Below are 132,773 nucleotides of genomic sequence, written 5' to 3' on the forward strand. Positions count from 1 at the left end.
TTTTTTTGTTAAATAATAGTTTTATCTTTAACTTTAATTAAAATTTTTAATAGAATTTTGTTCATAAATAAATATTTAGATTTAAAAAAAATTAGAGAGGATCATTTTGGGGTTTTAGTATATTTTGGGTTGCAGCAAGTCTTTTGGCCTTTTAAATATTATATAATTTCTCGAGTTTAAACCTCTCACCATCCCGCCCGCTCATACTCATTGCTGGCACTTCAGTTTCTTAACTTACTCTATGATATATATTGAAAACATCATTCCTCTTTCTAAATCTTTCTTTTAGAAACAGGTTTTTTTCAAGCCATACATACATCTAGGTACCCATTTGTCTCCATATGTTCCTCACTTGATGTTTTTATGGCATATTTGCTGCTACATTGATTAGGGTTTGCTGTAATTTGTGAAAAATTTGCATTTTGTAATGTGGGTTTGGTGTAGCTTTTATTGACGGACGTGGGTTTATTTTGGTTGCGGAGAAAATGTGGGGAAGTGAGATACAATTTTAAGGCTTTAGTTGTGGTTTCTTTCTTGTTTTTCACTTACTAGACAGTGAGGAATGCTGATGATCAAAGTTAAGTGAGCATAATGTTGCTCAGTTTTTACATGATTTTTTTTTAAATTTTTGGAAACATTATGTTTTTTTTTTTTTTTCTTGTTTTCTGGCAAGACATTTTTTTTTAAAATTTGTCTTTTTTATTTCTTTTGTCATTTTTTTTTGGTTATAATTTGGAAAATAATCTTGAAGTCATATCACATAGATTTCTAGATAAGATCAGGAGGAGTATAACCGCGTACAGGTCTTGAATCTCTTTTTAACTTCCTCACCTATTTTCGTTCATGGATTTTTGTCGTACTTTTCTACTTCTTCTTTTTGAATTCATCCGAAATTTGGGTTCACATTTTGAATCTTTTTCATTTTTTAACATTGAAAAATTGAAATTTCATGCATTTAGTAGCTTAGTTTATGTATGGTTTGATTCTTGGATTCTTCATATTAGTTTGCATTATTTTCCTCATGTTGAGGCTTGTCAAGTCAATCCTATATACTTGTTTAGTTTTTACGCGCTTTAATAAGTTTTTCAGTTAGTGAATGTATAACTTCGAAAGACATATTCCCAAGAGCTTCCTTTTTAAAATTGGGCAGGAATACACGATCTATTTAGTAGCTCTATATTGCAAGAATAATTAGTGCCATGATGATTGTCTGTGTGCAATTTGGAGGAAAAAAATGTGGTGGATTTATAAATTTGGATTATATAAATTGGGACATTAAAGGATTTCTTGGTAAAGAGATAGAGAAACTCTTTATTAACTTGCCAATAGGTTAATGCATAGTCCTGAAAAGGTTTGAACTATTTAAGGTTCAAGATCTGACAAATGCAATGGTAAGACTGATAATTTTTGGTTGCTTTATTCTGATCTCTGGTTTTTCTTCTTCTCTCTTTAAATGTGCTTCTGTTGAACCTTATCTTGAATTTCTGTTCTCAAATTTGCTTGGTTCTGATATGGCCAGTTTTTTGCAGGTACAAACTTTCTAGTTTTGTTTAATGCTTTGCATTGTTCTTTGAGGCTTGTAAATATGAAGAAGCAGAACTCCATGACTTCTAATATTGGAGATTTTGCTGGACGAATAACACGTGCTCGAGCTGCTGCCTTGAGCTCAGCTGGACAGATGCCTCCTTTAAAAGATCATGTGGAAGAAAATAAAAGAATGGCTCGTCGAGGTAATACAAAAAGAGCAGCCTTGGATGAGAACAACACTGATGCACCTGATAATCCACACCACCAGCATAAGAGAAGAGCAGTACTTCGAGATGTCACAAATGTTTGCTGCAAGAGTTCTTGCAAGAGCTGCTTTAATGATACTAAAATTCAGGTTAATGCATTTTCCTCACTGTTTGTTCACAATTCTGATTTGTGTACCCTTATTCATTGTAATTACTGTATATATATTACAAACTCCTTGTTCAATCTATTGATTTGGCTAATTTATGTTAAAAAGACATATCTGTTGATAGATATTTCTATTGCATGAGCAGAACGAGTTAGGATTGAGCAAAGAAAAGGCAATTTTGATTAAAAATTTTCTTGTCCTTGTTAACATAGCACATGCTAAAGTACAATTTTTTTCTTTTTTTTTTTTATGATTTACAGTTGAAAATTTCTTCATTATTGCATTTCTACATGTGTGGCTAAATTTAAGCATCTTCAGAACTTCTCATTTAGCTTTTCCAATCAGTAATCTGAATGTATAATTTCAGGACAACAGCATTCAGCAGGCAAAAAGAGGTCAGGCCAGGGTAACCAAAGTGGCTCCTTCTGTTTCTGTAGAACTGCCACAGGTTGAAGCTAATTCAAAAATAAAAATTATCCAAGACATAGTGAAAGAAGAATCTAAACTAGAAGAAGTTTCAACCAGCTTGCATACAGATAAACCTCTGCACTTAATTACTATACAGGAATGCGGCATAGATGATCAAAGGATTGCAGACCTGAGTTCCGGTATGCCTTTAGAGTCTCAAAGTTCTCTAAATGAAGGTTCGCAACTCTTCCATTTCTCACCCCCAAGCAGTAGAACTATTATGTACTACTATTTTATTAATGGTTCAGATTAGAATGCCTAATAAGAAATACTTGTGGGAATTTTTGTATGTAATATCTGTTATTCTTAAAGACTTACATATGTTGAGTACTTTTATCCTAAATAGTTGTGTGCATAAAAAATCAGTGGCATTTTTGTTTCAAATGTGGTTGCAGAGGAGAAAGGCGCTTTTCATGGGAAGCTAATGACATCATGTGATCCTGACTACGTGAACATTGATGTTGATAATACAGATCCTCAACAGTGCAGCCTCTATGCTGCTGATATCTACACTAATTTGCGTGTTGCTGAGGTTTGTGGTGTAGACATCATTCTTTTATTTCTACAGCATTCATGTTTGTCCTTTCTGTTATATGTGTGTGTGTTTTGTATCTGTTAGATCTTAAAAATTAAGTCAGTCAGCAACCTTCTCCAAATCATGGAAAAATGAGAATGAACATTTAAAATATACAACATGCAAGCCTAGGATGAACAATATAATTTTTATTTCTTCTAATGTTATAGCTTATGACTAAAGTGGCTTGAAATGATGCATAGGCATGATTTAATGCTGCAATAAATGTTTAAATCATGACCTAATATTTGACTTCAACAGCTCATCCGAAGACCATCTCCTAGTTTTATGGAAAGAATACAACGTGATATAACTCAAACCATGCGGGGGATTCTAGTTGATTGGTTAGTGGAGGTTAGAATACTTTCATTACCTGAATTTGCTATTTTAAATCATCTGGGTAATGCATGTAATCTTTTATACAAAACTCATGTTTTTGAGGTTTATCCTGAGGCAGGAGCCTTTTATGGCCTTGTTTTTAAAAGACTGTTGCAATGGCTGTTGCAGAGTCACAAGAGTTTCTGCCCAAAAACAGAAAGGAATAATTATAGTTAAAAGAAAGTACTATGAACTTTGTTTATGCTGACTCTGGCTGCTGTTTCAGTCATTATCATGTTATTTGTTTTTTTTTTTTTCTTCTGAGCATTGTGAATATCATTCACAGAGATTTATTCATTTTCTGAAAGTTTTATACTAGCATTAGAAATGAATTCCATTTTAGTGTCTTTCAAGTTGAGAAACTAATATTATTCTTTACAGTTCAAATCCTTTTTCACTGATATAAAGCCCTTGCAGGGTTATATATGCAAATTATAAATGCCAAAATGGCTAATTACAGATTAAATTATTCTTGGTTTCAGGTCTCCGAAGAATATAAGTTGATGCCAGATACACTTTACATGACAGTATACCTCATTGATTGGTTTCTTAGTCAAAATTACATTCAAAGACAAAAACTTCAACTGCTTGGCATCACTTGCATGTTGATTTCCTCGTAAGCTCTCATACTCCATGGCAGAGCTCTATGTATAATGATTGTGATCTACCATATGGCTTGCATAACTTTATAGCCAGTCATTATTATTCTGATGTACAAAAATCTAATTTTGCTTCATCCACCTATATGGTTGTTAAGCACATAATGGCTATTTTTTTTTCTAGTTTATTTGATTTAATGCTTAATGTGGGTACCTCCATATGACTTGAAGGAAGTATGAAGAAATATGTGCACCACGAGTAGAAGAATTTTGCTTCAGCACTGACAACACTTACACAAGAGAGGAGGTATGTCTTGGTTCTAGCCAATTAAATGCTCAACAGTCATGAACTTGGAATGTGGAAAATATTTGCATTCAAGTGAGTGATATGATGTAGTACATCTTGACTAATCTTAGCATAGGTTTTCTACTCTCTCTAAAATTACGTATTTCAAAGCAACTTAGCTGGAATGCCTTTTTATTGCATCACTAGCAGAGTCTGCCTTTCATTTTTTCTTTCTCCCTGCTTGAGAATTTTAGTAATTTGTGCCTGAGGAAAGTAATTTTTCAGGTTCTAAAGATGGAGATACATGTACTAAAACATGTTGGCTTTCAATTATCTGCACCGACTGCAAAAACCTTTATAAGGTATTCCAGCTCATCCAATGTTTGGACATGCCTTATAGAATGCTGTATATTCCTAATGCATTTTTCTGGGAAATTGTTTTGGGTGTCAGGAGGTTTCTTCGAGCAGCACAAGCTTCTTACAAGGTAATGAGGTTGGTTTATTTGATAACTATCTCTTTCCCTTTAGAGAAAGACTAATCGAAATGCAAATTTGCAGAGCCCCAGTCTTGAATTGGAGTATTTGGCCAACTTCCTAGCAGAATTGACGTTGGTGGATTATGGTTTCTTGAATTTCCTTCCTTCTATCATTGCTGCATCAGCTGTGTTTCTTGCCAGATGGACGCTGGATCAATCAAGTCACCCTTGGGTCTGCATGCTTCTCTTCATTATGAGTCTTTCATTACTACATTATTGGAACCTGACTTCATTAATGTTTTTGGCAGAACACAACTCTTGAACATTACACATCCTACAAGGCATCTGATCTAAAGATGACAGTGTTTGCATTACAAGAATTACAAATGAATACCAATTGTTGTCCTCTGAATGCTATACGCATGAAGTATCAGCAACAAAAGGTAGCAAGTCTGGATGATACTGATTAATCGAATGCACTCTTTTCTATGCAATTCCTTTTCGTATATATTCATCTAATATCATAGATTTGTTGCACTATTGAAATTGTAAAAGTTATCTAACAACAATTGCCATGGCAGTTCAAATCCGTGGGAACTTTGTCCTCTCCAAGACTACTTGAAACACTTTTTTGAAGACAGGTGGTTTACTCATCTACTTGGAGAGGGGGCTGCTAACAGATAACATATAGCTTGCTTTTGCTTTTGTTAGTTTCTCCACGAGGTTTTGTACAATGTCTAATTCTTAATTTCTAGATTTAAAATTTTTCTTCTCAAACTTTGTAGTCTTTGTACATAAGATCTTAACATTTCCATCTGGGTTTTGTTTCTTACAAAATTGTGTCTTTTTAAGGTTGTATTGGCAATGCCTCTAAGTCTGAATATAAGTATCGAACTGTCGATATTATGATCTTTATTCATTTAATACTCGTAGATCCGAACAATGATACAAAATTTAATCTTTTCTTGTTGTTAAGTCTGTGACAGACAATGTAACTCTTTGAATGTAATCTTGGCAACCAGTGGCTACTCTGAACATATATATAAATAGCCTTTAATTGCCTTCCTGTACTTGTGTAAGATTATTGTTCATAATTTTTTATTCCTAAACTGTAATTGTGATTTTAGTAACTCATTGAATTCTAGTTTGTTGTGGAATTGGAAGCTAGAGATCCAAGCTTTGATATAAATTCGAGGATGCATACCCACTTTAAATATACAAATAGATAAGCATTTATATGTGTTATTATGTTATTAATAAAATTATGTATACATATTTTTTATACATAAATATGTATATATAAATATGTTATGATATAATTAGATGATTTTAAACTAATAATAATATAACAGTTATTCACGTTGACATATGTATGTGTCGAATATGTATATATATAACATTGCTTTTGTATTATTAGGTGATTTTATGTATATATATATACACACTTAAAATGAGTGAGAAAATGGAGGGCCTTCCAATTTTGTATGGTTGTGGCCTCGTGGGCCAAACCTTTGTTATTCCATCAAATAAAACAAATTACAAATCCATGCTTTTGTTCCCCTTCATAAAAAATGAAAAGGACAAATTACATGTTCAAACGTTTTAAACTACAGTTGATGATGATTTATCATTTTATAATCAGTAAATATGAATAGTCCATAAACCCAGCAATAATTAATTCACACTTCTGTTCAACTCCATCAAAAACAACAAATTACAAGTCCAAACGTTTTACACTGCAATTGGTGATGTTTTATTATTTTATAATTAGAAAATATTAATAGTTCATAAACCCACCAATAATTGATTTATACTTTTGTTTCATTCAAATGGTTTCATTTCCTTGATTTAATATTTTTGTTCTTATGATGAAATATTTCATGTTATTGATTTTTACATTTAATGTCACCTTATTTTTATTTAGGTTTTGGATAATACTTGAGATATATTTTGCTTCAAATAAATTGAAAAAAACATAAAAAAAGAAGAAAGAAAGAAAGAAAGAAAGAGGTTTAGGTACTATTTCACTATAGCTTTTCAATACTTGTCTACCAAATACAGGGGAATTAAGCAGCAAATTAACAAATTTCCATTACAGCAAGTAATAGGCAAAAGCTCAGAGACTGAAATGAGTACATGGAGGAACCAAATTTACACCAAAAATTATGAGACAAATATTAATTGTCTACATAATTTCTACTTTGAACAACCATTCACACAATCACTTGTATATATCAAACACACAACTACTGGAATAACATCACAGAATTTTGGCGCTAGGCGCAGCAACAACAGAGAGTTTCCAAGCAGTACTCGCAGCTTTCAAAACAGCAATAGCAGCAACAAGCCGCGAACAAACTGATAATTAAAACATACCCAAATCAGTTTTCTATAATTCTATGAAGTCGGGAAAAAAAAAAAATAAGAGCAAAAATTTACAAACCAGGCATAGAGGCAGCCTTTCTCTTCGCGCCGCCTCTTAATATGATCTGCATATGACATCTCTTGAGCTGAAGGCGCGTCCATGATGTATAATTTTATCAGGAGGAGAATGTAGCATGCTAAAATTTATAGGCGGTGAGGGGAAAGAAATTGCAAAAAGAGATAAAGTTACTGGTAGGGGGTCGTTTTCGGTGAACAATTTTCCTGCAGTCTATCTTCATCTATTGGCCAAATACTATGTCCCACCCAAAGTTTGCTTAAATGTCAAATTCTCAATGTTAAGTTTGAAAAAGCCAAATACCCACCCATAAGGTATTTCCGTTAATAAAATCCGTTAGAGCTAAGGACACAATATTCATTATACTTAGCATTCAAAAACCCAATTTTAAAATTATTTTTAATTAAAAATTATTATTTTAGAAATTGTGTAGAGATAAAAATAAATATTTTATGAAAAAAGGCAACGAAACAATATAATATAGGTTTAATATCGATTAATTATATTTAAACACATGGTTAAATGGATAAATTTTATGTGATTTGAAATGAAAAGTTTGGTGAATTTATAATTTTGGTTAATGTAGTTCATTTATGTATTGATACATAAGTTAGATGAGAACTCATACAATGAAAAATTAATATGTCATTTCAATATATAAAAGTCAAATATATCTAATATAAGACATTATTCAATATTAGATCAAGACAAAGAAATACATTATCACAAATTGACAATGTAGATTTTTTTTTTTAAAATAGTGTGAGTAAATATAAAACTACTATATAGATGATGAAATTGTCAATTAACACATAACAAAAAATTAGTCTTCAAATAAAATAATCAATATTTTGGAATTTTCCTTTGGATAGTATTACGTATTTTTTTTCTTAATGTTAAATATGTAATAACTAATATTTCAAATTTCTTAATAGATTATTGAATTTATGAAAGACTTTCAGATAAATTTAATAAAATGTAGAAATAATAAACATATAATACTCTATTATCAAAGATCTTGTATATGCATGTTTATTGCAAGATGATGATGATGTAGAGATGCACAATAAGATTTGTATCATGGGTCACTTAATTATGTTGATAAATTGTAGCAAATTAATAAATTAAATTTGTAAATTAAACTAAATTATATTGATTAAATTTCATTTTTTATATAAGGGTAATTTTGTATGTTCAATTAAATAAAGTATTAATATATAATTTAAATATATATTAATTTATGTGGATGCTTTTATCATTACATTAGAAGGTAAATCAATGATTTATTTTAAAAATTAGTCGAAGATATTTACAAGAATGGAGATTCGATGGATATTTAATTTTTTCATATTTCTCATGTGAGAATTTGTGATCATGGAAAACCATGGATGGGCATAGTCATTTGGCCGTATCTATTTATTGTGGTGGTTACTGGACAGCAAAAGCGAGGTCCCCCTCTTTATCGTTGTCACTTTTTAGAGCTTAGAGATATAGTTGAAGCAAGTTTTATCTCTCCAGTATTGAATGGTCATAAGCAAGTCCAGCTATTAAAACATGCTCAAGAGGCACTGCCACATGGTGGCTTTAAATTTCTTAACGAAGGTTTCCTTCACTTGTTGAATTGTAGGACACCTTCACGTTTGCAGTTGGTGGGTCTCAATTATGGAAGATGAAAATTAGCCAAGAGTTAAAAAAGTATTGATGAAGCAAACACTTAGTAGTCTCAAAGTAAAGTGTTTTCTTAGTATTCCTCTTAACAGAATCTGGCATCTGAAAATGTTGAGGGACTTGTCAATTTTTTCGGTTGAGAATAAATGCCTTCAGAGAGGGACTAGAATCAAAGGTTGCTGGTATTTAGCTATTTTATTATATTTTCTTTAAGCTTTCAGGCCTCACTGTAGATGATTTCCAGAAGATTTCACACTGTGGTTGCAGATATCATATAATATATTGTTGGCTCGGAATATTTATGTTTAGACAGAAAATGCCACTGAAATAATTAAGATGTGAAAACCTGTCAAACAAAGAGAATGTCTACGGAGAAATTAAGGCCTCACAGGGACACAACCACATCCCAGAATGAGATTGATTGAACCATTTAATCAAATTATTCTAAAAGAAGCTGATTATGTATTGAAACTAACAGACTTGAAAGATGAACAACAAAATGTCACTTCTGAGTTTGGTAGACATGTTGACCGTAGTTATTGAATCATGGCAATAGAAACTTTTAACCCTAATTTATATTCAAGTGATGTATCAAAAGCAATGGAAAATCATACTGATCAAGGAAAAGTGAAGGAAAAGAAAGAATAATGTATCATGTTCTTTTATCATCATTTTTAACTGTTTAATAAAACTTCAACTTCTGCCCGGATAGGTTGGATAAGATTTTTATGGCTGTGGTGGTAATTGCGTAGAGTAGTTTTGTTAGAATGTGAGACGTGTAGAAAGAAGCAAGAGATGTGGTGATGAAATGGGCGAATTTGTTTGACATCTTTGCATTTGTTCACAGGTTGTTGAATGTTTTTACACTCGTTCAGTATTTGAAGAATAGAATTCAGCATTTGAACTTCGGTACTCGTACAGAATCTTATTTAGCTAAAATAAAGGAGCGTGAACGGCAGGATTCAAACCTGCGCGGGCAGAGCCCACATGATTTCTAGTCATGCCCGATAACCACTCCGGCACGTCCACATCGGTGGCTTCGTAAATATTAATAACATTGAATTTTGATTGGGGGCTAAAGTAAAGATAAACCGTTAACTTATAATATACGCAAAGTATATGTCAGGGTGGATGAGAAAATTTGCTATCACAGCTAAACTATCCAAGTCCATTACGTGGAAATAAAATGTTTTTCTGGATAGGTTAGAAATGTAGAATAGATTCTGCACTTAAAAGATGGCCAAAGGACTATTTCCAGCCCAAAATATACTGATTTCTCAAGGTTTTTTCCTTCTACTTTAAAAATTTCATTTACCCATTTATAAACAGTTAAACTTAACAATTTTAAGGATAAAATTATCATTTTATTTGTAATATTAAAAATAAATTTAAATTTGATTTTATTTTTCCGCTTAAACTCTAAAAATTAACAATTTCTCTCAACTCAAGTTTTTAAAAATAATATTTTTTCCTTTAGGATTTCCAAACTTTTAGATTGAATTTTCTAGTGACGACCGATGATTTCTAGGCAACGTCTTTTCCTCTCTGACGTCTTCTCCTTCTAACTGTGCAACGTCTCCTCCTCCTTGGCGTCGTCGTCGTCAACGAAGATGACTGTTCATCTCTGGAAGATGAGTCGTCTTTGTCAATGACGACACTGAGGAGAAGGAGAAGCCGCACGATCGAAAGAAAGAGACATCGAAGAGGAAGAGACGTCATCTAGAGATCATTGGTCGTCATTAGAAAATTTAATTTGAAAGTTTAGAAACTCTAAGGGGGGAAATGCTGTTTTTGAAGACTTGAATTGAAAGAAAATTATTAGTTTTTAGGGTTTATGAGAGAAAATGATATAACTAACTAAACTTAGTTAATTTTAACTGCCAGATAGGTAAATGAGATTTTTAAATTCACGAGAGAAAACTTGAAAATCAACATACTTTGGGGGGAATAAGTGTTTTGGCCTTTAAAGATTAGAGAATATGAGAGCTCGGGTTTTGTTCAAAAAATTCTCCCTCAGTTATTAATTTCTTTATAATTCTCTCATTGACATTTTGCATTGCCCATGCGGCGTGGATTAAGTTGACAACTTGTCTTGATTAATTACTTTAATTGTTTACTATTTCTTCGTTATAGGACAAAAAGCATCCATACTTCACATGAAGTGATTGTATAATTAAGATTTTATCAATTTGCTTATGATACAAATGAGTATACAATTGTTACATCACACTTGGCAGAATCCTGGTAGTCTTGTTCAAAAGAAAAACATTAGCTAATATTAGTTAGTTATTTCCTAATTATAAATTGAAAACTAGTTTAAATATCTTTGATATAACTTTAGCCAATGTTTTAAAACTTTAATCAGGGCTTGACTGACTCAAGGGTCCGGTCTAGATCAACCATCGGTTGAATAGGTTGTTAGATTGTTAAAATGCTTGTGATGGTTTTATTAATTTTTTTTTTTTTTTGGTTTAGGGGTCAAATTGATATGTATTTAGAGGTGATTTTATTGTTTTTATTTTGTGGAAAGACTAATGTGATATTTTATGGAAATAGTATAAAAAATGAGAGGTGAAAAAAACCTTGATTGTCACAAACCCTAATCGTTGATTCATCTCTGATAACTCCTTTTGATGACCAAATCATCATTTTCAACTTTTCCAAGTGTTTATGTCATCATTTTCAACATTGATATCAATATTTTTAGTGCTAATCTCATCATTCCATTAATTTTTTATATTGATCTCAACATTTTTGACAACTTAGTCTTATTCTAAATTAGTGTTTCACTTGGAACCTGATGCATGTTTTTTGATTGGATTACGGTTCAATACAATCCAATGGCTATTGGACCGTCACTTAGAAAAGTTATTGATGTTGGGTCTCGATCGGACTCATTGAATCAGTTTTTTAAAATCATGATTTCAAACCATCTAAGGAGTTATCACTGAAAAAAAAAAAAAAAAGACCAGTAAAGAATCCATAATCACAACAAATTGGCTATATCTTATGCAGATACAACTACTTAATATATAACAAGATCAAATCATAAGAGAAAAGAAGGAAAAGCATCTTTCTTATCATCAAGGGTTCTATCCCAATTTAGCTATGAGACAGTTCACAGTAATCATAGTTTAATCAGTAATTAATTGTCTTCTTAATCAAATAAATAAACAACATCAACACAGAAATTGATCCATCAACTTCAACTTCTCCATCCATGCAAAATTAATTTCAACTCACTCCTCATTTTTCGAAATTTCCTTGATAGCACCACCCGCCTGCAACCCAAAACCCTTAGCCTCCGATCTTTTCATGATCCTTACCCTCTTGCATGATTCAATAAACATTCTGTATATATGCCAGTATTAACCGATTAATTATGAGCTTAATCATAATGTTAATTAAAGTAAATTGTGGTACTAATTAATTTTATTAAACATCTTGATGATCATACTTAAAATTAATGATGTATAATTGAGTGTCGCTAGGAATCTTTATTATTATTCATACTAATAATGATGCTTGCTTGACCACACCAAGCATGGTGTTTGAAGGACAACATTGTCATCTGACCGACACTATTATGAAGGAATTTCCTTGTGTCAGCGATTTGACGTCTATCATAAAGAATCCGCCTAAAGTAAGAATAGTAAATGGCATATTTGTTCTAATCCATAATTTAGTTGAGAGAATTAGTGTAGTTGTTTCATAAATTATTAGTTTGATAATGGTAACAAAGGTTGAAGAGACTTACTCCCAAGGCACGTCTCCTGCTAACATCCAGTCTCCATCTCTGTCTTCATAAATGGGAATAAATTCAGAGCTGTCTGCATCCTTTAGCGCCTCACCTGTCATACAATTTTACACCAAATATTAACCCTTCATTACATAAGCCTTAATTCAATTTGGAATTATAATCTAATTTTTCACCTATTTATTACTATATTTTCTGGCATTTGTTCATTTGACTGAATTGTGTTTTCTGATATCTTCTCTTTGTTCATGTAAGAACATTAATCTAGAAATGCAATTTTAAAATCAAATAGAAAAAATGAGTTGGCAAAATTTCATTTATCTTTCCCTATTTCAGAGTTTTGTCCATTCCAATATTCTTTCTAATTAACTCCCATGCAAATTAAGTTTCGAAATTTATAATAATTAACAAGTCGGAGCACAAATTTCATTCATTTAAAATTACAATGAAGAAGGTTTAATTTTGCAAAACATAAATATTTTGCCATCATATATTTAGCTTTCAAGAATAAACCCTAAATCTTTGCATGGCTAGTTATAAACGTGTTAAACTGGCGCCTAGTTTCAATTTTTTCCCTACAAAGATAACAAAAAGGGGAAAAACACTTACTTATACCGAAACAACCAAAGAGCTTCTCCAACGCAATGGCAAGATCAGAGTAACCTTTGTGCATCCCCAAATCAATTTTACGAAGAAAAGGAGCCCCATCCATGCTAACTTTCACGTACATTTTTGAAGTTTCGAGGCGATCTTTCTCGTTACAACTGCTCTTCATCCGATAAGAACACACCGGCGGCCACCCCACAACTTGGATCCTCGTCTGAACTTTCCGGTCATCGTTGCTGGCATACACTTCATCCGCAGATATATCTGAGAAAACCCTTTTCTTCTCATAAATCTTGTTGTCACCGCCCCCTGGAAGACCTAATCTCAGTTCTGTAATTTCAAGTTCCAGACCTTGTTTCGCCATTAGGTTAGAAAAATTCGTAGTATTTTTTCTAACAACTTTTGGTATGATTCAATGAAGAGTTTGGTGAAGAAATTGAGAAGGTTTTATGCGAAGATTATAAGAAGAGAAAAATTAACATAGTGGGAGCAATGACAGGTCAACTAAGGGTTAACTGGTCGGTCACATGAGAGGCAAACGTGGGGACTATTTGCCCCCTTGAAATACCGTAAAAGACCGGCACCATAAGTTGGAAATGGGACAGATCGAAGGGCTGTTGGTTGCTTTGATGATTTGGTAGGCTTTGATCCTGGCCGTTTGCTTAGGTGTCATGGGAACATGCCATGTGATTTGCCTGATTAGGGGGTCGTCTTTTATAATAAATTTATGTAAAGAGTAGTAGAAATAGGACATTGATATAGGGGAAGCATGTTTTCAGCGAAGAGTTTATGTATGATTCTTATGTCTCATCCTCAAGAATGTGTATGCATGATTTTATGATGTATGTCGTGCATCCATATCTTCTAAACTTAATATTTAAGCAAATAATAAAGCTATAATTTTCTCTAGAATGTTCATCATGAGGATTAATGTTTAATTATAATGTCTTATTGTGTTCACATGTACATATCTTTTAAAATCTAGGACAGTTTTATTCACTCTTCATTAATATATCTCAACGTTTCGTTGGCTTTCACTTAAACGAGATTAGTTCAATGAATTGGATCGAGAAATTAATAGGTTATCATAATAATTTACTGTCAGTTTTTTTGGGTATATGTAAATGTAAATGGCCAAGATGCATGAATGATATAACTATGAATGAGATGGGGAAGACCAAGAAGACTCATGAGAGCATCAACAACAGGTTGGCACTCGTCATGAAGAGTGGCAAATACACTTTGGGTTATAAGACCGTCCTTAAATCTCTTAGAAATTCCAAAGGGAAGTTGGTCATCATTGCCAATAATTGCCCACCTCTTAGGAAGTCTGAGATAGAGTATTACGCTATGTTGGCGAAGGTTGGAGTTCACCACTACAATGGCAACAATGTGGACTTGGGGACCGCATGTGGAAAATATTACAGAGTTTGCTGCCTCAGCATTATTGATGCAGGTGACTCTGATATCATCAAGAGCATGCCCGGTGATCACTGATAAGATTAGCAAATCGTGGTAGGCTTGTCATTTTTCTCAAATATATTTTAGGTTGCAACCTTTAATTTGGTTTATTAAAGCTATATAATCTGGAACTTGGAAGCTGCTTCACAGCACAATCATCCAGCAGCTGACTGCTGCCCGTATTCACAAGAAATGCCCCAGGCTTTATATGCTGCAAACATTCTGCATTGATAATCTGAATTGTTTCATCTGTTACAGCACAATGAAGAGAGGTAACATCACTTTTGTCGGAAATATATATTGGACTTATAAGTGTGAAGATTGAAACACATGTTATACAAAACCAATTGACTTATGTTAAGGTCCAATCCACAACACTTATATACCATTCATTTTACTTAAGTTTATTAGATGTGAGACTCTTCTTTATTGGAGTCTCCAACACTGGTAAATAGCAACATTTCTTGATGGCCACATCTTACATTAATCAACATGAAAATAGAAATTACGCCAAATTTGTCATAGAGATAGATTATATAAATGACTCGCCATAGTTATGAAATTTCCGAAGTAGTATTGGAATTAAGCGAAGAACATGAGTTTGATTAGCAAAATAAGTAAAACAATATAATCATTAAACACATTTATATATAGATATAACGTTAATCCATGAATCTAATATCATGCATATAGATAATCGATCATATATATGCTTAAATATTAATGATAAGAAAAACACACCATAAGAGACTACGCATGTGCTCGTCAGTAAATATGTTCATCAGGAATTATAACGCGTACGATTAAATGATAAAGATGATGTGTTCATAAATGATGTGTACAGTATAAAGTACATGATGCATGTGAAGTAAAAGTAGTATGGCATTTACTATAAAGCAGTCTTGCCATCTTTACAAATTTCTGGGACCCTGTGACTCCACAACCGCGTTAAGTACAGTGTAGCTGTCCAAATTACCTGTTATGAATTAGCATGGTTTCCCCAGCTGGAAAGAGATTGTTCCTAATGTATTCCAATTTCTGAAAATAAATTCCCTGGTTCATGTAGAGAAAATTAAAGTTGTCATATGGGCTAGATTAATTCACTTGATCGGGGAAAGGTAATACATCACTCACTTTACTCTCGATTGAACGTACTCACAACAAAAAACTAGACACAAAAATTAAAAATTAAAAATAATACCATGATTTTGACATGGTTAAACCAAGATCCCTATTAGCCTATATCTATAAGATTAAGTCCACCTCAAATCAAATTACCATAGCAAATATCCAGTTGTCAATCACAAACATAAAATTAAACATACAAAGCAAGCACATACCCTATTTACAAAATTAATTCTCAAACTTCTAATTGCTCAGTTGTTGTACTCGAATATGAAATGATTCAATCGTCCCAATTAGTTTATTCAAGCTTCTTTTGAACAATGAGCTAAAAATTCTTCACTGAATAGTTTGGTCATCATAATCTAATATAAATCTACGACTAATAGTGAGAATGGGTTGGTGTCGATCCATTATGAGTTTGGCTGTTGTTTGACTATCCAAATAACAATTTCAAAGATATTCTGAGGTAGAGGCAAGCTATTTGTGTCTTAGCTTTGATGAGATATTATTTGAAAAAAAAAAATCAATTGCATACTAACAGGGACATCACCGAGCAGTGTGGGCTTGCTATCAATACATACAGCAAAACTCCAGATAGGGGTGGGAAGGGCGTGACTTCTTGGAGTAGAGGTTGGTCCAGCTCCTTTTGATGTGGAAGATCAATTTGAATTGTTCTTGGAGGGTCGCAAAGAGGTGTTATGGATGCTTGAGCTTCATGATTGACTCTAGCTCGTTGTGTTTCTGCTGGTTGGATTTGCTGTAGCAGGGAAATATGATGGTTTTGGTTTATTTGTTAGCACTGATGTTTTAAACAAATTTTCATGAAGCTCTTCAAAGGTTAGCAAGGTATCTCTGGCTTGAACAGCACGTACTAGTTCCTTGTAGTTCATGCAGAACATTAATGGTGATAAGGGTGTTATTATTAAATCACTAAAACGCACTAAAAAAGCACTGTTTCTTTAATCACCCTTAACACTGTTCTCAGCAAACCATTATCACCTTTCTTTTCTTTCTTTTAAAATAATTAACAATTTAAACAGGAACACATGCTAGAATATTGAAATCGAAAGGCCTTTTTTTTTATTTTTTAAGTTGGTTCTCGCATCCGTCACTCACAAATAATGGAAAAGCAAGAAAGAATCATGGAAACCTACAAACCTCAGACAGGTAATCAAGAATCTTTAGTGAAACGAATATTGAAAAGAAAAAATTGCAAGTGTTAGTATAGGTAATCCAGCAGATTCCATACATGCAATGTCACTAAAATGACCATAATCCTTGTTTAATTTAACAGTGTGGCCATGTACTAATTAACAGCTCCATTATTAACACGACTTATATGCCTAACTTCTTTTAATCGTTGGAGAATCTATAGTCAGCATCACAACATGTATATATATTATATAATTTTAAAAGAAGGTCCATGATTGATGCTGGGGGCATAAAAAAATAAAGCACAAACAGTTATAGTACACCCACATGATGGCATGCTGACCTTCATGCATGTTCCTGCATCTTAGAATGATGAACGTTTTGATTGATCAATCGTCAAGAAACATTAGAAAGAGAGGACTTGAACCGACCAAAAAATTAAATGGGATTGACATTATATCTTAACTTAACGTTAGTTTTCATTTTGTGGCATGTTATATATATTCATTTTAAGTATACAAATGAATATATAATTATGTGTATTATCACGTGATTAAGTATTATTTTATTTTTAATGTAAAATCGTTTAATCACATAATAACATACATAAATATATAATTATTTATGTACTCAAAATGAATATATATAATTTTATTAATTGTTTCATTTAAGTTATTCCTTCTCAAGTGAAAATCATCAAGCAGTGTCCTATCGTTGGGATAGCAATAACCGAATTATAAGAGTTTAAGCACATGCACTTGAATCTTTTGAATTTAATTTTTGGCAGCTTTCGGTTTTGGTTGATGAGAAAAATGGGGATAGTTAACAGTTGTTATTGGTCTTTGAAATAAAGTTGCTAATGGCTAAAGCAATTGATCTTAGAAAAACCAAAGGTTTCATTTAGTTTTTACTAGAAGCGATGCTCCGTCTGTGAGACTTCACTCGGGTAGGGCTCATAAGGAGCTTAATAAATGGTGAGATGACAGGAAATTGAAGACAACCTGGAGAGGAAGACTTAACCAAAATATTCTATTTTCAGTCGGAAATTATGAGCTCGGCTCTCATTTACTTTGAATACCGCTGCATTTGATTAAACCAAGTGGGCCCCAAATCAATGGCTGATAATTTTTAGATATTTTTGGAAGGGTCACTTTCTTGAATTCGTAGGATGTGTTATATAAATAAATAAATAATCAAATTATAAACCATATTAAAACATTGAAAATCTGTTGGAGCAGGTGAATAATATTTCAAATTCAATGGCTATTAATTAAAGAAGCTGTTTCGTCTCAACCAAGCATATGTTTCCTATTGCTTAAACAATAGAAAGAGATTAACGACAGAGGTTCCACCATATTAGGGCACACGTGACAGATTTATCATCAGCAAAATCTCTCAAATGATCCCATTGTCTCTTAGTCTTCTTTATCATCACCAGACACCGAAACCCTAATTATCAATATACGCTTCACCATCTTTCGGGCACAAATATTGCATGAAGAATATCGTCCTTAATATTCTTCTAGATAAAGAATTCGATTGACTTCTGATCATCTGATCTTTTTCAATTTTGTTCATGTTGAACTATTGATTTAGATATGAGATGGGTGGAGTTTGTGGTGGTAGTTATTAATTATGTATTTGCATGACCTTCATACTGCATACTTTAAAATGAATCTTTAAAATACCATTAAACATAAGAGATATTAACTAGTTAACTCTTTAATTTAAAAACTTATAATAGATTCAAGACTCAAATATTATAACCAGTGACCAACGATATATTAAATCTTCTCAAAAGAAGACATATTCTAAGAGATTATTTGAGGTCAAGTAAATATTGATAGATGTGATATATATCCAAGCCTAAGAGTTCATTAGTTTGAGATAAGACAACAATTTAGTGAAATAGTACTCTATCCAATTCTGGGCACTCACGAGTTATACATCTAGATAACAAGTACAACTTCGTTAAGATGAAGAAATTTTTTTCATGAGTTGAACCTAGAGATTGCCTAAAATGTTATAATTGGTTCACAATCTCCACAATCCTATAGTGAGGCTTTTAGTAGAACTCAAGTTCAGTAAATTTTTAAAACTATAACGTAAGCCCCATTCTAACTCATTTTGAGCTTGATTGAGCCAAGCTAGCAATTGAGCTTGAGCCAGCTTGGATTGAAATTTAGTTATAATAATATGTCATCATATAATTAAATATTATTTTATATATAATTTAAAATTACTCAATCACATAATAACATATCATCGTTAATATATAAGTTAATATTTATTATTAGTATATATAGTTTTATTGTTTTAATAACTCTATTACAATAATTATCCAAATAAATTATAATCAAAAGAAATAAACATAGAAGTTCAAAATATAAAATTCTCATGACATTGATCATCAAACAACGTACAAATAAAGCTTAAACAATTAGATTACATACCTTATTTTCATATTCACAAGTGAAAAAATGACAAGAAATTAGTTTAATGTTGTGGTGGCTGCAACTTTCTTTTCTTTGAAAATAAGAGCAAATAATAGCCTTTTATAAATATATTTATAATTTAATTCTAAATATTATATAGTTAATATATATATTTTTTCAAATCGGACTCATTAGGGGGGATGATGGGCCCAAACTTATATTGGGCCGTAAATTGTACAGCGGTTAAAGATGGGTTGTGTTACCCCCAACTGGACACAGAAAATGTTGCAGTTTATTGGTTCCCCTTCATTTATCAATGGGGTCCACTGATATTTATTTTACATGAATGGCCTAGATTAAGTGTGTTTCGTTCTGAGAAGGTCAGTTCAAGCCTCAGGCCCATTAAAAAGACATAAGCCACGATATAACGCCAGAAGAATAAGGCCTAACAGGAAGCCCCATCGGCACCGTCCTCCTGCCTTCTATTTCGTTAGGGTTTAAATAATCAGATTCCATCCGAAAGAGCTCATCTTAGCCGATTCTGTTTTTGCTGTTCTTTCAGCTCAAATTTGGCAATTTTAGTTCTCAGCTCGGATTAAGGTACACAAATTTATAAAATTTCTGTTCTTCAATTCAATCGATTACGCAATACAACTGTTGTTTGGCTGCTTTCGATTGCATGTATTGTGATTTTTTTTTTTCTTTTTAGATTCATTGGTTTTGTTGTTTTTGAATTTGATCAATCTTAATTCAATAGGTCTAATTAATTTTGGGAGCCAAACAGAAGCTTTCCCAAATTGTTTTTATTTTCACTCTTTAAAATTTTGAATTCACAATTTGATTGATTATAGAAGTCCGTGATTTAGTACTTTAGGGTTCTATGTGATTTAATTTATTGGGCCATTGCAAACGATTCATATGGTAGTTCATGCTGTAGCGGTTTGTTTGTTCTTGTGGATCTTTATTTATTTATTTATTTGGCATAGTGGGTTTCGGATTTATATTTTGATGTTGAGTTTGCGTCTGAATGGATACATTGTAATAATCTTGTCTAAATAATTAAATATTATCAGAGGGGTGAGTAGGTGATGCAGACCATATAGTTTTTGAATTATTAAGGCAGGGGATTTGATTATTTCCTTATATTTAGGCTTTCCATTGTAGATTTTCTTACACTGATTTAAATTAGATTTCTTGTTTTAGATGTTTTCATCTTTAAAGTAATTTTTTTCCACCCTTAATAGTTTTATCTATTTTCGTAATAATCTTAGGATATTAGTTACGTAGATAGAGGTCTTTTGTAACTTTGAATGATAGTACTCTATTGGTTAAAGCTCAGAATTTGATTTGTTCATATTCATTTGGCATCAACTAGTTTTAATTGGTATTATCAGAATCAACAAAATTAAGGTAATGTAATCCACTGCGATGGTTGGTATTGCATTCCTGCTGCATCAGTAGGTGGATTTCTCAATGCTATGCATCAGTAAATGGATTTCTTGATGCCAGGGAGCAATACTTTTAATTTTCTTGGATTTTGATTCCAAAATCTATTGTGGATTGAAGAAGTCATGAGAAGTTGCTTAGCTTTGGTTATTTATTTATTCAAATTTCTGTGGTTTATTGCATATGATTTAAGGTGTTGTTTTGACAGCAGTAATGTTGTTCTGAATGGTTTTGAACCTAAGATAAAGGGAAAAACCAATTTCCATCCACTAGATTTTGATACATTGGTAATTGAAGGTGCTAAATTGTGTATCAGTAAACCTTTATGGAGTTTGTCAAGTTTTTTTATGGTATTGGTATGACCATTGGCTTTAAATGAGACTAAAAATGCATTAACATCTGGAAGGTTTGGGCTTTTGCTATCTTTGTTTACTGTATTTTTATTAGGAACCCAGCTCTTATTCAACAAAAATAGAGGATGAAAATACAAAATACACAATAAAATAAAACTATTTTATTAATAAAAAGATTATAAGGATAAACTGAATAATTCGAAGAGTTTGGGGTCTCCCATTTCGAACAGTTCGAGGATCTTGGACCTCCCATTTTTCGACCATTCGAGGCACCGAAAACCTCCTTGAATCAGTCAAGGTTGAGTGCCGAAATTACAAAACCGTAATACATTTTTTTCTTTCCTATTCTTTTGAAACCTAAAGACCTTATGTATAATGAAGATCACCATTGGATTGAAGATAAGTGTTCAAATCCTAACATTTTCTTCCCCTTCAAAACCACTTTGTCCTTAAGAGGAGTATTTTTTTCATATGTATATCTAATTTTTTTCTTTTTTTTTTTTTTTTTTTTTTTTGATTTTTTTGTTGGATTTTGTTTTTTCTCTTTTTTTTTATACATCTACTCACCCCTTTTTCTGCCCACTTCCTTTCCACCTCTCCACTTTTTCCCAAGCGATCTCATATATCTTTTCTTTTCAGTTGTCTCATCCAGCTTCTTTGTTTTATTCCTTTTTTTCAACTTTTCACGCATTACAGTTTTTTGCAGTTGTTTTTATAGCTATCTCACACAACTTTCTCTTTTTTAATTTTTTTTCCTCTCTTCCCTTCTTTTTTGCGTCTTCTCTCTTCTTTCTTCTATAAATTTGTTTTTCTTCATGCTTTTGTCATCTTTCTGTTTCTTCTCCTTCTTCTTCTTCTGTTTTTTTTCCTTCTTTCATGTTGCAGAATTTCTTCCCTAGTCGGCCAGACTTTTGTCATGAATCCACCGCTATATCATCAATCTTGTTCACATTTTGTCGCTTTTCTTTCTTCTTCTTCTATTTGCCTTTTTTTTCGACCACCTTTCCGGTGTCAAGTCTGGTAACCCTTCACGCTTTTTATCGCCAATCTCTCTCTCTCGTTGGATTGAGTGCTTTGATACCATTTATTAGAAACCCAACTCTTATTCAACAAAAACATAGGATAAAAACATAAAATACACAATAAAATAAAACCATTTTATTAATAAAAAAATTATAAGGATAAACCAAACAATTTGAGGAGTTCGGGGTCTCCCATTCTGAATAGTTCGAGGAGTTCGGGACTTCTCATTTTCTAACTATTCGAGGCACTGAAGACCTCCTTGAATCAACCAAGGTTAGGTGTCCAAATGACAAAACCCTAATATATTTTTTTCTTCCCCATTCTTTTGAAACCTAAAGACTCTATTTATAATGAAGACCACCATAGGATTGAAGACAAGTGTCCCAATCCTAATAATTTTCAATGGTGATTACTTGTATTTGTATGTTTGTGATAGCTTCATTGTTTATTTATATTGGAATTGACCCCACCCGATTCTCTAATTTAAAGTCATCTGGCTATCTTGATTATCATTATTGCAATTTTTTGGATGCTTTATTTATATGTTTTATTTTGGAAGTATGGCCAACAATTGTTTCAATGGGTCATTCACTTGGTCTCTCTATCAACCATTTACTGAGTGTAGTATATGATGAGTTATCAAGAATCATAGAACTTAATTATATAACATTTCTATTCTCAACAGAATATTCTCAATGGGGAGGAAAAAAACAGATGAGGCCGGTGCAACAACAAAAACCAAGTCGAGCACTAAAGAACTTCCAAAAGATGGGAAAAAACTCTCTGTCTCAGCCATGCTTGCTAGCATGGACCAAAAACCGGATAAACCTAAGAAGGGATCATCCTCTTCAAATGTTTCTGGTAAATCCAAGGCAAAGGCAGCAGCAAAACTCTCATCTTATACAGACGGTATTGATCTCCCTCCCTCAGATGATGAGGATGATAATTATGTATCAGGGGAAGACAAAGAAGAAATTGATGTCAGAAAACAATTCAATAGAGAGCAGAGAAATGAAACAAAGCAGCTAGACATATCTATAACTGACAAAGAATTGAAGAAACGAGAAAAGAAGGACATGCTTGTTGCACAGGCTGCAGTACAAGCTAAGCAGGAGGCCCTTAGGGATGATCATGATGCTTTTACTGTTGTAATCGGTAGCAGGGTTTCAGTTCTTGATGGTCAAGAGGATGCAGACGCAAATGTCAAGGACATCACAGTTGATAATTTCTCTGTGTCAGCCCGTGGGAAAGAACTTTTGAAGAACACTTCAGTGAAGATCTCCCATGGGAAAAGGTATGGTTTGGTTGGACCGAATGGAATGGGCAAGTCTACACTGTTAAAGCTGCTTGCTTGGAGGAAAATTCCAGTACCCAAAAATATTGATGTGCTTTTGGTTGAACAAGAAGTAGTTGGTGATGACAGAAGTGCTCTTCAAGCAGTTGTTTCAGCAAATGAGGAACTGGTCAAGCTCCGAGAAGAAGTTTCATCTTTGCAAGCTTCTGCTGCTGGGGCTGAGGATGAGGAGGATGATGGGGATGATGTTGGAGAGAAGCTTGCCGAACTGTATGAGAAATTGCAGATCTTGGGGTCAGATGCTGCTGAAGCTCAGGCATCAAAGATTCTCGCAGGGTTGGGTTTCACCAAGGAAATGCAAGGTCGTCCTACCCGATCATTTAGTGGTGGCTGGAGGATGAGAATATCACTGGCTAGGGCGCTTTTTGTGCAGCCAACTCTGTTGTTGCTGGATGAACCCACCAATCACCTTGACCTTAGGGCTGTTCTCTGGTTGGAAGAGTACTTGTGTCGGTGGAAGAAAACTTTGGTGGTGGTTTCTCATGATCGTGATTTTCTGAACACTGTCTGCACTGAAATTATTCATCTCCATGATTTAAAGCTCCATTTTTACCGTGGAAATTTTGATGATTTTGAAAGTGGGTATGAGCAGCGCCGTAAAGAAATGAACAAGAAGTTTGAGATTTATGAGAAGCAAGTGAAAGCTGCTAAGAGGTCAGGAAACCGGGTTCAGCAGGAGAAAGTGAAAGATCGAGCTAAGTCTGCTGCTGCCAAGGAAGCATCAAAGAACAAGGCGAAGGGAAAAGTTGATGAGGATGAGCCCCGGGCAGAGGCCCCAAAGAAATGGCGGGATTACAGTGTTGAATTCCACTTCCCTGAACCTACTGAACTAACGCCACCTCTTTTGCAGCTAATAGAAGTCAGCTTCTCTTATCCAAACCGTGAGGACTTCCGGCTCTCCAATGTTGATGTAGGTATTGATATGGGCACTCGTGTTGCTATTGTGGGACCAAATGGTGCTGGAAAATCTACACTGCTGAATCTTCTTGCTGGTGATTTAAATCCAACTGAGGGCGAAGTGCGAAGAAGCCAGAAATTGAGGATTGGAAGATATTCACAACACTTTGTGGACCTACTGACCATGGAGGAAACACCTGTTCAGTATCTTCTTCGGCTCCATCCTGATCAAGAGGGACTTAGCAAACAGGAGGCTGTTCGTGCCAAACTTGGGAAATTTGGACTCCCTAGTCATAATCATCTTACTCCAATTGCAAAATTGTCTGGAGGGCAGAAAGCACGTGTTGTCTTCACCTCAATTTCTATGTCAAAGCCACACATATTACTGTTGGATGAGCCTACGAATCATCTGGACATGCAGAGTATTGATGCCCTTGCCGATGCTCTAGATGAGTTCTCTGGTGGAGTTGTCCTGGTCAGTCACGATTCAAGGCTCATATCTCGTGTTTGTGAGGACGAAGAGAAAAGTGAAATTTGGGTTGTAGAAAATGGAACGGTACTGTCATTCCCTGGATCGTTTGAAGAGTACAAAGAAGAGCTACAAAGAGAAATTAAAGCAGAAGTTGATGATTGAGGAGACATGCGAGGTAAAAAGTATGGATGGTTTTAGTCTCATCATACAATTTTGCATACTTTTTCTTGTGTTTTTATTAAGTTGTATTGATTTATCAAAAGGGACAGCAGCATCATTAATCCATATGTGTGAGTGTAATAATCCATGTAGCGGAATTATTGAACATAAATCCTATTTAATTTTAAACTTTACCATGCCTGTAAACATGCACTAGTTAAATTGATAATTTGAATTATTTAACATAATTCAAATCAAATCATGAGTCAAGTTTGAACCGGATTGAGTTATCTATTCAATTTGTTAGTTAAACCAAATTGAACTTTCTATAGCTCAAGTTTGGTTTAGTTTTAAAACGAGTTGAATCTCTTTACTCAAACTCGATTCATATTTGAATTAAATAAATTTGAATTAAAGTGAATCATCCTTCAAACCTGAGGTAGCTTGGAACGGGTCTAACCTACTTATAGCAGCAATAAATTAATGAATGTTTTTTATAAATTTTTACATTACAATGGAGGTGGTATTGGGTCAAGACTTGTACAATAGTAGGTTTTGCAAGTCATATCGGTCCACAAAAAATACTAAAATCCATGGCACAGTTTGCGTTTTAGGGGGCCATGAGTCCAGGCCCACGGTACAATCTGATTAGCTTGTTACTATGCGAAAAGAGAATCCGATTGATAAAATGAAAAATATCATGCATGTTACATAAGGTGGATTTTTCCACCACATGGAAGACAAATTAGAAACTTGTGTGGGAATGCTTTCAATGATTTGGTGGCTTCCCACATGTGAGCATAATTTTCCCACCCAGCAAAGAAATGAGCCATTTGGGCAGACAATATTAACTTTGGGTGGCCTGCATTAAATGGTTTTGGAAAATTGCCTTATCTCATGTATTGGAGGTGGCAAAATCTAGTATCAATATTCCCTCCACTCTTCATTTGTAATAGATATATACATGGATTATTAATTCGTCTCTAGCCTCTCATCTTTCTTTTACTTCTGCTTTCATTCCTCTTTTCCAATTATTAAAATTTATAACAATGCAAACTTTCAAAACCCGATTGATAAAAATTAAGTCAACCTTATGCAAATACATTTTGACTCTCTTCAATCACAACAACATTCCAACTCAATCACTAATATAGCAATTAAATCCATCAAATTCAGCTCCCTGAAGCTAAAACTCTGATTTTATAAAAATCTTAAAACCTTAAATAATTATATTAACACAAGTGTTTATAATAAAATTTATATAACATAATCACTATTAAACTTTTTTTTTTAAATTTTATTAAGTTAAAATCATTTCAAATCTTCAAAATAATAAATCAAATGGAAGAGAATGAATTTAAATTTAGTTTATACGAAGAGTTAGATTTGTTCTCCTATAAAAATAGGAGTAACTCTTTTCGTATAAACTCTTGTTATTTTAATTAATATTCCATATAATAAACATATTTTAATTCCCATGCACATTCTTATTTATTGACAACGTTTGATTCAATTTTTCATTTTTCATTAAAGAAAACGAAAATCCTCACCATTTTAAAACCCATGCACATTTTGTTTCTCTCTCTCTCTCTACGAATTTACCATGTTTAACTAAATTACATATTTCCATGTTATCGTGTTTCATGGGAACTCATAACATCAGTCTACGCATTTTAATTTTCATACACACTTACAAGGCATCGATAATTTTTCTTTTTCTTCAAATTAAGCACACAGCCGAAATGCTATCAACTATCACCCGTCAATGGCCAGGCAGTCTTAGCTTCGGGATGAGCAAAAACCATCTCTGACTTAATTGACGTCGTCATCATCGTCATCTTCTGGAAGCACTTCTTCTTTTCTTTTAACTAGCCCTAGTGTTGTTTCATTTAGGGTTAGATTCGAACCGAATCCGTTCGAGTTCGAGCTCGGTTTGAACGAGCTTGAAACGAGCCAGCCCTAAGCCAGCTCGAGTGAGCTCAAGCTCGAGCCAATATTTTCGAGCTCGAACTGAGCTCGAGTTTAATTGTCAAAGTTTGTAAATTAAAATTTTTGATACAAAACGACGTTGTTTTGACTAATATATATTAAAACGATATTGTTTTAATAACAAATACTCGAATTTGAAACGAGTCAAACTGAGTTCGAGCTCAAGCATAACGAGCTCGACGAGCCCAAGCTCGAGCTCGAGCTATATTATTATTAAGTCGAGCTGAGCTCGAGCTAAATTTGGCTTGAATCCAACCATAGTTTCATTTATTGAAAGGATTTTCGGCGCCATGGCGACTCAATCTCTGCCTCCTCAAAAAAGAAAAAAAGTGACAATGCACCCAGTTAAAAATCAGTTGAATCAAACAATGTGTCTAATAGTTTAGGATGGTTGTATTTGATCGAGAGTGTTTGAGACTCAAATAAAAAAAAAAAAAGTCTCACATCCAATAAAATTGAGTAAAGTGAGTTGTATATAAATATGTAGATTGAACTTTAACAAAAACTAATTAATTTTATGTAATATAAGTTTCGATTTCTACATTTATAATCCTAATATATATTCCAACAGATCCATCCACATTAAATCTCTCAAAAATCCATGTTTTTAAATCAATGACTTACAACCGATCTTCCAAACTTGAGGTTTCTTTTTCTTTTTTAATTCTATTTGGTTTCTTTTAATGATTAAAAAGTAGATGAAGGAAGCTCAAGGGTTAGTAAAATTGATAAAATATTAGAATTTTTAGGATTAAAAGTTAGGTTTAAACCTTTGTCATGTATATGAAACTTTAACTTATTGAATATAATGATTATGGGTCTAATTACTAAATATGAGTTTATCCATCCAATTAATATGAATAAAATTGAATTTAGTCACTGTATCTTGAGCTTATCCATCAACCAATGCGAATGGATTCTCCAATACCACCAGTACCCAAAAAAAAAAAAAAAAAAGTAAATGGGATTGCATGAATATAATGATAAGTTAGATTTTTGTGTGTGGGTGCTTTAGTTTAAGAAGAATAAGGGAATAATACGAAGATGATTAATTTAATTCTTTATTTTGAAAACGTGCAACATGATATATTAATTTTAGTGCATAATATCATTTATATATAATAACATTACCTTGGAAGAATCCTAATTTAGCAAAGCTCCCTTGATTTTTTTGAACTTATTTCCCTTTCTAAATAGTGAGTCATAACGTAGTAATAGTACTTCCCAAAATGTTCAATTCCCAAAATTAGCTGATAGCAAAGTGATGTACCTCGAACAGAAAGTTTGTGTATAGATTATAATTCTAGTTGTTTTCAAAATGACGTCAATCCTTAACCACTAATATCAAAGAATAAAATGTTCTAAGTTTAGACTATGACTATCTATCAGAATTCTCTTCTAAGTTGATAGTAAACTGTAGGTAAATTCTTTGTTTACTAGTGAAATTGTCATTGGAAGAGACAGGATTCAGGGCTGAGGTTACTCTATAGCAATAATTGTGGTTGGAAGAACAGGAAAACGAAACCTAAATGACAAAGAAAGACTTGGTACAGTGAAATGTTAACATGAATACTGGGGCCGGTAAAGTGAAATCTTAGCATCGATAATTAGACATATTAAAGGGATTGAAGTAGTTTGTGGCATGCCCCAAGCCTCCCGTTATTTTGGCACAGGCCAAGGGGGCATGCCTGGAAAATTATGGGTCGTGTTAGACTCACAAGTTATATGGATTATATCATGGTCTTATGATAAGGCCTTTAGACCAATCTGATACTGACCTACTAAAAATCCGTAAAGGTATTAGCCAAAACGATTTTGAGCCATGTCATTGGCCTAACTATACTTGCACGGCGGACCTAGCATGGCACGACCGATAGGTAAATCCAGCCGCACCTGCTTTGGCCAAGCACGACCAACTGGCCTGTCTAATAATTCTTAAAGCTAAAGCCACAAGGCCGATAGGGCAGTAGTATATTCTTTTGATGTGACAAGAAATTTCTCTTTCTTTTCCCCTTTGCCTTTAGAACCATATTTTCATTAAACTTAATCCATGAAACGATTAATAAAAAAATAAAAAATGAGACAGATTTTAGATACATTATCACATTAAGAAAATTATATGTATAAATAATGATATATTATTATTATATGATTGATAATTAATTTAATTATACAATAACATATTATTATTTATGTATAAAAGTTATACATATAATATTATTCTTATCACATATACATAAATAACATCATGTATTAAATAATATTTATTTAATAATTTTTTCTCTTTGAAAACCTTGGCAGTACAAGGACTCTTTATTGAAACGAGAATAATAAATCTATGTGTATAATTTTTGTGCATAACTTTATATACAAATAATAATGTGTCACTTTGTGATTGAGTGTTAGTTTATTTTTAATTTTTAATTATTCAATCACATAGTAATACATTATTATTTGTGTATAAAATTATGCCAAAAGACCTACACATGACATTACTCAAAGGTGAAAGATACATTGAGATAGGGGGGATTATGTTATTTATGAATTGATGAGTGCAATGCTTGTATTCGGAAACGTTTTCCTTGGCATGCACGCTATTTCTTTCTCCACCTTGTCCTTCCTCTTACTATTTCAGGTCCTCCCTCAAGGCTGAGTAAATGATCCAACTCAATTTCCTGGCAATCAATCAAGTCATTGCTGCTAAATTTGGAAATAGATTGCAGCACACCGCCCACACTGCACTCCTTCCGATACTCCAAAGTCATTGAGCAAAGCTCATAACTCTCCTCTACTGAGCGAGGGGCGCCCTAATAAGAAAGTTAATAAAGATCAGTACATGTGCGTGAAGAAGAAAGAGAGTCAATAAAGATATTGATTAGAAATCATCACTACCTCTAGTACATAGTTAACCAGTCTTATATGGCTCACATGTTGATTGACATCGATGTCCGTCCATCCAGGCTGAAATTTTTGGAACAAATTAACACACCAAGTTGCTATCTCTCTCTCTCTCTCTCTCTCTCTCTCTCTATATATATATATATATATATATATACACACACACACATATAAGATGATTGATTGGTTAATCTATTAGATAGACTTACATTTAAACCTGTGCGAATGTAATCTGCTTCTTCAGCATCAAGCTGCAGAAGTTTTCTGCTATCTCTGGTGACGAGAGGGTCACAGTAATGCATTACAATGGAATTCATTCCTCCCAAGACGTCCTCGCTCACCTTAGCAAATTTCCTTGTTTTCTTATTCATCATCGCAAATAAACTGAATAAAAGATACCCAAAACATGCAAAATAATTTACATGAGGTTAAGCCAGTAAGCCATATTATATACTTACACAAAAATGAGAAAAACATATGTAAAACAATCTCACTACTTTGCTGAAGTGTATGTCGGGTAGTTGATTTAGATATGGTGAGACAATCTATTGAAAATTGACAATATGTGGATTTATTTAATTAGATGGTTCATCGCATCAATAAAGTGTGCTGACGATCTAATAAAATATTTCTTAAAATAAATTCTTAAAAATATTCTTACTGTTTTGGTACTTTGTATTGCATGTTTTTTGGCAGTCCTGACCCTTGTTTGATTGTTCATGATGTGCTTAGATTGTCAGTTGGACTTCCGTTTTAGAGGCTTCATTTTGCTTTGTTTTATATATTCTTTAAAGAAAAAAAAGAGAAAGAAAGAAAAGAAATAGGTTAACCTGGATGCCCGTATCAAAGTTTTGCCAGTCTTGAAGTCTCGGATGAGCCAGTCTCGACAAATGCCTTTCCTCCTTGACAGATACTTCCAACCATCTACTTGAACCACATCACCCCTTCAACATTAAAAACAAAGCCAATATATTATGCTTAATCAAGTTTCATATACTTGAAAAATGCTCATAAGTTTTGAAGGATTATATAGTTAAATATGACTGTAAATTTTAAAGTGGGTTACGCACCATGAAGGATAGTGATCCACCTCCATATGCGACCAGCAAGCCACCCATATGAGGTCCTTTTCAGTCATCTCTAGCGTTGAGCCAAAGCCATCAGTCAGTATTCCAGCACTCTTGACATGGTTGAGTGACGTGTCCTACACACAAACAAATTAAATCCAATTTGAAATTAATATCATAACACATCAAGCTTAATATACAAAAGCATTTCATTTTAGATATAATTAAAACCTGTAAATAATTCATCAAGGCCTCAATGGATAACTTGAAATCACTTCCTAATTCAGACGGTCTGACTGAAAAATTTTGCTGGAAAATAAGTCCATCATTTAACAATTTTCCAGTAGATGGCTCAACGTTAATCAATGGTTTCCCATTAACATGTTCCCACTTTTCCTTGGTGGGTGCAGACAGTTGATTGATGTTCTCCAGAGGCTTATTCTTTTGGCTTTCTGATATCAGTGATGATATCCCACCATTGATATTTAAGCTGCAGGCTATTTTATGTCTCTCAACCTTCTCCCGACCACTATTAGCCGGAATAAAATTAACTTTGATTGGTGAGGTCAATTTCATAATCATGGTGATGATCTCTTTTTCTTCTACTAAATATGGTATCAATGAACCAAAAAGAAGATACTGTAAAAGAAGTTTTATCAGAAGATATATAAATCAGAACACAATAATAATAATGTTGAGCTACATGCATCTACGTAATATATGCGTTATATGATAAATACACACACACACACACACAGAGGCTCTTTTATAAATTCCTGGTATTCAAATGACCTGCTGACAAAAGTTTAGTGGTGTTAGATCAAATGAAGCTGCCGCCTTGAGCACCCTCAGCCTTCAAATTCATAGTATAAGAGAATTCGAATGAAAGCTGCTATGTATGCATGTGAACGACCAAGTTTGCTGGAATTCCTTCTTTATATGCTAACCCTTCATCTGTTACCAAATCAAGTAATAAAAAATAATCATATTATTCGGCTATTATTAATATTAATGTGTCAGCCACCCAATAATCCCAAGCCTACTAACTGGAAACCAACTCACCCAATCAATCAATCAATTTTATATTCGCCTTTGTTTCAAGCGAGGTAGAATAAAATATTGGCGGAATTCTTTTTTGGCAAAACTCGATGAATTACTAATATGAATATTTAGAGCTACAGGGAGCAATAACTTATATTAATTACGTTTAGGCATAGCAACCAGCCATCCGGTCGTGTCAGGGTTTTGGGACAAGGTGCTTGTTTGGTATGATTTATTAAAAATGATAAAAAGACAGAGTTTTATAGATAGGTTCATAAAAGCACGTAAACAGATGCCTTAAATACTTATGAAGACATAATTTAGAGGATTTTAAGTAGTGTCGTAAGCTTTGACATATTTATGGGCTATTCAAGCTCGTTAAACTTACTAATTAATGGATTTCGACACAATCCAACCTTTAAATATAGTGGACTGTATTGGATATTCACCTAAACTTCGATGGAATGATAAATTTTTAACCATTTAAGTTTTTTCAGCGTCATCTAATTTGGTAAGTAAATTTTGTTAGATTTAACTATAAAGTTGTTGAAAAGTCAGATATATCTTTCAGTAAAAACTATAAACTTGTAAATTCAAAACATAAAAATTATAAATTACACTTGTACAATACAATCACAAGTACTCTTTATTCTTTATTTTTAATGAATTATTAATCAAGTAAGAACTTATGATACATCATCTTTTTTGTTTTTTTAATTTTAGAATCATCATCAGTAAGATAATATTACCTTATTGACTATAATAAAATCTTTTTGCAGTTCTAATAAGGAGGAGGTGTCTTCTCAGTTCGGTACTTCCCAACAGTTTCTGTGAGTATTACCACAAGGTTAGTGTTTACTAGAGATGTAAGATTTGCTCACTTATCATCAATCTCATAATTTATTTGTTGATCTTATAATGCTTGATGTATATTTATATATTCGATAACCAGACATATCAATTGGACCGTATACCTAAAATTGATTCCAACATTTTTCGGAGACTTATGGTATATGGATTTCAGTCTAATTTTAGTCTGATCTTATACCCAATTGGGTCCTAATGTTTTCGCACCTATTCTAACATGTCTCTACGCCCTAAGTGCATAAAAATAAGGCTCCAGACAACAGATCAAGCAACACATGTATCACTTCAGTTTAGCATGAAATATAACAACACTTAACAAATTTCACAACCTTACCCCAACTCCTGTAACAGATCTTTTGACATGTAAACATTCTAGGTCATGATAGTAAAATAGATAATCATTCGAAACCCCCAGAACATGCACATCAGGCAGGCCCTCATCTTGTACCCCATTACATAGCATAAAGATATTTATTCGTATAGCCATACATTGATAATCCTCATCGTAAAAGCACAAGGAACGTCTAAGGATTTCGAAATCATTAGCAACAGATCATGAATAAAATACAACTCAATCTGGAATCTCTTTAGTTATCTGAATTTCAAAGCTAGATGATTTGATGCCGATAATCTCTTTTTCCACCTTTGGAAACTCTACTCCTCGTCACCATGAAAGTCTATGGTTTGTATAGTATGTGTTGTTTAAAAGCGCGCGATTGAGGACTATGATCTTTGTAATCTTTTCGATTTTTAGTAAATCGTTAGTGGATATCCTATATTTTTAGATGTAGGATTTCTCTTATAAAAGTCTAACCAAGTGATTAATTGTTGTGTTGTGTCTTCTTTTTTTTGTTCTTGTTTTTGAATATTGTTTATCTTCTTTTCGAGTATCAGATATAATCTCTTACAGAGAACATCATACTTAATTATTTTCGTATAGTTAAATAAAGACACTTATTTCTCAAATTCTATATGACATTTTAATATGTAATGTATATGAAGATCTTTTTGTAATGGTTGAATAAGGCCTGATATTACTTAAATCCTATTAGAGTTGTTCATACGTAATTATGCCTACGTTGTGCATGGCATAAATCAGTCAAATTCAACAACCAAATTATTTAATCTAAACCACAATCAGATCAAAATACATAGCCACATCAACTCATTCCAACGACAGCCAGATCCCCTGATCAACCAACAAAGCAACACTTTGTACGTAGCCCTCAACCAAAAAAAAAAAAAACCCAGCTAAAGCTACAGCTCCATGATATCACCGGCGACCACGATCCCCATTAAATTCATGAGGTCGTTAAGTCTTGCTAGTGGAGGTGACAAAGTCCAAAGCTGCTGAGTTGCAAACGATGGCCGCTGTTGAGGCTACAGCAAGGCAGCAATGGGGCTCTAACGATGGGTTTTACATGGGTTGGTTATTTTTTTTATTTTAAAAAATAAACATTCATTCCCTCGCTGACACACCGTGTTAACAGGCATTTTGTTATTTTCGATATCAAAAGAAGAAAATTTTTATTCGAGAAAACGTCAGGTTTATTTATTTTTACTGATGAGTGTTGTAGATGTATTCAGAAAGTTTCGTTGGCACACAGCTTTTTTCTCCACCTGGTCCTTCCCCTTACTAGTTCAGGTCCAAACTCGAGGCTGAGAGAATGATCCAACTCAATTTCTTGATTATCAATCAAGTGACTGCCACTGATTTTGCAAAGAGGTTGCAGCACACTATCCACATTACACTCCTTCCGATACTCCAAAGACATGGCGCAAAGCTCATGGCTCTCCACAACTGAGCGAGGAACACTGTAAAAAAAGAAAAAACAAAAACATTCATATATACTAAGTTGATATCATCACTTGAAATTACAGTGAAATAAATACAAATTAAAAATAATCTCCACCTCCAGAACATAGTTAACCAGTTTGATATGGCTCACATGTTGATTAACATCCATATCCGTCCATCCGGGCCGAATTTTGAGGACAAACTAACCGGTTAGATTCCTTGTTGATGTGATGGTGATACATATATAGATATGATATAGATCGATGATCTTTAGAGGGGATGGAGTATTCACCTCCTGCTTATTCTTATGGTTTTCTGAACTTGGTGATTGTGATGATTTCACAAAGTTGATCTTAAAGTGGGCTTGGTCACATCTCTTCTTCTCCAGACCAGTAGCCGGAGTAAATTTCAGCTTATTTGTTCCACAGCAATAGGGCAATGCTACCCTGGAGGATGTTGGTGTAAGGTCCATTTTATAATCACGGTGATAATCAGATTTTGTGAATGAGATAAAGTTTTCTAATCAATGAACCGAAAGGGCAAAATGGAGACAATCAAAATGTTTAGCTACATGCAATATATATAGATTTCAAATTTACGAGAAATTTTAATAAATATTATTTGAATTGCTGGATTTGCATGTGCTCCCTTGTAATTAACGTCAGAAATCCCCTCGACACCCGACAATTTAATGAATAAAAATAAAATTAGGTGTGCAATAAAAATTGAACAAATTTATTTATATAAATTAAGATAATTGAGTGTGATTGAATGATATAATAATTTTTTTTAATTTCAAAATCACCAAACCAAATAAGATTTTAGTTTATATATATATAATAAATTTACATATAATATTAGACATTAATAAACATTCAATTGTACCACCACACTGCCTAAGAGTAGTCCCAAAATCTAGGAATGGATGCCGTAAGAATTGTTCTGTACTAAAATCAACCAAAGATTTGGATTCCAATTATATATCTTAATATATATGAAATTATATATATTTAATAAGTTGTATAACTTTGTGTCCATTTAACACAACTTACGGTTATAAATTTTAATCATAAGAATAATTAATTATGTAATAATTAATTCTTATATGTTTGCAATTTCTTATAATTATTGAATTATAAATAACCATAATCAAATTATAACTTTTTATTTATGTTAAAATGTCAAATATGCTTTTAAATTTGAAAAAAAAAAATCCAACCAGCTTTTAAATTATGATTTAAATAATTTAAAAATGTGATTATAATCTATAATTAAATAATTTATCTAAAATATCTTAGACATATCATAATTGATTATTTAATCTAATAATTTAGATTAAATAAATGGGCAAAGGATATTTTTCACTCAAATATTAGCTCAATCTCAAAAATATACCTATGACAGATAACAAAAAGAAATACCCACCCATTCCTATGTTGTCATTAAATTTTTCGTTAATTTTTCCTTTAAATTTTAAAAACTAACATTTAACCCCCATACCTGAACTCTGAAAATTGACTCCCCCCCTCCCAAATATCTAATTTTTTCTTCACTTCTCCCTCCGAGCACTGGTGACTGACATTGCTAGAGGTTAAATGACTAGCATCATTCATTCTTTGGATGATGCTTGTAATCTATTCTGGATGACTCTCGTTATCCATATTTGGACGACAGAGAGTCATCCAATGGGGACGACGCTTGTCATCTAGTCATTTAATTCAGGGGGGAATGTTAGCTTTCCAAATTAAATTGGAAAAATAAGATAAAATTTTAATTATTTTAATATTACTAATAAAATAACAAATTTGCCGCTTAACCTTAAGGAAAATATGTGGATGTATTCTAACAGATTAAACTTTAGGTAGCTATTTGATTTTTTTATCTATCATAGATATATATTTATCATTTCAACAAAACTTGGGTGGGAAATTGTCCTTTTCCTAAATAAATTATACTAAAATGAAATTTTATGTAATTACCTTATAATTAATATTATATTTAGAAAACAAAGTTTAAACAGTATTGTTGATGTTCAATGATGTAATTACCAATATAACTGATAAAGTAAAATTAAGCTAAGAATAGTTTTGCAATTCAAGTTTATTTGTTTGGAAATTTTTTTTTTTTAACAAAAAACTTTATTCAAAACAAGGTAAATTTTAAATTTAATAACTAATTTCATAATCATTTAATCAAATAAATAAAACTGTTTGAAAAATTTTGATTCTATCTTTTAAAGGTTTTTTTTTTTTTTTCCCTATAGGGCGAGTTACCGCCCAACCTACCCTGTTCAATGCTCCATCATCCCTTGTACCAAACCTACTGAAATCAATAAATATTTAATTATGTTTTATAGATATATACATACCATAACGAGTAAGTTTGATGTGGGAATACATTTAAAATACGGAGGGTTGCATTTAATGTCTTCTATATATTTTGTGGATTTTCCACCACATAAGCAAGTTTGATGCGAGGATACATTTAATATATGGAGGGCTGCATTTGATGCCTTCCTTGGGAAGAACAACATATGCAAGACGTTTGGGGGATGTCTATATAAAGTATCCCCTCCTTTTATATTATACTAAGACATGCTCACATCTTTTCCTCTTTCTAAGTTAAAGGCATCAGCACTCTTTTGCTTTATCCATTGAAGCATAATCTCCTCATTTCGTTTGCATTTAGTTTTCATCTGGTTTAAGTTTCTTTTATTTATTTATTTATAACAGATTGGGTATGAATACTATCTACAATTATTAATTAATATGTTTAAATTAAAAATAAAATAAAACACGTGACACATTAACAGTATATAATATTTCTCAATTAAACTATCTTCTTGTCGCTAGACTTAATTATTTGTCTCTTAAAATTTAGCTTTCATTTATTTATACGATGATAAAACCAATGTTAGTGAATTGATTAATCATTAAATTATATAGAGAAAAGTCAATTATAATTTACTTCATCATTTGGGTAACCTACCCTAAACCCCAAATCTTTGTTGCATTGCACCCTTTTATTTACCTTATCTAGCAACAAACATCTTATTTATAAGTTAATTATAAATACCAAAACTTATGGGTTAGACGAGTTTTAAGTATTGAAAACAAGTTTTGATTGGCCGGAAATTTCAAACACCACTTCCAAATGTTGGACTTAAATCTTTTATTCGAATAATTAAATATAAACAAATACGTAAAAGAGAAAATACTATTCCAAATCACAAAATCAAGTCTCCACTTACGATTTCAAATTTGAAGTAAGAGTTTTGCATTAGTAATATGAGATTTATCAATAAAAAGCATTTTGAAAATTGAATAAAGATGAAGAGATAGAGTTAATATAAAGATTGAGTGATGATGAAAAAGATTTTGTTTAAATCCAACGATATTTTTGTTTTTAAGATTAGTTGAAAATCGAGACCAAGTGAAGATGCAAAAGGTTTTTTTAGATTTAAGAATATTTTTATCTATAAAATTAGTTGAAATTGGAAATATTTTTTATTGAGAGAGACAGTTAAAAGTGTTAATGTTTAAGCTCTTGAACCTCTCTCTTAAACAACGTAATTGAATATATAACCAAATTTTGATGCTTCTCACTCTCAATTTATGTGTTTATTTTAGTCATTTGTTGCACAACACAAAAATTAAAAAAAAATAGTTTAATATTAAACTAGAATTCTTTAAAAAAAAAAATCACCATATATGACCAAAATTAATATAAAAAATTGTTTGAATCCTATGTTTTGGTTGATTTAGCCAAAACACGAGTCAAATTTTAGTTGAAATAGAAGTGTTGGCCATATTTTATCAAATTTGATTAACTGAAAATTCAATCTATTTGATTAAATCTGATTAAAACCTTGATATTTAGCCAACAACCCCCTTTTGCCCACCTTCTTCCTCCTTTCTTCTTGTGTTTTTTGATTAAAACTTTGGAATTCGATTTCAATTTGTGAGTTTGGGTCGAAAAATAGAGGTTTAATAGTGAAAACCTAAACTTTCAATCCAAAGTCTAGATATATATCCAACTAACCCCTAAAAACTTTATATATGTAGATAAACCCATCACCCCTCCACAACTTATTCAATTAATAACCAAAGACAATAGCATTTCATCCTCAATATGACAATAAATTATGAGTATAAAAATATTATATATATTAAATTGAAGAACACGTAATTGTAACAGCTAATAAAGATGGAAAGAATGAGTAAATATGAAAAAAAATCTAACGAAAATGAAGAGATCTAATGAAGATAAAATTCATGTAGTGAGTGATGGAATGAAGATTTAAAAAAAAAAAAAAGTTTTATTTAGATTCAATGCTCTTCTTGTTTATAAGATAACGTAAAATTAGAAACAAATATTTTTTGCCAGAAGAGAAAAGTAAAAGTATCAATATTTAAATGCGGACAAGATCAATCACCTAAAAATAAAAAAAGAAAAAGAAATCACAACCGTCGCTATCATCTTTAAGATCAATCATCATGATGATCACATGTTCCACAATCCAACGGCCTAAATAATTTCTTTATAGAGACATTACGGGCCCACGAAATAATTATTAATAGACGTCTCACTTTAATGACCTTTTCTATGCATCCAATATCAAACGTCAACCACTCACCATAAATTATGGCAAATTGTGCTTCTTCTGAATAATTTAATATATATTACCAGTCATTAAATAATATTTATTTATTTATATTTAATAATAACATAAAATATATAATTTGGTAAAATTGAGTTACTTTTCATATTGTTTAGAAATATTTGCAAAAATATCAATTTTTTATGTTTATGCTATTTAATTAAAAAAATAAGTTTGAGGACACCATTAAGCATAGTCAAAATTTAAAAATATTTATATTTTTAATTCCTTATTTGGCGAAAGTGTAAATAAAGTATTATTGTATTTTGTTTGGCAAAACTCTGATAATAAATAATATGGATTATCTATATTATTAATAAAGTGAAGTTTATTAATAATATTTTTGTATAGGATAAATAATAGTTGACAAAAATCTAAAATTAAATTACATTTTTAGATAAAAATATTATTGAATTAATATAATATTTCTGAATTATAATATAAGATATTGTGATTCCACAGCTATTTAGTGATTAACGTGACACAAGACGACCCCACTAAATCTCAATCGTCTGATCAAACTCAAAACTGGACCCCACGTTTTAAGATATGAGAGTTTCCGAAAAATCGTACGGTCCAGGAATGCCCTTTCGTTCACTACCAAAGCTCCACTCCGTCTCTGAGTTTTGCGTAAACAATGGAGCACAAGCTCAACATGAGCTGACGCCACATTTTCTCGAGAAAATGAAAGAAACTAAGGGAAAGTGAGCTTTATCAAACTTCTATGTCACTCCATGCTCTTTTTTATATATTTGGTACGTGTTTACACCGCAAGTTTAATTTTTATATTTTTCTCCCCTGAGTCTGTTTAATTTGGTAATTTAGGTTATTATTGTAACTTGATTTGTGAAATTGAAAGTGGAAAGTGGGTTTTCACTTTTGAGTGGGTTTGATTTGAGTGGATTCGGGTATTTGTAGTCATGGTCTTGATTTAAAGTTTTTATTTCTAGTGTAATTTTGTTATGAATTGTTTTTTCAAATGTGGTTTGAGTTATGGGTTTTTATTATCAGTTCGTGTTATGTATTTGGTTTTGAATTTGGATTTATTTGTATATGAAATTGTTGGGCCTCGCCCTTTTTATATATATTGTTTTGTGTTGAATTAATCTAATTATCAGGATTTAGCTTGTAAGTTGTTTTGTTTGATTAACTTTTGATGATTCATCTTTTAAATTTGCAAATTTCTCTTCTGGTTTAACGTGAGACAATGTAGTTTAGTTTAATATGAATTTAGTGGTGATGTTATTTTCTTTGTGAAGATTTTGCTTGTCATTCGTTGCATTACTTTAGAGGCATTTCTTTCCTTTTCATCGCATTGTTATTATTGGAAATTGCTTTATCATTTTGGCAAGATGTTATCACTTTCATTAATCATTGTGGAATATATGGTAGTGTATATATAATATTGAAGTCAGGCTTTAGTAAATTGTTAATTGAAGAAGTTAATTCTAGTTCTGGTTTTGTGGCAGCTTGTATAAAACCATACAAAAAACACTGAATCATTTAGATTTGCTAGTTTGTAGAGTTGCAAAGTTCAGATTGTTGAGTAACTCAAACAAGTCTTTAAAGAAGTTGAAAAAGCGGAGAGCTAAAAGTCGGAAAACTTCTTACTACAGACCTATGCATTCGCCCTTCCAATTTGGTTGGAAGACTTAGATGGATGTTCCTCCTCCGGAAACAATTAGAAACATCCAAATTGATCAACACCCATTGCTAATGGAGCAGCTGCATAGCCATAATGAGTGGGAGCATATAATTGATATAACAAGAAATGACGATTCTTCATCTAGCTCATCTCATGATGAACAACCACACAGAATGGACTTACATCAGCATGAAGAAAGATCATCGAGCAGCAGTAGAGCCCCCACTTATCATAATTCTTCTTCTTCATCCACAAATAGATCAAACTCAAGGAATTCCTCATTCATAAGGAGAGGTGATGGATATGGTCGTCGTGGTAGAAGCCCATTGAATTCAGGGCTATGGATATCTGTTGAGTTAGTCGTCACTGTGAGTCAGATTATAGCATCAATTGTTGTATTGTCATTGTCAAGAAATGAAAATCCTCAAACTCCATTGTTTGTGTGGGTTGTGGGTTATACATCTGGTTGTGTTGCAATGCTTCCTATTCTTTACTGGCGTTTTCGTAATCGACACCGGGGAATTGACCAAGACTCCACACAACCACATCAAGGCTTGTCGCAGGGCAATCTTCCTGAACTTACTACATATACAGCTATTTCAGTTCCTCAAGCTTCAGACGAGGAAAATAATCACACCACAGAAACAGTAAATACTAATGGTCAAAATGCTGTAAACTTCACCACACGGTATTTTTTTTGGTGCACTACATTTATTAAATGTTCGAATTTCTATCCCCATATATTGTTTAGCTGAAGTACATTTGTGATTCTTAATTTCCATTTGTTAGCAACTGTCATTATGCATTGTTGAGTTTCTCTTCTGATAGATTCGCTCTCGAGAAGAAGAGTGAAATGAATAGATAAAGTTCAGTTGGGTTTTTACTGATTATTTTAAATTTCATAGCATTTTAACCTGTCATGATTTTTAAACCCTATGCATTTGCATGCTGGCTTGTCTTTTGTGAACTTTCAGCGGCATTTAAATTAGTTATCTGTTTATAGAGTTTGCGAATATGTTTAGAATGTCTTATAACAATCTTATGAGTGTGTCTAGAAATTCTTTATTAATCTTCTCCTCTGCCAAAAGTACTAGTAGAGACCAATCCCAGTACTTTTTTAGGATGCAGTGGTGGTGTGTGGTAGTGATGTACCATCTCAAATTTTGTGACATTGATGTTGGTTGGTTTTACAGTGAAACTATTATAGTATTATGGCCCTGTGGACTCATTTTTCTGAACTGATTTTGGTTTGAGTGACTCTTTTGTTCAATGGGAATAATTATGGGTTCATTATCTACCATTTGTATGTATGTTTTGCAGACTGAATGGATTAGTGGACCATTTTAAGATGGCCCTAGATTGCTTCTTTGCAGTATGGTTTGTTGTTGGCAATGTATGGATTTTTGGAGGTCATTCCACTCCCTCTGATGCTCCCAAATTGTACAGGTACCTATCATTGACTTTTATTAGTTAAGGCTTTTTTCTCAACTCTCCTTTACCCTGGCATTCAACTTGGTTGCATTTGTCACTTGTTGCCTTGCTTCCTTGTAGGTTATGTATAGTGTTCCTTACCTTTAGCTGTATTGGATATGCCATGCCATTCATATTATGTGCAACAATTTGTTGCTGCTTACCTTGCATAATTTCTGTCCTGGGCATTCGGGAAGATTTTTCTCAAACTCGAGGAGCCACTGTGGAATCCATTAATGCTTTGCCAACATTCAAGTTCAAGTCAAAGACAAGCGGAAATGCTAATGATCAAGACAACACAGGAGTATGTGAAGGTGGGGTCTTAGGTGCAGGGACGGAAAAAGAGCGTATGATATCTGGGGAAGATGCGGTAAGTTTGATAGAATGTTTTCTTGCTCCTGAATTGGTGATCTATGTTATAACTGGAGAACAAGAACTGATTTTGGACTCTGACCCAATTACCAGAATAACATAATCAAGCTTAGCAAAACTATTGTAGTTTATCAATTTACCAGAACCTTGGTGAATTTTATCAAGTTTGCCAATCTTTTATAACTTAGTTGCTGAAGTTGCTTATCAGTCCACACAACTTGCAACATCTTTTACAATGGGACAATAACCCTAGTCATTTATAGGATAAGAATAGAAATAGTCATAAGAGCTACTAAATCAGTGCATAAATTATAAATTATAAATTATTGGGTATAGAAATCTTGCCCAGTGCACTTCTTTGTTTGGTTTGGATTTCTAATATATAGCCTTTGTTTTTCCTCACCCATTTTGATGCAGGTTTGTTGTATTTGTCTGGCAAAGTATTTGGATAATGACGAGCTTAGGGAACTATCTTGTTTTCATGTATTCCATGTCGATTGTGTTGATAAATGGTTAAAAATTAATGCATCGTGCCCTCTTTGTAAAAGTGAGGTTGGGGAGAGTAGTAGTAGTACTTCACCATTAGCAAGGGACTCTAGTCAGCACTGAATGGAGAGACGGGATATACATGGACTGAAGATGATGTTTTATTTATGGAGCAGTGTCTTTATGATTCAGTTCTCGGCCCTTTCTGGTGTTGCAAGCTTTGGTTAATTATTTCAAATGTAAAGGTCCTCAGCGGTTCAATTTTGTTCTGCAAAGTTAATGTCAAACTGTTGCACTTTTTAAAGCTATCTATGATTTGTAATGCTAAAATACAAAGAGTTCGATCATCTTAACATTATTTTCAATCATTTTTACCCAAATTTGATACAGCTTGTTTGGTGAGATAAAGCATGTAACACTTTATTATTATTTTTGGCAATATTGTTCTCTGGACTCTGAAAACATTCAGAATTCAACCATATATTGCAAATTGTTTAAAAACGTAGAAAGCGTGATAATCTATGATTTGTCAAGCTAAAATACAAAGTCTTCAACAATCAAACATTTTTGCGATCAATATGAAACAAATTTCATACACCTTATCGGGTGAGCTAAAGCATATACAATTAATTGTATATTGGCAATAGTCCTCATTCTTCGAAACATTTAGGTTTACAGCCACATAATGCACATTCTTTGGAGGATGAAAAAGCAAACGGAAGAAAAGAGTTCAGTACAAAGAAATCAATTCACTAGCAACACCAAAACTGATTATTGTGGCAACATCTCATGGCTGACATGAATTCTTTCGCAAAATTCTTCACAATGTAATGTTTATACATGATAAACGGTTGATAAGATGGGAAGAGTACAACATGCTCTGGAAACGTTTCAAATTTGACCCAAATTTGGGGCCAGGACTCTGAAAAGAAAGGGGGAAAAATCTATAATGTTTCCTTATAGCCCTAAAACACAGAATTAGCAGAAGAATTGGCGCAAAACCATTGACCCATCTCTTCTCTAGGATCTCACCAAATAGTGAGTAAATAAAGATATCAACCCCCAAGCACAGTAAAATAAAATTATACACATTTGCAAAGGAATGCATTTTCACTATCAAGCCAAGTAGGAAAAACAAAATTTAATCCGAGCACAACAGGTAGAAACGATTGGCACAACTCAAACATTTGACCTTTGGATGATCCTCCAATAGCAGCAGACGATTCTCCTCTAGGTGTATCTTCGAGCTACACCTTAGTTAAATATGATTAATCACCCGACATATGCTGGAATTGCAGCTCCACATGCATTCACCATTATGTTGCGATAGTCAGTTTCTTGAAAGCCTCCAGTTTCCCATTTGATGCAATGGCCTTTGCACTTTGATCAACTCTATTATGGATTGCAACCCCATTTTCAGGGATCGTTAATATTTGATTGTGGGCCATGGTGGACTTGCCAGTACAGTGGCCTTCAAAGAAGGTTGAATACGGGAAATACTCAGCACAACGCACTTTCCATCCTGCAACAGAAAAAAAATGAAAGTTTTAAGTACCACAGTTGGTATTTCTTGTACATAATGAATTTCATGATGTATTCCAATGACAGTTGAATTATATTGGTGTTAACTCATTGATCATTTGGACTTTAAAAGAAATGGAAATAAATAACCATTAAAATTGATAGTTAATTGGCAAAGGCTATCTGACGAAGTGTGTGAAAAATAAGAGAGGAAGCATATATGTAAGCAGAATAAACTAAAAAAGCCAAAAGCCAAAAGCCAGATCATATCCGTAAGATCAATCATGTTCAATGGTAATTAATGCTTCAGACAGCATGAAAACATAAATATAAATTTAAAAACCAGATCTTGGCATTACTACTCACAACCATGCACTTCAAATTTTTTTCCTTCTTTTAAACATTTGAACTACATATTTCTTATAAGCACTAGGAAACTTACTCAATGCAGCATCTTGGTCTGCAAAAACGTTTTTAAGGAGATTATGGACTGCAATGCAGTCTTTGAGCTTCCATTCCTTGACAGGTCCAAGTGCTCCATTACTAGCACAACAAAAGCAGGGTTCAACAATCAAATATGTTAAGAAGAGAAATGAAAAAATAAACTTTATGTTACATAATACAAGGCATTACATTGGAACCAAATTGTTGGTTGAATCTTCAATTAATTTAATAGCTTCAGATTTCTTGCTAGGTTCATGAAAATGTAGCATTTCTGCAGCTGCAACTCTATGCATCAATGAATCTACAAACAATACACACAACACCACTGTGAGATGGCTACATGAAGTTGATCGTGAATAATTGCTTTTGTATGTTACATAAGGTGGACATTACCTTTATGTTTATGAAGGAAAAACTTGTTTGCCTCAGTCAGAGATTTGTCCTTCAATTGACTGCAAAAGGAAGAAACAAAGAAAATCACCATGGATCAAACAATAAGACATGCAATTTATCCTCTATAGCATCCACACCACCAAAGAAAAATCATAGAGAACCTGATAGTTGGCCGCTCAGCTTCCAGGACACTCCAAATGAGTTTCTCGGTATCAGTCACAGGAGCACTCATTGAGTCCACTTTATGGAAGAATCTGATCTGCAAACATGAAAGATTGAATCAGCAACAGATAGAATAATGAGATCTAGGAACTATAATGGTGCTGAATGATGCATTAAAGAAAAATTATATTCATTCTATAAAAAGCACTCTCTACAGAACAAGGATTCGATAGATTTGTCTCAGAGCAGTTCTTATATATCAAAACACACAAACACCTTAGTTAACCTGTTCAATATAATACATACCAAGCAGCGATGTGATTCAGGGTTCTCAGCATCCAACCTAAGTAATTGCTTTACAGCCTACATAATAGAAAGTTACAAATAAGACGAAAACATTAGTACAGCATTCCAACATAGTTTGAGGGCAATTATTGAGAAACATAATTGAAAAAACATTATTTAACTAGAAGGTGCTAACAGATCCCAATTGATATGTCAACCTTGTCAACATATTCAACTGGAACAAGAGAGATCATGTTCCATTTTAAATGGGATGTAGAGGAAAAAGGGGGCTGAGAGATGTGCATATATATGAGGGGCCAAGGAGCTACCACAGCTTCCTATTACTTCCTATAACTTGTTTATGTTAATATACAAGGATTTTAACTGCTATTACTTCCTATAACTTGTTTATGCTAATATAAAAGGATTTTAACTGGCAAAATCAGTACAAGCTGGCAGAGAAAATAGGTATATCAGTACCATAAATAGAAAGACCGAGTTTTATAGGTATTAAAAAAACAGAAGAATAATTATAGGTGCAAACAAGAACATACCTGAAAGGTAAGCAGAATCTTCTGTTTTCTTATATTTACTTCAAAAGAAAGTAAGTGCGTTTCCAAAGAATCAGGCGAGTTCTTCAGAAGTAATTTCAAGTATTTTGTAGCTTCCAATAACGGATCTTCAACCTACATAAAATATGAATTCAGAAGAGCAAACTGTTATATATCTTAAAATAAGAATATACACTTTTTTTGTAGTGTATTAATCAGTCTTAAGAGAAATCCAAATATCAATCAAGTAAAACTAAGTAACCTGCAATAACTTCTCTCCGTGTGGATCCGGATCAACAGGCTTCATATGTCGTTTGCCAGACTTGGAGACACCACTAGAACTTGATTCTTCATTTTTTATCTCTGCCTCCTGAAAAATGCAAAGCATTACAATGAATTTCATTGAAATAAAGTTTAACTAATGAAGTGAGAGAAACTACTTACTTTTTTAGCTCGAGCTTCAGCCTTACGCTGTTTTTGCTTCAGTTTCTTTTTCTGAGAAGGAAGCAAGTTTGCCTTATCATCATCTCCTTCATTGGTTGACTTTGGAGGAGAATCATACAATTTTATATAGCATCTGCACTTAAAAATTAAACTACTATATATAAAATGGCAGGTCAAAAAATCTTTGAAGAGTGCATATGCATTGATTTGAGTTTTTTTGAACTTATAATATTATGAGATGACAATAGTAGAAAAGGAAAAAATGAGATGACCATGACAAATCATGCAGGACACCCAACATCAAAGTTCACATGATGAGAAATTTCTGTGATATTTGGAATAGTATCTTATAATAAACTACAGTGTCAAACATGCCCCAAAAGTCCAATACAGCAGGCAACTAGAAAAGGGAGAGGAGGGGAGACGAGTTATCAGTGACAACAAAGCAAATGCAAGGATATGTTGTTACTGAACTAAAATTAGATAATCTTCTTTATCCAGATTCCCAAAAACCATATCTTGAAAGGATCACAACATTATAAGACACCAAGCCAGGAAAAAACATGTAAAGAGAAACCAAACACATCCATGCTAAGCCAAAAAGAAGAGTAAGATGTTTATACACCATGATAGAGCACACTCTAGGTTGGTTTTCCAACAAACCCCAACATAGCGTACATCTTCATTTTGCAACCAGCCAGTTACCTTCAGGAGATGACTGGCATGAAGAGCAGAGGCTAACTGAGGCATTTTTTGCAAACCTATTGAAATCAAAGACTAAAACTAGAACATAAACTTCACACAAGAAGGTGAGTTTGAGAGTGAGTATGCATCCACAAGCTTAGCTTACGTCAAAAGCATACTAAGTCATCACAGATCATCAAAATCTTGTTGAATGCCCCAACACTTAACCTGATAGCTCCAACTGCAGCTTTGTGAAAATAAGCATGTGAATGCAGCCGATCTTGAAATTTGAGCATCTCCACATAGGCATGCAGAGTCATTTTCCTCAAGCAATAAGAATGGAAGTCAAATTGATCTTCGGTAATATCAGCATAGTGCTTCTCCACAGCTAAAAATTTCTTCAAAGACCGCCCAAGATCACCTTGGCGGAAGTAGCTTTCACCAGAAGCAAGTTCATACCTTACAACAGGATATTTTAACAACCATTAGAACATTTAACTTTATTATTTACTTTACACTAACCAGAGAAAGGCAAAAAATAAACAGACCAAATGCACTGCATGTCATGAAGGTTGTTGTGTTGATCTCCATCTTTTGTGAATAATACAGCAGTTTTTTCTGCCAAAGCCACCTTCAGAACAGATGGTTATGTAAAACATGGTCAGCAGATGAAAAGTACTACACAAGGCCTATGACAGATCTCTAGGTAGAAAAAAAGAAGGTGAAATTAGAGCTAACCTGGTCAGCTTGTAGCAAACGCTTAACACATTCACTATTTACATATCTATCTGCAAGATCCATACACCTAGCTTCATCTGCCAATGCAGCAGCAGCAACCAAATCACCAGCATGCTTCAATATTCGGCTCTAAACAAAAAGATAAAAGGTAATTGCGTTACTAGACTCTGTCAAAATCAATAGCATTCCAGCAATGTCTACTTGGTTAGTATTAAACACATGAAAAAAGGGGAACTCTTCATGTTTGATAAACATCCATGCTTCTTTGAACCTAGTATTATGTTAGGACTCATGTATATGTCACCTGCCAAAAGGAAAAGATTAGAAGCACAGGTGGCACAAGCTCAGGGTAACAATTTGGGAGCGCAAAGATGTAACAGGTTGAGTGTTTTGCATTTACATAAGTCACCAATCAATACAAATCACTGTAATTTCTTCTTCATTCATTCTGTGATTATTGAATTGTTGGTTGAGGAATTGTGAAGTTGCAAGTTTATGACAAAAACAGCCTTGGTGGAGGGATTATGTCTTCTTGAGCCATCCACATCTATATAACCACGCTTTAATATATAGATATATTAAGTGGATTGTATATATTGATAACCTCTTCACATCAAAATAATTATTGGGATAAATCTTCAGCCGGTTATGAAAGCAATGAAAGTATACAAAAGAAGCAATGATAAATCAAAAGAAAAAATCCCATTAAACAGGAAAACAAGTAAAGGGAGCCTTCCAGACTAGAAATAATAAAATATCATAGACCAATAGATACAAACCTTGACTGAGTACAAATCAATCACAGTTGGAGTGTGCTCTATAGCCTCATTTATTTTTGACAGAGCAATATCATATTGGCCTCGTCTATCATAATGCTGCATCATCATAAAACCTCAATGTAATTTCAGAGGAAAACTTAACACAAAGACAAAGATTTAATAAACCATCCAGCTAACAGAGTCAACCTGAGCTAAGAAGAACAGAGTCCACATAAGTGTTGAAGGGGGCTCTTTTTCTTCCCTATACTCACCATAAAATAATTAGTCAGAAGGTATTATGTCAAATATGCGATAAAAATTCAGAAGGCTTTCTCTTCTTTTTTATGAATGAGGCATTTCTATTCTATGTGCACTCACTACAATCAACATAATGGCCTCAAATATATACTACCTCCCAGGGCATCTCCCAGTTGTCCTAATTGAATGCTCCAACTCAAGAATAAGATGCTCCAGAATGTCTGCCTGTGTAACAGTCATCAAAGCAGGACACAATCAGAAATTTTTTCTAACCAAACAATCCAAGTTTTTTACAACTTTTGATGAAGTTTCCAAATCAATACTTAATTGAAAAACCAGGGGAAAAAATCTTCACACTAACCTTGCCAGGTTGATCATATAAAGGAGAAAGATCAGAGAACAATGAAGGAACTCCCTAATATCACAGATTATAACAGATTATTATATACTGGAAACTAGGAAGATACCAGACAAAACTGCACAAAATTTAACCATCAATACCTTAGTTAGGAAAGGCTTAATATAATTGAATGCGGCTTCCTGAAACTTGTCACCTTGTAGAAAATCTAGCGGTATTCTCTGTAACAGAAACACAAATGAAAATAACAATGTGACATGTTAAAAAATTATCATATTTTATATATAAGGTAGCTTGTGATGATAATGATGACAAAAGAACAATGATTCTGACAGCAATTATGACAAAGAAATCCTGATTATGCCAAAAAACTCATACAAATGAAACGACAAAAAAATAGCATGCATCTTCATCGACTAAATATTTAGCATCCCATGCAAATTCATGATCAGACTCAACCTTCTAAAATTTTCTTAGTATATTTGGCAAATGCTTTAGTTAAAAGAAAAGGAAGATATGGATCAGTGAGATCAATGAGGTCAATAGAACTTGCAGCAGTAGCACTACTATTACATGTCGGACAAAACAAAGACTGCGGCGAAAGCACAGACCAAAACCAATATAATAATCAACAAATCAATAAAGCAAAATCTAGATCCCTTAAAGTCTCAAATGTTGTATAACCACAGAGAAATGAAATAATTAAGTACCCATTTCAAAATGCTAGAAACGTTAGAACCTAATAATTTTGTCCTTCAAATGCAAATGAAAATATGCAATAAACAACCTCATTTTAATATCCACTTACAGACATGGTTATCAGGTATGCATGGAGAGACAGATTTTTTATACTTTTATGGTTTTATGCAATGATACGATCAATGCTCTAATCATTTAATTTACTTGGAGGATGATTGAAACTTAGCTAATGAATAAAAACATGTATGAGCAAAGTAGTTGTCTACATGAGAGCAAGTCTTATTATGTGACAATAAAAAAAAATCTCTAGTTAAAGTCATCCATCCACACAAACTAAGTAATTTTTAACAAAACCATATAATCATAAGGCATATTCTCTTATGAGCAAACAAAAGAAAATAATCACACCCCATCAAACATACACAATTCCTATTCTAGGTAGCCGCTCAGATGTACTAATAATCACAAACAAGTACCTTCAGCCCAATCAAACTATTTAAAATATGCCAAACTTTAAATTTACTGCAAAGAAAGGAGAAAAAAGAATCATTCTCCCTAGAAACATGAACCAAGGGGTTGTGTCACCTTCACAGCAGATGACCAAGTGTATTGCTGCCCGAGGGATTTGTATAAGGCATCTAATTGGTCAATTTGATCAGAAGAATAGTTTCCAATTTCAGAATACAGCCCAACACATTTTTGCAGGCCTTCATAATATCTGGAAAAAAGAATAATTTGCTCACTAGTTAAAATTGTAAGTGCAAGCAGATATTAACCATAAATGCTCTTTGTAATTACTTTGTAAACTCTCCCAATCAATGTTTCAATAGATTTAAAATAGAGTAATTTGTAAATCATACTTGTAATTGTCAGGATTCATGGAGAGTAACACTCTGTACAATTTAGCAGCTTCTTCTAGAAGACCAAGCTTCAATAAAAGGGAAACCTCTTGCTCTTTGTATGCCAATTTGTCGACCTAGATGCCATGTACACAAATGGTCAGTGTCTGAATATCCATGTGTTCAGAACTTAAGAATTTCAAAATATAAACTTGCAAGTAAGAACTCACACTTACAATTTTTAACTCTTTCTTGTGCAACTCCTCAAGAGCTCTCTCAAGGGAGCCACACTCTTCCAACAAAGATATCTGCAGAGGAACATCATAAACACAGGACCATCAAAAATTATTGAGAGTACTGCAGACCTAAATATGAAAACTCAAGACTTTAAAATATTATATAGTCTAAGAATACATTTAAGGACTTTTTTTAGGAATAAATGTAATTCATACACAGCTACCCATAAGAACAGTTTTTTTATTATGGGCATACATCTATAACAGAGAAAATTCTTGTAAAAAAAGCCAAGATCATGCAGTAACAGCAAAAACAAAAGGTGATTGAACTAATTAAAAATATATACACACATGTTTCTTGATACCTTGTACAATAGCATTTCACTATGCTCACAACGCTCATTATCAGGAGGATAATCATCTTCAAGTGTGCCCTCATATGCTTCTAGGATTTCAACTGCTTTGGAGCCACTAGGTAAACAACCAAAGGAAATTGTCCAGAATAAGATCTATTCAGAGCTACAGTAAAAGAGAATATGGAGTAGATGCGCCAAAGATAGAATCAGAGGTGACTGCAACACAGTACACTGATTCAGAAATCATTTAAGCAGAGATGAGTGAATAATCCTGGAGATATGAACAATTATAGCATCTACATAGAGGAAAACAATAAAAAAAATACATAACATCAATTAATTCTATGAGAGACCTCCAAGGCACTGTAGCATGAATAATCACTACAAAAGGTAAATATTGTATGACAATCATTCACAAGCTGGCACCAATAATGGAAGCTCTTTGATATCTTGTGCTGAATTAATAAACTACTGAAATTAATAAATATACATACATACACAATCCAACGGTTTAACTATCCATATTCCCATGGAATAGATATTGATTTTCTCAAATATTCTATTCTTCGAATTGAAAATATGCACTTATTATTGAACAGTAAGAATAAGTATATGACTTTATCTTTTTATAGAATTATAATGTCAATACCTCTGTAGGGGTAGGTTTCTAACAGGGCTGCAAGTCACGACATACCAACCATATATCAGCCAAAACTGATGGTTTTACCGTTAATGTAGCAGCTACCAAATCACTGATATATGCGTGAAAATACATAGAGAAGTAGTAGCACAAAAATTTTTAAAAACAAGGATCAAATCATACTTGGAGTTTAAATGATGGGCAACTGCAAACCCAATCCAGTTCATGCGATGATTTGGTTTCAATGTCAGAAGTTGTTGTCTGGTCTCAACAAATCCTGCCAAATCCCGCATCTGTGCCTGCATTGTAAAAATTAATTTCTATCATCAGCCAGAACAATTTTCAGCAAAAATGCACATCAAAGATTGGAGGCTAGGAAAAATGTAGGACATGACAAAGTTGTTTTCCAGATGAAAACACAAGGATATTAGACTTAAGACTTATGACAAAAAAGTAAATGCTCAGTTTGACCAACACATTTGAGGAAACAAAACCCATGTTGCTACTCTAATTGCCAAACATTGCCATAACCCAAAAGATCCCAAACGTAGAGGCATGCCTTTGAGAAGATTTAATATAGCAAACAACTCATACCTGCAGCAGGGACAGGTCCCGCAGTATTTCAATATTGTCTGCATCTATTCTCAATGCATTCCTATAGCATTTGATTGCCTCTCTATATTCTCTGTCAGACCGATACAAGAGACCATATACATGCCAGCAAACATGACTCTTGATGTCATTCTACATTAAGACACATAATAAGGTCAACACATAGAATGGCAATGATGGAAAAGCAAGAATGTTTAATGTTACAATACACAAAGGACACAACCTTCACTCCTACACGGACAAGCTCATATGCTTCAGACTTGCGGTCCATGCAATTCAATGTCAACCCCTTCATAGATAGAGTTTCTAACAACCAGAAGAGTGGACAAATTTATGAAAAGACATAAATTAAGAAAAATAAATCGTGTATATAACATAAGTCACTTTTTGCTCATGTAATATGGAAGTCAAATAAATTCAAATACTGAACAAAATACCTCCATGATCTGGAAACTTTTTCAATATAGCATCAGCTGCCTTCAGTCCCTTCTTATACTGTTTAGTCTCATATGATTTCTGGATGCAAAAAGTATGTCTCAATTAAAAATAGTACATTAGCCTCTATACAAAGATGAATGTAAATTACACACAAAAGCATCAGACAACAACAGGAATATGATCGCTAAAGTAAACCTGCCAAAGGCTTAAAAAACACAAAAAAATTGTTTTCCATATCACATGAAATGAATGCACGAAACAATAGAACTTCAATGTCCTCTAACAATATGTAAACCTTACAGAACACCATACAAAATTAAACTTTAAAAATTTAGTAAAAGAGGACAATCAATTCAGCGCAAAAATAGCACACAAAGAATGCAGCTTTTAACTTAATTTAAAGTCAACATAAAAGAATTAGAATTTGCATTTTGAGTTCCCAGCTCACTTTGTATAGTATAACATCAGACATAGTATATAATGTGTTTATTTCATCTCCATATAGATTACATAACATATGCATATAAACCATGAAATTCTTATTCATTTTCCGTCATTCACGCCAATATTTAAACAAACGAAGCCAAGCAAATAAAAAACAAATAATTAAAAAGAAAAGGAAGAACACACCATAGGTTATCATTAACTCAATACAAAATATTCAAGAGCAGAAAATTTTAAAAAAAAAAATCCAAGCTTTCTCTCACTAGAATGAAACTAAATTCAGAAAAAAACAAATAGACCCATTGCACTACACCAAACAATGAGCTCAATTATCAATTCGATTAAACAAAAGAAAACAAACCCATTAATCCATTCACCCTAAAAAATCCAAACCAATAAACAAACAAACACTCCCCGGTTCTCCAGCAACTCATCAAAGAATTAGGGTTATACATTACAAAACAACCCAGAATGAAAATAGACAAAACCAATATATTATAAACAGATGCGAATAAAGAGTTAAAAAAAAAAACAAGGAATCCATAGTGAACTGGAGTACGTACGACGATGAGTTTAAAGAGGTTAGCCTCTTTGGGAGGGAGAGAGGAGCCCATTGCGAGGAAGATGAAGCCTTGAAAGAGAGAGAGTTTGGTTAATGAGTTTTGTTTAGTATTGAGGAAGAGGGGAATGAAGAGAAAGAGTCGTCGTGATGAAGTGGTGGCGTTTATCAGCTGCAACCCTACTGTGAATAATAAGCTAAAAGAAGGAGAGAAGAACGAGGAAGTAAAGTTGAATTCAAAGTTAAAAACCCCCCGATGGTGTTAATTTTCACAATTTAACAGTCTCATGCTTACATCGTTTTTCTATGTCAAAGTTTTTTTTATAAATACTCAATATCACAAAATATTTGATTTGATTTTTATCTAAAAATATTTGTTCATAAATCAAGACGATGATGGTATATTTTGTACATTCACTAAAAGTATATACTAATGATCATGGGAATCATAGAATAATTTCATTATTCATAATTATTTTGTTTCTTATTTATGCAAGTGAATAAAAAAAAGATATACAAATATTACGCAAAGAGAATTTTAAATAAATTAACATAATGTTTGAGCCTATATTCATAATCATTGTATTTAAATGATCGTATAAATCTGATTTTAAGTATTGAATAATAGTATTCACTAATTATTATTTTATTCTATCATTCGATAACTTGAATTATCTCATTTGTAGTAAAATGAGAGTAATTATTATTGAAGTGACATAACCTTTCATTTTAATAATTAGGATTGCCTAATTTGTAGAGGCAAGTTATAGATTTGATGTTTGGAAGCGTTAAATAAATGACATCTTCCTCACAAGAGAATTTTTTTACATCTAGAGATGGCATATGTCAAAGACCACCCCAACCTTTGGTTTGTCAATTAAGATTGTCTTGACCTTTGAGGTCTATTAAAGTAACAACGTTGAGTGAATAGTATTCGCTAGATAACAACATATAGTTTCTACTCATTGCTCGCTATTGTCTTGAGGTACATTCACGGGTCCATTGCATGGTACATGTTGGATAGGACTCAAGGTCCTACACTAGGGTGCATCATGTTGTCGTCTATGCCAGAAGAGCTCTTTATGAGAGGCAACAAATTTAGGGCATTATATACATTGGAAATGATTTAGATCCCCTATTGGAGGGCACTTGAACATTGTTTCCGGTAACAGAAGTAGGTAACGGTCGTCTAAGAAGCTTGCGTTCTCTTTGCACCCAACAAATTAGATAGATCAGGGTCTATTGTCTTGCCAATAAACAAATGTAATAGAAATATCTTCAAAAATTCCACAACAATTATATCATAACATAAGCCAAAAAATTTGACCCACTTTTAATATTCTCTTAGCTTAAAGCAATAGTCAAGATTTTTAAATCAGGGGAAAGAAAGAAACAGAACCAGAATGCCCAAACTTCAAGGGTTAATCTCCAGAATGCTTCCATTACAACTAAACTGAACACTCTGGAGATTGTTAAATGGTCAGACATAAAATTGACAAAGTGTTTTCTGTGTTTGTAAATGTTTCACCTGCAGTGAAGTAACACTAGTATCATAAGCCTTCTTCAGCCTCTTATACACAAAAATTTGGTCTGCCTTAGAACTATCTTAGGAAGTCACATTTTTTAAAGCAAGTTCTATTTCTTCGTTTGTCATTTCAATTGTTTCATCACTGTCATACCCGACTGCATCACTTGGAGTTGCTTTGCATCTGCCACTGTTGCTTCTTTCATTTTCATCTGTCTTCTGCTTTTTCCTCTCTGATGAACAGTCAGTCTCTAACCTTTGTATTTCCTCCTCGTATATTTGTTTCCATGCCTTGGCCTGACTACAGAGATCTCCCTTTGAAAGTGCTGAAGAACCCTTACCCTCCTGTTTAGCAAGCTCCTCGACCACACGAGGGACACATTGCCACTGCTCTGTTATATGCTGCACACCCTGCGGTATCAGAGAAAAATAAAATCAATTGCCAAAAGAAAAAACCATTACATATTAAAAATTTAGCGAATTAAGTGTATGGGTATATCTCAAGTGGTGACTGTAAAAATGCTGTTGGCGGTAAAGAGTATGAGGATTATAACTTGTGGCAAGTTTCTAACAAGAAAATCTATGCTAACAGATGCGTCGTAAGATGGTCTTACTGAGATTACTAAATTACCACATTGCAAAAGGGATGTACGTCAAAGTGGTTTGATATGATTAACTTGCCAATTAGATCAACTCAGTAAAATCAACAATCTAAAAGAGGTTTACATGATTCCATAGCAGAACAACTAAAGGACCTGTTTCAAGAGTCCTATGCTGAACTTTAATTTAGACAATTCAAAGCAACCCAATCTCATCAGCTGTTAAAACTCTAATATCTTGTGGAACTCTCAAGTACACTACCAAATCATGAGATTTAAAAGTTTTTAAAAAACATTGTAACTTAAATTAGTGCAGTTATGTAGTCAGAAATCCAGTGTAGTACTCTTGAAACACATCCGTCATGGTTTGGGTGCTAAGAAGTAGTTGTACATGGGGATGTTAACATGAACATTTTTGGGAATCAGGTGCTGCTGAGTCAGTATGACCTTCCTTCTTAAGCACAACGTGGATGTCATAAACTATACAACCTAACATTAGTAATATCAATGTGAGCTGATTATCAGTAAAGACAAATCATATGTCAAAACTAATCACAGTAAAAAAAAGGACACAGAACACAGAATGCATTTTCTCCAGTTTTCAAACAAACAAACAATCCAAAGTGACAATCAATAAACTCGAAGTCCGCTAGGTAAAATATCTATGTCCACAGATAGTGTTCCAAGTACTCTACTCTCACAGAGAGAGGTATATGTTATGCAGACAATAATGCACATTCTTCAACAGGAAAGATGCATCATCAGAAAACTCCATACCTGCTTCTGTTCAAGAGAATCTATGGCATCTTGCAAACAAACTAAGATCCCTTCAGCAGCAATTTGTTTTATTTCGCTTTGCTCTGGCTGCAAAACGGAGAGACTTATATCAGGCTAACTCTAAATATGTTGCAACTTTTGTACCCAATTAAGTAGGCAACACATGCTGTGGGATTTCATGCCTTTCTATAAACCTGGTACATATAGTTCAAGGACTTCATTGACAGAAAGTAATTAAATAAACAAAATTTCAAGAAACTTGGACAATCATAAAACTTCAAGAAACTTGGACAGTTATGAAGTTGTGTTGCAACGTCATGGGAAATGTTACTATAGAAAATTAACAAATCATAATTTAGTGAATGGATACGTTTCTCAGAAAATAAAAACCAAGTGACAATCACCTTTTCCTCTTGACTCTCTAGCCATGAGATGGTTTTATTTAAATCATCAGCAACCCACTTTTTAAGTTCAGAAGGAGAAATGCTCTCTTTGCCAGGATTAGAAGTCTTATTCTGCTAAACATATAGCAGAAGAAACAGATCAACATTGGTAGATAAAAAAGATAATGCAAATCGATCAGTACCATACAACTTATTTATTTAATATTTTAGTTTCTAAAAATAACAAAGATAACAGCATTAAATTAGATCAGGAAAGAGCTAAATAGATAAAATCATACAAACATGTCAAAACAAATTACTACCTTGGAGGATGAAGAGGTGGTTGGCTTTGATTGTGATTTCTTTTCAACCTTCTTAGATTTTTTAGATGAGGTTTCTTCTGCATGCCCGAACAAAAAAGCAAAAAGAATAAAGTGTAATTAGACTTTGTTAGAAACCCCACTAATTTCCACAACCAATATAATTAGAGCAAATGACAGTGAACTGTGGGAAACAGTTGAAAGTTATATTACTTGTTGACTGGTTTTGTGATAAAAAACAATTTACTAAGCACAGATAATATAAAAAACACTACCTAATCCGGCTATTCAAGAGGCCAATTTCTCTCCTTAGTCAATCGAAACTACCCACCAAATTGAATATTGATTCCCCCCTCACTTTTTTCTTCTCATCTCTTCCTTTTTATCATTTTGCTCCTTTCTCCCTTAAACGATGTGGCTCTAATTTATGAGTGGTCCTCCCATTCTTATGCCCACATCCCATTAGCTTTTTCATGTCTCTAATTGTCCTCCAACAATTCGTCTCCTAAAGCCAAATACGCGATCATAACATTTCTTGTCCCTATTAAATCCACTTTGTCCTCAAGGTGAGAAGATGAGAAATTTTCTTTTTCTTTTTTTGTAACTAAATGAACAAAAAATTTAAAATCAAACAATTATAATTTAAACGTCTCATCAAATGTCATCCGTTTCTAATTCCTTGTCTTCCATACACACAAATTCCCTTCTCCTCTATCCTATTAACATTATTGCAATTGCTGAAATTTGCAACAATGGTTTGGCTCATACTTCTCATCACACCAAAAACATAATCCCTCCTCCAATTTTGATTGAATTTTAACATTAGACAACCTTCGAAAATTCCTATCCTTTTGTGCGTTTGAAATTGACCTACAAGTGCCGATGGGTTTCCTGTTCAGGTTTGTTGATATATCAAGTTGGTTTAAATCAATTGACTTGGAATTGTTTGATAGTGAATTGGGATGAGTTTCAAGTTGGGCATAGATTATTGAATGGGTATGGATTTGAATGGTACACATTAGTGTTTGATGGAGTGAGGTCATTTGGGTTTGAGTAGGTAAAAAATTTGGATGGGGGTGATGTGGGTAAAGGTTGGAATGGTAGTGGGTCATTGGGCTTGGGTGATGGGTTGGGTTAGGTTGGGGTGGTAGGTGTTAGTAAAGGTGAAAAAATTTGGGTTGGTAGCATAAATACTGGGCGTAAATCTGAAATTGATTCTTGGGTCAAGTAAACTTCGTATGACCCAGCTTTTGTCTTCGATTTTTTGCACTTTATCCATCGCCTCTTCTAAGTTTGTCAAACCATAAAGCATTATTTCCATCCTAATTTCTTCCCCAAGTCTAATCATGAATGCTCCCATAAACGACTCATCGGAGACATCTAGAAATGGAGCCAATAGTCACTAAAATCTACACCTGTACTCAGCCACTGTATCAAATCATAGGAGTGACAACAATTCTTTGTGTAGTGATCTAACCTAAGAGGTTGAAATCATTGTAACAAGCCCCTCTTCAATTCATTCTAGTAATTGAACAAAACCCTAACTTCCCTCTATTGTAACTAGCTTAAAGCAATTCCCCCCATGCATACCGTCACTGATGTCAACAATGATATTCACCATGAAATATCTCTCTGTTCGAAAGATCAACACCGATGGATCTTCTCTAATGAACAATGGTAACTCTAGTCATCATTAGACTGTGTCTCACCAACCCATTTCACCGATCGACACTTCTTATCCCCAAGTGCCTTCCTCAGTTGTCGCCTCTCTGTACCTCATTTGTTCATCTCTTTTCATTGGTAAGAATGGTGTCATCTCTCTCACTAGCAACAATTGCAACAACAACGAGGGTTGTTCTATTGATGCTTTCCCTCAGTCACCACTTGGTACTTCTTTGTTCATCGTCATTTCCCTCAACTCCCCAAGATAATTTTTCACTGTCTCCACATTTCTTTCCAAATTCTCCATTTTAGCTTTCATGTTTTCTAGTTTCTCGTCTACTTCATCCAACCTACTTTTCACCAATTTCAGGTCCTTCCCTAATCTCTCGACCCTGGTCTTCATTCTTGTCAACACTGTAATATCAATTCTATTTGAAACCCCAATAATTTTCAATCTACAACCAATGTAATTAGTCCAAATGATAGTCAATTGTGGAAAATAGCTGAAATTTATATTGCTTGTTGACTGGTATTGCGATGAATAACAATTTATAGAGCAAAGATAATAAACAACACTCGTTAATCCAACTATTCAAGAGGTCAATTTCTCTCTCAGGATTGTTTAGTCTTCAAGAGGCTTAACTCTCTCCTTAGTCAGTAGAAACTGCCTACCAAATTCAATATTAATCCCCCCTCTTTTATCCTCACCTCTTCCTTTTTATCATTTTGCTCCTTTCCCCCTTAGGCCATGTGGCCTTCTTCTATGAATGGTCCTCCTATTTCTATGCCCACATCCCATTTGCTTTTTCATGCCCCCAATTGTCCTCCAACTATTTGTCTCTTACGGCCAAATACAAGGTCATAACAGACTTCAATACTGGTCTTTCACATTTGGCTTCAATTTAGAGATAAAAGACCTAAATGCATATGAAAAGTAAATAGATGTACAAGTTCAAGTGACAACTTGAGAAGATTCACGAGTCAGACAATTAATTGCTCATATACATTATCTACAATTGCCAAATAGTAGGCTTGCAAGGGGAAGCAGAGAACATTTATAATCATAGAGAAACAAGATCCTAGTCTACTTGAAGAGTATGATTCAAGGATTCTCTTCGTAAAGCTCTATTGTTATAAAAATACGTTCCATAACTCATTTAATTACTTCATACAATTGAAAAGGTACATTGTGCAACAATCTTTCATTGCCAATTTATATGAAAGAGAGGTCCAAAACAAGTGAGAAAATGCATGCATCAACAAAGTAATTGAAACTCTTTAGACAATATTTTATGCAACAAAGATGAATGTACACACATATATTACCTTTGCTAGTTTTATGAGATATATTGCCTTTCCGCCATGGTTTCCCAGCATGCATAAGGTACATTTCAATATTAACAAGCTTCTTCTGGTTATAACATTCTAATATCCATTCCTAAGGCAATAATAATAGAATTTAACCCAAAAAAAAAAAAAAAAAACAAATGTCAGCAAATGATTAGAAGGTAAAAACTTAACAATCAAGATTTATCACAACAATTATGAAATAAAGTTAAGCATCATATAGAAAAGGTAAAAAACTAATCCAGTAATCTAAATCAGATTTAACTTGACTAAGAAGCAAAAGGTGATTATTTCATTCTTTCAGAAAACAAAGAATATTTTTTTTTTCCAAATTAAGACAAACATTTTCAAAGTATTTGATTGAATAAATGAGCAACCTAGTTAAGGGCTCATGACCAATATATATACGATTTATCTTGGATAATATTGCCTAGACTAGTACCACAAAAATGAAAAACTAGAGCCAATCAGCAGTGTCTGACTCAAATAAAGCTTTCAACAAGGATTTTGAATGAGATCTGGTAGAGAAAGGTATACGAAACCTCTTTACCAACTAAGCAATTAAAAAGAGTGAGTGTCAAATATAATGCAGAACAAACTAACAAAACTTTTTCATGCAAAGTAAGACTTACATTTCACAATTTTTTCCTCCAATTAGAACAATTAAGGAGATCCTGTATGAATGCTAAAAAAATAAATAGTAGTAACTAAGCCAGAAAAGAGTATACATAAATCTTGCTTCAATTTAAAAAAAATTGGTAGTCTTTGCTTGCAAAAATTTCAAGCCATTACATGCACATCCTGCTTTATATATAGGGATAACAAAACAAATAAAGCACACACCTTTGAGATAATTGTACCACAATCTGCCTCAACTTGCCAGAACTTTGGAGTATTTGGAAAGGCACAAACCAATAGTGTGCAATCTGAATTCCAGTCAGCTTGATAAGCTGCTCCCATCTCAATGGCCTTTGACCTCAACATACTTCTCTCTGGATTAACAAACCCGGACAACACAAAAACAACTCCTTCCTGCCCAAATAAAGATTAAAACATCAGCTGCAATTGCAAAAACCACATCGTACGACATACCAAATTCACAGACCCAACGAAAAAAAAAAAGCACCAGAAGTTTGGAGAAGTTCATGTTACTGAAACGAGAAGCAGCAGACTTTTTGCCTTGTTCGGTTTTATTAGAGGAACTACCCCCTCTAAGGGCTTGCCCTATAGCTTGTTTGGTTTCTTCATTCTCCTCATCATTATCAGCATCTGTTGACTTCTTTCCATGAGAATTATTTCCATTGTCACTTGAACTCATCCAAGAAGGAAGATTTTGCCTCTGATTCTTATTAGCCTCATTTCTTGACCTTGCACCGGAATCAGACATGTTAAAAAACTGGCACCTAAAACGTACACCAAAACAGATATTAGACAATCAGCTACTTAACAGAGATTGCTATCCTGACTGAATATTACCATGAAGTTCCAAAACTCAAAAGATACTCATCATGGTGAATTATGTGATTGATTCTATTAGAGTACATAAAGCAAAAGATGCAGAACTGCAATCCTGAATGTCCTCAAACAACTCTATATGCAGAAATAATAAAGAAAAGAAATCAATTCTGTAATATTATAAGCATTTTTTAGGAATTGAAATTCAATAAATCTAAGATCTGAAATAGCACAAATTCGCTGATTAGTAGTTGCTAGTCTAACAAACAACAATTTTATTCGAGCAAAATGAAATTTCCTTGTGCTGCATTTGCCAGTATAGAACTGGACTTAATGGAATTGGAGAGAGTACAACTACCAGCCTATGTAATTCCAGTAAATTTCATCAAAAAAATTCCGGATAGGTAAAACTAAAGTTCAATGTTTACTAACTTGAAACTACACTAAAATCTCTCCCTCTATTTACGAAACAACGAAAAAATTATTCATCAACTAATTTAAAAAAAAAAAAAAAAAAGAAGCCTCAAGACACATCCACTTTGTTGACACCAAAGCAAGTTTCCTGGCAGCACTTTCGTTGCTTGAAACAATAGATAAGAATAAGAAAACTACTTCCAATTCACTCAAAAGACCACGCCATTGCACAGTAACCTCCATTTTCACTTTCAATTATATATCATACAACACAGTATAATTAACAACAATAATTAAATACTCTGACTAATTACATCCACCTTTCTTATTGGGTTGAAGATGTATTTCATCACACTCCGCGAGAAATTTTACTACTGAAGATTTTGAATTGAAAAATAAAAAATAAGTTACCTTTTCGGTTTTCTCTTCAATTAGCTTTGAGACCTTCACGATTAAGAGAAGTAGACGTTACGGTAGCGAAAATATTAATTCAAAACTTTTCGGAGAGAAAAAGAGTGGGGTGATTTTGCTGTTTTTCAAACTATGCGGGTTACGTGAGATCTCGTGGTGGGAGGCTATGTGTGAGATTTCAGTGCACCGGGGGTTTTCCAACACAAGACACGCGGCCCCGCGTGGTGGGGGCTTTGTAATTTTTCACCACCTGTGGTGAAGGTGTTTTTGTGATTTTCAATTTTTGGGAATATTTACTATTTTCTATTGGGGGGGGGGGGTAAATGAAAAATTTTTTATTATAGAATTTATGACATAATTTTTTCCAATAAAACATATACTATAAAAATTATTTTTGTTTTTTTTTTATGAAAAATTTTTTATTATAGAATTTATGACATAATTTTTTCCAATAAAACATATACTATAAAAATTATCTTTGTTTTTTTTTTTTATAGAAATTAGTTTTAGAACTAAAAAAATGATATATGAATTTGAGTTAAATAGAATCATAAATTTAAATAATTAATTTGAATTATAAATTTAAATTGAATCAAATCATAAATTTAAATAATCAATTTGAATTATAAATTTAAACTAAACTAATTCAAACATCTTTAAATCAAGTTTGATTTAGTTTTAAAAAATGAATAAAATCTTTTGACTCAAATTGACTGTTTAAAAAATGACTACTTAAATTTAAATTAAAAAATTATATATAAGTTGTAAAGATTAATTTACCCCAACAAGGTAAAATAACAAATTAGCTCTTATATAATTAATATAAAATAATGTCATAGTGAAATATCTATTTAACCTTTACATGATCAAATATTTAGTAATCTCACATTAAAAAATATTACTTCATTTTATAAATACATGATCAAATATCTAATAACAACCCTATATTAATAAATATTATCGTGATACTTTTTTCTCTTTTTGGGTTGATATAGGGTTGAGGTTCATATAAAAAAGATGAATGATAATTTTGGTATTAAATTAGATATTTAATTATACTAGTTTAGCATCAAAAAAATATAATTAATTTTGTTTTGGTACATCAAATAGGGTTAATGTAATTAATTAATTTAATTTATCAAAGGATCTACCTAAATTGCCAGTCAAAAAGTGAAATATAATTTTTGAATTTCACCGTCCCAAGCTAGTGGACGTGCCGGAGTGGTTATCGGGCATGACTAGAAATCATGTGGGCTCTGCCCGCGCAGGTTCGAATCCTGCCGTTCACGTTTTCGCATATATTTTGCTCTCTTCTTACGAAATGTCGAAAGTGCCACAATCGCTGCCTCATGTCAGTTTTTAAACGGGGATGTTGTTTGTAATTTCAATTTATCCGGTCCATGAAAAATGAAGTCATTCCAGTGAAGCCCAAAACTCGAAAGTGGAAAAATACACTCCCGCTCACTTCGTCTTTTCGAAATATTTACGCTTCTGTGTCAGAGTAGGGTTACAGTTCAATCTGGATTATTCAAATTCAATCCAGAAACTTGGATGATGACTGCCCAAATTAGAGGCTCCGGCCCGGAGGATCCGCTGGAGGGCTACTCGGGTCTAGCGCTGTTTCCTAGAACACTTGCCTCTATTCCAAACGCTCCTAAGCCCTACGATCTCCACGATCTTCATCACGTCCACAATTTTCTTAAATCCATGGTAACTTGTTCTCAAAGCTGTTTTTTAAGTTCGTTTAGCTTTATTTTTTTCGTTTTTTTTTTTTTTTGGCTTCTGCTAAAGAAATGCCGATCGGAATGTCGAATTTTTGGGTTCAAATGGTTTGTTGTTTATTAATGTTTTAATTATCATTTGGCATTTCTAATGTTTGAGGTTTGTGATTGGTTGTTTTTACTAAAATTAGTGGAAATGCGCTTGTTTTTTTTGCTGTTATTTCAGACCTTACCAAGCCCAAATATGATTTTGGAGGAGACAAAAGCCGTTGAAGATAGTAGTTCAGGACTCGCTGGATCTGGAGTCCCAAGTTATTTAACATCAAAGGACAAAAATGAGCATGCTGCTGCAAAGGGTACTGAAAACCCCCAAGAACGGAGACCTGCTTTAGGTCGCAAGCGAGCTCGGTTTTCTTTGAAGCCTTACTCGAGGTAATATGTGTATTTGGTGCCAATTAACTTGGAAAAAGAATTGGCCTTTTTTTTAGAGTTGTGAATGTTAGTTTAACCAGGTTGTATCTTCATTCGGCAGTCAGCCTACTGTGAATTTGGAAACAAGTTTGGACATTGATAAACTGAAAGATCCAGAAGAGTTTTTCTTGGCTTTTGAAAAGCTTGAGGGTAAGTTTATTATTCTTTTCTTGAAAGAAAAAGTTTGTTGCTTCTTTTTCTTTTAAAAGAAATGGTGCATGTTTATGCATTTTTTAATTTATGCTGTTGTTTTTGACTTAGCTTTCTGGGTGTTTTGGTTGTTGAATAGATGCAAGAAAGGAGTTACAAAAACAAACAGGTGGTGATTTCGTGGACTTGAATCCACAAAATCCGTCAATCGCTGCCCGGCCTCGTCGGCCAGGGATTTTGGGGTATGTTCAGAATGTTTAAATTAAGGACTCATTCCTTTAGTTATAGAAGATAGCCTTATAATTCCATGTTTCAGGAGGTCGGTTAAATACAAGCATCGCTATTCAGATGCTCTGTCCTCTCAAGAAACTTTGTTGGAAGAGAGCATTCTCAGTCCATCTGGTTACATTGTGCAACAAGAAAAAACCAATCAAGACAATGCATCACTAGAAAGCGAGCTAGCTGATGCAGCATTGCAAGAAACTGAATTAGCTGGTGAGTGAATGCTATTGAAGAAAAAGGGTGACTAATTCACCCAAATCGGTGACATCTCTTCTTCACTTCTCTTTCTTTTTCCCTGCCATATCACCTTCAAGATTTTAGCCTGATAATACAATTTGGCTTTTGATTTCCTTATCTTGCTAGTTTTCATCCAATTAATGACCCTGATGGAATGAGTAACAATTTTGCCTGTAGGTTCAATAGCCAAGTCAGAAAAGAAGGTTAATGACCTCTTGGATGAATTGCTGAGCGATAATTGTGGAGGGCTTGATGGGGATGATCCAATCTCTCTTTTACAAGAGCGCTTGCAGATTAAACCAATTGATCTAGAGAAATTACATCTCCCTGAATTGCAAGCTGTCCGAAGGATCGATTTAAAGGCTTCAGGAGCAAAATTGCCCAAGCCTAGACATGTATTATCAGACATACAGAATTTGTTAAAAGGAGTTAGCAGCAAAACCCCAAAAAAGCATAAGCAGGCAGAAAGTCCTGTTTCATCTTTAGCTTCTCCAACTCCAGCAAAGAGTCCACTGAGCTCAATAATATCGTTGAAGCAACGTATCTTGCTGTCAAATTCACTGAGTGATCCATATTTTCCTCATGATATTGACCTGTCAACTGCTAAAAATCATCCTGCTTCTGATAGTATTGGAACAGAAGCTGATAAGGTTAACATGGAAAAGGAGTTGAGCACTTATACTGAGGTGAAGTCTTCCATGATGGAAGAAAGTGACGCTGCAGACATTAATCTTGGTTTATCTCATGGGATGACTGGAAATGCTACTCATTCATCTGACAAAACGGTGAATGATAATTTAACTAGACTTGGTTCTGGAGTTGGTGTAGTCTCAATTGGATCTCATGCATCTGTGGAAAATGAGAACCATAGTGGTTGCATGGAGATCAGGGTTGTTAATGAGATTTTGGCTAGGTCTGATGCTGTATCAGATCCTCAGACAACTGGCCCAAATGAATTGGATGACAAGGTGACTTCATCTTTTAACTTGTTTATATTTGGTCAGGTATTGCACTAAGTCTTCAACTCTGAATGTTGCTCTTGTGTGTTATTCTAACAAGGTACACGAGAAAGATACACTGCATGAGGCTGGAGATTTTCTATGCCCAGATCTCAACATGAAGGACTCAACTGTGGAAATTCTGAACAGTAGTCAGAGTGAGTTGAGAATGGATATTGCTTACCCATCCATCATAATAAATTTTGAGTGACTCAGCAATTTCCTAGTCATTATAAGTTCTTTCAAAATATAAAATGTCTGCTGTAACCAGAAATGCTGTAGTTCTGTCCCTTGTAATATGCCTGTAGTCTTTTTCTTCTTTTCTCTTTTTCAATGGATAAACACATCTGGTAACATTCTATTTGATAATTCCATAATTGATTACTGCATAGAACATGTGATGGAACTTGATATGCTATTGATTCAAGTTTATTGAGTGCCAGTTTCTTTCGGAGTGTTCTGCATAGAATTAGAGCCAACAGGTAGTCATGACTTTTAATTTGACTTGTCATAATGAAACCAGTTATCCTATTGCTGCACAATTTGATTTCCTGGAATGGAATATTCTACTATACTCATGCTACCATTTCCTCATAAAGTTGTGCTCATAATTTACTATTTCAATCTGGTTTACTACAGGCATGACTGTTTGAGTTGCCTTAGTAGAGTAGACCTTTGTGCATCTGGAATTAGATTGTATTCATCATTTTGCTTAGAGAACACCGTAAGCACCCAAGCAGATTTGAACCTGTGGTTTTGCTATCCACCCATCTTATGAAGAGAGAGATGCCTTTAGGGTCGTATGCAATTGGCTGATTTCTGTATTTGTGCTCAAATTCTTTTTTTTTCCTCCCTTTAACAGATCAAGAGAATCTTCCTGTAGTTGAAGACCGTGCATCTGATGGGCCCTCCAATACTGCAGACACTGATCCAGGACAGCACAAAGAGGTTATTTCCAATCTGTTTTCAATAAAAATAGTATTATGCACTCTTTGTTTGTAAACTTTTCCCCGTTGGAAGTAATTCTGATCTGATTTTTTTTAACAGAAAACTCAAATTGCTACTGAGGAGCCACTAAATGATCAAAACAAAGTGAAAGCACATCCACTCAAAAAAAGCAACCGAGAAAAAGTTTCTCGTAGGAAAAGACTTGCAGGTATTTTACTTGTATGGAGAATTCAAAATGAAATATCGAAATCTTCATCTGTTAAAATAGTTATATATGTTGTGTTTTAATGTTCACTACATCATTGGTATCTGGGCTGAGACAAAGCACCAGATTTAATATGCTTTACCTGTGTTCAGTTTCTCTTTCTCTTTTCTCCTTTCAACAGGTCAAGCAAATCATCTTGTGGTCGAAGAACATGCAATGGATGGGTCCTCCAATACTGCAGAAACTGGTCCAGAAAAGCATACCAAGGTTCAAATCTGTTTCTCATTAAATCAGAATTGTGCCTGTGTGTAGTAAATTTTTTTCTTGTGGAATTTAGTTTTGATCAGAGCTTCTATTTTGCAACAGGAAGTTCTATCTACTGGGGAGCCACTGAATCAGCAAAGCAAAGTAATGTCGCGTCCAAGCAAAAAAAGCAGACGGGATGAAATTTCTCGTAGGGAAAGCCTTGCAGGTATTTTACTTGCTAAAAAATTCAAAATGCAATTTAAACAATTTCAGCATTTCTGTTCAAATGACTATATATGTTGTTTTCTAGCCTCTGGTACGTTGTGGGAATCTGGAAGAAGACGAAGCACCAGAATTAAGTCAAGACCTCTGGAGTATTGGAAAGGTGAAAGATTTTTATATGGGCGCGTGCATCAGAGTGAGTACCTTCTCATGTAGTTTTATCTATTTTATCAATGAAATTTTTAATGTTGAGTATTAATTGTTTAAAATGGTAGGATTTTCTCAATTTTGTTTTATTTTCTGCTTGTTGGATGTTAATTTTTATGACAATTAAAATGAGTCTCATAGTAATTCAAGGTTCTATGACAGAATAGTTTAGGTCTTTAAAGTTTTTGAGTAGAAAACAAATTGGAAGTGACTATTATTAGGTGCAAGCCAGATCCTCTTTGTTTGATTTGAATTTCCCATCTTATACCAAGTTGCTGCAGTTTAAAATCATTTATCTTGGACATGTTGAATGTGTGTAAATCCTACCTACTAGTGGGAAAAATATTTCTATGATACAAGAAACAATTTTGTGGATATATCTCCTTCTGCGAGTTTGATTAAAATTCAAGCATACTTCCTATAACTGTAAAATTGGTCAATTGTATTTTATTTTGTGGCAGGTTTAACAACAGTTATAGGGATAAAATATGCATCTCCAGGAACCAGTGATGGTAAACCTACCGTCAAGGTGAAGTCTTATGTCTCTGATAAATACAAATATTTAGTTGATCTAGCCGCCAGGTTTTAAGATGATGAGTTGGCCTTCATGCACTGGATGGAACACTCAGTGGGGTGTCACATGATCTTAAGCTGATGCTTACGGTTGTCTTGGTCATTGTTTTGAGCTTGTACGAGTTTCAGGATGTAAAATGTCAAGCTTGCATCATCAACAACTTGATTGAATCATTGTTTTCTCAGGTAGAAATACTTCATTTCTGCACGATGTTCTTCCTGGAATCTTTCATGATCTATATTCTAGGTATCAAAGGTTACTCTCTGAACTTTAACTAAATCAAACTTTGTAATTGGATTGTCAACAAGCCAATCCTTTTCTAAAAACTTTGTATTGATGCCTGAATATGTCTCGTAATTGCATAACCTGTTGTGAATTTTGTGGCAAATTCAATTACTACTAAGAGTATGCTTGTTTGAATCCACTTGTAATAATTATAAATTCTTATTAATTAATTTAAATACTCTTTCAATAAATCATTACTATTAATAAAGAATAATCTTAATATTTAATTTTAATCAAAACTCTTCATTTATAAATGAATTATTAATAGAATTATGAGGTAATAAAGGTGATTCTACATTAAAAAAAATAAAATAATATTTAATCATTATAATATGTTATCTTAATATTTAATTTGATAATCAAAATTAGTTTTAATTAATATGGCTGATAAACTGTACAGTTTTACCCAGTACAAATAGTAAAGCAGTGTATCTAAATCTCTGAAAATTGAGAACCAATGAATCGCTCTGTTTTATAACATCGTAAAGTGGGATGTGGGGGGTGGGGTGCTTCATGATATTATACTAATTAGACTTTATTTTTTAATTATTTGTCTAACCCTATTTCAAGAATTGAGTAATTTTACCGTTAATTTCAAACTGAAAGGCTACATTTTCAACATGGTTACATCACACTGCAGATATTATCGACTACGGACTTTTTTCAATAGCCCAGTTTTACAAGACGGATGACAGTAAACTAAACGTCTCATTGATGGAGCTTTGACAAAAACATCTCAATTGACGACCACCTCCACCATTTTTTCTTCTCCTAATGCGACTTAGCACTAACCCATAAAAAAGGCATCCAAAAAAGTGTTGAACGAGTAATTGAATTGGTCCAGCCTAGGAAAAAATCTCAAGTTTCAATCAGAGAAGAAAGCTTGTAATAGTGATAAATACGTTTATTGACCCCAACATTTTGTTCCATAGTCAAATATTTACTTCTTCTTTCTTCATAATTTGAAATCATAATATTACTGATGCCCAAGCTCTTATGCCTGTGTTTGTTTTAAGTTCATTTTAATCAACTTTGAGGCTTCTATGCACTTTGAAGATAGTTGGGATTTGGGGATGTTTGTTTATTCACTACTTCTAACATTCAATGATGATTGAAGAACTTACTTGATTTTAAAAGAAAATTGGCACATCAAACACTTTTATACATCCTAAGACTATTAAAAATCAATAATTAAGAAATTATTTGTCAAAAGTAATCATATTTATAGAGTTTTGTGTAAAATGGTTTTGGTAGAGCTATGATATCGAAACAAATAATATTATACGTACATATTTTTATACATATATAATACGTCATTATGTGATTGAGTATTTATTTATCATTAATTCAAAATTACCTAATTACATAATGTTATATAATGTGTATATTAATTTATATATTTAAAAGTGGGTATACATAATTTTATTATATCGAAATATTTGATATAAAACTACAACTAAATTTTTTATATCACAAATGCAATCTCTTATTCTATGCATGAACCTTTAAAAGTTATTGTGTTCTTCAATCATCATTGAATGTTAGAAGATGAATGTTAGAAGTAGTGAAGAAGACAACTGTGCATCAAAGTTAAAGGCACTCACAATTTTCCAAACCTATCACCCTTGTAGTCACCTACATAAGTCATGTTCTATATCATGTTGGCTTATAATTAAATTGGAAACCAAACTCCAAAGCAAGAATTTTAATTTTTAATGCATCTACCAAGACCCTTTTTTTTTATTTTGTATTTGAAAATATCCATGACTCAGCAACCACAAGTTCTTTTGTTGCATCATTAGGAATTTGCATTGTTGGTCAATCAAGGAAGAAAAGGTAACTAGTGCATTCGATCGCAAACTGCATTAGTCTTTATGTCATCAATTGGTGGTTATTTATTAAATGGATCGAGTATCACATGGAATGTAATCAAACCTACTAAAAATAACACTCAATGTCATCTACACCCGAATTAATATTTGTTATCTCTTTAATTTTTGTTAATGAGAACATAATTCATTTCATCACCACAAACGAAACAACACCTTTTTGTTAACGAGAACATAATTCATTTCATCACCACAAACGAAACAACACCAATTAAGTGTCTTTTCATTCTTTATGTTAACTCAATATTCTATAATTTCCAATAAGTGTAAACAAGGCACATCCATAAGATTCAAATAATCAACATTTACATTAACTTTACCTTTGTTGCACCACTCTTAGGCGATTTAACATAAATATTGGTTGCTGAGAAAAATCAATACTATCACCTACCCTTTTGATATGTTAAAAGTTTCATCGACCATATGTATTGAATTGTTATCTTGGTTACTATCACTTTCAAATCTATGTGCTCCCAAACTTAAAACTATATATTATCTTCTTAAATTTATGTAAGTATCCCAAAGAGAGGAATAAATGAGCTAAAGTTGTGTCAAAAGACAAAGTGACAAACAACATTATTATCATCTTTGATGTGATAAAACATTCTATTGAATAAATTTTTAAGTCTCATAGCTATATAAATGGTTTCTTTTTCTTTACTAAGTACTTAAAAAATCATTCAACAGCTTAATCAAATGGTTTGTAGATTTTAAGCATTTTAAATTTTTCTCAAATATAAATCATTGTGTTATTATCTATCTATATTTCAGCTAATCAATGTTGTCTTCATCTAACTAAAGTAACCTCGTATATCATTTTAATCAACCATGCAATAATAATAAATAAGACATAAATAAAACATTTCAATATATAAAAAAAAAACATAAATTTGTAAAAAAAATGAAATGATGAGATCTTTTATGGCCAACACTTTTTTTTATTTCATGTTACTCGCGTGAAATCTTCGAGTTGACATATTTTGTATGCTTTTCCATACCAAATAAAAAATCTCATACAAATTATAGAGGCTTTTTTTTTTTTTTTGTTTTTTCAAATTATGCACCTCTAAATCTTCAAATCTATTTGACTAATGTAACTTAATAGACATTACACCTTAGGTGTGAAAATATGTAAAAGAAAGTTAAAAATGGATGGGCTTATGGCCCCACAAAAAAAAGAGTGTGCTTCATGCCATCTTATCATGACCAAAGAATATAAATTTCATCATATAATAGTGACAAAATAGTGGGTACATTAATTTTTTGATCAAGTCAAGTGATGTTTGATTTTAATCAAATTGGAAATTTATTAAGTTTGACAATTGTGCTTCTAAAAGCAAAGTGGGAATTTGATTATTTTGGATAATTAATCAATAAGGTAGATATCAACATCAGCGGAAGAAATAATTAAAATTCTATTATATGATTTGTAGAATCCTTAAAAAAATAATTAAAATGAAGTGAACGGCAATCGGCAATTTAATATAGTCATATCACATGTGCATCTCTTGAGTGGTCATAAACTTACTTGACTTGAGTTATTTTTTTAAGATTAAATTGATCATATTAAATATATAATATTTTAGATTTAATAATTAATTTAATAATTATTAAAACAAATAAATTAAAGTTTTGATTTTAAAATATTATGATTTGTATTCTTAACCTTCCTAGGAAATTTCTCTTTTGTTCTTAAAATAGTGTGTATTTCACGGTGATTACAAGAAGTTTCCATACGTTTAATTTATCTTATTTTTTGAGGATGTGTAATTCTTATACTTTTAAAAGGCCAAAGGCTCGTTCCCACCCAAGGTTTGCTGTAATTTTAATTAATCTCTACCAACTTTTAAAAATTTAAAATCTCACATATAAATAATTTTATATTTAAACTTTTAATTAAATATAAAGATAAAATTATTATTTTAATAATAATATTTAAAAAATTATAATTTATTATACTTCCCCCCTCCATCAGTTTTGAAAAGTTACAATTCATTTCTACTAAAATATTTTTAATTTTGAAAAATGACAACTTTCTCCCAAAGCTAGGTTTTTTTTCTCCCCTCTCTGACGATGTTCTTTTATCTCTATTTGATTGGTCGACCCTCTCTCACCGTGGGAATTGTTCAATCAACTGACTCACCATCAAAACTACATGAAGAGATGTCGTCTTTTCGTCAAGGAAGAGGAAGTCTCTTTGTTTCGTCAAATGAAGAGACGTTGTCTCTTCATCGCACAAAGAGACATCATCTTTTTATGTAATTTCGACAGTGAGTTGGTCAATCAAACAATTTCGATAGTTAGAGAGGGTTAGCCAACTGAACAGAGGTAAAACAATGGGAAGAGGACATTGCCACAAGAGTGGTAGCCACAGAGGGGGAAAAAAACTAGGTTTGGGAGAAAATAGTTATTTTTTAAAACTAAAAATATTTTAGTAAGGATAAATTTGTGACTTTTTAAAATCTAAAGAGAAAACATAATAAATTATATTTTTTTTAATATTATTATTGAAATAATAATTTTATCTTTATATTTAACTGAGAGTTTTAACAGAAAATTACTCATAAATGAGACTATAAATTTTTGAAAATTGATATGCATCAGTTTGAAATTTCATCAAACGTTGGTGAGAACAGTGTTTTGGCCCTTTTAAAATTATCCATTTAAGGCCGAATGACATTGATTGATATAGCCAACAGGATGTATCTAATTCGCGCTGTTCCCATTGTTTTTCTTCCACCATCCTTCCAGAGTCTGTCACTTTTATTTTTATCACTTATCTACCATAACCCTTAACTCACTCTACTCTCATCCCTTATATAAACCCGCCCTTCTATCCTCTCTTCTTCATTCCATTCAGTTATCCACTCATGGATCTTATTCCCGATCTTCCTTATGACGTCGCTCTTCAATGCTTACTTCGCCTCTCTTACAACCAGTTCCCTACTGTTTCCTCTGTTTGTAAAAGCTGGAACCACCAGATTCATCTTCCTGAGTTTAGCCGCCACCGTAAAGCGGGATGCCATAGCCAAAAATTAGTCCTTCTAACCCAGGCTAAGGTCGATCCGAATAATAATTCTGGTTTCGCTAAGAGACTGGCTAACCCGGTTTATAGGGTTTCTATTCTGGAGGTGGGTTCGGGTCGTTGGTCTGAGTTGCCGCCGATTCCTGGGTTTTCTTCTAGTGGGTTACCGTTGTTTTGCCAGGTGGTGGTTGTCGGATCGGATCTTGTTGTGATGGGTGGGTTGGACCCCGTTACTTGGGAGGTTTCGGGGTCGGTTTTTGTTTTTGATTTTTTGTCGGCCACGTGGCGGCGCGGAGCGGACATGCCAGGTGTACGACGGTCGTTCTTTGGGTGTGCGTCGGATGGTGATCGGACGGTGCATGTTGCTGGAGGGCATGATGCAGAGAAGAACGCGTTGAGGTCAGCAATGGCTTATGACGTGGAAAGAGATGAGTGGGCCCACCTGCCTGACATGACAAAAGAACGAGACGAATGTAAAGGAGTATTCCTACGTGGCAAATTCCACGTCATCGGTGGATACTCCACCAATGCTCAAGGCCGTTTCGAGAGAAACGCCGAAGTGTTCGACGGAGAACAGTTTCAGTGGGGCCAAGTACAAGACAACTTTCTAAAATCTGCCTCATGTCCTAGGACATGCACGGTCGGCGATGACGAGGATTACTATATGTGTCATGAAGGTGAAGTAATGGCACTAAGAGGAGACACGTGGCAGACAGTGTCCCAGCTACCCGCTGAAGCACTCAAGGTGGCATGTGTGATGACGTGGCAGGGGAAGTTGCTGGTGGTTGGTTGTGCAAGATTCGGTGAGCCCCACATGGCTTACGTGTTGGATTTGAAGAGTTACGAGTGGACATATATAGAAACTCCTAAAGAATTTTCTGGTCATGTTCAATCGGGGTGTTTCTTGGAGATTTAAAGTCTGAAGATTTTGTTTTATAAATACATGCTTTTATATATAATTATCTCAATTAAGTCAAATAATTATACATTTTCTCAAATTATTAATTATAATTATCTTATAATCAATTATTTCATTTTTTGTTATCGATAAGTGTAAAATGTTGGAAGGGCGGGTCACGTATATACGGCTTGTTCGGGATTAAATTTAGAATTAGTGGAGTAGCATTGGATGAGTAATCAGTTCTTTAGTCTACTCTCAAAGAGTCAAAACAGGTGACTCCACCTCATTAATGCGGCCGAAGACAAAAGTGCGCCTTGGTATGGCCCGGAAATTGAAATTTTCGCACCCTAAAATCCCAAATTTTGGGCGAATGTTAGGTCAAACTTAAGAATCAACAAAATATCTTCTGATAATTCCAACATGGCTCGATCTGACCTAAAAAAAATCCAGATGGATATCAATTAATTGTCCCTGCCTTGGCATGGATATAAAACCCAAATCCGTGCTTATTTAATCGATTCGATGAGACCCATAGTGACAGTTTAATAATTTTAGTTATTAGATTACTTTGAATTATGATTTTACTGAAAATAAACTCTATCAAATTATAGGTAAACCACAAAATCAATCACGAGAAATGAGTCATTGAAAATAACAAATTTGACATTAAATAAAATTGTAAATGACGAGATTGATGTTGGGAGACACTATCAAAGTGAAAATCAGTGCAGATCAGAGTTAAAAATGCTAAAATTGGAATTGTGGGAAGCTAGAAATAAAGAGATCAACTTTTGAAAGAGTTATCAAAAAGAAGATCAGTGTGGTATGAAGTTCAAAATGACAAGATAGATGTCAGAAATAGTTAAAAATGAGAGATCGATGTCAGAAGAAGTTGTTGAAGAGGAGAGTGGCATCTAGGGTTTTTTGCAACTTCTTGTATTCTTTTTATACTTCCCTAAAAATATTCTTAAAATTATTGCTTTAATCTCAACATAAAATGAAAACAACAAAATCACCCTCAAATATATGTCAATTTGACCTATAAATATAACCAAAAAAGAGATAAGATCACACTTAAAACAACATCAGTCTAACTACTAATCAACGGATTTGCTCATTGATTAATCTAGACTGACCTCTTTATTGAATTCATACTCGATCAACGTATAAAACCTATAATCCTTAATCACTACTTACCTAATAACACAATTTACCTTTTGACCTTAGAATTACCATCTCAATTAATTAGTTAATTAAATTAATTAGACAAGTAATAACTCTATCCTTCCACTTAATTTTACATTTTTACTTGTGGCATGCATGATTTCACATTAATAATCAAATATAAAAAAATGGAAATAACACTAAAAATAACATTAACAAGAACATTGAAAGCAGATAAGGTAATTTTCAAGTCACCCCTAGAGAATTTTTAGAAAGTATTTAATCTGCCAACAAGAGCCCCCTTTGGAAATTTTTACAGAATTAATTCTCTGAGTTATAAAAAAATCCAACTTTCCTAAACAAGATATTTTAAATATTTTTCAAAAGCCTTTTAGGTATTTTAGACTTAACCATCTCTTTCAAGGACAGAAAAAATAAAAAAAAAGACAAAAGACTTATTCTCACCAAAGGTCTAATATAATTTAAAATTTACATTTCTCAAATTTCAAAAACTTAAAATTTTATCCATAAACTAATTTTTATTAAAATTTTTTGTTAAGGGTTAATAATAAAATTATTATTTTAATAATAATATTTAAAAAATAATTTATTATATTTTCTTTTTTAAATTTTAAAAATTAATAATTTCATTTCCGTCTAAAGAAAGAAACATACAGTATGATTTAAATAATCTATTTGTTTGTCGTCTACCTAGTAATTAATAACGGACCACCAACTCATCTTTTATTTTCATATTACCTGTTTATTTGCCTCACTGCAGAATGTATCACACACACACTCTGATTGGTTTCACCAGCACAAAAGAATGGAATACTTGTAAAGAGACAATTAGAAACCCTAAAAAAAGTCCACCAAAAGGGGACACACTTACATATAAAATATCTATTGGGCTAATTTTATAATTGATATATGAACACGTTATTGAAGTGAGAAATAAAAAATAATTTTAATTCAAAATGGACAAAGGATATTGGAATTGGAATCACATCACTAGAAGATAATATTAGTGGACTCGTGTTATGACTTTTAGCATTCTCTATATGACCAGAAAAAGGGGTCACAATCGAAGTAGTTTCTTAAACTAGGAAAACCCATTAAAAAATGCACACTAAAATGAAGTGAAATATAGGATGAAATTAAATTTAAATAAACTAGGGATAATAATTAAAATAGGCAAAATTTTTTTCGCTTATACCTTTTTAGGCAAACACATAGTAGTTTTATTTTTATAAACAAAACTTTTTATAACTCCAAAAATACTCTCCCAGCCCTGTATACGTAGGCGCTGGAAGGAAAACTTGAGTGCGTGAGTGTGTGCAGAGTACGCGTAGTGCGTGTGGTGCGTGAGCAGTGCGCGCACCCTGATTAATATATATAAACAAAGTGTGAGGGTGCGCGCGCAGTGCGTGCAGTGCGCGCACCATTTCTTTTATATATATATATATGTATATATATATATTAAATAATATAAATATAAATATATATATATATATATATATATATATATATTAAATATTATAATATTATATATTATATATAAATAATAATAATAATAATTTTTAAATATATATATTATATTATTATATATTATATATAATATTATAATATAATAAATATATATAATAATATAATATTATATATATATATAATATATGCACAGTGCGCACACTGCACATGCACTGTGCACGCACTGCATACTCACTGTGCATGCACTGTATGCGCACTGCACACTCATTGTGCGAGCACTGTATACTCACTATTTGTGCACTGCATACTCACTGTGCACTATGTATAGTGCGCGCACTGCACTCATACTGTACGCACCGAGCGCACCACGCACTGCGCGCACTCCGTACGCACCCACGCACTCTGCATGCACCCACACACTCTGCGCGCACTCCGCACGCACCCACGCACTCAAACCTTTCTTCCAGTGCCTACGTATACAGGGCTGAAAGGGTATTTTTAGAGTTACAAAAAAAATTGCTTATAAAAGTAAAATTACTATGCGTTTGCCTAAAAAGGTATAAGCGGAAAATTTTTTGCGTATTTTAATTAATAATAAAACTATGTATACCCACTTTGGTTACATAAATATATACACATTTATAAGTGTCATCATGTGATTGAATGATTTTGAATTAAAAATAAAATAATAACCAATCATATGATGATACATATGAGTATGTATACATTTATGTACCCAAAATAGATACACATAATATTACTCTTTAATTAATATCCCGTGATTGCAATCAAATCAATATTTAACTATAAAACGTACCATATAAATACAATTACATGAACATGACACTACAAAATTTACCATCTTCGCAAAAGATAAAAGAGCAATAAATGATGAATCCCATGTGTTGTCACATACTTTTGACACAATATTTCTGAATATAGGCAAGACAGTTTTGGATATTAATAATAAAAGTGCTGTCTCACGCTTCATCGAACAAACATTCCTTTAACAGACTTTTGAGGTTAACATGTTTGCATGGCTGTATATATCCACAACGTTGCCTCAGACACCAGCGTTTGGCTGGAAGACCTAGCCCCACCCAAGGTTTAACCACACATCTGTGGGTTTCAAAAATTCATCCATGAACCAACTTTTATTAGAATATTTTGATAGAATTAAAGGCAAAACCGTCATTTCATAAGTAATAAAAAAAATATAATTTTATCTTATTTTTCTCTCCAAGGTTTTGAAAATAACATTTCACCCTAGCCCTCAACTTTAAAAAGTGACCTTTTTCCCCCACATCCCTAAGGTTTTCTCCACTCCGGCAACAACCACGACCACTCACTTCTCCATTTTCCTCCTTTCTCTCTGCCACTGTCGACGACGTTCGATGACAAGCACCCAAACACTGACCAATGACAAAATGCGACGATTTAAGACGAAGTGGCAAATTTGAATTGGCGACAAACGATGATAATCAGTTGCGTTTTCCGTCGATTCAACTTCCAACAAAAACGAATCGCATGACTGAAGGTTCGTTTGGAGCCTATTTAACAGAAAATGTGATGGATCCGGAGAAGGTGGTCGCGACTTCTTCGTCTTCGATTTGTCGCCGCCAAGGCTTCTTCACCAATCATCGAACGTCATCAATAGTGACAAATGGAGAAGGGAGAAAAATGGAGGAACTAGTGGATATCGATGGAGAGAAAAAAAACCCCAAGGATGTACAGAAAAAGTCACTTTTCAAAGTTAAGGGCTAGGGGTGAAATTTCAATTTTCAAAATTTGGGGAGAATGAGAGCAAATAAAATAAAATAAGATATTTTTTAATATTATTAATAAAATAATAATTTTGTTCTTAAACCTAACAGAAAATTCTTAGATGGTTAGAAATGCATTAAACTTTAAGTAAATATTTAAGTTTTTAAAATCTTGCACGGGGGTATTTGGAAATACACTAAACGTTGGGTGAGAACACTCTTTTGGCCCCGTCTTTCCTCAAAAGGTAAGAGAGTACTACTCGTTGTGACCTCTTTAATGCATAAATCAGTGATAAGTATGTGGTAGGGTATTGGGGTGGACAAGTATAAGCCCCGTTACCCCGTAAATAAGTGACAATAAAACATGTGTATATATTTTTTAGTATACAACTGGATATATACATATCTGGCAGAATTAACCAGTTTCTGGAAAGAAAATCCTGAGATCCAAATTCAAATCAGGATAGCTTTTCATCAAATCAAAAAAGCATTTAATTTCCTCAGCAATATTATAAGGCAGTGATGTTTCGAATCAATTTGGGTGGAATAACAGGGTTTCTTTTTTTCTTGATATTCACAGCACCCTTTCAAATTTCAAAACAATTAAAGAATGAAGTGTCTAGTGATTCACCTTATTTGAATCTCATGCACTTATGGAGAACCTCCCCCAATTTCTTGTACATGTGCTGCTTCAAGTACATTTTCCCTACCTTTTTCCTTCCTTCCATTCCCATCTGCTTCCTGGCTGACGGGTTTTTAAGCAAAAACCTGAGATTTTGAGCAAGAACAGGGCTTCCCAAATGGCCGGGAGGATGCAGTAACCCTGTTACATTGTGCTCAACAATTTCTTTTGTTCCTCCAGCGTCTGTTCCCAGGACCTGCTCCATACAGTAGCACATCATTTTTGAGGATCACACACAAATGAATACAAACATAAGCAAATGAGATGAAACTTCAAGCAAAAATGGCAGACACTTAATACAATTTTCCCCATGGTCTTGCTGCAGGCCGGTTCAAGGAAGCTACATATTCAGAAAGCAATGATGACAATAAATAGAAAACGTGGCATAATTAATTGTTGTGAAGATGCATGCAATAGATAATAAAACGTGATATGTTTTGCCCAAGATTTTCAAGGAAAATGCTAAGCTTTTGCTCTTAGTTGCAGGTTATATCATTGTAAATATTACAGAATCAGTAAAAAGAGCTAAACTGCGCAAATTTCTGTGCAACAGTCTTTTAGTGGTGTGCTTTTGATTTATATAAAATCTTTGAAAGAAGTAAACAGGATAACAAGGAGAAATTTGACCAAGAAAAAGTTGGTTGCTCACTGGAAGACCAAATGCCATTGCTTCTATTGTTACTCTCCCAAATGTTTCTCCCAGTCCCTGCATATCAAATTTCTAATTAGCAATTTGTTTTGTGACAAATAAAATTGTAAATTAACAAGGAAGATGGAACATATCTCACCCAATAAGAACAGAAGGAAAAATAAATTCTCTAGCTTCCTGGTGTTTTATAAAACAGATTCAGAAAAATATAGATAGTAGCATAGATGTACCAACTATGGTGAACCTATGGATGGGTTGCAGTTGAATATCAGAATAAATATTTTAATTCCTTCCTTCAGAACCTAAAGACTAACAGACTAACACCCAACAGAATGGCATTAACTATAAACTTATCAAAGTGCCATGTGGAATCAAACTAAAGTCAAAACATTGTAAGATGTTTCTTCCAAGTTTCGGTGATACAACTAAAAGAATCTGCAATGCAAAGATTCCAAATTCTCAGGGGCAGTGGGTTATCACATGAGAAAGGAGCCCCATGTCTGATATATCCCTTATGTTGACATATGTGCTCAAAACATAGGCTCACTAATAATTTCATATACCAATATACATTTTCCATCTGGAACATAAAATATAAAGTTAAAAATTTAAACCGAGCCTCTGACAACCCTGGCATGAGCAGGCAACAATCCCAAGATCTATGACACACTGGCAACAAATCTTTTTTTGGAATATAAACTAAGAGCACTAAATAAGCCATCTGAATCAATCACACACACTGTTGCACACAACTAGTACACATTTGCATGTGTGCAGACAAATAATGTTTTTGCTAGCCCACTCATCAACAATAGCAGAAAGCTAAAAAATATATAACCTGGGAGTTTATAACATATACATCTGCTGCGGAGTAAAGTGATGCAACACGTGTTGTTGCTGGAGTCCACATCACAGACTTTGACAAGTTTGACTGCTGGGATAAGAACTGTAAAATCTCCTTGACATAAGGCACCTTATTGCTCTTAGATCCAACAGAACCAATTAGAAGTTTAAGAGCCTGTTCCAGTGTTTCTTCATTCTTAGACAGCACTTTCCTTCTTTTCTGGTTGCTGATAAAGCCCACAGCCTGTGTGTCACCGATGGAGGTATAGAGACTTGGTGATGGTAAATCATTCCTCTTAGGTTCATCCAACTTCGTAGAATTTGATGTTTGAAGCAAGCCTCTTAAATGATGCCTTGCAGCCAATGAAGGTTTGTCCTTGCGTACATTCACTTTTCTTATTCTAGAATCATTGCTGTAATCTTTTTGTTCAAACATTAGCTGTGCTGACTCAACAAGCAAGAGCTGGCCCTTTCCAGAATTTATACTACTGAGAGACATCACAAGAATATCATTATCAGCCAATCCCATCTCTTTTCGGACAGAATCTCGTAACAGTTTTATTTTCTCTAGCATCTTCTCGGGGCTATTAGTTGGATTATTTAGTGAACAATTAAAGCCAGCTACAAAAGCCAATTCATCTTTAACAGAAAGTGGAACAACCGCAGGCTGAGATCTTAGTTTGATCTTTTCTTCTTCACACCAGGTTAGCCATTGTTTGGTCTGTGATTCAGAAAGAAAAATCAGCATCTTTGCCATGTGAAGAATAGACTTTGCCCGATCAAAGTACTCTCTGCGATTTTCCATGATCCACCAGACAATTTGACTTCCACCAGCTGGAAAATGATTGATATATTGACCTGAAACGAATGCATATTATTGAAGTTATACCACATGATATGAAATCTCAAATGAATATAACTCTAAACTTAAGATCAACTAGGATGCCACATAACCATACTACCAGGGCAAGCATCATTGTCCTCTAGTGGAAAATGGAGAAAGATAAAGGTAGAATTATGACAGAGACACGCCCAGGTGGAAAATGGACTAATAATCAAGCATTTCAAAATATGCAAGAGTCATGACAACTCCTTAAAGAAGTAGACATTCCTATTTTATGATTTTAATTTGCTTTACTCGAGTTCATATTAATATGCAAGGGCAGACGCTTATATTAAAAAAATTCATTAATTTCCTCTTTTTTTTTTAACCATATTGTTTTTCTATTAATGTTTTTATATATGACCCCACACATCTAGTCACCCATATATATTTTATATACATTTTAATAACCAATGATATATGTTCACACTTTTGGTACACAATTTGGATACTCAGATAATATGTTATCATATAATTGAGTGTTAGTTTATTTTTAATTCAAAATCATTCAATCATATGGTGACGTATCATCTGTGTATTTACATTATGTACCAAAAGTATACATAGTTTTATACTATTTTAATTTGCCTATCCAATATTGATTCCGGGTTCTGCTCCTATTAAAAGGTAGCTAAGATCACTACCACAAGAAGCAAATTTTAAAAAATATTACCAGAAGTCTAGCACTTCAAAACTGTTTCTGCAGCTTAAGTAAAATATTCAAATAAGGAACTAAAGACACTCACCGATCCATGATGCGCAGACTGCCGAACCTGCAATGACAAGATCTGCTTTCATAGAAGCTTTGAAACTCAGCTCTGCTTTGTCCTCAAGTACCTTGATTTTTCTCCTACTGAGCTCTGGCATTAATCCACCTTTCTTACTAAGAACTACAGCTGCAACTGTGCCTCCACAGCTCAAAAGCTCTGTTGCAAATTCCATCATTGAAAGTGGAGCACCAGTCAGTGAAAGTTCATGGAAAATCAAAATAAATTTCCTAGACCAAACAAGACGTGCAAAGGCCCCCTTCCTGTCACAAGTCCCTGATTGCTTTTCCGGACTCCATTCTAGAATTCTATCCTCTATTAGGCCAAATGGACCAAAAAGTAAACCATAGGAAGCATTTGACATAGGAATTTCTGGTTGCTGTGGCTCTATGTCATTGCTTTCAACATCTGTCTTTGTCTTCTGTTTAACCCGCCCTTTACCATGCAAACTACGCCTACTCCTCTTCCTTCTGGTTACACTCTGACGAGAAGAAGCACCATTTCGTTTCTTAGATAAAACCACATCTATTTTTTTAGCCTCTGACACCTCAATGTTAGTAGCCCCTTCATTTGCAGGCAGATAACTATCATTGGCAGTCAAATCTCGGTGTTTATTCTGTAGAGAGTCTACAATCCCATTTCTGCGTTTACCTCCAAAACCTAGAAATTTCTCATTGTTATCACCATGAGCCCACCTGGACTGGACATAAAACCCAAGATAAGTCCAGAGAGTAATTAGAAGCAACCAATACACTAATCGACTGCTTCGAAACCACTGTAAGGCATTGCTTCTAGCATCTCTTTTTGGAGTTCGGCTAGCATTCAATCTCCGAAATGAAGGAGAATTCTTTGGTGTAGATCTTCCCGACAATGTGGACTTAGAGCTTCCACCCTGCCTAAAGGAGGACTGTCTAACTGTATTCACATGCAGATCTCCTAAGTTTAAGCTGTCCTCCATTAGTTTCTCTATTATATCAGAAAGCCATTGCTTAATCTGTATATATTTCTGAGATATACACCTACCAAAAAAAAAAAAATCAGGACAGCAAACTCCGTCTTGTAAACAAAAGTTTAGAACAATTTTCAATTGCTCTTTGAGTGTTAATACTTAAAGAATCAAGAAAACAAGACTCAATTTTCTAAATACAGAACCAAAATGTACGAAAAATAATAAACCAGAATACAGTACTCGAGAAAAACTTTATTATACCACAAAAAAAAAAAGTCTTTCACCATTTGACAGGGAAGCTGCTAATAATCATGGGAAAAAAAAAGACTCCCTACCAAGGAAGATAACAACAAAATTTATAAAATTAGGAGTTCTCTTTACTTTTCCTCTACAGATCACTAAAGAACAGAATCAATTGATAACAAAATCATTGATATTTTAAAGATTACAGGAAAAATGTTTTTTGTTATTCAGAGCTCAGTTAAGCCAAATATCAATTCTGTAAGTACCCTCAATTCTCAGCAATAACACAATGTCTACTAATAGCCACAGCTTGCAGAAGAATTTCCGAACATCAATATGCTTGACAAAATAAATTTTGAATTCTCATTTTCCAGCACTTTCTCAGAAACCAAACAGAAACTACAGCCTTCGAAAGATAGTTTATTAACAACAGACACACACAAACTTCTCAGTCTTGAAATCTCAAAAATAAGTAAATTAGAAGCTCAGTAAACCGGATTTTGCAGTGTCTTTACTTTTCCTTTACTTTACTGGCAACCAAACAGATACTCACAGTAATCCAGAACCAGAAGCTGAAACAAACAGTGAGCAAGACATCTTAGAGTCTAAATGCCTGAATCTTGAACATGGAAAAAGCTACAAAAGTCAACTATTTTTCCATACATTTTCTCAGCAGCCAAACAAAGCCTAAGCAAACAAAAGGCCTAAATAATACAGCTAAAACTACCTTAAAACTAAACAATCAGCCCACAGTTTCTGATAAGCTAAATCAACAGACAAAGCGAAAGTTACATTTATAATGACAAGCATTCAATGATGAAAAATACAAGCAAGTGATGTTTAAAACTTAAGAGAAAGAGAACGAAGAAATTTACTGATCTCCGTTGCGTGATTCAGCTCAGCTCAGCTCATTAGCTAACAGAGAGAGAGAGAGTTAACGAGAAAAAGAAACTTTTATTAATAACGTTTTAGGGAGATAATGAAAAGAGAATGTCTGAATATTGTTGAAATGCGCATGCCACTAGCACGTGCGAGTCAAAATGCGTTCAACAACTAACGAATTTTTTGTCAGGCCAAATGACTATATTCCACCCAAGGTTTGATATAGAAATCAAGTTCTACCTTTAAGTTTCAAGAAACCGTAGTCCCACCCATTATCTACTTCAAATAGCAAATTCTATTTTATTTTTCTGAAAATGACTAACTTACCATTTAATTTAAATTATGAAACTACTATTAATAATTAATATAAATATTAAATTATTAATATATTTTTATCAATTTAAAATTTTCACTTAAATGTTTAAAAAATCAAATTTTATCTTAAAATATTTTATTTTATTTAAAATTCTCATAAAAATTTTATTAATTATCCTAACACTTAAAAAAATTATAATCTATCTAAATCATGTGTTATTTTAACAAAAAATAAAATTAAAAAATTTATAAATAACTTTTTTATTGTTTTATTTAACAAAAATAAATGATAGATAAAAATTTAGTTTAAAAAAAATTAAAGGACAATAATTAGTCACTTCAGTAATCCTGGAATGGAAAGGAGTCTTTTGACCTCTTTTGGCACAGATGAGTAAATGATACAGTACGGCAAGGCATACTGCTCCTTATTCTAGGATAAAAAATTCAAACTTGTAAAATACTGAGATTTAACATTAATATTAAATGCAATTTCTAATTATACAATAATAATTAAAGGAAACTAAAAACCATAAAACGTGAATAAGCTATTTGATCTCTTATTACGGTGTCCGTGGGCTTGGGGTATTGACCCTGTCCCCGCCCCGGCTGTGGGGACTTTTTATTGATCAGTTGACTAAGACAAGTCAATTTGGACTCTTTTCTACCAATTAAGACATCATAATAAATTTTACCAAGGAATGGTTTTATATGTGTGTGTGCACGCACGCATGCATTAAATAAAGAATTATTTTTAATCAAAATCAATCATATTAAATAAAATAAATATCAAATTTAATTATCAATTTCGCAATAATTGAATCAAATAATATATTACTAAAGAAAACTTGATCCACACAATCCAATAGACTCTAATCAATTATGCATTTTCCTTCACCAATCCACGCTTTCATTCAATTAATACCATTACTATTACCTTTGAAAATAAATGGTCTAAATTAGCTACTGTGATTCATTCTTCTGACGGGCTCAATGTTATCTTCACAACTATGCTGCAAATAAAAAGTCTAGTAGAGATTAACAGTATCGATTATTTAATCACAATAAATTGATGAAAAATTATCATAACCAACCATTACATAGTCTAGTCGAGTCTGTTAACTTTAGCACACTACGAATTAGCATTTAAAATAAAATAAAAAACCCCAGCCCACAGTACACAAATACTGAGAGAGATATCCATTCGACCAACAAATAAACCAATGTTACGCAAAGGCCACTAAAGATCGTTAAAAAGCTCAAGCATCATCCATCATATATTAAAAAAAAAAAAAAATTCTGCTTCACCAAGAAAATGATCTGCTGCACGATAATTCTTGGCTCTATTTTCATTCGATGTTTTCGGAGAAGCCTATCCAACATTTCTTCCAAGCTTCACATTGAAACAAGCCACAAAAGGAAAAACACCTGAGAACAGAAACACAGGCGATATCACAAATTTTGTTCCATAACAAAACAAACATTAGGGCACTCATCTTCAATGCATATTCATACCGCAAATTTTAACAAGGATTTGCCACCTGTCAGGCCACAATAATGTTATTAAATTAACTGCAGCATGAGCAGGCGTTTGTTTTATATAACTGCAAGAGCCAAAAACATATGAGGTAATGGTCAGACACAAAACAAATGAATGAAAATGAAAGACTTGAGATTAAGAGAGGAAAACAGAAGACAACATAAACTACCTAAATTATACTGGGACAAACAGCGGCCCAAAATGCTCCAGAACAAAAGCTGGAGATCACAAAGGGCCTGGAAGAAGGCCTGCACCACCAAAAAACCAGACTAAGAAACTTTGCAACACTGAATGGGCGTAAAAGTTTTATTGAGCACAACTTTAACCTTCATCTGCTTATTCAAAAGGTTCTATCCTATCTAAGCACATCATTTGCCAAATTCATAGCTGAGTATCTGCATCAAAGTAAAGAAATGAAATTAACAGGAAGCACAATACAAATAACATTGAGTTCAAATATAAAAGGTAAACACTCCTAATCAAAATTAATTGAAGAATTCAACTTGCCTGCGAGGCTGAGGTTTGTTCTGTTGTCCAAATTCATCAGTTACAGGCTCTGGGGAGAAAAATATTTAGTTAAACTAAAACAATAATAAATAAAGCCGGCATGCTTCAGCAGTGTATGAGTACAAAATTTGAAAAAAGCAATACTATGCGTACCTACTTTAAATACATAAATGGATAAACACTAATGTTTGTCATCATATAATTGGGTGTTATTTTATCTTTAATTCAAAATCATCCAATCACATGATAACACATATCAAATGTATACCTATTTGTTTACTGAAGTGGGTACACATAGTTTTATTGATTTAAAAATTCAACATAAATTCTTACCTGTTTTCAGGGAAGGCTTCCATTCATTATTGGGTTTGTTAGTGCTAATTTCTTTGCTGCAATGAAGGGTAAAATATAGAAAAATCCATAAAAAATATGCAATGATATGTTACTCTCATAATTACTTCTTCAGCTATCAATGACAGCATGGAAAGATGTAGAACGAAAAAAAAAATGGTAGATTAACATAAAGTCATGGGAGTATAATCATCTTTCAAAGAACCGCAGTTTTCATGTAACAGATAAGCTTTCATTAGAGATCAAATGATTGAAGACAATTTCTTCATTTATATTTACCTTAGAACAGGCAGCCATATCATCAAACTACCAACATAACCCTTACTATTGAAAGTTAGGAATATATCAAGATTATAACACATAAAATACTAAAAGTTTAAATGTGTTCATGTATCCAGCAAAAAACTGTGAAGAAAATGAATGAGAAATCCCACAAAGGATGCCCTCTGGGTGCGTCAACTATTTTCACTTACAATCTGCCCTCTCCACAGTGGACTTTTTACCTAGGGTCCATATGAATCTATTTTGTCACTTGTAGTTATGTCCAAAGGAAACATAAAAAACCAGAACCAGTCAATTCATACTAATTTGAACAAAGTTCAGGATTCTATTTCAATAACAAAGTCTGTTCTACGAACAGAAACTGAGGGTACTTGGAGTGAATATACCGATACAGGTAAAATAGAACTACTTAACACTGCAACAACAAGGCTATGAAAGCAAAGGAGAAAAGATCAAAAGAGAATATAGTAACCGATCAAAGAAGTGGCAGACATAACACTGCTAACCTTGAGGAACCGGTCGAAGATGTTTGACCTAACGGACTAGGATGATAAGCACCATCAACAGCAATATAAGGTGGACAATATGTAGCACCCAAAGCTCCCGCAGCACCTGCCAGAACTGGAAGCCTAGAAAAAAGCAAAAATGACAACCACTATTAATTTCCAGTGTTCTTGGAGAAAGCAACACATGAACATCAAAAGATTTAGAAAAGCAGATGCATCAGAGAAGAAAGATGGCGGAGACACTAACCCCACTCTCAACCCAGTTAGCAAAAATGCAATCTCACATCAGTTGAATGAAGGCAAGTATTTAATATTGGTACATTATAAATTCTGCTTCATTAAAGTTTAAGTACATGATTTCAACTCTGTATGGCAAATCAACCACCAACCAAAAAATTTACCAAAACATCTGAAGGAAGCCTAAATCATTTAAACAAAAAGTGAGCACTATACCATGTCATTTCAGAATTAGCAAGACCAAGCTGTGGCTGAGCAACATAACCAGGAAATGCCATGCCAACAGCAGGAACTCCAATACCACCATGATGCTGGCCCCCAAATTGCATAACTGCAAACAAATTTATCACAATAAGAGCACTCATAGATCTCCACTCTTACTTGTGAAAAAGTTAATAGAGCTAAAAGTTAGAAAGAAAAAGTACAGATTAACTAGTGATCACACATGCTGAAACAACATATCCGGATCAATAATTCAATACATCAAGTCTCTGACCTATACTTCATTCAATCAATAATGTCATAAAGAACTACCAAGTTACATCAGGAAGCTGATCCAAACTAGGGGATCTACTTGCCAATAATGAATCATCTTTAAGAAAAATTATAAAATAAAGAAATTCTAATAAACAAGTCTATAAATCCACTGTGACTGAATCTTACACTTAACTAGCACCTCCAATCAACAAAATGAATCACAATACCTAAACTTCCATTTGAGGACCATCCAAAATATACAGTCTTACTAATGATCAACCCATAACAGGACACCTGATAAGTAAGTTATCAACAACCTACAGAGAATTATCTTATAGAGAACTAAAAAATAAGAAAAAAAAAATATTGAGAATTAACTTTTAACTTAGCGAGTGGATTCCCCAAAAATAAAGGAAAAAAATGTTATCTTCCAGAAAACTGAAGCTCCTTTTATTGAATGATATTCCAGACACCATTTCCCTTTATTTCTTTTGACTAAGTAAAATGATCCAATAACTTTGCTTTACCAGGCAAGAAGGTGGGGAAATTTTGATCACCATGAGCAACAGTCATATTCCCAGCGGCTCCCATAACTTGAGCTCCACCATACATATATGAACCCCTTCCTTGACTGCCTTTTCCCTTTCCAACCAATGTACCTTTTGATTTACTTGATTCTAAAGGAGATTCCACTTCACTAGGATCATTTGAATTTACAACTGAAGCTGATTGTGGTGGAGAGGAAGCTTGAGAACCACTAACAGAACGCTGTCCTAACTGCTGAGAAGGTGATTGCACAGAGGGCTGAACACAGTTTTGACTTGAACTTCGCTGAATAGCATTGAGCTGTGTTGAAGGTGAAACTCTGTTGGTTTGGTTCAGAGGTGGGGCTGGTTGATAAGAAATTTGCTGTGGAATAGCTACACCACGTCCCTGAGATCTAGACTGAGCAGAAGGCAGCATTTGCAGATTGTTCAGAGATTTCCCAGCAGCCAAAGCACTTGAATCATCAATATAAAGCTTGTCCATGCTGACATCGGCTACATTTTTCCCTCGCTGCATTGCATGTGGTTGCACAGAGAAACTCTCATTCATACCAGAAGCACGAAGATTCCTGCTTGTGTTTCCAGATTGTACATCCCTTTTGTGTGTCAAACTGATATCTTTATTTGAAGAGCCTGAAGGATAAAATGGTGGAGAAGCAGAACTCAAGCTGGATGCAAACAATTGTTTCCTTGGAGGAACATGATCAGATTCTGCATTTGATGTGGGCGTGAAAGCTCTACCTGAATTGGTATATGTACTTTTCTCAACAGGCTTCCCAGATCTAATAAGATCAGAATAGAAATATTATTTATGGGAACACTTGCGTACAAAGGGGGAGGAACGCATTAAAATGTGACTAAACTCAACTTTTGTACTCACTGTTTGTGTTGTTGCATAGGTGCCTGAGTGTTGTTCTTCCAAGCTGGTTCATACCTCCTGGGCCCCCTTCCTCTGACACCCTTAGGTGCTTGGTTATGATTGTTAATGTTGTTGTTATTAAATGTTTTAGACCTGTTTCCCCTAGGATGCCCATGATCTAGACCACGAATTTTACCACGAGCACGGTAGTGGCCTCTAGAAGACCTCCTCCCCTGAATCCATATATATATCAGAAGGCTGGCTTCTTAGAACAGAAGAAAAAAAAGAAAAAGAATTACAGCATTTATGCAGATAGGACATATACGAAAAATTTACCACATCATAGTGCCTTTCCTGTGAAGTCATCTCCTCAAACTTGTCATGCCCCCATTTGCTATCATCTCTGGACTCCCACAACTTCCTCCCACCGTGTGTTCTCCTAAACAATACAAAAATTAGATACAACTACACTATACCTTCCATACTTGACAAGCAGCATGAGAAAATTTCGTGTAATATGGAAGCTACATCACAATATGACAAAGAAGTCTGACAAGGCAGCATATCATAGATCAATTCACCACAATCAATCACATTATATACCAAGTCCATGACTGAAACTCTAAATGTTTATTTAAGAGTGTGTTAACCAAAGGGCAAGCACATACACTAAATCTTGTTAATATCACAATACATGAAATTATTAGATTAAAATTTGCTGGTGCTTATAAGAAAGATATGCAAGAAGCAAGTATACTTCAGAATCTAGCATTAAAGGCTTGAACACAGGCCTAAAAGTAGCATACTTAATCTGTTTGACACAAGCATACACAAATAAACGATGACTTAATCATGGCTGTATAGAGCAAGCCAGCCAACCAAGATATAAGTGTCAAACTTTGCAAAACCCACTAACTAAATATTTAATAAGAAACCAAATCGATTGGATTTACACCATCTTCAAAACACCGACAAAGACCATATGACTGACTTGCACGTATCCAAATTCCAACCAATAGATCCAATAAACCATAGCACACGAGGTTTCTCATATTATCACAGCTAGCGACAGAGACTAGAATTAACTTATAATATGTAAGTATATTTATTTCGACCCTTTCATTCCAATTCGAAGAAGTTCACTTCCAGAGAACTTTCTCTCCTTCATCTCCACAATGAAAACACCCAAATAAGCCTGTCTTCCTTCGACATAGTCAAAGAAACAATAAGCAACACCTCGAGCAAACTTTGAAACATGAAAGTCCTAAACTTACGGTCACCTAATAAATGACCTTAAATGCACAAAGGATAAGACATTCTAACAAAAATCCACTAGAAAATATCCAAGGAATACCTGTGTCGGCCACCAACATGTTCCCTAAATCGATCATCATGCATGTAGAAGGCACCAGCAGTTGGAACCGCAAATGGCTCATTGCTATCTTTTTTCCCTTCCTCTATGCGCTCCTGTCCATCATTCTTTTCATTATCATTATCCCCTACACTCAGGTCCACCAGCCCTTCCACACTCCTGCCATCACCACTCTCCATTGTCTTGATATTAACTAACCCAGCAGTTCCCTCTCCTGCTTTCCCTTCTTCCTCTGAAATATCCTCATCTTCTTCTTCCTCATCATAAACTCCATCCTCATCATCCTCCTCTTCTAATTCCTCATCCTGATCTTCTTCGTCATCATAATCAACAGGCACCCCACCTTGGCCATCAGATTCATCATCAGAATGAATGTGGGCCCTACGATCCATTCCACGAGTGTTTCCCTTCCCTCTTTCGCTCTCCTCTAATTCCTCCTCTTCATCATCGCTAGCTTCTCTTCTTCGCATCACAAGAGAACGTTTTACTTCTTCTGGATCGCTCTCGTACTCCTCCACGGCCTCCGCTTCTTCTGCCGCTACATTTGCAGTAGTCGCCATTACTCCACTATTAGCTCACTAATATTCAATCAAACTTATATTTTCGACAAATTGAAAATCAAACACACAAAATTTTCTTGTTACCAAATAGAAATTTAATTTCCCTCGACTTTTCAACCCCTCAAACTCCAAATTGTATCAGAAACTAAACAATAATTAAGGAAAATTGAACAGAATCAAAGATAGCAAAATCCGTGAAACTCCAAAAATCTCAAGAATATAGAAAAAAATAAGGATATTTTCCACTTAAACCCATAAATACTAAAACCTTTCGTCAAGTAAAACGAGAAGAATTCTCTAGAATCAAGCAGAAAGTAAGGAGAATCGAAGAAAATCTAAACTCTCAAAAGTTAAATTCAGAGAAAACTAAGATATTGTAAATAGAGATCTAGGTTCAGCGAAATTTGGGAAACCCTAGATTTTCATAGGACAGAAAATTTTGGGGCTTGTAGAGTGTGATCATCATCAATTGAAAGGAGGAGAGTAATACAAGTGAAAGAAACGTAATTATCTAAGTTGGTAGGGTTAATTTAGGAAATATAGAAGAAAATATTGTGGGTTGGTCAGATGTGACACGTGGGATGAGATCACTGATTAAGTTAATATGTGACGAAAGGGCGGAAATGATTTGGTCACCACCATTTAGGTACTGGGGTACGGACCCAGATTTGAATCAAAATCTAAGGCTGACGTGGAATGACGAATGAAATTATGACACGTAGAAACCCAAGGAGAATTCTTTAATATGTATTTAATTTAATAATCAAAATTAATAAATAGGATATGAGTAAATTATGTCAAGTGTTAAAGAAGTTGACAATCAATTTTAGGGTGATATAATTACAATGAATATTTCGATAAATTTAATATACTTTTAGAATGTTTTCTAGATATAGTTTCTTACAAAGTGAAAGCATAAAATGAAAGTGATATTTTCTTCCAAAGAATCATTAATCTACTTCATTATCTTTTAATTAATGTAATATTAATACATATGCAACTAAAATACTTAGGATTATAAATTGAAATACATATTAATCGAATTGATAATTAATTATTTATCTTTGAACTATTTTATTTTTTTAACAATAATCATTTTAAAATTAAAATGTTGATTATTTTTTAAAAATAATTAAAATAATCCTCACAAATGTTTCAAGAATCTTTGACAAGAATTTAAGAATAAATAAGTCAATTATGTGTGATATGTGGCTCAAAAAGTCATAATTGACTAACATTATATGATCTTTGGTGGCTGAAGGATTATTTTTCACTCAAGTTTAATATAAAGATAAATGTATATTTGTACAATTTTAAAAATATAAATATTCATCTATAATTTAATTTTTGTTAAAAATCTCAGTTAAAATTAAAGATAAAACTTTCATTTATCAAAAAAAAAATTAATGTTTTATAACATTTTTCTCTCTATATTTAAAAATCTTATAATTTTCTCTCACTTAAAATTTGAAAAATGATAACTTTCTTCTAAGGTTTTTTTCTCTTCTCTCCGACAATGATTCATTGTCATTGCCCATCGGTTGTCCTCTCTCTGCCTAGTTGGCACACGACGAAGAGATCTTCGTCTTTTTGTCTCACAATGAAGTGACAAAAAAATCTCAGTCTCTTCATTGTGCACCAATTGGTGAGAGAGAGGACGACGAACGGTTTGTGACTATTAATTATTGTCAGAAAGAAAAAAAAAAACCCTAAGGGGCAAATTGTTACTTTTTAAACTTTGGGTGAAAAAAAAATTGTAAGATTTTTAAATTTGAAGAGAAAAATATGATAAAATTTTAATAAATGACAGTTTTACTCTTAACTTAAATTAAAATTTTTAATAAAAATTAAGTAATAAATGAGTGTCTAGGGTTTTTAAACCCCATAGATATGTGTTTATTTTTATATTAAAACTTAGGTGGAAAATAGTCATTTGGATGATCTTCGGTAGAATATGTAAGTTGAAAAACCAATGTTGCATTATATATGACATACGATTTAGTTGGAGTGTCACTATTGTATGATATATAATACAAAATTAAGTAATTATATGTCATTACTATTTGATATATGGCACGATATGCTACAAATACGAAATTTGTGACATAGGTTCATAAAGTCAATGTATTTAATATTTGGTTGAAAAAACCAAAAATATAAAAGTACGAAGATTGTCACATCATATCACTCGTGAGATATTTAACACACAAGTCAAATATAAAGGCATTCATAGTAAGGTATCAAAGGAGGATTATAAAAGTTTATTCCTCACATAGTGGTGAAATGTTTCATATATATGTTCATGGTAAAACATATTTTATATGGTGTTTTTAATCGTAAAACTTATACCAGTATTATCTACTCAAATCACAACATGTAAATTATATTGGCTTTTATCCTTTAGAAATCACGTTAAATTTATTTGTAAATTATCACGAAATTTTATTACCTAATTTTATTAAACCATAAATATAATAAATGGTAATTCACCTTAAGAAATTTTTTGACAGTATACTCTAAATGCCTTTCTGTTTTAAAAAGCAAGTGGTTTGTTTATATTATATAAAACTGTTTAGAAACAACATTATATTATTGTACTTTCCACCGGTATATAAAGCAATCTTGTTCTAGCGTAGTTGCTATCAAAACTTAACTACTTGTCATTTCTTCTTCTTCTTCTTATTGTTGTTGTTGTTGCAGAAAATTAATTGGAAGATGGAGAGAAGCAAAGTTGGGTGTGTTTTGATGATTTGTTTGGTGATGGGGATTCTTGTGGGGGATTCAGTTGGGCAATCTATAGAAACTTTCAAGCAATGTTATGCGTTTTGTTTCATAACTTGTGTGTTCACTCCTGGAAATGGCATAACTACATGTGCAACTAAATGCATCAAAGACTGCCTCATTCCTCATCCCTCCGATTCCCTTAAACTCAAAGACCCCCAATACTTCTGCAAGCTTGGCTGTGCCACCGCCTTGTGCACCAGCTTCAGCTCCAAAGACAACCCAGGTAAACTCTAATCTCCCCTTTCTCGAAAATCAGCTGTTTGTGTGCATCCGACCAATTAAAGATTGCCTTTCTTTTTCTTTTTCCTAGCTAAAGAGAAAGTGGGAGGCTGTGTGCGTTCCTGCTCAAAGACTTGCAACAACAACTGATTGCTGAGAACACCATATACCCAAGAAGAGTTACAGTTCATTAGTTTGAAAAATCTGTGTATCATTTGTGTTGTTAACTTGTCATCAAAATGAATAAATCAAAGTATGGTAATACTTGTTTTCTCCTGCATAGTTTTTGTTTCCCTTTCAGATTTTGATTTCATCTGCACAATGGCAACCTGTGAACAGTGATAGGTCTTTGTGATGATATATTATTTAAAGAGTCACGGGTTAGCATATTACAAATTCCAACCATGGCCTAATCAAGGGTCCACAAACCAGGGGCTTAATTATATGAGATTATATTGAATGATAATCAATGATCAGAATCATTGCAGAAATATTGCAGTAAATTGCGAGATGGAATTGAGTCCGTGAACTGGTTGGGGACAAAATGATGACATGTGAGCTTACATTTATTGTTATAAAAAGGCAAAATTTTTGGTGGAAATTATTTATTGGAACCAGGTAAAAGGATACATTGAATGAAATACCAATATATGGAAAATTTACAGGTATTAAAATTGATTAATAAAATGGTTTTTTTTTTATGTCAATTATAACTTCTAACTGCAGTACGGATAAACTTATCGAATAAGTCACACAATAAAATTCTTCATCATCGTATTTATTCTTAAAACGTTTTTGTGTTAAAAGGTAAATGGTTACATGAAGGTGTTTTTGAGAAACAACAGTATCAGCACTATCTACCATTATATAAAGCAACCTTGTGACTAGCTTAGTTGGTATCAAATTTTAGTTCATCGTGTATCTACTTCTTCTTTTTTCTTGTTGCAGAAAACGAATAGAAGATGGAGAGAAGCAAAGTTGGGTGCGTTTTGATGATTTGTTTGGTGATGGGAGGTCTTGTTGGGGATTCAGCTGGGCAATCTATACAAGCTTTCGCTCAATGTTATGCGGTGTGTTTCATAACTTGTGTTTTAACTCCAGGAAATAACGTAACTACATGTTCTACTAGGTGCATCATCAGCTGCCTCTTTCCTGGATCTCTTAAACTCAAAGACCCCCAATCCTTTTGCAAGCTTGGCTGTGCCACCTACTTGTGCACGAACTTCAGCACAACAGACGACCCAGGTAAACTCTAATGTCCTCTTTTTAGTATATGAGATGTATGGGCAAATTGACTAATGTCGACAGATTGTCTCATGAAACATGGATGATTTGTTTGTGTTGATTTTTCTTTTCAGCTAAAGAGAAAGTGGGAAGCTGTGTGAGTTCCTGCTCAGAGACTTGCACCCAGAAATACTGATTGCTGAGAACACTGTACCCAAGAAGAGTTACAGATTGTATTAGTTTGATAAATCTTTTGTTGTCGATTGTGCTGTAAATTTGTTATCCAGTTGAATAAATTCAAAGATTGGTAATACTTGTTTTCTGCTACTTAGTTTTTTTGTTTCCATACAGATTTATTGTTAGCTGAAGCTGAATAAAGACCTTTAGTTTTATTTGCACGATGGCAACCTGTGAACTGTGATTTGTCTTTGATAGCTTTCACTGATAATTTATATATGAAGGGTCACGGGTTAGCATATTATAACTTCAAACCATGGCCTAATCAAAAATACTTTAATTATATGATATCATTGCAACAATTTAAGAGTTTTTTTGTTCTTTTCCACTGTGAGTTGGAAGTGCGCCCGTGAACTAGGTAGGGACAAAATGATGGCGTGCGAAAAAATTTGTGGTTGAAATTGCAGTTACTCATTGGAACCAAGCTTTAGCCTGCCGTTGCTCACTACTATCTGCACAAGTGGGTCAATCTATTTACTAATAAAGCTGACCCTTTTTGTCCTGAATTGCCGATAAAATGGAACCCAGACCTTCTGAAGTCACATGTGGGAACTGGTCGACTAGATGTGATTGGATGCAAAATTTGCAAGGAGAGAAGAAAAGACAATCAGCAGGCTGCAGGCTGTGCTTAATTCACATTTAGATCAAATCTAACCACCTCCCGGGCACTCACCGAAATTTCTAATCAAAAGCCACATGTTTTACTCAACAGCTGCAAAAATAATCAACCCACATAATATTAAGCCAATGTTCTTCAGCTGGGCAGTTGATATAACCAACCAGAGGTTGTACTCTCAGTAAAATCCAATAGATGGACGTTAAAAAATGGACATTTAGTTATAATTATTCATTTATTCATCAAACAGAAACTAAGTATATAGACAATAACATGTTAATTATGGACTAAACAATGAACCCACATGTTTAACCTGAGATGCATCAAGAAGAGTCATAAATCATCAAGCTGAATAACAAACCACCTGTGAACATCTCAACCGACAACAAATCTATTAGAATATGTGGGCATAATAATTATAATAATATACAGTGAAGGAACCAAGAAAGAATCCAAATTACTAGATAAGACCTGTAAAATACCAAACATGCGACATGGCATTAATGTATAATCCAGCTCGTGGGAACAACTATAGAACTGTCAACCATTTCATGTTCTTATAGAATTAAAATATGCAGTTTGCCCCATAAAAGGTTGAAAAATACTCTCCCGCAGACTAGACTTACTTTTAACAACAAAAAAGATTAAGACTCTTTTAACTCTTCACTACATAAGGTTTTAAGAATGACCAGACTCTGAACATGATTCCTTTTTCTCCACAAAAGAAAGAGGACAGTAGACAAGTGTGATGCGATGATCCCAAGCAAATTATGTGTCAAAGTAGGACAGCCTTCAATCATCTGAAGCTTTGGGGGAATTTTCTGGTGTTTTCAAAACCGCTGTTGGTGTTTTTCCGTTATGTGCCATAACAGCTGCCCGAAACTCTTCCACAATGGAACCATCCTTGAACTTCAATGCAAATGTAGAAAGACCATCCTTCCCTTCACCAGCACTATTTATGCAGGCAAAAGTGATGCCTTTTTTATCCATATTTGTGAGCTTCATATCAGGATAAAGGCTAGCATTCAAGATCAACCTGTAATTTCCCCTGGTTCGCATGAGAAGCCTAGCTCTTCCTGCTACAGTTGTGGAGATATTCACCTTAATTTCTCCCTTCCCACGCTCCCTCCATGCTCCATCAAAAAACTCAAAAAGCACTGAATCAGCAGAGAAAACCACAGTCTCATTCTCTTCTCCTGTCTCAACAACTACTTCATGCATTGATGGGAAGCCAAGCCCCTCACTCTTTGAAATAACAGAAGCCCCAGATGTGTTGAAGAGAGAAGAATTTCCATTGTTAAGTTGTCCAAAAACAGAATTAGAGCCAGAACTAAAAGCAGATCCATCCTTTGGAATCGACCCAAAGGAGAATGTTGAAGTGGAAAACCCAGTTCCAGCAAGTCCTGTGAAGGCATTTTGACTACTTGAAAGCTGACCAAATGAACTGAGTGAACCTGAATCTACATTTTCGCGACTGCTATCTTTCTCATCTTCATTCTTGGTCTTCTCTGCACCAGCTGCCTTTCCATTATTAACCTCAGATTTGCCTGCCTCACTGACAATAGCCCCTTCCTGCGTAGCCTCAGTACTCTCCTTGCCAGCAGCCGCCTCAGATGATTGCTCATCAATCTTGCTTTCTGGCCACTCAGTACCCTGATCTTTATCCTTTTCCACTTCATTAGCGGGAGATGCTTCAGCCACTGGCTCATCAATCTTGCTCTCAGACTGCTTACTACTCCCGTCTTTACCCTTTTCAGCTTCATTGTTAGAAGATGCTTCAGCCACAGGTTCATCAATTTTGTTCTCAGATGGCTTACTACTCTCTTCTTCCCCCTTCTCAATTTCATTATCAGCATCATTTTTGCTACCATCTGAAACCTTCTTCTCAACAGAAGTTGGCACTCCAGTTGCAACAGCAGTAACTGTTGCACTAGCATCAGTTGGGGCCATTAACTTGATAGCAGCAAAAGGATTGGACGTAGGAGTAGATGTTGTACTACGACGAACTTTGACTATTCTTCTGTTTGCAAGCACTTCATCACTGGCCCTCTTGAATGTTCCACTTTCTTCTTCAGTACCTTCATCATCATCATCAAAACCAGGGTTATCTCGAGAGAGTTCCCTTGCTGCAGCCCTCTTCTTTGAAGGAGGAAGGTTTTCTGCGTCCCCCATTGAAGATTTGCACCAATGAATAAAAACTTGGAATTTTGTGACAATAAACAGGTATGATCAGTGATATCTGCAGATTATTATCAAAAAATTCCAAAAAAAAAAAAAAGAAATCAAAAGAACATCATTATCAAGCAGGATTTTTAGCAGAAAGTAAAAAATTTAACAATTGCCTAAATTTATAAACAAGTCGAACATGCAAAATGTGAAACAGCAACATTCAAACAAATTAGAACCAAAAGGCAACTCATGCTTATACTTCAAATGAATACGTGAAAAGCTTAAATTGAGACAGAGAAGTGGACAGATAAATTGTCTAAAAGCTCGGGTATCTACAGAAGACAGCGCTTATTTAGGTCAACAAAAAATGTTTGAAATAGATCTTCTGCAAAAGAGGTCTCCCTAGTATGGTGCCACTGCAGCCTTCAGAAGGAGTTTCATGAGAACAACACACAACCATCTATCCAAAGGAATAAATGAAAGCAGGACAGAACTATGCGTATGAACCCCGTTAGTTAGTTCAACCAACTCTGTTTCCACATATTACAGCTCAAGTAGAGATATCATGCTTAAGGAATTCAGTGCAACCTTTTCAGTGATAACTAGCAATCTCTTGGATGAAGTGAAATGAAAATTAACTTCATTCTGCCTAGCTAGTTACGTAATATATTTTAACCAGAAAGCTATCATGCTGAGACAAGCAACAACTCATTAACATCACTAGCATATTAATTCAAATTCACACAATCTTCCTACTATCAATATGCAGATAATAACTACCACATTAAGCAATCAAAAATATGGAAAGCAACACACACAATCAACCTTAGATATCCAAACTGGAAAATGTCTAATTAATGCCTTTTGCACATCTCCCAATAAAAAATGACATTAGTAAGATCATAAAAAAGATATAAACTGGGCACTCAAACACAGTAATAAAACATCATGAGCATCTCATCTACCTACAAAATAAAAAAATTATATTGGATGAAAACTCCTGGACCACAAACTCCATAAGCTTCCAACCAACACAAGTTAGTAAATAAAATTGATAGAATAATGGCAAGTAAACACCTCTACAGTGCCATTTTCCCCAAGTATTCTCTTTCTAAAATTTGAAACCTTATTCTACTTCCGTGAAAAACTAAGTTCACAAACATTATTCCATAGCACAGAAAGGTGGCCAACTTGAAAAAGTAACATTATAATCGAAGGGGAATATAAGAAAGATGCAGTCAAAACGTGAACTCAATTTTGACGACAATCTCTCCTTTAAAACAAAAGGTTGCCACCTGGCCAACTTAGCGTAGCATGGCCGATGCAAAATAAACACAGGTCACAATTATACGAATAAATATCTAAATAAACAACATCATAAAGCTTAAATTAAACACAAGAATCTTTTAAGTGCCTTAGAAACCCTAGCAATCCTCTTTGTAAGTTCGTAACCCAGTGGAATAAAAAACGAAATATACCTATCAACAATTATATCAGAAAAAATTCGATTGGAATCTTCTGAGAAAAGATGAAAAACATTGAACAATTGAAGCTAAAGTATTCTATAAATCTGAGCTAAAATTATTAATTATTGAAACAAAAAACTGAAATTTGACGACCTGGGTCATCGAGAACAGCAACATTCACACAATTAAAACTAAAAAGCAACTCATGCATATTCTTCAAATGAATATACAAAAAGCAAAATCAGACAAAAAGAGTGTGACAGAAAAAAAAATTAAAAGAATGAAGAAGCGTGTAAACAAATGAGAACCCATTAATGAAAAAAATGAAGAAGTAAAAAAATGAACTGAAATTAGATTGGGACTTACCTGAAAGGAGAACGTAGAAGAAGCAAAACCCTAAAGAGAGGATAAAAGCGAGATGGGGAGATCCGACAATAAAAGGGTTTTTATTTATTTATCTTTGCATTATATTATTATTACCAAGGGAGTTACTTTTCCGAATTAATTTATTTTTTGGTTTTTGGATACGAAGAGGCTTGCTCGAGCCGAGCTTTGCTACCTTTTCTTCGGGGTAGAGCCAGTGGGACTATAAATGATGTAGAATAAAAGCCCTTTTCCCTGATTTTGAAACGTGTTTAATTTATTCATGACACTTGTTAATTGATTCGTCTGGTTAAGGTGGCAACACAATTGAGTGGTCAAATACAACTCCACAATGGTGCGTCAAGTATAAACCCAACATATCTACACTTTGTCATTGAATCTCTAATATATAGTCTTGGCAGTTATGATTTGTTTGCAAGTATTCTTCAGCCTTGGAAAATAATAACTTTAAATCAAACACATCTGCAAGAGCCTTCTCATCAACATCAAAAACTTGTAATACCCTTTTATGTTGACTTTATTAAGATTCATCATCACTCTTTGTGTCCCTATAAGTCATTCAATTTTTATATTCGTGTTTAAGAAAAGACGATATTATTCTTTTTAAAATGCAATAAAAAGCTCACAAGTTATATATATCATGATGTTACATAAGTTATCTTGACTTTTTATTATTCATGTTTCAAAACTAAAAATTTACAATATTCATTTTCATTTCGGAGTAACTGTCGTAAGTAGTAAAATGAGTTATATTATTTTCCTAAAGAGGGCATTCCTACAAGTTATACCGTTATCATTCTCGCTTTCATAAGACTTCTCATTTATAACATTTATAAGTTTCAAAATAATTTTATATAATATTTCACCTACAATTTATATATAATTCGCTCATTTGCTTAACCCATCTATGGTACTTCATGTCTAATTGTATTATTACCATTTTCTGTTTACCTTCGACATAATTCATTGTCACACTCTCTCATTCACTACCCCTTGTATCTAACCAAGACAACAACATTTAATATTTTAATCAATCCTACAATAACAATAATAATATATAAAATATGGGATAAGTTATTTTAGAGTTAAAATTTCAAATTATGTTAAAGAACTCATTTTTGCCAAAGATTTTATGCATACCACTACGGTATACTTATGCAAGTGTAAAATTTAAAAAATCCTACAGGCAAAAAAATGCATTGCTCATGGTGAAATTTAAATAAACTCCCCCTCCCACAAACCACACCCCCCACCCCACCACCCCCCAAAAAAAAAATTGTATGTCAAAAGAACTCATGTCAAAATCCAATTTTCATCTGAAAATATTCTCAAATCAAAACTAAAAAATTTTTAGGGAACCACGGATATAAATATTAATAGTGAAAATCAGTTGAGTGGGTGACCGTCACTATTTTTTTTTTTTTTCTACATTCACAATGGCACTAGAAAAATTGAATGGGTGAAAAAGGCCTCAAAGAATATGCTAAAACGACAATTAGGGATGATATAAAATCGTAACTGATTCTAAAACTATATACTATGCGGCCATAACAAAATTCAAAGCACCATGGAGCCACACCACCGGATTTTGAGACAACCAGCTCTGCAATCACCTCTCTCCAGCATCCAGCAAGAAGCGTGGTAGCTGAAAATTCAGATACATAAGTAAACAAGCAAGGGAAAAAAAACATCATTCAGTAAAACAAGACTATCTAATTCAACATAATGTAATATCATTTGTGTCAAACGAAATGCTACTCATTTCAGATTCAACAGATATGGATAATCCCCAAAGGTATAAAAGAAAACCAAAAAAAACAATCAAAGCAGGGGGCATTTATTCAGTGCATAAACTATACACAGATAATTATAAACAAAAATGCAGTTTCAGAAATGTGATGTCATCTGGTGGATCAAACTTAAAACAACTTCACAAAGAGCTGTACCCATGTTTCAGCTCTTCAGTTATTTTTCCTACATTAACCCCATTTAAAATCTATGGTTAAATTTATCAAAATTTATGAGAAGAGTTAATCACCTTAAGTAAGGAACTTACATAGCTGGAACCGATTATTTTCAGAGATCCTAGAGACGTAGTGTAAGCACTGCACACAGAACAGGAAAAAAAAAGGGTTAATGACCAAAGATATTATAAACCAACCAAACTAAAGATGATAACAGAAATAGAAAAAGAAATGCTTGTTTCAAACTAAATCACATGGTGGAAACATGCTACAAAGTTTAGAAATTGACAGAAATCTATGCAAACATGCTACAAAATTAAGAGAGAGAGAGAAAGAGCAAGGAGTCCTTAACGACTAAAAAGTTTAGAAAATTCCATGAGTCATGACAAGATTGGAAAACATCAAGTTTCTCATAAGACATCAAGTTTCATTATCCGATGGCACAAGGTTAACTTGGTCTTGCAATTTATACCAAAGATGTTACCTTTTCCGTATGAAATAACTACTTGTAATTAAAAAAAAAAAGATATTAAAAAAAAGAAAGAAAAAATTATCGGTAGCAAGTGGAGAATATAGGATTACAAACTAAGTTCAGGGCACATTTAGCAGCATAAGCTTATCATAGTTTTAACACAGTCATAACAGTCACACAGAAACTAGTCACTTTGACAGAACCACCACAAATGAACTAATACTGATGAGTCCTATAGTCATTTCTAATAAAAGATCCAGTACTAATAGTGTCAAATATTATACATAAATTAGTAGTTCCACCAAAAACAATTTGTGAAATGGGAGTTAGAGATGGCACTTTGGAATCAATTAATCACCAGAGACAAAATTTGGATTTTCACACTGCCTCAACCAATTGCTCTTAGGCTAATGGGGTACCCCACTCTTCTTCAGCCTCGTTACCGTTAACAAGTACAGCACCATCTGTAGAATCAGCATCCACCACGACAGCCTCCTCCTGGCTTTCTTCTTCCCCATTCCGTTCAGTCTCCTGAAAAGAAATAACGTTAGTGAAATAAAGTCCTCTGATCAAAATTACAACTCTTGTTCACTGAAATTTAAGCCAGAAACCAATCAGATTTCACCTAAATTTAGAAATCAATATTTAAGAGGATAAGCGCCACCGATCCTGTGGCTTTTCAATAATAATAATTGCATGTAGAGTATACCTCATGATCGAAGTCTCCATTCTCATGAGTTTCCTCTTCTTCAATTTGCATGTTTCTGAAAGCCTCCACAAGGGTTATATGCGATTTATCAACATAGTTTACATAGTCCTCAGCAGGAGGATACACACCCCTAGAAAGCAATTGAAAGAGCAATTATGAGCTCATAAACTCTAAATCACCACATTATGATTTTAGGAGGTAAGGTGAAGAAGGTTGTAGACTTTTCTGGGCAAACAACTAAAAATTGTAAATGGAAATCATGGCCAACTAAATGATTTCAAAATAATTAATTTGACTTGAGTAACAAATACTGGTACAGTCTGTAAGTTTGTTAAGTGAAAATTATCAAACATAAAAACCAACCAGATGCACACAGAGAGACAAACCCCATGTTTGGTACCTTGTCTCAGCAACTTTAGATTCCATGGAAAGAGCGACTTGCCAATCCTCAAACAAGTTAGGATACTCTTCAGGATCAGCCAAAGATTCAGCAGCTTTTGGATTAACCTGTAGATGGCATAACATGAACTAAATTTCTCTCTGAAGCCAATATTTCATACAAAACCTTGTAAAAGATACAATCAAAAATTCCCAAGTGATAATAGTACTCGTGTAGAAAAATCTGACACTGATAGTGGATAAGTCATAACTATTAATTAAAAAGCAAGACGGTAGAGAATTAGGCAGATAACAAGAGATTACACAGAATGTTGTAGAAAATGGAAAAATAAAGACCATCCCAGAGGAAGCTCACCAAGAATACAGCTTAATACTCGTACCATGAACACAAGGATATGACATTCTTCTAGTTATTGCATTTATGTTCTTGGTACTTGATGAAATCCCCTATATTATCAATTTAGGTCTAACCTAGTTAGTATGTAACAATTATGTAACTTCATCCTAAATCTAATCATGATTAGGTAAACCACACTTAGCATGACAAAGCAGAAAAAAGTTCAGGAAATATGTAACAACAAGTAACCTTAAGTAGGTCTTTTCTCCAAATAGTGACAATCTCTGAAACCTTGCTTGGAAGGTATGATCGTGCCATCAAAGCAGCCTCAGGTATCCGATTGCTGCAAAACAACAATTCAGCCTTCCTAGAATAATAAAATTTTAAGCATGTCTTGTCATGTCCAAATATTCAAAAGAAAATTACCTTTCCACCAACAGCTGGAGGCAATCTTCCAATTTACCCAACATAAATAAACAAAGGAAAGCAACATTGTTCTTCCCTTGCTCTTTTGCAAGTGAAGCAAGTTTTGATATCCCTTCAGCATCTCCTATGGAAGAGTAGAGCAGCAATAGACCACTCAAGTCCATTGCATATTTCATGCATTCCTCAGCCATTTCTAACTGCACCGTCAGAACTCAGAATAAAAATTTCTGATTGAAATGTGAAGTTAATAAACAAACATAAAAATTTTTACAGCATACAAGACAAGCATCTGAATGAATAGCAACTCAGAGAAGAATAGACCAGTTCTGTCAAAAATATAGATCTACAAAATATTAAAACACCTTTCCAGTAGACATAGCTAATTTTCCCAATTGCTTCCATTGAGACTCACTCTGCACCTCTTTAGCAATATCCTGCAAGAAAAGGCAGAACGAATCATGCATTAGGACATGAAGGTGTTGATGGTGAAAATCACCATTTGAAAGGAAGTGATAAAGATCTAAATGCTAGAGTAAGCAAAATGCCTCAAATTACATTCCTCCAGCATAACATTCAGACTTACCTGTGCAATCTCTAATCTACCAAGCTGTATGGCAAGCTCAAATCTATAATCAGGATCAGTAGCCACCTCCAAAGCTTCCTCAGTCATTCCTCGTGACTCCAAGAACCGAGCCACACTAATAATGAAAAGGAATTATTTATGTGACAAAGAACTGTTCAGGAACTAAACTTCATATGTTCTAAGTGATGAGTAAAAACATGGTACAGAATCCTATATAAATTGTGTAGAAGACAACATTTACTTAATGGTAACAGAGAAAAGATACAACTACTTTGTTAAATATGCAACAATAAGAAAGGCAAAGGCCTATGCCATAAAAAAAAAAAAAAAAAAAAAAAGAAGCAGCTATTTCCCACTAGCAAGTGTTATAAACATATTCAAACCATTCTTTAAAATCAATAGAATATCTTTATTGTTTCCCTGTCATCTTACATTGTTGAAGATTATATCTACCTGTTGTGATGCACTTCTGGAATTGTAGGTAAAATTTCATTAGCTCTATCCAGATCTCCACGCATCACAAGAGTCTTGTACTCAATCAAGCTCAGAAGCAGTGTGTATCCCATAACACTGCATTAAAAAAAAGATAAAAAATGTAATAATGAAAAACGATATCATGGTACTTCTAGACTAACAAAACAAAAACTCTTACTTGAACTCCTTGTCTATCAGATACACACGGCTCTGACTAGCAAGATACCCCAACAAATACATAGGGCGGTCCAAGTGAAACATTGTGGTTACCTAAAACAATAAAATCAATTATCAAAGTTGCTCAATCATTTTCCTAAACACAGGTACCACTATCATATGAAGAATTACCAGAACAATTAACAGCTCAACATACCTCACCACCAACACAGTAGTTAAGTCTCCAGGCAGAGTTGTTGTAAATAAAACAATCCCCAACCCATATACCCGTCCTGACACGTTCATTGATTTCATGGAGACCCTCAAAGGCATTCTCAACACCTTGTTCATCAACTGATCTTCCACTATCTAAATGAGATGAAACTATATCCCGCTGCAACATAAATATAAAGTTTACAAAGAATAAAAATAATTAGCTCTCCCCCCAAAGATTTATGAATTAAGTAAAGGAACTGTATTGAAATTTCCTTACATTGTACTTCAGGATGTAGAATGACGAGTCACTGGCAATTGCCAATAAATCACCACTGTCAGCCCAATAGAGATTCTGAAATGTTTCAAAACAATAACATTGTAGAGGGAATCATACAAATGGAAGCAGTCTATTATGGAAATGTAAACACTTACTTTCACAGTAACATCAATCCGATGAATCAACCTGCACTCAGCCCAATCATAAAAGCAGATAAAATCATTTGAGCACATGGCCAACAATGTTCCTCCATAGATATGTTCAGCCGAGAAGGTTGGTCTGATACTCTTTTTTTCCTGAAATATGTAATGCATGCTAATGATTCATTTTAGCATTATAAGTTCTCACTCAAACAAATAAAGCCCAACATGCCACTTTCCCTTTACTCATACACCCTTTTGCTTTTCTCAACAATAAATACCAAAGATGTAAGCATTACAAACTCCCCAACAGAAGTTAAAATTATCAATTGCTTCCAGCATAAAAAACAATATGCATTTTCTGAAAAAGAGTAACAAACCTGAAAATTTTTACTGAAAATCTTAATCTTGGATGAGCTTTCTCTAACAGCATATTCCCCATCAGATGACCAAACGAACTCCAGTGCTGAACCGAAGGACCTATTTCTCCATGCCAAAGCTGTATATATAATGTACTCGCCATCCCCACAGACAACAACAAACCTCCCATTTGGATTGTGCTTTAAGCTCTGCAAAAGGAAACAGGATTGAGCAAGAGAGCTTATCAAGATAAATAAAACCTACCAGCAAATTTATAGCCCAAATTGGAAAATAAAGGATAATATGAGAAACAGTAGCACGAAATAGATTTTCACATCATATTCTTTGGGGAAACATATTATACATTTTTCCTTTCTACCTCTGACCATCTGTTAATAACTTCACATGGCTATAACTATTATCTTTTATTAGCACAATAGAGCAACAATCAATCATCTGGAATGATCTATAGGAAATTTACTTGGGTTATCATACACATAAAACCTACTTCAACAGGAACTTTGATAATGCCACTGACTACTAAATACTACTAATCACATAGAGAATTCAGATAAGAGGACAAATAAAGCTCAAAAAACAGAAAAATAGGCAATATGCTAAGTGGGTATAAAATAAGAATTACTAAAATCACCTTTATACATTTGGAATGGGCAATGCAAATTCATATCTTTCCAAGGCAACAGTATTTGCTAATAATCAACATAATACTGTTTCATCCACATAATTGACTAAAGCGCTCCCAAAAAATATATGTTCAGAACATGATGTCTAAATTTGATTCCTATGCATGTGCTTTTTACATCCTAATTACTCAAAACAAACGCATGGTAAGATCACAAAGCAGAGATATGACAGCAAATCATAACATGGAATATAAATGAGGGAAAAGGAAATGTTGACTCACCTGTGGATAAAGATCACAAGTTCCCAACTCCTTCACAGCCAAAGGCAATCTTTCTCCATCAGTTACCTAAGAAGCAAGTGAAGTACTATTAGCTGATGAAAAATTATGACATGCACAAAGGTAGCAGATGGTGTAACCCAAACCTCAAAATCAGCTCCCACACTCTTGATATTCACAGTTTGAATTTCATTATGCTTGGCCCATATGATCTTTCCACTATTATCCATACTAGCTACAGGTTCTTCACGGCCAATTTTTACCATAATAGTTCCTTCATCATAACCAATCACAATTCTGTCCAACAAAAATGAACAATAACAATGTTATGATCTGAAAAGAAGGTGATACTTTGCATTCACAGAAACTTTCAGAAGAAGACAGAAATCTAGCTCTCCACAAATTAATTCTAAGATGAATTTAATACTTGAACAAGAGAACTCCTCATGGAAAAGTAGTCAAAGATGAGAACAATGAGAGTGCCAGATGTTATTGAACCACTCGAATATATGTCGCAATGTCTAGGGGTAAATTTCTCCAAGAGGATCCAACATACAAGACTAACAACAGGATGATTAGAAAAGGAAAACAAGAAGATGAAGAAGAAAAATCATGAAGAACTCACCTGCGTGAACCTTTCATATATCCAACAGCCCAGACTCTTTCAAGACCATAATTCAATGTGTTCTCAAGCCTACAAGTCAATTAAGTCAGTTTAGAAAGGGTAAGCAGAACTCCCTTGGCTCAATCAGAAATAACTAACAATCAAAATTAGGATTGATTACAATACAAAAGAAACTAAAAGATCATACAGAATAGCGGGGAATTAAATAGGAACTCTAAACAGAAATGAGAAAGAGAAATCAAAGTTTGTATCTGAAATTTCACAGTTAAATCTCATCGAGAAACAAATTACTGAAAGTTAAAAGGGCAAGCAGTGTTCATCAGTTTAAAATCCTCGAAAATAAGGCACTAACTCAATGGTTACCTATATGTGGCTGCATGCCAAATGCGAACTGTCCCATCCTCAGAAGCTGTGATGATAATAGGAAGCTCAGGATGAAAACATACCGCAGAGACATTGTGAGTGTGACCTTCAAGTGTCTGGACACAACTTTTGGTTTGATAATCCCACACCTGCTTTCTTATAATATGTTAAATATTGATTCTTGATCAACAAAAATGAACAATCAATCTGATGAAACAAAATAAAAAATTAGAGTCAGACCTTAGCAGTATGATCATCTGAGCCAGTGATCAGGTAAGGTTTATCACCACCGGTAAAATAATCAACACAATTTACTCCTTTCTGATGGGCATCTAATGTAAAATTTGGATCAGGTGAACCAAGGTTCCAAATCTGGAAGTTACCATATACATAGCTCAGTGAGGCTATATCACATGAATCAAGAATTTATAATCAATGAAAATCACCCATATACCTTTATGGTGCGATCAAGAGATGCACTAGCAAAGGTGTTGGTATCTTTCGGATTAAATGTTACTTGCATAACATAGTGAGAATGTCCCTCAAATATCTGAGTACACATCCAACCCTTCTCCCAGTCCCATAGTTTTATGAGCATATCATCAGATGATGACAGCACATATGGAAGGGTAGGATGTACAGAAACACACCTAATGTAATCTGTATGCGCCTCAAATACTTTAATTTTGTCCATTGTATTGTAATTGTATACACGAATAAACATGTCATCAGCTCCAGCAACTACCCATTGCTTGCGTGCCACAAACTTTGCTGACCTAACTGCATTTGAATTATTGAGGGATCAGAGTATAGTAGCGACCTCACTGGGGAGAAAAAAGAAGAGGAAAAGGAAAATACTGATAGAGTACATATCTTGAGTATACCTGGCAACTCAGTGACCTCAAATGACTTGGCCATAGTCTGTATCAAAAGCAAAAAGACTTATATTATTTTGGAATACTACGAAGAAAACTCTTAATAGCTAAAAGAAACTTAGATTATCTCTAAATACTGGGAAAAAATTCTCTTAATATCTAAAGAAACTCAAAATCAAAGGTTTAATGTTAAGTCCAAGATTGGTTCACAAAGAGAGAGAGTTTTTTTTTTTTTGTTAAATTAAAAACAAATGAAAAACTGAAAAACTCATAAGAGGCCTAAATGTATCATATAACCAAGTGGGACATATCTACCTGAAAATGCTAACAGCACTCAAAATAACAAAATGATTAGCATTTTCATACCTGAGACTGGTAGTTCCAAATACAAACGGTTCCAGAATACAAACTTGCAAGAATCCTGAAATAACAATCGTATAAGTTATGTTAATCTGCATGCACTACCACATAACGCTAGATAGTCAAACAATGTAAACATGAAATGAAAGAAGATTATAGTTACCATGGTTCAGTTGGATGTAAATCTACAGACTTAACCCTCTCTGATCTTTGAGCAAGTTTTCTCTAATCCAATTATCATTTAAGCATAATTACTCCCACAATTTTGTAAAAAGTTGAAACGGGCTAATAAATAAATAAAAATAAAAAGGGGAGATCTAAACTGCAGAGGAAAGACAGTACCTTGATTTCAAGTCTGAGAGGCTGTTAACATACAACAAAACCAAACAAAATCAGTACCAAATTAACTAATTCATGCCACTAAACTTCTAATTCAATAGCTGCAATAAAATGGTCAAGCCTGAAAACCAATTGCCATATTCTAAACTGTCTCACTTCCAACCATTTTATTGGCAGCCAAACACGGGCACAAACAAACAGATCCAATTAAACACAGGATCTCAACTCAATTCGAAGCCCCAATTCCCCATTCAATTGCCAATTAACGGTTACAAAATCCACATCACAAAGCACCATCCAATACCAAAATTCATATAATTATTCCAAACCTAAGCGTTCATCCAATTGCTTAAAAACCTGAAACCAGCTACAATGTACACAAACTTCCTTTTCACTTTCTTCGACAAAATTAGATCCAATCAAACGCCAGATCTTAACACAATTTTGGCTGCCTACTAAAACAGCATTAAATCACTATAACAAACGACCGAAATTTATACAAATTAAAATGAAGTCGACGAAAGAAGTGATTAGATCTAACATTTACGATAATCAAAGAGATCGAACAGCTCACCATTTCCGAGGATTAGATTTACGAAGAGATTGACGTCGAATAGAGATCAAAGTTCCGTTTGTGCAGATATCAATTTAGATCCGGAGAGAGAGGGAGCTCGGTGTGTGTAAATATGAAGTGCGAGATGCAGCTTTGTAGTTCAGGCTGAAAAATTACGATACGAGAGAACCACTGCGTGGGCTAGAATTGTGTGCGGGGGGATGTACATGATAAAACGACACGGCTCTCAAGTGAACAAACACAAGCTAGTTACAAGAAAAAGGGCCACGACTACGATCACAATTTGTGAGAACGAAATTGTAGTGGACAAAGGAAAATGACTAAGCAAGATGGAAGATTTGAGCGTAATTACATAAAGGGCCCTCAAAATTGAACTAGATTTAATCCATACTGATTTAAACTTAGACTCATAACTTAAAAGCAACATGGCTCAAATTAAGTTCACAAATTGACATACACCGAATAAGAATTTAATTTATTTATGAAAATCAGCCAAATCTTTAAATAAAGTTTTGTCTATTCAAGTTTAATTAAAGTTATTTCAATTCAAATTATAAGCTAAGTTTAAATCAAATTCACTCTTAAATACAACAAGTTATATATGCATTTTTGTATTTTCAATATTATAAAAATTTAATAAAACTATACGTATATACTTTAAATATATAAATAAGTATATATTTAATATATATCATCAAATAATTGAGTAATTTTAAATTATTAAAACATAGATTTTCAGGTGTTATAGAAATTGAAGGAACTTAATATAATCTGACATACGTAGACAAGAAAGTCCTCTTTCATTATGGGTATATGCTGTGGCTCCTGAATGCATGTTACTTAAGCGAGATGATGTAGTTTAGTCGCTCATTGAAGGCTATTTCCAAATTATCTTTTGTTGCTAAGACTTCTATAATGTTTAACGTAAGAGTCAAATTAATTTTCTAACAAAGTTGTGACAAAATAACGAAGAAAGTGATCACAGTCTTAAGAGTTAAAATGAATAGGCTGTGCCAGTCCATGTCTAATGAGAAGTAATTGCAGAAAAAGGGCAGCACTAAAATCCATTTGTTAAACTGAAATTCATTAAAAGGTAGATGTACGTAGCATAGTACAATACAAGCGCAAAAGACTGCAAGTCATGATACATTATTCCCACATGCAACCTCAAGTGTTAAGAACTAGTTGAACTTGTTTCGTCACTTTACATTTTTACACTATTAATTTGCTTTCTGCTATGTTTATTGTTAGTGGATTAAAGAGTATTTCGATCTAATTTAACTCTAAGCCTAAAAATAACTAAATTAATCAAACTCTTGTCAGTCATTCAAATGAGATCTTTCATAAAGTATGGAGAAAACATCGGAGAAAAAGGGTTTGCCCTTAATGAGTACAAGACTACTAATGTGCCTGTATTTTCATAACAGTTTTAGTCTCCTGGGTCTGTTTTCAGCCCAAGTCCACCAATCGTGGGTTGAATTGTTTTCTTTAAGCAACTATTTTAAACGTTGATTAGGATTCACCTTAAATTTTTGATCAAACACTACATCTAATAATAGTTTTCTCTTTGCTGATTCAGAGTCATATTTGTACAGTATTTCTGTTTTTCAATTGTCATGTTTGGTTATTCAATAGAATAGTGTTATATTTATTCATTTTGAATAGATAAATTAGTATATATTTATATATATCATTATGTTATTAAATAATATTCTATCATTAATTAAAAATTATTCAATCACATAATAATATATATTATATGTATACTTATTTATATATTCAAAATAGATACGTATAATTTTATTGTATTTAATAATAACATATTTTCACTCCTCATCTCTCTCAATTTTCGAATTTTATTTTGAAATTATTAGATTTAAAAAATAAAAAACACACACATATCAACTTCTTTTATCCCATGCAACAAGTCAATTCTCAATAGCCAGTGCACAATATAGTTCTCTCCATCATTAAAAAACACGTCAACTTATTTTATCCCATGCAAATGCAATACACAGGTCAACGCGTAATAGCCAGTGCCCTCCATCATCGTGTCTCTTCAAATTCTACAAATTGTTTAAAGCACTAGTTGACTTCAACAACTTCAAAATCGGAAATAAAATGTTTAGACTATATTTAGCAATACAAATTAATATACAGTCGATCTCAGACTTCCGAAAATGCGGTCTATCGAAAGTATTGCCACTTTGCTGGTAAGAAATCTCAAAGTCATCCAACTAATCATTTGCCATGGAGATTTGAAAATTAGTAATTACATGATCCATAACCCTTGTATGTCTACTTCGTTTCGTATTCCTTAAGCAGTGGAGAAAGATGGTTTTATATAAGCAATAATATTTATATCATATTGTCCCATGCCTTCTACATTGAATTTCATAAAAAATTATCCACACATAACATAAGAATCTCTCCCACCAAATTTTTTTCTATATAGAAAGTGTAGCCGAAAAGGCTACAGGGGGATTGCTACAGCGAATAATTGTGATCCTGCTATGCAATTCACAGATTGAGAAGCATGAACAGTTTTTCTAAAATATCAGTAAAAGATCGGCTTAAATACAACAACTATCAAGCTTGCACAATTGAAACTTGAATTCTAATGACAGAAGTTATACATATCTAAATTAGACAAGAGTATCGCACTAGTTTTTCTAAGCCTCCAACTTAAAAAAAAAAAAAAAAGGTTCAAAATCCCCGTAAATATGAGAAATCCTTTCCACTTTGAGAGGTTAATGTTAATGTCAGTCTTTATGATATGTGGAAACATGATTGCCTGCAGGCAGCGTTTAGGGGAAGGCTAGCTACTGCTGGTCCTGTGCAAGTGAATTTTATTTTTGTTGAATTTGACAAATATTTCTTATTTTTGTTTTTTAGGTTGTTGGATATGCTCTTTCATCTTGTAAAATTAGAGAATAAAAATTTTTGTCTTCTTTTGAACTCTATTATAGTGAGAACTATAATAGACTTTCAACAAGAGATAATATTGTTTTGTTGACTTTCTTATTATGTTGACTTTTCTAGTCTTACTTATATTATAAGTTATTATTCTTGTTAGAAGGGATGAACATAGGTTGTTTTTGGGTTTTTTTTCCTTTAAACCCTTTCTTTCTGTTTGTTAATAGATACAATTACTTAAAAAAAAAAAAGAAATTAATAAACAAAAAATGAAAGTTGCAATAAAAATGAAGAATGAGAATAACCAACATACATTTGAGAGAGAGAGCAAATATTTAAGTTGCAAAATGTCGAAAAATTGGGTAGTTCATATGCTAATCTAAATACGTTTGATTATTTACATTTATAATGTCTAATTATGATACACTTACCTCATTTATAACAAAATTCACAAAAATACAAAGGTATATATTAGAAAAGTTATCACAAAATATTTTTTATGCCACATAACATTGTTATTATAAACTATAAAATTTGTGATCGCAAATTGTTCATGGGTTGTCAAAAATAATCACAGTAGGATTAGCTTTAAAAAAAAAAGGCACATCAATTTTTAGCTAATGCATATCATTATCTTTCTATCACTGGTTTTTTAGAGAGACAAATGAATTGTTCTGCTTTCTCTTTTGCCTAATAGTTAATTGCATTTAACATCAAGTCATGAAACACGGCTGAAGAATATTATCCTCACAATCATGATGATAATCTCCATTAACTTGAGTCATTGTAGTGTATTTGTTTAATTATTTAGCGATAGGAATTGCTGACAATTTGTGAAAAGAAATGCAATAAAAATATAAAAAGATCAAAAGGCAATTATCATAATCATGCTTCATTAACAACATGAGAGAAAAGTAAAAATATATATAATAAAAAACAAAAAGAAGAAAGGAATGAAAACTAAGCAACAGTTTTTTACTTTTTGTAAGTTTAATACGCCACTATGAAAAAATCATTAAGAAACCTCAAGTACATTGGATCTAGTAAAAGATATCAATAAAACTGTTTATATCTATAATGAATATTAATATTTATTTTAACGATGATATATTATTATATATCATTCGAGAAATCGCAACAATTAGGTTTAGAATTAGTGTTGGACAATCCATTCTCTCTCAGCATTGCCATCTCTTCTGTCTAACCTTTGCCATGATCACCGCCTCTCCTTCCCTCTTTCATATCATGACACTTTTCTCATTGTCACCACCTCTATCACAAAATTTGAATGATATTTTTTAAAATTTTATTGAGATTAAAATTCTTATCGTGAGAATGAGTTTAGGTGTTTAAAGAAATGTCACAGATGATTTTGGGTGTTTAAATAAATGGTATCGGAATAGGTTTATAGGGTAATTTTGGGTGTTTAAAGAAACATTGATTTTGTGGTTGGAATCACCGAAGAGATGGTGACTTATAAGTTGGAAGTGATGAAGGAGAGGAGACGTTGAAGGATCTTAGAGGATGAATTTTGGTTTGGTGGGGGTGCAGGGGAGGATGGTGATGAGGCGATAAAGATGAAGATGAGGATGCTAGCCAAGATTCAACAAAAGAGTTTATGATGTTATAGAAGTTGTAATCTTCCAATTATTGGTTGTGCAGGCAAAGGTAATATAGTAAAACACTAGCTTCCAAGGGATTAGATTGGATGATAAAAATATGTAACTTCAAAATGAAGAATTTAAATTCAAATCTTTTAATGATATATCAAGATAATATTTTTGATTGACTTAATTTAATAGTTGTTAAACCATTTATTAGACTCAAAATTTTATCTATTCAGTATGATTAGATTAGATCAATCTTAAAGAGATAATTCGATTCGAATAAGGTTTATATATATATATATATATAGAGAGAGAGAGAGAGAAGGCTCTGAATGGGTGTGCATGTAATCATCACGAACTCTTGCTTGGTAAATATTTACAGCCAACAGGATCATGCTCAAAACTTCCTCACTTCCGTAGAAATTGATTTATTCAAGAAATAGACAGGAAGCAGTGAAAAGATTTGAATATAAACTGGTTTCTAAGCAACCTCTTAATTTAGTGTCATCACCACTATCATACAGATGGAAAATTAATCTGCTCAAGAACTAGTCAGCTAGCAGTGAAATTTTGAATATGAACTGGTTTCTAAGCAACCTCTTAATTTAGTGCCTTCACCATTATATTATAGATGAGCTCATGGAGCAGAGTGAACACAGAGCCCACACCATTTAACGCATGGATGAGATAGATCCTCAAGATTGACTTGACTTCAATGGAAGACTGAAATTCATAAAGAAACACGGAAAATGAGTCAATCGAGACATCATTATATCTTTGAAACAACGTAGTTAAAATAAAAAAAATGAAGCAAAGAGATTAAATGGAACGGTATATTCCAAGGATAAACTTCTCCCACTCACCACTCTTCTCAATGCGCTTATATATGTATATATAAAATTCATTCGTTTCAATAGGGAAGTAGCTGATCCGTAGCCCTAATTTGCCAATTGCCACTAGATTGTCAACTCACTGCACACTTGTTTAATTTCACTCATTGAATATGGAAAACCCTAGGTGACCATAATTATGTAATTAACCTGCAGATGTTTCAGATTTCTGTGGGTATTCTCCAAAGGAAATGCACATAGTAATTGCAGAAGTTTTTCCCACGTTGTGTGGTTTCAAAATTGACATACTCATCATACATTCTTCATTAAAAAAAAAAAAAAAAACCCTAGTTTAGACATCATTTCTAAACGTGAATTATAATTAGAAGGTTTCAAATAATTCAAATAGGATTCAAACGTTCAACTCCACTTATATAGTGGAAATAATTAATTAAAGTAAAAAATATGTTAACATTTCCTACTATTACTCTATATATATAAGTAAAAGAAAACTGAGATATCTCATCTTAGGTATTTTAAAACATAATATGACTTATAATTTTAAAATAATACTCTATTCTAATTAATCCACTAGTTGTGTACCCATGAAAAACCCAGCTGCGCATATATACCTGATAATAATAATAATCAAATAAAAAAATCAACATCAAGAATATTCCCCTCGATCTCATTCAAATGGCCAGGGAAAAATGTTCTTTAGAGGGATATTGCGCTTCAAAACTGTAGAAATATGAGCTGCAACGCTAAGAACTATCTCATGTCTTTTCAAGTCAGTCATTGCATTCTAACCTGGGGGAGGATGTAGAGATATGAGCTGGTGGAAACTAACCAATTAGGCGACTATTAGTTGTCTATGTTCGAATACGCATTGTATCGAAATGATTATGAAACGCAGTGTTTTGTGTTAATCAGGGCTAAATATATAGAAGGTTTTCGAGGTTTTATAAAAGACCTAGTGGCATTTCGATCTCTCAATCGAATTCTCTTAATTAATTTCTCTTTTTACTGTTGATTCTCATCTTTAAACATGAATTTTCGTATAAATGTAGATTTTTTTTTTATTTTTTCATGTATTGTTTCAATTATTTGATAAATGTATAATAAATTATTCACGTGTTTTTGCAATATGTACTATAAATAATAAAACTATACATACTTATTTTGAATATATAAATAAATAAATATTTATGTATATTATCATATTTTATTAAATAATTTTAAATTAAAGATAAAATAATATTAAATCTGATACATATAAATATATATTTATTTATATACTCAAAATAAATATATATAATATTGCCCGTACTATATAAATCAAGTTTAATATGTTAAAGTTAGATAAGAAATCTTGTTCATTGTTAGGTTTTTCTTTCAATACTACCTACCTTTTCAAACACGACTCATTAATAGTGTTTGAATAGATTTACAAACAAACAAATTCTTGATGCCCCATAAAATTTGAAGGCACCTATCAACAAACTCACACAACTTTTTTTGACCATGTTCTAATGTCATTGTCCCTTCTTTTTTTTGTTTTTTCTTTATTGTATGCGGAAAAAAAGAGAAGTGGGCGGAACCAGAATATCAAAGCAATCTTTAATCAATTTACTGCATACCTCTAATAATTAAAGTCAATATTATTCTCTCTTGTTGCCTTCAGATATTATAAATGCATATCAAGTTGGCAAATCACGTAAATGCTTTGAACAGGCAACATCTTTTTCCTTGTGTCCAACGATTCTCTGTTTTAGCTTATCTAGATTATCAATGATTTATTTATTTGATAGATCGATTTGACATTCTTCTTTCTAAAAGAAAAAAAAAAAATCTTTTCCGGGAAAGAAATGTATGGTAGTTGTTAAATTTTTTATGGAATATTTTTTAGTTACATAAGATAAAAGCAAGCAATATTAACGGTGTAGTAGTGAACAGATTGTAAACGCCACCATCGTTGGTTAAATACGTATAGTTTTATTGAAAAATATATACTTTGAACTACAAAAAGCCTAAAATCAAATTAAAAATATTTGATAGCAGCTGATCAGAAAGCGTATACCGATCAAGTTGTTGTGTTTTATTCTCTTTTCTGCATGATCTTTTCAAAGATCAAGAGAAAATTTAATTAACAACTCCATTATATCTTTCTGTGTTTCAGATCAGATAAGATTAAAGAACAGATAAGAGCTTACTGTTTTCTTATCTACTAGAAGCCTCATTTGAATTTAGGGCAGCAAAGTGTGGCATGGGCAACACACAGAGTTTAAATAAAGAAAAAAAGAAAATCTTGAGAATATAAAATAAGATGGGAAGAAAACGATTGATCCAATATTTAAAAAATGCCTGCTTCCAATAATAAAATTAAATGAAAAAAATCCTGGAATCTAATCTTGCACACTGTAGATGTAACAACGTATATATACTCTAATTTATGAAGAAGACGTTCAGAAAGATATTCTTGCCATGGGAGTAATGCTGAAAATGTTTTAAAAAATTCCATGTCAATTTATATAGTATTATTTAATTTTCTTAATCATGCACACAGGTGTCTAATTCTTAGCATGGGAGAATTTTTTTCTATAATTTTCTAGTATTTGAATAGATCAATAATAATAATAATTGACCTTATGATAAATTTTAATTCTTTATATATAATTATCTCTTTTGATGTCCATGCAAAAATTCATTATTATTTTTCATGATGGATTTCATTTTTGTTGTAGTAGAAATCTGTGGGAAGCACTTTTCTGGTACAGAAAAATTGTATGGATTAAAAAAAAACTAGATGTGATTCGATCAAACCAAACGTATCCCAAACAATCAAAACAATAAAAGACAGAAGATGAAGGTGAGATTTATCACATTATTGCCAACCAAATGGCATCAACTGAATGGTAAATTACGAATATAATACATGATCACATGTGGGTACTCTCAAACATGTGACAACTTCCTTACAAAACCTAACATTTTAGATTAAATTTCCTTGGTTTAATAAGATAACTCCAAAGACAAACATGTCCCACACGTAATAATTTAGGATCAAAAGAATGAAAAAGAAAAAAAAAAAACATAAATCAGTCAACGACAGGTCTAAAATTGGACCCATTTGAGTCAAAAAAATCCTCCATATTAATCCTAGTAAGAAAGCACTTTCATTGTAGTACTTTTTTTACCTTAGTCATCAACATGTTGATTGTTTTATCGAGAAAAAAAATTAATAAATAACAATAAACCCAGTTCATGATCAATAATTATCAGTGCAATTAACTTAACAATATGCGAAGTGAAGTCATTTTCTTATGAGAATCCAGCAATAATTTATGGAGGGGAAATATTTAAACCGTCAAGTAAAGAATGTAACAAAATAATATTAACATAAAATTAAAGCTAGAACTTGAGAGAGAAGACAGTAGAAGCATTGTAATGGAATGTTCCAATATGATTCCTCTCTCCAGAAGATGGTTGAATTGCGAATAAAAATATTATTTTATTTCTTCATCTTTGCAGAATCGCTATGGATGGGCAGAAAGCTAAGAAGGCTAGCCGCATAGAATCGTTTTCTGATATTAATGGTGTATAAGTAGCCAAGATAGTCGCATCAAATAAATTGGGAAGCCCACGCCTCTATTGTATGGCCATTTTTATGTTTGCCAGAGAGAAGTTGAAATTTTTGGGACTTTTAAGATATTCCATTCTTTATATATATAACATGCAATAGCAATTGTTCTTGCCGAAAGTTGGTAGATCTTAATTATTTTTATGGAAACGGTTATTGTTGAAATGAAACTTTCTAAGTTGATTTTATTGACTTTAATCAACTACAATTTTTTGACATAATAAAGACCATTATATATGGATTCAGTTGAATCATTTCTTAAAAAAGCAAGAATCCTTTTCTTATTAATTTGTTAAAGTGCACAAAATATGTTTAAAGGGTTATAATTTACATGAAAAAAAGAAACTATATATTTATATTTTTTATACATGTAATAATATTATTCTATATTCTAATTCATTTATATCAAGTAAGACGTATATATTTTTTATACGTACCATAATATTATTCTATATTCTAATTTATTTATATCAAATTAGATATTGTTACGTGTCTTTTTCAAATATTTCAAAAAAAAAATAAAAATACCTATCTTTATATCTTATCTCCCCTTCCCTAATTATCTCCTCTTTTAGACTTTTTTTTTTAAGTGAAAAAAATATACTAACAAAAAGTAAACTGAAAAAGAAAAAAAAAAGTATAGAATCAATTTAAGCTCATTTTACCTGGAAGAGAGGGCAATAGACAACCCAAGGAAGTAAGCCAATACCACCTAAGCTCGTCCTCTTTCATATATTCTTCTCTCTCTAATAAAGATTTCTACCTTAATTTGTAATCATCAAGTTTGTAATAACATTAACTTAATAATGTCAATAATTTGAATGCTCATTGAATTATGCTCTCATATCTCCCAAATGCAAATTTTCTGCTCTTATATTTTTTAGAGGTTAAATCTTGTGGTGGGTTCTCTTCCTTTTGCAAAGATCTTCATCTCTATCAATGCAGCAATCAAGATATTGTTTTTAGTTTATTTTTTATGTACATTTATATTTTTTTTATTACTCTATTTGTATAATAGTTTTTATACGTGTATTTAAGATACAGCCTTTGAGTCTCCTAATTAATTATTAGGGTTTTATCAAAACGTATTGAAGAGTCAAACATATGAAGATCTTCCCCTTAAATACTAAAGATCTATAAGGGTATTGAAACTTTTACCTTTAAATGGGTTTGCTTGTACAAATATATCATATTTTTCAAACATTAAATATTTATATCACAAAGATATCATAATACTTAAATTGCTCTTATATTCAATTTTAGATCAAAATAGGGTTGATAAGATTGTCAATCCCGTTCTTCCATAGATACACAATTTAGAATTTGAGTTTTCAACTGATACCTTTTTATTATCACTCACGAAATTATAGATTTAACTAAAAAAATCCGACCATTAACAATCAACAATTCAGGATTTTAGTTCATTTTTTATGTCTTTGCATGGACAAAAGAAAAATACTCACAGGTATGATAAAAATGCAGAAGTTTTTATATAATTAACAATAGCAAGTTCAAAGTTCATGCATAAATAATAACCACCAACAATAGTTGGTCAAACGAAGGATGTTTTCAGAATTCTTCTCAATTTGTGGAAAAAATATTTAAGCATTTAATATGTGGTAATTTTGCATATGAAGTTGATTTTTTAGGCAAAATTTTTAATATCTCATATTTATATGTAGTAAGAAATATGGTTGCACCTATTTACAATATACTCTTAGATTGAATAATTATTATTACTTTGATAACGTAATAATTAATAAATGGATAAATTCTATACAAATTGCCATGGTACCAATAAACATAATTTGCTCAATAAATATCTAATAAATGAAGATGAACCATGTATATACAAAATTATACATAATTCAATAGCTTAGTCAAAGGTAATCATCTAATTAGGTACACCATAAAGAAAAAGTAATGGCTGCATCCCGATTCCTAAAAGATTAATTAGTCAATAATTAAGCTACCTTAAGTGCTCCCTAAGGTCCACCATAAGCACTTAATCAATTTTCTTAACAAATTAATTAACGAAACTAAAATTAAAATTTAAAAAAAAAAACGAAATGACTATTTTACCCTTGAATTCAGTAGCAACTGCTCAAAAACTGCCACCACCATGTCCCTCCTCATGTTTCCTTATAAATTCACAAGCCATGCTCCTTTCTTTCCCCAAGAATCACCTTTCCTCCGTTCATTCATTCACGCTTATCTTTTTAACACTCAAATATGGGTGTAAATTCAAACAGAGTTGAAGATTTCTCCAGCCTTGGCCATAACACTAATGAAACCATCATCAGAATCTCTTCAGAGTTGTCAACAAGGCCACCAATGGAGATACACAATGTTTGCCTACCACCCCAGACGACTTCTTTCCAAAAACTCAAGCACCGTTTATCAGAAATCTTCTTCCCTGATGACCCTCTTCACAGATTCAAGAACCAACAATGGTGTCAAAAACTCCTTCTGGGGCTTCAGTACTTCTTCCCCATTTTCCAGTGGGGGCATCAGTATAATCTTAAGCTCCTAAGGTCTGATATCATCTCTGGTCTCACCATTGCCAGCCTTGCTATCCCTCAGGTAACATCTCTGGTCTCACCATGCTCCATACATACATATATGCATGCATGCATACATCATGCATATATATGTTTTTAAGAGTGGACAAAGCACTCTGAGTTGGATTACTGTGTATATTCCATTTATTTTGGATCATTAGAGAAGGGATTTTGTTTCTTTTCTAAAACAAATTTGTTTTCTAGTAAAAATAATGACAAAAAACATCTGGGGTTTGACCCTGGTTTCTGTTTTTGACCCTCGTGATGAATTCAGTTCACCGTCTTCTGCAGTTTTCACACTATGCATCACATCATGAAAATTGAGTTTGAATCTGAAACTTTTATGTTTGTTTAATGCAGGGAATCAGCTATGCAAAGCTTGCAAATTTGCCTCCAATAGTCGGACTCTGTTAGTATCAATCTCATAACGCTAGTTTTAAATACTGACTGAGCTAATGGAAACTCTAATTAACTATTTATTTCAGTAATTTATCATATGGAATGGTTTACATGCAGATTCAAGCTTTGTGCCTCCATTGATTTATTCTATTCTGGGGAGTTCTAGACATCTTGGTGTTGGTCCAGTGTCAATAGCTTCCTTGGTTATGGGATCAATGCTTCGAGAGGCTGTTTCTTACACTCAAGATCCAAATCTTTATCTCAAATTGGCCTTCACTGCCACCTTCTTTGCCGGTGTATTTCAGGCATCTTTAGGTCTACTAAGGTATCGAATCGCTGAAATTCACAAATTAATGTTTTGATTAGACTGTCTACTGGTTGAAGATGATCAGCATATCAAGCATAATAGAAACTGGTCCTGAATAAAGATAAAATTGCCTCAAAAATTGATTTCAGTTAAATGGTTTGCAGGCTGGGGTTCATAATCGATTTTCTCTCTAAGGCAACACTAATCGGGTTCATGGCTGGGGCAGCAGTCATTGTCTCGTTGCAGCAACTTAAAGGATTGCTTGGTATTGTTCATTTCACTGCCAAGATGCAATTTATTCCTGTAATGTCCTCTGTTTTCAGCCACAGAGATGAGGTTAGTGGCTTTACTGAGAGCAAGCAATATGCTTACTTTTAATAGCATTTTGGGAGTACTAAATGATTTCTAGAAACTCAACTGTTGAACTTATTAATTCAACGGCTGAAATACAAAGTTAAAAAGAGATTTTTTTTTTAAAAAAAGATTGAAAGAAAGATAGATAGGTACTCTTACTTTTGGTACTTCAGTCACGATCAACTTCTCATAGTAAAAGTTGTATGTGCAGTGGTCCTGGCAAACTGTTGTATTGGGGTTCAGCTTCCTGGTTTTTCTGCTGACAACAAGGCATATTGTAAGTGTCTTTTTTATCTGCAAGGTTCATTACCCGGATTCTCATATTATTCTCTAAATGTTCATTGACGTCTTCTTTTCATGATTCGACGCAGAGCATAAGAAAACCGAAGCTTTTTTGGGTTTCCGCAGCTGCCCCTTTAACATCAGTTATTCTTTCAACTGTTTTAGTCTTTTTCATCAAATCAAAGGCTCATGGAATCTCAATTGTAAGTCCTAAAAATTTGCATATACAATTCCTTTACACAGATTACAAAAGTGGTCCTGAGTCCCTGGTGCAACCTCTAATGCAATTTTTTACTTTCTTCTGTTACAGATCGGCCACTTGCCAAAGGGTTTGAATCCACCTTCCTCAAACATGTTATACTTCAATGGCCCTTTCCTGGCAGTAGCTATCAAAACTGGCCTTGTTACTGGGATACTTTCTCTGACTGTACGTTGCCAAAACTAGAACCAAAATCGTTTTAGTTAATTAGGCATCTAATTTCTTCCCGTATGAATATTTTCAAGAACTTGCCTTACAATAGGCATAAATTTCCCTCTTTCTAATTATGTGAATCTTTTATTTTGTTCAGGAAGGAATTGCTGTGGGGAGGACCTTTGCTGCTCTAAAGAACTACCAAGTCGATGGCAACAAAGAAATGATGGCTATTGGATTCATGAACATGGCTGGTTCCTGCACTTCATGCTATGTCACAACAGGTAATGATCCATTCTTCATCTCATCATCTAATTTTCGTTGTCAATACGGTTTTCAAGTTTTTCCAACTATTTTTCCAGGTTCCTTTTCTCGGTCTGCTGTGAACTACAATGCTGGAGCACAAACAGCAGTTTCTAACATAGTCATGGCTTCAGCTGTGCTTGTGACTCTGCTATTTCTCATGCCATTGTTTTACTACACTCCTAATGTCATCTTGGGAGCCATCATTATAACTGCAGTGATAGGGCTTATTGATTACCAGTCTGCATATAAATTATGGAAAGTTGACAAGCTTGATTTCCTAGCTTGCCTGTGTTCCTTCTTTGGGGTTCTTTTCATTTCTGTACCTCTTGGTCTTGCCATCGCAGTAAGCTCCCTGTTTCTTCTTCGTTTTCCGTTATTGTCATTATGCTTTTTAACCATTATCTGACGCCTTGGCCAAAAATTCAGGTTGCAATTTCGGTGTTCAAGATTCTCTTGCATGTCACCAGGCCAAACACTGTGGTCTTAGGCAACATTGCAGGAACTCAAATATACCATAGCCTCAGCCGATACAGAGATGCTCTAAGAGTCTCTTCCTTTCTCATTCTAGCGGTTGAATCTCCCATTTACTTCGCCAATTCCACTTACCTTCAAGAAAGAATCTTAAGATGGGTTCGTGAGGAGGAAGAGCGGATAAAGGCAAACAATGGTAGCACACTGAAATGCATAATTCTGGACATGACTGGTGAGTTGTCTTCATAGCCTTCGCAAGTTTCCTATCACTTCCACTTAGAAAATCTCCTGGTGCAATCAATTTACACAGTTTCTTTTTCTTTTTCAGCTGTGACAGCCATAGACACAAGCGGTATTGACATGTTACGTGAACTAAGAAAGATGCTGGAGAAAGGATCACTTCAAGTAAGAATTGCTAATCAAATTACTCTCAGAATGCCACGTTCTCGAAGAATTTCAGCTAATTGTTGCTCTTTTTTTGCAGCTTGTGCTGATAAATCCTGTTGGAAGTGTGATGGAAAAGCTGCATCAGTCAAAAGTTTTGGAGTCCTTCCGACTGAACGGGCTCTATCTTACAATTGCAGAAGCTGTATCAGATATTTCATCTTTGTGGAAGGCTCATGCATGAATGAATTCTACAAGGGCTACAGTTGATAAGTGATAAATACTACAAAAGAATGAAGAGAGCAACTAACAACTATACCTTTTCATTCTAGGAAGAATTCTAAATAGCAGAGAGCATTGTTTTCCTTTTCTCTTTTCGTGGGATATATTTTTTAACTTAAAATAATAATGGTCACACTCTTCTAGGAAGAGATTTTGAAGGCTCATAAATTTCAACTCAACCTTTTTTTGAAGTCTGGCCATTCCTTGATGGAAGCTTAGTGTAACTGAAACAAAGCAATGAAATTTTGTTTTATTTCCTTTTCAAGTTGACATAAACAATAATGTTTCATTTTTAGAACAGAGCCATGTTGTGGCAACCACAGAATCCTTGTTGGGTGGCAATAAGATGCACAGAAGCGAAGAAAACGTTTAGTTCTTAAGGCTAATGATTTCATATATCTGTGGCAACTTGCACAAGAACCAATATACTCTTGAGAAGGGCACAGCTGAAATGAGATGATAGGCAGATAAAAAATTCTCTGAGATACGGCATCTTATTGATGGTAGGATGATGTAAAACTCCTTTTACATATGTTAGCATGTGGCGATAAATGAATCAGCAAGCAATGGCGAAAATTGAAGTCAACGGCAGCCTGAAAACAAGCAATAGCGCCAAAAGATAGTAATATAAGTTTTTTAAGTCACAGGATTTGGCTTTATATTAAGCTTGATGCACAAACCAATAACCGGAAAATTGAAATGGCTTGGCAGTTTTGCAACCAAACCAAGAAATTGAAAGGGACTGATAAACGGAGTAAAAACAGACAGGAAATGCAGAGTACATATCAAACTACTTAGTGTTATGTACATAAATAATGATATATCATAATAATTAAAAATTAAAAATAAAATAATATTCAATCACGTAATGACACATTATTATTTACCTTTAAAATGTAATTAGCAATAGAACTGTGAAAAAACAGGAGCCAGAAAAAGGCCCAAAATGAAGAAAAGCGAGAACCAAAGATCACTAAATTAAAGCCCTTTCAAATCCAAAATTCATCCTGTTCTCCTTGCCTCTAACAAAGTATGATTCCTTGGAATCTAAGCTCCATGCCATATGGGTGTGATTCGTTTAAAAGAGATAAACATGGCTTCGTCAAGTTAAAAAGATGGGGCACTGTGTCTCACTCCATTTTGCTGACCAACCCACTCCGTCCTGCATTCAGTGTGTGAAAGACTGTTAAAACTCCTTGGCACAAGTAGGGGTGCGATTTTCCTGACACCGCCCCAGGTCTTTAGATACTTGACCAGCAAGTGCACGTGAGCTTTTGAGAGAGACACTAACTATAAGAACAAGAAGTATAGCGTGCAATCAGCAACCAAAACGAAATCAACTCTAAAGTCTCAGGTCGTAAAACAACTTAGTAGCACATAGAGCAAACCCAACATGTTGCCAAAGATGGGCACAATTGGAGGAAAAGCATTAATCAATTTGTAATCAAATTTAAGAACCCTGTAGAAAATATTCTCCTCAGACAGATAGCAAAAGTGCCTGACTCATTCACATGCAGGAATCTCTAACATCAATGTTGTCAAAAAAATAAAAACCTAATCAACTCCTCAAATTACTGTAAATAAGAAAACAATATGAAAATAAGCATGTCCATTCTTTCTCAAAATCACCTACAATTGTACATTACTAGTTTCCTAACACAATGCATGATGTGCTCCATCAACCCATCAACAAGTACCATCTCAAACTTCTATAGCTTTCCCTTGCACCCACAAACATAAAAATGTTACATAGGTTTAAATCAATTCTTTTTGTCACAGACTAGATTTTGTTCTAATGAGCTTTCTTCTTCCAAAGCAGTGAAGCAACTCTCATTACAGTCCCAGAAGATAACTTGTTCAGCCTATTGAGTTCTCCTTTTGATTTAAACATCTGCATTAAGTACCAAATTAGTTCAGCTGATGTAAAAGCAACCATAAAATTATAAGAGAAAAAGAAGGGAAAGTGGCAAGAAACTGGTGTTGCTTTTTGAAATTTAATCCAAAATATTAATGCAATTTTTGAAGACCTTATGCGTGCTAAAGAATTTTTTAACTAAAAAACAAGAGTCAAAGAAAATATCACCAAAGGAAATAAAAGTAACTTCTAAGTTCTAACATAAACTTGAAAAGGATTAGCACTAGCATTACTTCTCTTTTATTAACTGAAACACAAAGCCATTTTCCATTAATCTATTTTACTATTTCAGGAATCAATCTAAAGTAATCGCTTAAAAGAAGGTTCAGGCACAACAAACTTGAAGGTGTTCACACATTCAATTTTAGCGTTAACTTCAAAAAACATAACGCAAAAGTTGGAGGGAAAAGGCAGTATACAGCTGAGCATAGAGATGAGAGCAGGCAGCATGCCCAAAAACATATGAAGCTCTACATAAGACTGCCACCCGAACAACATTCATTGCAACAAAAATTAGTCAAAAGCCACTATTAATGAATTTGGGGGAAAAAAAGAGAGATATGTGAAAATACACGTGAAATAAACAAATATAATCAATCTGATTTCAACACAAGATTTGTCTGAAGTAATCAATTTAATGTATACTCGAAAAGTTTCTTACTTGCTCTATACCGTGTTATTTGAATCTCTTGCCATTCACGTCTAAAGCACAGATATTCACCTAGCAAAGCCATCACTGCAAGTCCAGTGCCATTAACAACCCACCAAGTTATTGAGGAGGGCCAACCCCCATAAACAATGCATATAAAAAGATGGATGATGTACAGAGTTGCTGAAAAATCTAAGCACTTCTTTGCCCTCTCAACTATATAAAACATAAATCCAGCCCTGCACAAACAAGAATAACTTGCATGTCAGTTAAAACAAGCAACCACATACGTTGGGAATTTCAAATATGAATCTGACAATTAACATGATTCAGGTCTTTTTTAATCTCCATGAACATCAATGCAATAAGTAAATACGTTACATGTAATAAATTATAAATGATAGTTAAATCTAAATAAATTAGCCATGTCTTCTGGTTAAAATAATCCTTAATAATGCAGATATCCACACCATATAATAAGCTAGTATGACCAAATGGTCTCAAATAGCAGACGCATACAGAATGACAAAAACCATTAACAAGGAAATTGTCAAGACTCAAGATGAAATTTTATAAAATTAACTAATTCATCTATTAAATCCAAATCTCATTGTACACGTAAACAAAGTCATTTAACCATCCTTTTTGCACTATCCATACAGTAACTCAAGCTATTCACAAATTGAAGAACCCCAAATAAAATCAGAGCCTTGTAAATTTGTTAATCATCACTAATAAAGGAATTACACAACTTCACATCATAATCACTTAACATACAGCAATATAGATAAATTAATGAAAAAGATTTATATTCTCACCCAGAAACCGAGCTCAGTAGAACCGAAGCAATAACACACCAACCGGTGACCGTAGAGGCAGTGATGGTAGCATAGTCAAAGAAATACACAAGACTCATCCGTGATACATGAGTGCCAACAAAAATGGATAAAAATACACCAAGACTGATATAGTATAGGCATTGAAGACAAATAATTTGGGCAACAATTAGCCAAGGGTCCCATACAACTGCACCATAGAACATTTCTTCTACCACTACTATAAAAAATACCAGATCAACCAAAACCAAAAAACAGCCACAGCCCAATTCTTCAGGCCTAAATTCAACTTAAATCTTGAATACCGAGATCAACATTTCCGAGAATGCCATAAAAAATATAGGAGAACCAGAATTCCACTAAAATCTCCAATACCCAGATCACCAAAAAATACGAATATGCCACCAACCAAATTACCACAACCAATTTCTAAAATCTAAACAAGAAAAAAAATCCAATTTTTGAAGTATTTTCAATTTTGCCTCAAAACCTAAACTACAAAAAGAATCGAATTAAATGTTAATTAAAGCATCAAAACTGAAACTCAAGTTCGTTTAACGGAATTGGATCTGGGAAATCAAGGAATTTGGAGAAAACGATCAACCAAATCTGAAGGCAACAAAAAAACACAAATTTCAAAAAGATATAGAAATTAGAACAAAAGTACTACTGACCAGGCTTTGTCCAGAGAAAGATTTGATTGAGGAGCAAGCAAAAAGGCTTATGCTTTTGGTAACAAGATTACCAAAAACATACGCACAAGTAATCAATTAGAAAAGAAAATGGTATTGGATTCAAATACCTGAAAATTTAGTTCTTCTCTCTGTTAACAATTCGCATGTTCGTCAAGTAAGTTAAATAGTATTTTTTAAATTCATTCCGTCCCCCTTAACTTTTACCTGGCTAAAGAGATCCCATTAGTTTTAAAAATTAACATTTACGGACAGTCCTCTAACCTTTTTTTTTTTTTTGGGTAAGGAATTGTTATAAATTATTGAACCCCTGTTAAATTTAAGGTCCACCTATTATTGCAAATATTTCCCTTAATCTTTTTTTTTTAAATTTCAACGCAAATCATAATGTTGTTAATTTAATT

At 33.4% G+C, this 132,773-nt stretch overlaps 17 protein-coding genes, 1 long non-coding RNA gene and 2 other non-coding genes across 37 annotated transcripts; 10 read left to right on the top strand and 10 right to left on the bottom strand.

The window, feature by feature from the left end:
* Window positions 1-219: 219 nt before the first annotated feature.
* LOC123211034 (cyclin-A2-4-like) lies at window positions 220-5,742 on the top strand. Of its 4 annotated transcripts, none has more exons than XM_044629548.1 (12): window positions 220-323; window positions 1,530-1,882; window positions 2,268-2,544; window positions 2,764-2,900; window positions 3,204-3,296; window positions 3,803-3,936; window positions 4,151-4,226; window positions 4,491-4,567; window positions 4,657-4,690; window positions 4,764-4,913; window positions 4,990-5,124; window positions 5,263-5,742. In XM_044629548.1, exons 2-12 carry the CDS (start codon window positions 1,586-1,588, stop codon window positions 5,314-5,316), a joined length of 1,464 nt encoding a protein of 487 aa, XP_044485483.1. In that variant the 5' UTR covers window positions 220-323; window positions 1,530-1,585; the 3' UTR covers window positions 5,317-5,742. The 4 variants fall into 4 exon arrangements, with proteins under 4 accessions (XP_044485483.1, XP_044485484.1, XP_044485482.1 ...); XM_044629550.1 differs by lacking the exon at window positions 220-323 and having other exon boundaries at window positions 846-1,882; window positions 2,268-2,348; window positions 2,466-2,544; XM_044629547.1 differs by lacking the exon at window positions 220-323 and having other exon boundaries at window positions 845-1,882.
* A 938-nt stretch (window positions 5,743-6,680) lies between these two features.
* LOC123212139 lies at window positions 6,681-7,337 on the bottom strand. The gene is made up of 2 exons (XR_006501501.1): window positions 7,125-7,337; window positions 6,681-7,039 (listed from the first exon to the last, which is right to left on the bottom strand). It is a non-coding gene; the product is annotated as an uncharacterized LOC123212139 (long non-coding RNA).
* Window positions 7,338-9,736: 2,399 nt separating this feature from the next.
* On the bottom strand, window positions 9,737-9,818 carry TRNAS-AGA. The gene has a single exon. It is a non-coding gene; the product is annotated as a tRNA-Ser (tRNA).
* A 1,957-nt stretch (window positions 9,819-11,775) lies between these two features.
* On the bottom strand, window positions 11,776-13,625 carry LOC123212196 (auxin-induced protein AUX22-like). The gene is made up of 3 exons (XM_044631266.1): window positions 13,156-13,625; window positions 12,547-12,640; window positions 11,776-12,140 (listed from the first exon to the last, which is right to left on the bottom strand). The coding sequence occupies exons 1-3, from the start codon at window positions 13,514-13,516 to the stop codon at window positions 12,029-12,031; spliced, it is 567 nt and encodes a 188-aa protein (XP_044487201.1). The 5' UTR covers window positions 13,517-13,625; the 3' UTR covers window positions 11,776-12,028.
* A 685-nt stretch (window positions 13,626-14,310) lies between these two features.
* On the top strand, window positions 14,311-14,652 carry LOC123210956 (60S ribosomal protein L30-like). Its single transcript, XM_044629452.1, has one exon. The coding sequence runs from the start codon at window positions 14,311-14,313 to the stop codon at window positions 14,647-14,649; it is 339 nt and encodes a 112-aa protein (XP_044485387.1). The 3' UTR covers window positions 14,650-14,652.
* Window positions 14,653-19,749: 5,097 nt separating this feature from the next.
* On the top strand, window positions 19,750-25,223 carry LOC123211758 (ABC transporter F family member 4-like). Its single transcript, XM_044630624.1, has 2 exons — window positions 19,750-19,925; window positions 22,833-25,223. Exon 2 carries the CDS (start codon window positions 22,843-22,845, stop codon window positions 25,030-25,032), a length of 2,190 nt encoding a protein of 729 aa, XP_044486559.1. The 5' UTR covers window positions 19,750-19,925; window positions 22,833-22,842; the 3' UTR covers window positions 25,033-25,223.
* Window positions 25,224-39,912: 14,689 nt separating this feature from the next.
* LOC123212605 (E3 ubiquitin-protein ligase At1g63170-like) lies at window positions 39,913-43,669 on the top strand. Of its 2 annotated transcripts, none has more exons than XM_044631787.1 (5): window positions 39,913-40,104; window positions 40,866-41,682; window positions 42,315-42,440; window positions 42,546-42,834; window positions 43,254-43,669. In XM_044631787.1, exons 2-5 carry the CDS (start codon window positions 41,006-41,008, stop codon window positions 43,443-43,445), a joined length of 1,284 nt encoding a protein of 427 aa, XP_044487722.1. In that variant the 5' UTR covers window positions 39,913-40,104; window positions 40,866-41,005; the 3' UTR covers window positions 43,446-43,669. The 2 variants fall into 2 exon arrangements, with proteins under 2 accessions (XP_044487722.1, XP_044487721.1); XM_044631786.1 differs by having other exon boundaries at window positions 39,914-40,104; window positions 40,819-41,682.
* Window positions 43,670-44,051: 382 nt separating this feature from the next.
* On the bottom strand, window positions 44,052-54,985 carry LOC123211814 (N-terminal acetyltransferase A complex auxiliary subunit NAA15-like). Of its 2 annotated transcripts, XM_044630728.1 has the most exons (27): window positions 54,746-54,985; window positions 53,738-53,816; window positions 53,524-53,606; window positions 53,283-53,432; window positions 52,872-52,987; window positions 52,698-52,724; window positions 52,058-52,163; window positions 51,693-51,764; window positions 51,478-51,593; window positions 51,203-51,335; window positions 50,062-50,139; window positions 49,922-49,975; window positions 49,715-49,785; window positions 49,510-49,564; window positions 49,324-49,419; window positions 48,545-48,673; window positions 48,355-48,437; window positions 48,035-48,265; window positions 47,123-47,255; window positions 46,941-47,048; window positions 46,682-46,813; window positions 46,149-46,205; window positions 45,842-45,939; window positions 45,681-45,739; window positions 45,477-45,588; window positions 45,286-45,386; window positions 44,052-44,844 (listed from the first exon to the last, which is right to left on the bottom strand). In XM_044630728.1, the coding sequence occupies exons 1-27, from the start codon at window positions 54,794-54,796 to the stop codon at window positions 44,639-44,641; spliced, it is 2,736 nt and encodes a 911-aa protein (XP_044486663.1). In that variant the 5' UTR covers window positions 54,797-54,985; the 3' UTR covers window positions 44,052-44,638. The 2 variants fall into 2 exon arrangements, with proteins under 2 accessions (XP_044486663.1, XP_044486664.1); XM_044630729.1 differs by lacking the exon at window positions 52,698-52,724 and having other exon boundaries at window positions 54,746-54,984.
* A 1,055-nt stretch (window positions 54,986-56,040) lies between these two features.
* LOC123212463 (DNA-repair protein XRCC1) lies at window positions 56,041-63,823 on the bottom strand. Of its 4 annotated transcripts, none has more exons than XM_044631614.1 (8): window positions 63,635-63,823; window positions 62,481-62,721; window positions 62,198-62,386; window positions 61,334-61,445; window positions 58,349-58,425; window positions 58,047-58,160; window positions 57,643-57,729; window positions 56,041-56,677 (listed from the first exon to the last, which is right to left on the bottom strand). In XM_044631614.1, the coding sequence occupies exons 2-8, from the start codon at window positions 62,670-62,672 to the stop codon at window positions 56,348-56,350; spliced, it is 1,101 nt and encodes a 366-aa protein (XP_044487549.1). In that variant the 5' UTR covers window positions 62,673-62,721; window positions 63,635-63,823; the 3' UTR covers window positions 56,041-56,347. The 4 variants fall into 4 exon arrangements, with proteins under 4 accessions (XP_044487549.1, XP_044487545.1, XP_044487548.1 ...); XM_044631610.1 differs by having other exon boundaries at window positions 62,481-62,757; XM_044631613.1 differs by having other exon boundaries at window positions 58,047-58,157; window positions 62,481-62,757; window positions 63,635-63,822.
* A 1,018-nt stretch (window positions 63,824-64,841) lies between these two features.
* On the top strand, window positions 64,842-64,923 carry TRNAS-AGA. The gene has a single exon. It is a non-coding gene; the product is annotated as a tRNA-Ser (tRNA).
* Window positions 64,924-65,028: 105 nt separating this feature from the next.
* LOC123210429 (centromere protein C) lies at window positions 65,029-70,271 on the top strand. Its single transcript, XM_044628779.1, has 13 exons — window positions 65,029-65,344; window positions 65,582-65,787; window positions 65,888-65,976; window positions 66,116-66,218; window positions 66,293-66,471; window positions 66,673-67,463; window positions 67,555-67,651; window positions 68,356-68,441; window positions 68,541-68,649; window positions 68,828-68,913; window positions 69,013-69,118; window positions 69,203-69,310; window positions 69,783-70,271. Exons 1-13 carry the CDS (start codon window positions 65,186-65,188, stop codon window positions 69,908-69,910), a joined length of 2,247 nt encoding a protein of 748 aa, XP_044484714.1. The 5' UTR covers window positions 65,029-65,185; the 3' UTR covers window positions 69,911-70,271.
* A 4,538-nt stretch (window positions 70,272-74,809) lies between these two features.
* LOC123210811 (F-box/kelch-repeat protein At1g80440-like) lies at window positions 74,810-76,092 on the top strand. The gene has a single exon (XM_044629299.1). It carries the CDS (start codon window positions 74,940-74,942, stop codon window positions 76,008-76,010), a length of 1,071 nt encoding a protein of 356 aa, XP_044485234.1. The 5' UTR covers window positions 74,810-74,939; the 3' UTR covers window positions 76,011-76,092.
* Window positions 76,093-80,807: 4,715 nt separating this feature from the next.
* LOC123210512 lies at window positions 80,808-86,413 on the bottom strand. 3 transcript variants are annotated; one of them, XM_044628910.1, is made up of 5 exons: window positions 86,302-86,412; window positions 84,214-85,253; window positions 82,580-83,442; window positions 81,742-81,798; window positions 80,808-81,288 (listed from the first exon to the last, which is right to left on the bottom strand). In XM_044628910.1, exons 2-5 carry the CDS (start codon window positions 85,190-85,192, stop codon window positions 81,043-81,045), a joined length of 2,145 nt encoding a protein of 714 aa, XP_044484845.1. In that variant the 5' UTR covers window positions 85,193-85,253; window positions 86,302-86,412; the 3' UTR covers window positions 80,808-81,042. The 3 variants fall into 3 exon arrangements, with proteins under 3 accessions (XP_044484845.1, XP_044484846.1, XP_044484847.1); XM_044628912.1 differs by having other exon boundaries at window positions 81,111-81,288; window positions 81,720-81,798; window positions 86,302-86,413; XM_044628911.1 differs by lacking the exon at window positions 81,742-81,798 and having other exon boundaries at window positions 86,302-86,413.
* A 1,258-nt stretch (window positions 86,414-87,671) lies between these two features.
* On the bottom strand, window positions 87,672-94,324 carry LOC123211654 (protein MLN51 homolog). Its single transcript, XM_044630451.1, has 12 exons — window positions 93,279-94,324; window positions 92,261-92,363; window positions 91,946-92,157; window positions 91,048-91,847; window positions 90,260-90,374; window positions 89,807-89,929; window positions 89,001-89,056; window positions 88,668-88,716; window positions 88,487-88,555; window positions 88,330-88,408; window positions 88,136-88,224; window positions 87,672-88,048 (listed from the first exon to the last, which is right to left on the bottom strand). Exons 1-9 carry the CDS (start codon window positions 93,854-93,856, stop codon window positions 88,516-88,518), a joined length of 2,076 nt encoding a protein of 691 aa, XP_044486386.1. The 5' UTR covers window positions 93,857-94,324; the 3' UTR covers window positions 87,672-88,048; window positions 88,136-88,224; window positions 88,330-88,408; window positions 88,487-88,515.
* Window positions 94,325-96,474: 2,150 nt separating this feature from the next.
* On the top strand, window positions 96,475-97,141 carry LOC123211379 (thionin-like protein 2). Its single transcript, XM_044630066.1, has 2 exons — window positions 96,475-96,863; window positions 96,951-97,141. The coding sequence occupies exons 1-2, from the start codon at window positions 96,572-96,574 to the stop codon at window positions 97,007-97,009; spliced, it is 351 nt and encodes a 116-aa protein (XP_044486001.1). The 5' UTR covers window positions 96,475-96,571; the 3' UTR covers window positions 97,010-97,141.
* A 574-nt stretch (window positions 97,142-97,715) lies between these two features.
* LOC123211381 (thionin-like protein 2) lies at window positions 97,716-98,481 on the top strand. The gene is made up of 2 exons (XM_044630067.1): window positions 97,716-98,104; window positions 98,218-98,481. The coding sequence occupies exons 1-2, from the start codon at window positions 97,822-97,824 to the stop codon at window positions 98,277-98,279; spliced, it is 345 nt and encodes a 114-aa protein (XP_044486002.1). The 5' UTR covers window positions 97,716-97,821; the 3' UTR covers window positions 98,280-98,481.
* A 934-nt stretch (window positions 98,482-99,415) lies between these two features.
* LOC123211378 (nuclear pore complex protein NUP50A-like) lies at window positions 99,416-103,140 on the bottom strand. The gene is made up of 2 exons (XM_044630065.1): window positions 102,938-103,140; window positions 99,416-101,175 (listed from the first exon to the last, which is right to left on the bottom strand). Exon 2 carries the CDS (start codon window positions 101,106-101,108, stop codon window positions 99,729-99,731), a length of 1,380 nt encoding a protein of 459 aa, XP_044486000.1. The 5' UTR covers window positions 101,109-101,175; window positions 102,938-103,140; the 3' UTR covers window positions 99,416-99,728.
* Window positions 103,141-104,302: 1,162 nt separating this feature from the next.
* Window positions 104,303-113,806, bottom strand: LOC123212246 (coatomer subunit beta'-2-like). 7 transcript variants are annotated; one of them, XM_044631332.1, is made up of 26 exons: window positions 113,527-113,806; window positions 112,956-112,976; window positions 112,777-112,838; window positions 112,620-112,674; window positions 112,263-112,299; window positions 111,833-112,158; window positions 111,619-111,750; window positions 111,379-111,527; window positions 111,016-111,084; window positions 110,537-110,687; window positions 110,394-110,459; window positions 109,489-109,677; window positions 109,124-109,264; window positions 108,969-109,043; window positions 108,693-108,869; window positions 108,498-108,589; window positions 108,299-108,415; window positions 107,846-107,960; window positions 107,625-107,696; window positions 107,263-107,459; window positions 107,086-107,179; window positions 106,501-106,607; window positions 106,101-106,230; window positions 105,835-105,922; window positions 105,012-105,060; window positions 104,303-104,600 (listed from the first exon to the last, which is right to left on the bottom strand). In XM_044631332.1, exons 1-25 carry the CDS (start codon window positions 113,527-113,529, stop codon window positions 105,041-105,043), a joined length of 2,685 nt encoding a protein of 894 aa, XP_044487267.1. In that variant the 5' UTR covers window positions 113,530-113,806; the 3' UTR covers window positions 104,303-104,600; window positions 105,012-105,040. The 7 variants fall into 7 exon arrangements, 2 of the variants coding, with proteins under 2 accessions (XP_044487267.1, XP_044487266.1); XM_044631331.1 differs by having other exon boundaries at window positions 104,994-105,060; XR_006501514.1 differs by having other exon boundaries at window positions 105,731-105,922.
* A 10,886-nt stretch (window positions 113,807-124,692) lies between these two features.
* Window positions 124,693-128,542, top strand: LOC123212248 (probable sulfate transporter 3.4). Its single transcript, XM_044631333.1, has 12 exons — window positions 124,693-125,102; window positions 125,441-125,489; window positions 125,597-125,804; window positions 125,951-126,122; window positions 126,352-126,417; window positions 126,512-126,625; window positions 126,733-126,849; window positions 126,992-127,118; window positions 127,197-127,483; window positions 127,567-127,843; window positions 127,940-128,016; window positions 128,096-128,542. The coding sequence occupies exons 1-12, from the start codon at window positions 124,752-124,754 to the stop codon at window positions 128,237-128,239; spliced, it is 1,989 nt and encodes a 662-aa protein (XP_044487268.1). The 5' UTR covers window positions 124,693-124,751; the 3' UTR covers window positions 128,240-128,542.
* A 586-nt stretch (window positions 128,543-129,128) lies between these two features.
* On the bottom strand, window positions 129,129-132,523 carry LOC123212249 (protein SYS1 homolog). Of its 2 annotated transcripts, none has more exons than XM_044631334.1 (3): window positions 131,660-132,523; window positions 130,854-131,080; window positions 129,129-129,567 (listed from the first exon to the last, which is right to left on the bottom strand). In XM_044631334.1, exons 1-3 carry the CDS (start codon window positions 131,881-131,883, stop codon window positions 129,464-129,466), a joined length of 555 nt encoding a protein of 184 aa, XP_044487269.1. In that variant the 5' UTR covers window positions 131,884-132,523; the 3' UTR covers window positions 129,129-129,463. The 2 variants fall into 2 exon arrangements, with proteins under 2 accessions (XP_044487269.1, XP_044487270.1); XM_044631335.1 differs by lacking the exon at window positions 129,129-129,567 and adding an exon at window positions 129,872-130,168 and having other exon boundaries at window positions 131,660-132,521.
* Window positions 132,524-132,773: the final 250 nt, after the last annotated feature.

The sequence above is a fragment of the Mangifera indica genome, chromosome 3 (assembly GCF_011075055.1).
Source record: "Mangifera indica cultivar Alphonso chromosome 3, CATAS_Mindica_2.1, whole genome shotgun sequence".
NCBI classification, from domain to species: Eukaryota; Viridiplantae; Streptophyta; class Magnoliopsida; order Sapindales; family Anacardiaceae; genus Mangifera; species Mangifera indica.

What these genes read in the sequence shown, in the direction of transcription:
- LOC123211034 (XM_044629548.1), top strand. Translation starts at nt 1,586, where the DNA reads ATGAAGAAGCAGAACTCCATGACTTCTAATATTGGAGATTTTGCTGGA. An exon ending in CAGCACAAGCTTCTTACAAG is followed by an intron (nt 4,691 to 4,763) that starts GTAATGAGGTTG and finishes GCAAATTTGCAG; the next exon opens with AGCCCCAGTCTTGAATTGGA. An exon ending in TGAAGTATCAGCAACAAAAG is followed by an intron (nt 5,125 to 5,262) that starts GTAGCAAGTCTG and finishes TTGCCATGGCAG; the next exon opens with TTCAAATCCGTGGGAACTTT.
- LOC123212196 (XM_044631266.1), bottom strand. Translation starts at nt 13,516, where the DNA reads ATGGCGAAACAAGGTCTGGAACTTGAAATTACAGAACTGAGATTAGGT. An exon ending in CTTTGGTTGTTTCGGTATAA is followed by an intron (nt 12,641 to 13,155) that starts GTAAGTGTTTTT and finishes ATTGTATGACAG; the next exon opens with GTGAGGCGCTAAAGGATGCA. An exon ending in GCAGGAGACGTGCCTTGGGA is followed by an intron (nt 12,141 to 12,546) that starts GTAAGTCTCTTC and finishes GCATATATACAG; the next exon opens with AATGTTTATTGAATCATGCA.
- LOC123210956 (XM_044629452.1), top strand. Translation starts at nt 14,311, where the DNA reads ATGAATGAGATGGGGAAGACCAAGAAGACTCATGAGAGCATCAACAAC.
- LOC123211758 (XM_044630624.1), top strand. Translation starts at nt 22,843, where the DNA reads ATGGGGAGGAAAAAAACAGATGAGGCCGGTGCAACAACAAAAACCAAG.
- LOC123212605 (XM_044631787.1), top strand. Translation starts at nt 41,006, where the DNA reads ATGGATGTTCCTCCTCCGGAAACAATTAGAAACATCCAAATTGATCAA. An exon ending in GCTGTAAACTTCACCACACG is followed by an intron (nt 41,683 to 42,314) that starts GTATTTTTTTTG and finishes TATGTTTTGCAG; the next exon opens with ACTGAATGGATTAGTGGACC. An exon ending in GATGCTCCCAAATTGTACAG is followed by an intron (nt 42,441 to 42,545) that starts GTACCTATCATT and finishes GCTTCCTTGTAG; the next exon opens with GTTATGTATAGTGTTCCTTA.
- LOC123211814 (XM_044630728.1), bottom strand. Translation starts at nt 54,796, where the DNA reads ATGGGCTCCTCTCTCCCTCCCAAAGAGGCTAACCTCTTTAAACTCATC. An exon ending in GCTGCAGTTGGAGCTATCAG is followed by an intron (nt 47,256 to 48,034) that starts GTTAAGTGTTGG and finishes TTTTAAGTGCAG; the next exon opens with ATGCTATATAAAATTGTATG. An exon ending in AGACCAAGATGCTGCATTGA is followed by an intron (nt 44,845 to 45,285) that starts GTAAGTTTCCTA and finishes TTTCTGTTGCAG; the next exon opens with GATGGAAAGTGCGTTGTGCT.
- LOC123212463 (XM_044631610.1), bottom strand. Translation starts at nt 62,741, where the DNA reads ATGTCTGATTCCGGTGCAAGGTCAAGAAATGAGGCTAATAAGAATCAG. An exon ending in TGAACTTCTCCAAACTTCTG is followed by an intron (nt 62,387 to 62,480) that starts GTGCTTTTTTTT and finishes TTATTTGGGCAG; the next exon opens with GAAGGAGTTGTTTTTGTGTT. An exon ending in TAGAGAGTCAAGAGGAAAAG is followed by an intron (nt 57,730 to 58,046) that starts GTGATTGTCACT and finishes TCCGTTTTGCAG; the next exon opens with CCAGAGCAAAGCGAAATAAA.
- LOC123210429 (XM_044628779.1), top strand. Translation starts at nt 65,186, where the DNA reads ATGATGACTGCCCAAATTAGAGGCTCCGGCCCGGAGGATCCGCTGGAG. An exon ending in ACAATTTTCTTAAATCCATG is followed by an intron (nt 65,345 to 65,581) that starts GTAACTTGTTCT and finishes CTGTTATTTCAG; the next exon opens with ACCTTACCAAGCCCAAATAT. An exon ending in TCGTAGGAAAAGACTTGCAG is followed by an intron (nt 68,650 to 68,827) that starts GTATTTTACTTG and finishes TCCTTTCAACAG; the next exon opens with GTCAAGCAAATCATCTTGTG.
- LOC123210811 (XM_044629299.1), top strand. Translation starts at nt 74,940, where the DNA reads ATGGATCTTATTCCCGATCTTCCTTATGACGTCGCTCTTCAATGCTTA.
- LOC123210512 (XM_044628910.1), bottom strand. Translation starts at nt 85,192, where the DNA reads ATGGAGGACAGCTTAAACTTAGGAGATCTGCATGTGAATACAGTTAGA. An exon ending in AGTCTGCGCATCATGGATCG is followed by an intron (nt 83,443 to 84,213) that starts GTGAGTGTCTTT and finishes CATTCGTTTCAG; the next exon opens with GTCAATATATCAATCATTTT. An exon ending in TATATGTTATAAACTCCCAG is followed by an intron (nt 81,799 to 82,579) that starts GTTATATATTTT and finishes TTTGATATGCAG; the next exon opens with GGACTGGGAGAAACATTTGG.
- LOC123211654 (XM_044630451.1), bottom strand. Translation starts at nt 93,856, where the DNA reads ATGGCGACTACTGCAAATGTAGCGGCAGAAGAAGCGGAGGCCGTGGAG. An exon ending in TCTTCGACCGGTTCCTCAAG is followed by an intron (nt 89,057 to 89,806) that starts GTTAGCAGTGTT and finishes CCTTCATTGCAG; the next exon opens with CAAAGAAATTAGCACTAACA. An exon ending in GAAGCCTTCCCTGAAAACAG is followed by an intron (nt 88,717 to 89,000) that starts GTAAGAATTTAT and finishes TTTTCTCCCCAG; the next exon opens with AGCCTGTAACTGATGAATTT.
- LOC123211379 (XM_044630066.1), top strand. Translation starts at nt 96,572, where the DNA reads ATGGAGAGAAGCAAAGTTGGGTGTGTTTTGATGATTTGTTTGGTGATG. An exon ending in CAGCTCCAAAGACAACCCAG is followed by an intron (nt 96,864 to 96,950) that starts GTAAACTCTAAT and finishes TCTTTTTCCTAG; the next exon opens with CTAAAGAGAAAGTGGGAGGC.
- LOC123211381 (XM_044630067.1), top strand. Translation starts at nt 97,822, where the DNA reads ATGGAGAGAAGCAAAGTTGGGTGCGTTTTGATGATTTGTTTGGTGATG. An exon ending in CAGCACAACAGACGACCCAG is followed by an intron (nt 98,105 to 98,217) that starts GTAAACTCTAAT and finishes TTTTCTTTTCAG; the next exon opens with CTAAAGAGAAAGTGGGAAGC.
- LOC123211378 (XM_044630065.1), bottom strand. Translation starts at nt 101,108, where the DNA reads ATGGGGGACGCAGAAAACCTTCCTCCTTCAAAGAAGAGGGCTGCAGCA.
- LOC123212246 (XM_044631332.1), bottom strand. An exon ending in TCTACATCCTGAAGTACAAT is followed by an intron (nt 108,870 to 108,968) that starts GTAAGGAAATTT and finishes TTTATGTTGCAG; the next exon opens with CGGGATATAGTTTCATCTCA. An exon ending in TAGCTATGTCTACTGGAAAG is followed by an intron (nt 107,460 to 107,624) that starts GTGTTTTAATAT and finishes CTGACGGTGCAG; the next exon opens with TTAGAAATGGCTGAGGAATG.
- LOC123212248 (XM_044631333.1), top strand. Translation starts at nt 124,752, where the DNA reads ATGGGTGTAAATTCAAACAGAGTTGAAGATTTCTCCAGCCTTGGCCAT. An exon ending in GCCTCCAATAGTCGGACTCT is followed by an intron (nt 125,490 to 125,596) that starts GTTAGTATCAAT and finishes GTTTACATGCAG; the next exon opens with ATTCAAGCTTTGTGCCTCCA. An exon ending in TTCATGCTATGTCACAACAG is followed by an intron (nt 127,119 to 127,196) that starts GTAATGATCCAT and finishes CTATTTTTCCAG; the next exon opens with GTTCCTTTTCTCGGTCTGCT.
- LOC123212249 (XM_044631334.1), bottom strand. Translation starts at nt 131,883, where the DNA reads ATGTTCTATGGTGCAGTTGTATGGGACCCTTGGCTAATTGTTGCCCAA. An exon ending in CTACTGAGCTCGGTTTCTGG is followed by an intron (nt 131,081 to 131,659) that starts GTGAGAATATAA and finishes TTGTTTGTGCAG; the next exon opens with GGCTGGATTTATGTTTTATA. An exon ending in AATAACACGGTATAGAGCAA is followed by an intron (nt 129,568 to 130,853) that starts GTAAGAAACTTT and finishes TTGTTCTTATAG; the next exon opens with TTAGTGTCTCTCTCAAAAGC.